General features: G+C 32.5%; 8 protein-coding genes and 1 long non-coding RNA gene across 18 annotated transcripts in view; 3 read left to right on the top strand and 6 right to left on the bottom strand.

Moving 5' to 3' along the window:
* Positions 1 to 3061: 3061 nt before the first annotated feature.
* LOC105330709 (toll-like receptor 4) lies at positions 3062 to 6311 on the bottom strand. The gene is made up of 2 exons (XM_020068287.3): positions 6238 to 6311; positions 3062 to 5551 (listed from the first exon to the last, which is right to left on the bottom strand). The coding sequence occupies exons 1-2, from the start codon at positions 6250 to 6252 to the stop codon at positions 3248 to 3250; spliced, it is 2319 nt and encodes a 772-aa protein (XP_019923846.3). The 5' UTR covers positions 6253 to 6311; the 3' UTR covers positions 3062 to 3247.
* A 23123-nt stretch (positions 6312 to 29434) lies between these two features.
* On the bottom strand, positions 29435 to 33376 carry LOC117684728 (uncharacterized). Its single transcript, XR_010707618.1, has 4 exons — positions 31802 to 33376; positions 31484 to 31558; positions 31097 to 31232; positions 29435 to 30978 (listed from the first exon to the last, which is right to left on the bottom strand). It is a non-coding gene; the product is annotated as an uncharacterized lncRNA (long non-coding RNA).
* Positions 33377 to 37794: 4418 nt separating this feature from the next.
* On the bottom strand, positions 37795 to 46388 carry LOC105330702 (toll-like receptor 4). Its single transcript, XM_011432572.4, has 2 exons — positions 46057 to 46388; positions 37795 to 41291 (listed from the first exon to the last, which is right to left on the bottom strand). Exons 1-2 carry the CDS (start codon positions 46060 to 46062, stop codon positions 38991 to 38993), a joined length of 2307 nt encoding a protein of 768 aa, XP_011430874.3. The 5' UTR covers positions 46063 to 46388; the 3' UTR covers positions 37795 to 38990.
* Positions 46389 to 52064: 5676 nt separating this feature from the next.
* On the bottom strand, positions 52065 to 65694 carry LOC117686975 (toll-like receptor 4). Of its 3 annotated transcripts, XM_066066013.1 has the most exons (3): positions 65593 to 65694; positions 57983 to 58147; positions 52065 to 54547 (listed from the first exon to the last, which is right to left on the bottom strand). In XM_066066013.1, the coding sequence occupies exon 3, from the start codon at positions 54543 to 54545 to the stop codon at positions 52236 to 52238; it is 2310 nt and encodes a 769-aa protein (XP_065922085.1). In that variant the 5' UTR covers positions 54546 to 54547; positions 57983 to 58147; positions 65593 to 65694; the 3' UTR covers positions 52065 to 52235. The 3 variants fall into 3 exon arrangements, with proteins under 3 accessions (XP_065922085.1, XP_065922059.1, XP_065922110.1); XM_066065987.1 differs by lacking the exon at positions 57983 to 58147; XM_066066038.1 differs by lacking the exons at positions 57983 to 58147; positions 65593 to 65694 and adding an exon at positions 56022 to 56495.
* Positions 65695 to 71047: 5353 nt separating this feature from the next.
* Positions 71048 to 78732, bottom strand: LOC105337731 (toll-like receptor 4). Of its 2 annotated transcripts, none has more exons than XM_066066529.1 (2): positions 78632 to 78732; positions 71048 to 75171 (listed from the first exon to the last, which is right to left on the bottom strand). In XM_066066529.1, exon 2 carries the CDS (start codon positions 75167 to 75169, stop codon positions 72902 to 72904), a length of 2268 nt encoding a protein of 755 aa, XP_065922601.1. In that variant the 5' UTR covers positions 75170 to 75171; positions 78632 to 78732; the 3' UTR covers positions 71048 to 72901. The 2 variants fall into 2 exon arrangements, with proteins under 2 accessions (XP_065922601.1, XP_011440901.3); XM_011442599.4 differs by lacking the exon at positions 78632 to 78732 and adding an exon at positions 78102 to 78261 and having other exon boundaries at positions 71049 to 75171.
* Positions 76537 to 90536, top strand: LOC105337737 (toll-like receptor 4). The gene is made up of 2 exons (XM_034462875.2): positions 76537 to 76595; positions 87179 to 90536. The coding sequence occupies exon 2, from the start codon at positions 87181 to 87183 to the stop codon at positions 89482 to 89484; it is 2304 nt and encodes a 767-aa protein (XP_034318766.2). The 5' UTR covers positions 76537 to 76595; positions 87179 to 87180; the 3' UTR covers positions 89485 to 90536.
* A 10993-nt stretch (positions 90537 to 101529) lies between these two features.
* On the bottom strand, positions 101530 to 121850 carry LOC136270011 (toll-like receptor 4). Of its 5 annotated transcripts, XM_066066311.1 has the most exons (4): positions 121543 to 121850; positions 114721 to 117644; positions 113581 to 113870; positions 106598 to 106737 (listed from the first exon to the last, which is right to left on the bottom strand). In XM_066066311.1, exon 2 carries the CDS (start codon positions 117639 to 117641, stop codon positions 115386 to 115388), a length of 2256 nt encoding a protein of 751 aa, XP_065922383.1. In that variant the 5' UTR covers positions 117642 to 117644; positions 121543 to 121850; the 3' UTR covers positions 106598 to 106737; positions 113581 to 113870; positions 114721 to 115385. The 5 variants fall into 5 exon arrangements, with proteins under 5 accessions (XP_065922279.1, XP_065922358.1, XP_065922326.1 ...); XM_066066254.1 differs by lacking the exon at positions 121543 to 121850 and having other exon boundaries at positions 101531 to 106737; positions 114721 to 115241; XM_066066207.1 differs by lacking the exons at positions 113581 to 113870; positions 121543 to 121850 and having other exon boundaries at positions 101530 to 106737; positions 114721 to 115242.
* On the top strand, positions 119693 to 124746 carry LOC136270069 (toll-like receptor 4). Its single transcript, XM_066066454.1, has 2 exons — positions 119693 to 119809; positions 122350 to 124746. Exon 2 carries the CDS (start codon positions 122355 to 122357, stop codon positions 124653 to 124655), a length of 2301 nt encoding a protein of 766 aa, XP_065922526.1. The 5' UTR covers positions 119693 to 119809; positions 122350 to 122354; the 3' UTR covers positions 124656 to 124746.
* An 8473-nt stretch (positions 124747 to 133219) lies between these two features.
* Positions 133220 to 139964, top strand: part of LOC136269935 (centrosomal protein of 152 kDa-like) — a 45510-nt gene continuing 38765 nt past the window's right edge. For 2 of the 3 annotated variants that reach the window (XM_066065860.1, XM_066065928.1), the window contains exons 1-6: positions 133449 to 133584; positions 135197 to 135374; positions 137220 to 137344; positions 138127 to 138338; positions 138719 to 139082; positions 139578 to 139945. In XM_066065860.1, the coding sequence (XP_065921932.1) occupies positions 135258 to 135374; positions 137220 to 137344; positions 138127 to 138338; positions 138719 to 139082; positions 139578 to 139945 (1186 nt within the window). In that variant the 5' untranslated portion in view covers positions 133449 to 133584; positions 135197 to 135257. Of the gene's footprint in view, positions 133287 to 133448; positions 133585 to 135196; positions 135375 to 137219; positions 137345 to 138126; positions 138339 to 138718; positions 139083 to 139577; positions 139946 to 139964 lie in introns of those variants that run through there. The other variant, XM_066065897.1, reaches the window with a different exon arrangement.

Below are 139964 nucleotides of genomic sequence, written 5' to 3'. Positions count from 1 at the left end.
TTCTTTTATATGGTTCGTATTGCAAACTGTAAATTGTAAAGTAAAAGTTCTTAGAATCCATATGGCGAATGAGTGGAAAAGTTCAATATCCGTTACATTTGCTCATCGAGTTTGCCCTGAATACTACTAATAATCATAAAAATAATAATGATAATAATAATAACACATAACAAAAGTTCACCAGATTGTATCTAAGTTATAGTAAAATATCTATACATGGTATTCAAATCCCGAATAAACAACTTGACATTGTGAGGATTTCAGATGTAGCTCAGTACAAAATATGGACATGTACGTGGGGATATCCACCACAGTTATCTCGATATCATGCACTGACTGACGTATGGGATTCCAGTACAATTAGCCCAACCATACTCATCAAGGTCCTAAACTATTATCTTTAACCTTTTTTTTTAAACAGGCATTGCTTTTTTCGATAAAAGTGGGATGGTTATGCCATGCAAGAAAAATAAACATTCACACATTTATGGTCTAGCAATTACTTTATTATATGTACGTCTGATGTGCGGAAATCTGATGCTTAACGCAGACTATTCAGTTCCAAATTGTGTTTATAATATTTTTTTGGTAAAAATATTAGGAAATATTAAACGATTGTATTTTTCAAATGTTTAATTCGGTTGCATATCCATTTTATAAAAATTTTATAAAAATTCAGCAAGATAGTTGATATTGAATCTAAAATAGTTTCCACTTGATTTGTCATTTGTTGCAAATTGTGACAAAAAATGACTTCCTTTATAGATAATTCTAGAACTATCTACTCGAACAGCCAAAATATAAAATGTTACAATTAAGTTTATGCCTGCAAAATTACACTCTTCCCACGTCTAAGCACTTTTAAAGCCGCACCGGAAATATTATAATTGCCCCTCCTCCCCCGCCAGGAAACATATATATCTCGATAATCAAAATGTTAGGACAGCTTCTGCTATTCAGAAAAACTTCATTTAATTGTTTAATTTGAAAAAAAAATATCGTGTTTTTTGAAAGCACCGATCGACATTTTACAAAACATCTTACATTGATTTGTGAGATAAAAATATGTTAATAAAATACACTTGTTCATAAGGCAAATATATTCTTACACTGATTTTGATATTTTTTAAAAAATGTTATATAACATAATATATTGTTATACTTCCATGTTAAATACTGAAATCTGATTGGTTTAGACGCAGTTCATAATCTGTTCTATTACCCTCAGCGTTAGCAACGCACTTAGCAACGGGTAACATTACGAATTGTTACATGCGCGAAAATCATGCGCGTACGGTTCGCCTTAGAATTCAAGTTATTCCTATCTAAAAGCAGTGATGTTTTCTTTAAAATTAAGACATACAGTATAACAAAATAAATAGTTCCTGTTTGGGAGGATAACAGTTGAAATTGAGACCCCTCGAAAACCATTGTCAACCTCCGCTTCGCGTCGGTTGACAATGGTTTTCTCGGGGTGTCAATTTCAACTGTTATCCTCCCAAACAGGCACTATTTATATAATATTACATGTTTTATCGGGCGACAATACCTTAATATTTGTCCCGCGGTGAAATAACACTCAAGGGCTTTCCTGTCACCGATGGGCAAATATTCTGGTATGTAGCCCTCGAAGTCGTGTAATATATGTATAATAATTATGTGTAAACGGTGTGACCGTTGGGCCGTTTATATGGTTTGAAACGCAGTCAGTAGGATCCGCCTGTCTACTAAAATCATAGGCCACAGTTATACTAAACGTCGCGTGCTCATTCTACATTATGACGTCATTTTTCAAACGTTATACGTAAAAGTTGCCTTCGGAAATAGTCGAAGAAAGGTACGTTATTCACAGAATTTCATATGCTAATAAATTTTCTGTTTATACTCTATTAAGTATCCACGGGATCGGTTGCTTGATGTCAATGTTTTTATTATCCATCTAATGATTTATATAATAAGAAATACGTAAACCTAGTCTCCTCTCCTGATTGATTAGTTTGCATAGTCAACTATTTTCATTTAAATTACTTTGTTTTAATACTGGCATGCGACTAGTTCTCGCCAAGTACCATTTCTCGCCAGTACATTGTGACGTCATTTTATCAACACATAAAATTATAGACGAAAAATGACGTCACAATGCACTGGCGAGAAATGGTACTCGGCGAGAACTGGTCGCACGCCAGTAGAGTAAATAGAAAATAAACATAGAAAAGCGACAACCATTTAATAAATGGGTTAACTTTGTCGAACAAAATGGCGCCCGATATGGCGACACCCATAAGCGTCGAGAAAATTGTTCAGCTCTTAATACACCTGTTTCAATATTCATTTTTTATTTTCATTATTTTTATTTTCTTTTTTATACGTGTAACCAGAAAGCCTCGCTTTCGCTGCGCTCGGTGTTACTTTATACACCAAAATTTGCTAAAAACTTAATCAAATTTAAACAAAAAGCAAGAAAGAAACTTTGTTAAACTCTGAAAAATCAAGGACGTATAAATTAAGAACATAGGAGGAAATGAACTTGATTTAATTTTTAAAACAAAGTGTTACTTATACGATTTAAGTTGTACAGAGGAAGTCGAGCTCTATAAACCTTCGTGTTGTTAACTATTAAAGTTAATTTAAAATGTTGCAGGTATTTGAAACAGGGCGTTACTATGTGATGAAAGTGAAAACCTAGTTATTGATAGAACAAAGGCTGAACATAAAACCTTTACAAAAATGTTGACCATCCATGCCTTGTTGTTAGTACACGTAAGGTTTTAGACGATATAGAGAAAACATTTGAATAATTAACACGACGCATTGTAAACCTTTCTCTGTAGCAGTATACTTAAGGCGAACAGGAAAAACAAATCGCAAGTAAAAAGACCATCTCCTCTGTTAATGCAGTGTAGATGTCACCACTTTTTTATTGTTTGGTAGACCCGCTGATAAAAAATATGGTACAAAAATAAAAAAAAAAATATACTGAAAAAAGCTTTGGTTGAATGAAAATAATCTTTAAATCAACCCAGAAAAACATTTCATTTATTAACAACAATAACATTTATTATTTAAGATATTCTCTATAAGTAGAAAAAAAGTTTGTATATCTTATTGCCCATTAAAACACATGTCGTTTATTGTAAAGTCATATTTGTTTGTTTTATTCCGGTTTTGGTGTAGATATAAGAAATGCAATGTTATTTCAGCATGGAAACTTTTCCTGAAGAGAAACAAGTTTGCAAACGTTCGCATTTCATGCAGATGTATTTGAAGATAAAGTTATGAAGTCGCATTCACGGCACTTCAATGTTGCAACAAGTTTTGAGTGGAAGGCTGAAACTTCGTCGTCGTCATCTCCGTTTTCTGGAAACTCTAGATATGACCTGCTTTCAGTAAGATCCATAAAAGAAAATGGAAGCTTCGCAATGGCCAGTTTTTCTAAAACAACTAAAATGAGAACATTTTCACCGTTTCGAGAATAAATTGCCTCCATACGTCCCATATTTAGCTCGAACATGCACCAATAGGAATCCAAGAAGTGTGACGTCATAATAGCCACAGTTCGTCTGCTGTTATGAATGGCGTTAGTGATGTTATCAGCAATACCTGTCCCAGGAATAAAGTCACGATGATGTATACAAAGATTCAGATTATGATTTCCTTCCAGCCGTTTCACGAGTTCGATCACAAAACGCCTATCATCGTCGGCATATGACACAAAGGCATCAAAATAATACGAACTGTTGCCTGTGTTGTCTGGTCTTTGAACATTATCTCGATATTTCTCCCTTGCTACGTAGTACATATACCTTAGTTTCCACCTATATCTATACAAAATGCGACCAAATGTTGTTGTCAAGGTTATAAATATCAATGACGTCATTATCACTATAGTAACCATGTAGGAGGCGCAATGTTTCTCCATAACTTGAACCAAATTGTCAATATCTGAAAAATTAGCTTTAAAAGAATCCCTAAAGGTACAGAGGTAATCATCAAATTGCATAAACTTCACATGTTTAGATTGAGCCATCCATCTTAAGAATTCCAATTCTTCACAAACACATGTAAACCTATTACCTGTTACATTCAGGTATATTTTTTTCTTTCGTGACAAAGAATCAATTGCATTCCGCGTTTCTTTATTCAAGAATGATAACTGATTATTGAAAAGGTTTAGTCGCTTAAGACGTTTCATGTTTCCCAGTGGTATAGAAAACTCACGTAGAGTGTTGTCACTTATGTCAATTGTTTCAAGTTGATTGAGATTACGGAAAATGGTTGGAGGCAGTCGAAAAATTCGGTTGCTTCTTAAGTTCAAAGTTGTCAAATTGACAAGATTTCGAAAAATGTTCCCATTGTTGTCATCTTCTAAAACTTTTCCTAAAACATTCTGGGATAAATCAAGGTAAGACAGATTTTTAAGGCCGTCAAAAAAATAATCAGAGATGAAATTGCAGAAATTGTTCGATAAATCCATATATCGGACAGTGTTTGCGCCCACAATTGGGCCATTTAACTTATAAATGATGCTGTTTTGAAAATACAGATGCGTCATTTTTGATGGACCTATTGATGTGAAGGCGAATTCCTCAAGAGTCATTTTATACATATTATCATGAAAATAAAAAACTTCTAAGTTAGGCGGAATGTATAGACGGAGAGTGGAAGAGACATTAGTTATTTTTGGCTTGTTTAAATCCGTAACAGCGTAGCGTAATCTGTCAGAACTAGTTATCTGTGATATATGTGAATCATTACACGCAGTTAAAAAATTCTTTAAGTTAATTTGGTGGAAATAGGATTGAAAACTAGCATTCAGACTGATTAAACTATGCAAACTCCCAAATTCTATAATATATAATCCAAAACTCAGAACATTATTAGCTATATTAAGGTGTTTCAGGGATTTTGGCAATATTGAGAAAACTCCAAATTCCAAGCTGTTTATACGGTTGGAAGCTAAGTTTAGCTGCTCCAGTTGAGTGGTTTTTAAATCCGCAATGTGGTATTTCCGAATAATAAAACTCACTCCATAAGTACACTGAATACCTTCTAAATTTAGAACACGAATTGACGTGGAATAACTTAGGTCATGTGAAATATTAACCAAAACTTCAAGAGTCAGTTCCTGATTATTAGAAGCGTCCAGATGAGTAAGATATCTTGAATCTAAAAAAGACCCTTTTTCAATGGAATGAAGTACATTAGCAGCAAGACTTAAATTTTGTAAGGCCTTGTAGTTTGATAACGATGTTTCTTTTAAGGTTCCTATAGCGTTCTTAGATATATCAAGGTAACGAATATCCCGCGGAAGATATGGTGGGAATTCCGAAATGTTGTTATGTTTGAGAATTATCCCGGTTACCTCATCATTGAATAATGGCGCAGATTGGAGATTCAGGTTTGAACAGTCTGCAAAGAGGATTCCAGAGTCTTCATGTTTATAACATGTGCAGTTGTGGTTTGATGAACACTTGAAGGTTTCTTTTTCTGTAAGCATTTGGAAAACCATTGGTAGCGTCCAAAGTACTAGATGTAGGAAAAACAACATTTTCTGAAAGTAAAAATAAAAAATAAATCTGGTCTTCAAATTTGACTTACACTTTTTCAGGCACGTACCATCGTATTTTGAATTCGGGGGGGGGGGGGGGGGGGAAATCCTTTTTTTTACCTAAATTTTAAACACACACACAAAAAGGAGGGATCAACCTCATGTTCATGATAATTTATTTTTTTGATATGTAATTTAAAAGAATTTTTTTAGCGAGAAAAAGTAAGACATCCTAAATGCTACGTGCTTGTTTTTTGAGTATCTTTTAAAACACCCGTTTTTTATTAAAAAGAGAGAATGGCATCATACAAAAGTAAACTGAGTATTTACTTTACACATGTAAACCAAACTGTATAGCTAAGTTACCTGTTGATGCATTTTCCTTACATGATAAAAGACCATTGTTTTCAATTTTGACGTAACTAGCCAACAAATCTTCAAAATAGAAAATTTTCTAAAGAATGACAGCTTTACGATTTAATCCATTAAAAAGTGATCGTAAATATATTATTCTGTATACCGTGTTTATTCAAATCAATTTTGACAATGTGAATTTTAAAATTGTGACGATATTTAATAAATGGCTGTTTTGAGTCGAAAAAGGGGGTTTGATTTTAAAAAGAAATCACTATTGATAATATTGTATTCAAATAAAAAAAAGAAAGAAAACTAGAAAACAGTCTTCCTACCACTGCAATTTCCATGGAAAATAATGGTTGTAGTCTTATACGCTGGCCTGCGTCTTCACTGCCACATAATAGTTCTAACCCTAATTGCTTTTTGTTGAAAAGCCGGTGATAGGAACAATAAATAGCTTTTTTAATTATACATATAAGAAGTTTCAAATAACTAATTTTACATTTTCTGTATTAGGGTAAATTTCTTAATTAAAGAAGGAAAGAACTGTTAATAATTAAACCGGACATTACCTGTGCTTGTACAATGTGCACTACTCCAATATCACCAAAGGGAAATGCTTCACAACTGTTACATATGCCAATTAAAATTGATTTGAAATATTTAAAATGGGTTAATTTGATTAAATTAATTTTATATTTAAATGATTTGTTACATCAAACATATGAAATTAATTTTAGCTTGACCGCCCATAATGAACACATAGACATCGCACGGCTTGAAATGACACATTTATTTAACAATTAACCTTTACAATATAATAAATAAGTAAGGAAAGTTTTTCATAAATTTCCCCCGAATACCATCCAAAGTAAATGAAACCAGATATAAAAAGCGCCGTGTAAATACTATTTAAGACAAATATATCAGTGTGAATGCTAAAGAAAATGTATTTATTTATTTATTTTTGGTTTGAACGCACGAAAGTATGCAAAAAAAAAAAAAAAATTATAGTGGCATGGTCAACATTTGAGTAACACATATTATTTGAAACATTTATAATATTAGGAATGCTTACAGGGGTATTTCGTATGTTTATACAAATTTGAATGTTAGTTCTCAAAGTACAAACAGGTTCAGAATTCTTTTATGTAAACGAGGCTCAAGCCATGTTTTGGTCTAAACTGGTCAATTGAGCTAGTAAAGGTAATACTCCAAGCAATTTTGGCAACTTGTTTGTCCATAAGGAACATAAATAAATAAGAACTATTTATGATATTAGTTAAATTTGGCCCCCATATTTCGCCATTTTTAAAAGTGTTTCAGGTACATTAATTTGTTGTTTTACTATAGAAGAGTTGACATAAAATATGTTCTTCACTTATTTGTTTGATTTATATGCACCCACTGGCAGTATATGAAATTAGAACTGAGAGTATTTTTATAATTCAGTCAAAATCAGTCAAAAATTGACATTTTTCTTATCTTTCTTTGAAAGGGAAATGTAAAGCGACTCTTTGAGCAAGAACGAATATTTGTCACTTAAAAGTACTGGGAAGATACATCTTTGGTGAAAATATTTTGTTTGTTCAAACAATCGCTCAATGTTTTCTATAAGAAAAACTGCTTGAAAACAATTAAGCCGTTTTATGCTTAATATGAGATTTTGTCGGGAAAAGGTAGACATTATGATGTCCTTTTTTATAATTGTCGGCTGTTGAAACAAAATGAAAATAATGGAAAAAAACTTCAAATGTATATTTGTACAAATAAAACAAAGAATGACAGTAGACTAACGACGTTCATTTAAGGACCATATGTAGTCCTTTGTTTTAAACCCCACATTCCATTCTCAATATGTAAACAAAAACATTATCTGAGCTTTTTAGAAAAAGTATTGTGAGCTCTGTTAATTGGTCAATATTTAGAATTTTCTTGACAACGTTTTTAGAACGGTAAAAGCCACTTCAAGGCCTAGGAACGGTAAGATTACCCTATCCAAAGTATGTTTACTTTTCAGAACGGTTAGATTACCCAATCACTTACCTGTTTACCTTTCAGAATGGTAAGTGCCACCTCAAGGCCTCTGACGTGGGCGCCACTGAGACGTCACACAAGGATATCCAGGAAGGCGGTGAGTCGGACCTGCAGCAGGCGACCGTTACCATTGGTCCAATCTCTGTCCGCATTGACGCCAGTCACTCCTCCTTCCAGCTCTATAGAAGCGGTAGGTTCTTTGCTTCTGTACACTGCACAGAGGGAAATATCTGCCCTCTTGTTATGTTTGCCCCTTTCCATCTCGAATAATGACCAGGCGAACTCTATGTCACGAATATTACTTAACACATCTGCATCTAGACGAAGTCAAGACGGGCAAAAACGTTTGCAAGTGTAGAGGGGTGTAAATGAGAGGCGGCGAAAATGACCCAGTATATTTAAGATTTAAAGTTCTTTTCATTTAAGTGGTGGGTAAGCGGTGTTTCTGCTAAAGAGGTGGTTAAAATTGTATTTCTGTTTTGATGTGGTTGATTGAATTCCTTTTCACCACCTGTTAGATACTTTTTTATGAAACAAGTGGTAGGTTTAAATATCAGTTTAAGAAGTTAATCGTTGAATCTCTGGTAAAAAACTGTTAGTTGAACTCCTTTTTATGACTTTAACGAATTTGAACGAATAGGAATTCATAGCTGTTAGTTTCTTGAATAAACTAGTTTTGTAATTTTAATTTTAAAATAGGTAATATTTTGCTCACTTTGCGCAAAAACAATCAAACCATGTTGATTGTTAAGTTAACTCGTATTTTCTTTATAAAAAGAGGATCCAAAATGAATGTCTTTCCTCTATAGCTCTTCTTTTAAAGAAGATCAAATTGGTCTCAAAATGACTACGACTATCGATCCCTCAAAACATTTTTTCTTTCTTCAACTGAGTAAGTCCAGGGGAAGGCCACATTCAGATGAGCAGGAACAAATATAACCAGTGTGGCATCGCCATCAACGCCTGCTACCCAGTGGGGTAAAGGCCAATCCAGTGGTATAAAGGCCATTCCAGTCATGCGTCGTTATTCGTTAATGTCGAAAAATCTCAATCTTAATGCTATCGAATACAGCTGACATTATTTGATTCCATTTAAGATTGTTTGTGTAAGAGAATAAATTTGTTTTCATTGTAAAGTTTGTCTAACGAATCCAGTGTTGTTATTCTCGACACACGGAAAAATGACGCGTTGTTTTGCGAACTTGTCGCTATGCAACGGATAGTTTTGAAAGTTTTCATTAGGGTTAAAGCGTCTGATGCAAGTTTTTATGTTTCGTTATAAGGAAAACCAAAGGGCACTCGTTTGTACTTCTTAATCATTAAGATTATTTGAAACAGTGCGACATTTAAGTCCGGACATGACAAGGTCCGGGCTTTTCGCTACCATTTCCGTTGGACATAGCTTACTTTTGTTTATATATCTTAGTGGGACATTTTACTTTGATCCTATCATGTCAGCATGAATGTACACATTGCTCTAGTTTTCTTATAATTGTCTCTCAAATATCAAAATCCCATGGGATTTTGGTGGGATTTTTCATCCCATCTCAAACCCCACCAAAATCCCATGGGAGAAAAAGTACTGTGGGATAAATCGTCCCATGTGGGAGAAAAAATCCCATAATTGTTAAAAGGTGGGATTAATTCTCCCATATAGGACAAAAAATCCCACAAAATAAAGAAAATGGGATATATCCCATGATTTTTCACATAGGATAAATGTTCCCATATATCACAGATATTTTTCTCATGATTTCTCATAATAAATTATTTTCTTTTGTTATTTCACCTTAATTTGCACATAACATTAAACTCTGTCTCATAGTAATTGATTGGATCAAGAACTGTACAAACATTTCATGTTTTCATCTGATATTAATCTTTTAAAGGCATGTGAGAATGTATTGTGTTGATTTTCCAAAATACTGTAGGTGCATGATTGCTATAAAATGCAGATTCTAATCCTCAATTAATAGTTATTATTTGGTTCTTCATTTTTAATCCATCTAATTAGACTTTCTTGTTATCTATCTCTTAAGAACTTATAATTTCATTACATATTATATAGCTCTTTCTTGTAATTACCATAGGCACTTCCCACCTAAAATCAGTGTATAAAAAATCCATCCCGAAAAGAGATGAATATTTGGCACAATGATGTATAGATGGTGAGCGTTTAACAGGTGCGGTTCTTTACCTCAGCAGATAAGAATGACCTTTGTTGCTGTGCAGTACTAATGCAACGCTTAAAAAATACCTTATGCAGATTGTAAGCAACCAAATGTTTACCCAATGATGACGTTTTTTTCATATCTAATGCTCATAAACTTCATGTAGTCATTTCTCAACTCTGATGATCAGACTAATGTTCCCAGTGATGTTCCTAGTTTCCATCTTGGAGTGTAATAATTATGTTGAATTACGAACCCGATTGTTAAATACCCCCCCCCCCCTTTAAAAGAATTCGGAATACTTAGACAATCTCATATCATGTTTCATGGAGTCAGGTGCACAGAACAAGAACCACATCACCACATCGTCAATAACGGCGATTGTCTACGCCGCATTGTTACCCATTGAACGGATTTTTTTTAAATAAAAGAGAGTAAAATATAACATTTGGGAAAAAAATGTTTTATATTGACTTCAAAATCATGCTAAAATAATAATAAGACCAGAAAAACTAGAAAAAAATTCTATGGTTTCTAGAGCTGCAAAAAGAGATTTGGGTGAACCATCAAGGGCTAGTGAAGTGTCATCTGCATATTGTGATATCTTATGTTCATTATCGTTAATAAATATACCTTTAATGTCTTCGTTTTGTTTAATCATTATTGCTAGGATTTCTGCACACATGATGAATAAATATGGAGCAACAGGGTCTCCTTGCCTACATCCCCTTTGTACAACAAACTGTTGTGATAAATGGCCGCACTGTAAAATAGCAGCATGGAAGTTTGTATTTAAAATCTTAATCCACTGAATAATATTCTCCCCGAAGCCAAAATATTTAAGGACTTGGTATATGAATGACCACGACATAGAATCAAACGCCTTTTCAAAATCTATAAGTACTAAAAGACCAGGTATGTTTTTGAACTCAGTATAAGATAAAAGGTCAAATATAAATCTAGTATTCTCTCCAATGTACCTTCCCTTGATAAATCCAGACTGTGTATCAGATATTAAATAATCCAAAACTTTCCTGATTCTGAAACTAACACATCCTGAAATAATCTTATACAAAACATTCAAAAGAGTGATTGGTCGCCAGTTTTTTAAAAACTGTCTAGCTTTATCACCTTTAGGCAAGCATGAAATAATTCCAAGCCTCTGTGAGATGGGGAGTTCTTTCCTCAGAAATATACAACAAAATTTTTAATATCTTTCCAAAAAAATTTAAAAAATTCAGCAGTGTACCCATCACTTCCAGGAGATTTGTTGTTCTTCATATGTTTTATGACATTCAATACCTCTTTTTCTAAGAAAGCCTCTTCTAAACCATTTGACAACTCCTTTTCTAACTTGGGTGAATTGTAATTAGAAATAATATTATCTAAATCAATCTTTACCAAATTTGTATCCACACTTGCATATAATTTTTCATAGTACTTCTTAACATCATAATCTAGTATTTCTCCTTGTTCATGCAGCGTTCCAATATCCTCAGCTTCAATTTTTTTTATTGTTTTATTTAAATAATTTCTAGATTCCAAATTGCAAAAATATTTTGAAGGTTTTTCGCCTTCCTCCAACCATTGGGCACGAGACCTAACCATATGCCCAAGTAACTTTTCCTTGCGTAGTTTTTCCAAAGCACTTTTTTTTCATCCAAAGTATTAATATCAACAGTAGAATTTGATTCAATATACTCTATCTCCTGAATAAGCTTTTCTTCAGTGTTGTTTCTGACCTTTTTTCTATATGTTGAATAAGAAATAGTTGCCCCCCTTATTTCCACCATTAACACCTCAAAGAAAAGACTTTCGTCAATACCACTTTTACATTGAAAATTACCACTCTCTATATTGTCTAGATATTGGCTACTGACTGACTGAATAATATCTTTTACTTTTACCACTTGTACCATAGCTTGGCGAGTTTTCTATTGTTAAAAGTGTGGGTTATTTGTGCATACCCCACACTTTTTTTAAACTCCGCCCACTATCTCGAGTAAAAACAACATCAACAAAGTTGTTTAGCGCGTCCATAATACTCCACAGTAAAAGCTTCCTCCAGATCAAAATTGCCAAAACTCAACACGGATAAATGACTCGACTAACTTAGTTCGTCGTATAAATCTCATTTTTAGCTCGAGACAAAACAATATCGGCAATGGCTTTGTCAGAAAGACTCTATTTTAATATTTCTCTCCATGTGTGCGGACAAGTAGAGAAACGTGTGTTAAATGAAATAGGAGTATCCTGTTTAAAGGTTTTATAGAAAGTCAGTCACGTGATAGGAAAGCGTTTGAATATAAAACTTGTTTTGTGGACAGAGTGAATAGCGGTAGCCAATCGAAATTGACATTAACCATTCACGGTTTCGCGACATGCATTTCTCAAATAATATTTTTTTTTTGGCTTAAATTGATTAATTTTGTTCAAAATATATATGTACAGGTTTTTTCAGCCACATTTAAAAAACATACATTGATACAGAGTATCAAATAAGATTTTAAAAAACTAATCACCTTCATCAATTTAAGTTTAATTTCAATTGTTTAAACAGAAGCATTGCACAATTTAGGGTTCGTACATATGAAATTGTGTTAATACGTTTAATTCTTTGAAGCAAATATCGATACTAAAAGTCGGAAAATGAATGAATATGAAATAAAAACAAAACAACAAGAAGTCGATCTATTCATTAGGGCTATGAATTTTAAAAAAAAAATGAAGAATAATTAATCTTTGTCGGGGATAGAAAGTCATTTGGGAAATTCACGAAGTACAATGTACATATATAAAGACCAACGCATTGGCACCGTATTGTTTAGAGGCAGGTGCACTCCCGATATTACTATGATAATAAGATATAATGAATAATTGTAAACTATGGTACAAGTAACTTACCCCATATAATATTGTTGATTATGTGCAGATACCCGATGGGCGTGGTCATAACGACACTCGGGAGCTACGCTCCCTCGTGTCATTATGACCACACCCATCGGGTATCTGCACATAACCAACAACATTATATGGGGTAACTACTACATATTCTTTGTCCGACAAAAGAGTATTATTAAACTTCCAAAGCCCACGTCCTTTGGTGAAAGGATTAAATTTTAACTCAAGCAAAACAATGGAGTGATCAGACCTGTAACCCGGTTTAATAGAGCAGTTTTCAACTAAATTTGACAAACTATTAGAAATAAGAAAAATATCAAGGCGGCCTTGTTTCAATGGATTTTTCTTGCGCCAAGTGTAGACTTTTTTATCTGGATTCAGAACTCTATAAAAATCGATAAGTTGCAAATCTTCCATAATTTCTAAAACTTTACTACGAGCCTTAGGGTTATTAACTCCTGTGTAATTAAAAGTGTCAAGAGAAGGATTTAGAGTTAAATTAAAATCACCACATAGTATAAAATAATCATTATCAAAATCTAGAAAAATATCCCTAATATTTTCATAAAAACTAGGGGTGTCCATATTAGGCCCATATATATTTATAAGTGTTACCTTGTTTTCTTCAATGATTAGATCCAATGCAAGTAAGTTACCATCTGTGTCTTTCCTTTCTCTGAGGACTTTGAATTCAAAGTTGTTATTAAAAAGTATACAAACACCTCTTGAATTTGACATGTATGAGTTAAAGAAACATTTATATCCCCACTGAGATTCAATGAATGGTTCATGCTCAGGTATAAAATGCGTATCTTGAAGACAAATTATCGAGTATTGTTTTTGTTTGTAGTAATTTATGACATCTTTACGTTTATTTAGAGTTGCAAGCCCCTGACAGTTCACCGTAGCTATTGTAATATTATCTGACTGTGGCATCGTGGAAAGTAATGAAATAAAAAACAGTGCAAAATAACATAATAGAGAATGACTTAGATTTCAGCAAGTAACCACTTATCAGCCCATTATTTGACAAAAACACACACACACATAGACATTCACACCACAAAGCACACCTATCGTTCATTTATTTGGTATGGCGATCCCGATCAATTAACTGTTCTCCCGCAATATCGGATTTAGAGTTATTTTAGCTTCAAGTCCACCGAATCCAGTAGTTCGAATTTGTGCCGAACTCCTTGGTGGTCCAGTGCAAACGTTTTCCCGTTGAAGTACCAGGCTCTGTCAATTCGCTGGTCGTCGTTTAATCGCCGAAGAAGTTGTGAATTTTGTTGAGTGATATGATCAAACATAATAAAGTTCTTCTTGATTAATATTCTTACCCCTCGGTGGTTCGTATTGTATATACATGTAATTATATCCCCGGATGTTTAAGACTTGTTACCTGTAATTAAATCCGCGATGTACGGTTCTAGGATAACACAAAAGTGAAATTTTTGTTTAAAATTCAATTTACTGGTTACAATATTATTTCCCTATAAATTAAATTATAAATGAATTAATCATTTTCCAAATGTTTCATTTTTTGAAATCTCTCTCTCTCTCTCTCTCTCTCTCTCTCTCTCTCTCTCTCTCTCTCTCTCTCATTATCTGCTTTAAAGTATACCAGGGACAAACGGTATCTAGACTACCTACATGTATAGTGCGGTCAATTTTTAATATAATGGAGAGCTATGTGTAAAAACATCCTGAAAATTTTACTGCGGTCGCATAAGTACTTTTCGAGATATTTGGGGAAAACACGATTTCACACCTTCAGAACGATTTTTAATCAAGCCGATTTGGCGCGGGATGAACTGTGGCGTCACGGGGTCAACTACTTTAATAATTATGAGAAACAAGAATATCGTATGATAACTGTTTGTTTTCTTGCGTTGCTTTTTCGATATCTGAACATTTTTTTTTTTAATTTCCTTATCAACACTGAATGACTAAATATACTGTTGTTTGAGTTTAAACCCATATTTTATCGAACAAAAATGCCGAATTCGGAAACTTGTTAACGTTTGCTTCATGAATTTAGTCAAATAATTGTCAGTGGCGTAGCGCCCTTTACGCAAAAACGCAAATGAATACACAAAATTTTGCAAAGCATAGGTCTTATGATTTGAGTTTCCTATTGTTTGCACGTAAAAAAATCGTATTGAGACTTCACTGAATTATAATCTGCATATTAAGTATTCAGTTCTCATCGTAAACCATGCAATTACTACGATTCCGGAAAATACCGTATTCCATACTTTACATTAAAATGAATTGGAAGTTCGTTAAACTTATTTTATGAACAACTTTTAACTCCTTTCAAGTTTAAATATTTATACTAAAATCTGAAAACACATCAAGTTTTGAGTGTTTGTCCGTAATTGTATTCTGTTAGTCTATACTTACATGTAATTTAAAGTCGGCGGTCGGGTGATTAAAATTTTGAGAAAGTCACAATACATTGTGATAAACTTGATCAAAAATTTGTCATTTAGGTAAGTATGTTACGGTTTGAATAATAAACCTGTTTCAAAACGCCTATTATCTTTAGTCATATGCAGTTGGTTTCCGCTGGGGTATCAGTGTTTCGTATATAATTACACATTCTTTTAAAATTCAACATTTCCCTTACACATGCAGTATGTAAAATTGTATCATTTTGAGACAATATCTCATCATCAAAAGCCTGTAAATCTAAAAGCTAAAACCTAAAATCCAAGAGCATCGGGGGTCTTGATATTTTAAAGAAAATATTCAAAGAGTACCAGGTAAATAATGTTTGTCTCGGAATTCAGCAACTTTTGTTCATATTTATTGGAATCATAATACTTAAAAAATTTCATATTTTTAAGGCTGTTTTGTCATTCAAATAACATAAAATCCAGGAGCTGGGGCCGCCTTGAGGCCCCCAGACCCCCTACCTTTTTTTGAATACAGTAAATTAAAAGGTAGCTACGCCACTGATTGTGACACATTTTGCATCACATGTGTATTCTATGTAGCAAATTGACAATCAATCAAGGCACTATTGTTATAAGAAACCTATTTTTTAAACATTTTTCGGATGTTTTTTCATGACATTAATAATGATATTGATAAAATTATATGTTTTGTAAAAGGTGACGTGGGGGTCTATTCCTCGTATGAGACATAAAATTCAGGCACGAAGCATCAGTCGGGGGGGGGGGGGGGGGGCTTGCATTTACCATGTTTACATATAAAAAATTTAATTATCATGGAGCCTCCCCCCCTCTCATTTTTGGGGGAGTATGTAAGTATTGATTAAGGAAATTAAGAGTGAAATTGAAGTAACAGATATATACCACGCCAGCTCCCGCCCTCCCCCACGGATAAAGATATAGAAGATTTTCAATGTCCCCTTTATTTTTTTTATTTTTTTTTGTTTGCTTGTCAAGATTTTTTGGATGAGTCTGAGATGTAATTTCAGGCAGGTAGCATCGTTTTTTAATTTGGGGGGGGGGGGGGGGGGTCAAAAACAATGCTACCTGCCCGAAATTACATCAATATTGCCCGATTATTCATTTTAATATTGATTTCGGACTTATAACAATCAAAATAGCATGCACATTTTAACAAACAATCGAGGGATTATTAACGGATCAAGGAGAAAGTCCAAGATGGCCGCATGATGAAGAGTGTCTCGTAACTTCTTTGAAAATACGATAATGGAATTTTATTTTACACTTATTTACATCCTTTGTCAAGATATGTTAAAGTTTCTTTCAGTTTTAATAATGATTCAGTGTCAGTATAACAATTAAATTAAGCTATTTGGAGTTAAATTGCTGACTATAGCGCTCGAAAGAAAGGTGTTCTTTATTGGACAAGAAATTAAGACCAGGGACGTAATTTCTTCCAAAATTATTACTTCATTATTACTTGATTGCATTTTTTAAACAAGGTTTAAATTGCTGAATTGTGAGTTTTGTCATTCTTTTAAAGATAAGTAACAATTAAGGCATATTTTGAACATTAGTTTCTTTTTGATAGTCTCATGCATGATTCTTTGACCACTGATTGACGGACTATACCCGTGTATTAGCTAATGAATGCTTATTTTACAAAGTCTAATTTGATTTCTGTTTTAGCTGTCAATAATCGAGTAGCTAATTATACACAAATCAATTTACTAGTCTAGAGGTGTGAAACCTCCTCTTTGTTCACCAGACTCGTGTACCATGTGTATACATACCCCAGACACACATGTTGTGATTACGTAATATTGGTTACGTAATGTAACGTAAATAAAAATATCCAGTTTTAAAATTTATAATTTATTAAAGTCCAAAATCACAATTAAAGAAACATCATTTTAAAAAGAAATCCAAAGTGAGAGTGTCAAATAATTATCAATCCCGCATGTCTCATCTTTGACAACTCCTCCCCTTTCTCTATAAAGGACCAATGAAATAACTCTAAGATGGAACCAAAATTTGGGGAACGCTCAAAGACATAAATTCTCAAAACAGGATACAGGAGGGAATTACTATAATAAATTCAAAGACACGCAAGTCTTAAGATCTGACCATCAATCAGATAAACGAAAATAAACAAATGGCAATAAACAGGGGATCACTGTGAGAAATGGATAAGGGAGAGGAGGGAGATGTCAACATGAGAGATCACAAACAGATGCGGCAATGTATTTCTAAAATGATCAAACAAATTAAATTTCAAACATAAAATACCACTCGGTCTACAAAAGGAAATTAATTCAATATGAATGAAATATATAAAAATGTTGTCTTTATCAATAAAATATACGTATGTATATAACATCCGCCCCGAAAAAAAAATTGACATTCAATTTTAGATATAAAAAAAAAATTGATAAAGACAATAAAATCATACTGCAAAAACATTAAAAAAATAAACATTACTCACCATATAAAAACACAAAACTCAAGTCATGCAAGTAAACATTAAACACAACTGAAAAGATAATGATCATGTCACCCGAAAATTATTTTTATCACTTTCACACTGTACATGATTTGCGCAGTACATGTACTCACACATTCTCCTTACACTGCAATGTCATGGTCATTATCCTAACTTTTAAACTTTTTTTTTTTTTTTCTTTACTTTTTTATTCTTTGCACACAAAAACTACTGAAAAGTTTAACAACTAAATTATATCAATCTTGTCTTGAAAATATTTCAGTCACCATAGAAATGCATAAAATATAACCCTGTCGGAATAACACATCCTTGGTTAGAAACAGCAATAACTATGTCAATTATTCAAGATATCTCAAATACTATAGAATTGCATAAATTATAACCCTGTCGGAATAACACATCCTTGGTTAGAGAGAGCAATATCTATGTAAACCACAACAAAAAGTTGCATATATTTTTATATGACATAAACAAAATGAACTCTCAATATATCTCGACTTGTATCATAATTGTTAAACCTTGTCGATGCATCCATCTAAGTTAACACAATACAGACAAGATACATTTCTATTCTAAACAATTCATTTACATTTCAAAAGTTGTACATGTAATCCTTTTGGAATAAAACATCCGTGATTACATTCAATGACAAAATTTGTAAACAGTTATCTTCATAAATTACTACAGGTCAAACATACTCTGCAGTAAAATGACACACAACTAAATATAGCACACTGTCAATAAATATATCAACAGAATGCATAAGAAAATTACAGATTAGGTGGCGGTCTTATTTCAATTGCGCGTCTGGCTTTGTTGTTAAGTGCAGACCACGGAACCCAAACTGCATTGTCTGCCGGTTCACCAACGATTTGAATTAAATAATTTGAATCGCGTTTTCCTAAAACACGTTTTATTTTATGATAACCGTCTGATTCACTCGAAATGGAAAAGTTTGGAAGTTCGTTTGGATTCACATGATCGTCGTCTCTAAATCTTATGGGTTTTCTTCTTGCTCTGTCTGACTTACGAACTTCAGTGGGCGATGGTTGATGTTGTTTTTCTGTTTGTGTTTCTATCGATTTATAGGTTTTTGGTTTGGCGCAATTTGAAACTGTGAAAAAATTGGTTGGTGTAGGTTCCCGTATAAACGCAGTTTTGAGTCTATCCCGGTGTACAGGGTTTAGGAGTTTGTTAGTCGCCGGGTCACGCAGTACCACCATGTGCGGACTTGACAATTGTTCAACAACATACGGACCACTGAATCGATTTTGTAGTTTTTGTCCTTCTCCTGATGTTTCGGTTTGTAGGTATACATAACTTCTTTCTTGGATATTAAGTTCTTTGGATGTTTTATTTGCCGATGTTACCATTTTTTTTTTGCTTTGTATTCCACATTTTCCTTTGCAATTTTTCTAATAACATTAAGTTTCTCTGTGTGTTCTTTCATGTAGGTTTGTATACCTTTGTTCATTGTTTCAAAATTTCTAATGGGATTTGTTAAGGGAAATTTTGGTCGCTGTCCATAAATGATTTCATAAGATGAAAATCCTGAACTGGAGTTCGCAGATGTGTTCATTGCAAACACCACAGCTGGCAGGAATTTATTCCAGGATTTTCTATCATTTGAAATATATGGTGTTAATTTTTCAGCTAATGTTGAATGCGTTCGTTCGCATGCCCCAAGACAATGATGAACAAAGCTTGGCGTAAACTCCTGAGTGACATGGAGAGTTTTACACAGTTCCCTGGTAATTTCTGCGATGAATTCACTGCCTTGGTCACTAATAAGTGTATTACACACACCAAAATATGTAAACAATTTAAACAGTGCATTAGATACCGTTAACGCATCTTTGTTTCTAATTGGTGTTGCAAACAAATACTTTGAAAACAAATCCACAGCTGTGAAAATGTATGAATCGCCATCCGATGTCGGGGGTAAGCGCCCATATAAATCAATCTCCCAGACTTCAAAGGGTTCTGATGGCATTCGAAATGCTGTTATGTTAGATTTTGTAGCATCTTGTGTCATTTTTCGTTTTTGACAAAAGTCGCATGATTTGACATATTCATACACAAGTGTGGCCAATTTTGGACAGTAGAAATGTTCTTTTATTTTGTCCAATGTGTCCTGAATTCCTCCGTGTCCGCCCATTGGAGAATCGTGGTATATCTCTAGGACTTTTAATACTAAATCATGGGGTAATACCATCTGGTATGGATTTAAAGTTTTTGATCTCTTAGATTTCACGATTTTTGAATGATACAGAATGCCGTCAAAGATTGCAAAGTCTGTATGTTTCAGTAGAATTTCACGGGCTGCTTTTTGAGATTGCGGTAGTTCACCATCTTTCAGATAAGAGATAAGCTGCATTAGGGTTGGATCATTTCTTTGTAATTGGATAATAAAATCCTCAGTCACACCAATTTCATTAATTATCTGCGGACGCGAGCGTGTTGATGTATCCAATTCTAATTCACCACGAACGGGCTGATCGGAACTGACCTCATGAGAAGTGTGCTCATCAGTTACATCAAGATGGTTGTGACCAGTACTGCTGCATTCCCCGCCGTCGGTCGCAATTAAATCATTATCGATATTAGGCGCTAAGTCCTTAATTTGTATAGACGTTTCACGCATGTGTGACTTAATAGGAAAATTTACACCTGCTGTTTTGGGATTATAACAGGGAATTTCTAAATTGTCCTCAGTGTCTGCATCATACACATTTTCAACATTTACAAAATTGCTACAAACAAGATCTTGGCTTAATAAAGACTTGAGGCACTGTCCGTTTGGTAAAGTAATTGACGTTTGTGGTTCCGATACATACGGGAAAAACGGGTCGTCCTCGTCCGGACTTGCTTCCATCACTGACGGAAAATTAGAATTTCTGGACAATGCATCAGGTACCACCATCTGGGCTGCGGGTTTGTACTCGATGGAAAAGTCATAACGTTGTAACAAAGCTAGCCACCGTTCATATATCGCACCGCGTAACTGCTTTTGAAACAAGGGTTTCAAAGCTTGGTGATCACATTCTACTATAAAGTGCTTCCCGCTTAAATATGTTGAACAATCAAGAATAGCGGTAACCATGCCTAAAAGTTCTAATTTTGTCGGTCCATATGAACTTTGCCATTTTGTTAGTCCTTTGGATCCAAATCGTACGACACGGGAAGTACCATCAGGATGTTTTTGGTATAACATGTAGCCTATTCCTTTGCTAGACGTATCTACTGCTAGTCTAAATTCCAAGTCAAAACGCGGAAAGGCCAGCACAGGACTTTGTAACAATAAACGTTTTAATTCCACAAACGCTGATTGTTGCTCATCAGTCCAATTATATTTTGTATTGGACTTAAGAAGTTTATTCAGCGGGTTAGCAACTGCAGAATAGTTTGGTATAAATTTCCGAAACCAGTTAAAAAGTCCAAGAGTACGTCGCAATTCATTAGTGTTCTTCGGTTCAGGTAACGTTTCAATAGCTTGTAATTTGTCGGATGGGGGACTAATTCCATGTTTGCATACAACATGACCAAGAAACTTACACGAAGATTGGGCGAATACGCACTTTTTAGGATTGATTTTAAGTCCGGCGTTTTTCAAACGTTGAAAAACTTCGTTGAGGTCTTTAATATGTTCTTCAAATGTTGATGAGGCAACAATTGCATCATCAATATAGCACAGTACAGATCGGAAAGTCATTCCACTGAAAACTTTATCCATCAACATTTGAAATGAATTCGGGCTCGTTTTCAGTCCCATCGGTAAGCGTTTGAATTTATAAGTTCCAAAACAGGTGTTAAATGCAGTATACTTTGTTGATTCCGGTGAAATACCCATTTGAAAGAATCCGGAACTAAGATCAATACTACTAATGTAGTTCGGTGTTTTCTCAGAAAAGGATTCTGTGAGTTCTTGTAAATTCGGTATATTGTACCGGAAATCCTGACTTTGCGAGTTTAGGTATCGAAAATCGCAGCAAAATCGGTATGATGTCATACTGTACTCTTTTGTAATAGATTCCGGTTTTTCGACAGGTTTATTTCGCTTTGAAATTAAAACAATGGGACTTGTAATCGGCAAATCTTCGTTTTCATTCACAGGTACGATTATGCCTTGACGTAATAATTCATCCAACTGGTGACGTAACACTTCCCGTTTTTCGGGTGGAAGTCTGTACGGCTTGTGATGTTTAGAGATCGCGTCTGGTTTGAGATGAATTGTGTGTTGAACAATATTCGTGACACCAATATCAGGATTTTCAGCGGTAACAAAACAGTTTTTGTTTGCCCAAAGTGTATTTTGCAACGTTATCTTCTCGTCAGCATGCAATTCAGCATTAACGGTAAAATTTGTCATAAATTTTTCTAAACTTTCAGATGACTCGCCACCAGTATTATTAACACATACATTTGCACACATGTTTAAGGCATCATTTTCAGACAGGTTGGAGATAACATGATCATTCAAAGGCTCAAAATAAGCAATAACATTGTTTCTACCTATATTTACATTCTTGTCAGAAACATTCAAAACTTTGACTGGCATAGTATGCCCTATATCTACTAAAGCAACTGACTTAGCTACCATCAAACCTCTATTCATCATAGCTTCACTGGGTAAACATACACCAGTTAAACCAATACTAACATGTCTTGGTATTTTTGCTTCGACAATCATGCTTGAATGCGGAGGTAATGTTACAAAATTTGCATTCCTTACCTTAATATGCGAGTAAGAATCCATATATACAGACATTGATTTAAAATCTAACACAATCCCTAATGACATTAAAAACTGAGTTCCAAGAATAATTGGATGAGATAATTCCTGAAGCACAAACACTGGAATCACTGAATTGGATTCCCTATCGGGTAACTGCATATGAATTCTGGTAGTACCTAAAATATTAACGTACTGGCCATTTGCTAATTTGACTTGAGGATTTTCAGAGGGTGAGAGAGCACTTTTTGATTTTGAGCCCAAACTTTGGTAAAATTTGGATGAAATGATATTGATTGTACTACCCGAATCCAAAAGTGCAGAAACTGAATTAGAACCAAAACGTACAGGTAAATACACAAGTTTTCCTTGCTGAGAAATGTCACACTTATCGGCACCATTTGACACGTCATTCTTGGAGCCCAAGACAGATGCCGCATTTATCCCGGGCGCTGTGCGTTTTTTGGTTCGGAATTACGGACTGTTTTCTTTGTAGCGAACAGACGACATTCCGCGGCGGTATGTCCGGTCTGGAAACAGATCTGGCACTTTGCTTGAGACTTTGGGGAACCGTGCCCGGTCCAATTACAGCTTCGTTTCAAGTGTCCTGCTCCCCCACACGCGTGGCAGGTAGGTAAATCCCGGTCACGTCCAGTCCGCGGTCTAGAAGTTGGTGCCTCTAGTTTTTCTAGACGATGACTGATGTCGCGCAACATGCTAAAGAGGTGTTGATTATGGCCCTGGTTGGTGTTCGACTCTGCTGGCTGTACGGCTGCGACCATTGGTGCTGTGGCGGAAAGGGATCTATATCCATAGGCCTCGCCTAACTTTGCTTGTTGCAAAGCATCCTTGAAAGATTTAACGGACGCTGTCCGTACGAAAAATGCCAACTGATCAGGTAGTTCGTTGACGAATTTTGTGATTAAATCTCTCTCGGGTTTTTGCAGGCGGGAACCCTTTTCCATTATCTTACTGTGAAAATCTTCCAAGGGTTGTGAAGATGCCAACCTCAGCGCTTCGAAAACTGCACTCTCTGCAACCATATCAGGGTCAAACATTCCCTGTTTTGCATACTGCTCTGTAAACGCATTTTTTAAGGTAAACCATGTGCGTTTTACAGGGATCTCTAACGAATTAAACCAAATCAATGCCGGTCCAGATAGATGGAGATGGAAAGCTGCAACACGTCTATCATCAGTTGTAAGATTTTGGTATATACAAAATGATTCGAATTCCATAAGAAAGTTTTTGCCATTTTCGGAACTAAATCCACTGAATTTTTTCAAAGATACTTTGTCCGAAATTGATGAAACATTGTTTCCTCGTGAATAATTTAGTGAACTTCGAGGATTGAAGACAGGAGTGTCATCTAGCCCTGCTTCCATATTGATAACAGTTGGAGGTGTACTAAAATCACTGTTTAGTCCTCGTACAGGCGTAAACATTGTTTTGTTTTTTTAACTCAATAAATTAACGCAAAAATAGTCCAAAAGAAGCACAATACGAATTTAGATTCTCCACCATGTTGTGATTACGTAATATTGGTTACGTAATGTAACGTAAATAAAAATATCCAGTTTTAAAATTTATAATTTATTAAAGTCCAAAATCACAATTAAAGAAACATCATTTTAAAAAGAAATCCAAAGTGAGAGTGTCAAATAATTATCAATCCCGCATGTCTCATCTTTGACAACTCCTCCCCTTTCTCTATAAAGGACCAATGAAATAACTCTAAGATGGAACCAAAATTTGGGGAACGCTCAAAGACATAAATTCTCAAAACAGGATACAGGAGGGAATTACTATAATAAATTCAAAGACACGCAAGTCTTAAGATCTGACCATCAATCAGATAAACGAAAATAAACAAATGGCAATAAACAGGGGATCACTGTGAGAAATGGATAAGGGAGAGGAGGGAGATGTCAACATGAGAGATCACAAACAGATGCGGCAATGTATTTCTAAAATGATCAAACAAATTAAATTTCAAACATAAAATACCACTCGGTCTACAAAAGGAAATTAATTCAATATGAATGAAATATATAAAAATGTTGTCTTTATCAATAAAATATACGTATGTATATAACACACACGTGTCTGGAGCAGTAGCTTCGTTAGTTTACCTGTGCCATCGTCTCAGGTCAATCGTGTGTGAAGGGAGATTATGTAATCAACAACTGAATAATGAACATCAATCTGTCCATGCAAGCATTTAAGATATCGTAATCATCGGTAAAAAAGCCGACGAGAATAGCCAAAATCCTTTAAAAAGAAACTTGATTGTAACAAAATAATTACGGATACGAATTTCTAAAGCTACAATACTTTAAATAACTAGATACGTCAAAACATCAGAGCTATATCAATTTTTTAAATTTTTGACTGCAAAATGGAATTTATTTTGTAATGCTTTTTAAGGTAATTACTTCCTGTTGATCTCATAACCTCTCTTCCGCATGTTGAATAAGCAAATTAATAAAATAATGTTAAATATGTCGCCTTAATTATAGTTATATTATGTAAGTACAACAAATAATTTTCTATAATATCAAACTGCTAGCATTCATGCCATAAATACTACATTTCATAGAGCTTTATTTGTGATGCTGAATAAGTAAATATATTATTCACCAATTCCTATATATTTGCTTTGTTTATCTGTGTACATTTAATATTTATGTCGTTATGCATGTACATGTATATCGAGAAGGTCATTGTGTACACAGCACACAAGTCAGTGTTTTTGTCTAGATTTTTGTTTTCTCTCAAGTTGTGATTAATTTTGCTCTCAATTATAAACTTGTATTAGTCATGAAGAAATTTTGGAGAAAAATCAGTGCCGCATGCGTGATTTGATCCCACGTTAGTACTATAGTCCTACTTACATCGCCCTCCGCGCAGCCACTGCGCCACTCGCGCTTTAATTGTACGAGCATTTTTTTTTTAAATATAAGGTAAGGCTATCTTTTTAAAAAGGAAAAAAACTGAAAATCAATAAAAGTAAAGCTAATTTTTTCTTCGGAATAATATATTCTTAAAAATATAGAGTATTTCACCCCTTGTTATGGTTCTTTATTCAAAATTTGAATAATTACTTTTTGATGTTTTATAGTACTACCAGGGACATTTATGTATATCACCGCCTGACATGGAATGCACCGATCCAGCTTTTTTTCCTTGGGGAGGTGGGGGGGGGGGGGGGGTTCGGAGTGACATTTTAGTTTGCCAGGAGGTCAGAGGCATATTTTCGATATTTTTTTATGTAAATTTAAATTTTCAAGGGGGTCCGTCCGGTCAATGATACGCGTTTTTGTCACTGCCGGTTTGATACTCAGCTTAGCATTATAGCTTTGAAATTCGTTATCATTTATATGTTCTAATTAGAAACCAATTATGTTTTTTTTATTATAGCCGAAGCACTTGTTCATTCTTGAAAATGATTCTCAAAATCATGCATGTATTGCATTTAACTTGGTTTTACACGAAATAATTTAATTGAATGATCAGCCCAAATTTGTGGCATCCCGTTTAATACATGTTAAGAAGCCCGATAATTAACAGTGTTTTAAAACTTACGCACATTTGTATTGATTGGCAAAATGTGAATATAATAATCTTCGTTTCGGGATGGCATTGTAACGGGCTTAGCAAAACCAGGGACGCTGGTGTCTCACTGGCAAGAAAACTACCAATTTACTTAAAATGATATATGTCGCATTGATCCACATAAATATCTTATGCCAAAAGCTATCTGATTAATTAATTCAAAAATTCATTAATATTGATAGTAACGAATAAAAGTTGGTTAATAATGTTTACATTCACGTAATAAAAACCGTGTTTGATTTCGTAGAGACGGAAGACCTTAATGATAAGTGTTCGGTAAAAATTTCTCGCTTCTGAACTTCCAGTAAAAAAAAAAATAAGAACGCAGAACCTTAAAAATGGATGAAAAACAAATCAAAATTAATATAAAGATTCACAATTCACTCCTTGTATGTGCCAAATTTCCATTTTATCATGCAACTTGATAAACTGGTTCACAGCCAGTTTCCAAAACTCGGAAGTGGAGTGAAGACAAACGAGGGGAATAATTTTGCTATCATGAGCAGTAAGTACATGTATGTTCTTAATTATTTTCTTCATCCAATTTTAGCCTACAGCGAGTTCACCTGTGTCACATGTTTCTGTTCAATCTGGTATCTGCTCGCACGTGTCTTACACGTGTATATCTCCATTCTTTGTAGAACAATAGGGTGCTAATTAATATACACAGACTGACACCTGTAGATACTGCCATGTGAATTGGTAGATGCTTTAGGACAATGGGATAGTAATTAGGTATACACAGAATGTGTCTCCTTGGTCAGTTGACTTATCTATGAGAAATTCATAATGAACACAACAAAGACTTTTAATGCTACATGTACACAGCTGGCACATGTAAAGCTTATTTGTAATTGACTTCAACACAATATTTAAAAGTTATTAAAATGATATTATAAATAAAATGAATGTGCAAGTAATAAAATGTTGAAAGAGTAGATTATCATATATAGTCAATGTAATACAAATCATTGCATTCACAAAACTATATATGCATTGATAAAGTTTAAATACAGTTTTGTAACTACACTTGTATTGTTTTCATTTTAAGGAAATATTTATAAGTAATATGAACAGATCCATATTTCAATTTTGTCATTAGTACAACTGGCAACATTTTAAAAAACATTATATAGTCTGGCATCATGTCTATCATAGACTGTGCACTGTTGCATTCTCTCATGGGGGGGGGGGGGGGGAGGGGAGGGTGGAGACTTTTTTCAGGACCCGTTTCTGTCGTTATAGTCAAATTATTTTACTACTCCTATTACAAAGTAAACTAATATGTCAACTTATATTCTTCCAAAAATATTATACATGTGTATAAAATTATCAATTATTAATGTCTTTATGCAAAGCATATTTTTACCAAAAATTATTAATTTGATGTAATATATATCATATACCATATGATGATTGTAAAAACTTGAATAACTTAATTGAATGAGCTGGTCATCTAAGATAGTCTTACCAATTTTTATATAAGTCCGTTGAATGATTTAAGTTATATGTAAGTAAGTAAATCATTTATTATTGTGACATGTGTATCTTTTACAACTGAGTAGTATACAATTACATAAATCAAACACCTGCCCATTGGACCTATGATAAGTCACTGTTAACACTAAGTTATGATTTTATGCATGGGCAAGAACTTAATTTGTCTTAATTAAAATGCAGAATGAATAAAATTTGCAGCTTGTCTTGGAAAATTACAAATGAGAGTTTGAATTTAGAAACTAGAGAAATTAGAGAGATTATTTGGAAAAATAACAATTTGATATAGTTTTTTCTGAGATTGTAATCTAAGTTCATTTTAGAAGAAATTGGAATGTGTCCTCTACATGTATTTTGTCTACAGAGTTTTCATGTGCACTCTGAGTCTAGACAAGTTCACCCTGAAATTGTGCAGTCTCTATTTTCAGGGGTAGTATTAGGACTATATACCCCACACCGAAACTGTGCCATTGTTGATCTAGCTAACAATATGTTTAGGAATGTTCATTGAGATGTTATTTTCTAGGCAAACATTTTCCTTTGATAGTTTGTATGTTCTTAATTTAGGAGTATTTAATGTGGAAATATCCATTTGCCATCTTAGTTCATGTTCTAACGGCTGTTTGCTAATAAAATGACTTAATATATACATGAAGTACATGGGGGCATATTTTCATAGGTTGCCAGCTAGTATATCTACATCATCTAGAATAGACATTGTGCTTTTATGAGTAGTCCTTGTCACACTACTACATGTACATTTTAATACGTGTATTGTCAAACAACAATTTATGTACATGATATACCATATGACTGCCAAGAAAGACAACAACTTCAGTAAATAATGAGTAACATAAATACAAGGCTTTTAGTTACTAAAACACCTTGTCAATGAATAGAAGAAGTCGATCAGAAATAATTAAGTACTACATATAGGTAACTGCAAGTTAAAAATCAGAATTAATCCTTTAAAACCTATGGCCAAAAACTTTCAGAGAGAGAGAGAGAGAAAGAGCTAGAACATACCCGGTATATATAATTATGTTCATAATTAACTTTGAAACAAACCAAAATCATTCATTAGGAGAGAGAGAGAGAGAGAGAGAGAGAGAGAGAGAGAGAGAGAGTTGAACATTAGGGTTCACTGGTTAAAAATACATGTACCCGGTACCTGGTATGTATTCAGAGCTTTATTTAAGCTCATTGAGCATTGTTGAGTAGAGTATTAGGAAAAATTTAATATGTAACATAACTATTGAATAAACATTTAAGTGTTTGTAGTATAACCTCACAATATCCATAAAAGTACCACTGAGACCAACATAATACAACTGCATGATAAATAAATGTTATTTAAGAAATTAATGGGTTCTAGCCTCTGATCCGCCATTCAGTAAATATTTTGAAACAATCTTGACTAATAACCCATACCAAAAAAAAAGCACTAAAAAGTTATACCTATGAGCCCTTAAAAAAGTTACAAAAAAGTCATAACTAAGTTAGCACAATTTGGAACCATCTGATCAATTATGGTTCCAAATTAGCATCAAAAAGTTATACCTATATTGTAACTTTTTGCTTAAGTACAAAAAAGTCATAACTAGAGTGTAACTATTGACAATTTATTTTTTTCATAAAAATTAATAGGTATAAAAAAGTTATCAAAAAGTTATAATAAAGTTATCATTTAGGTACAAAAAAGTTACAAATTAAAGTTACAGAAAAGTTATCATTTAGGTACAAAAAAGTTATACATATAGGTACAGAAAAGTTATCATTTAGGTACAGAAAAGTTATAGATGTAGGTACAGAAAAGTTATACATATAGTTACAGAAAAGTTATCATTTAGGTACAGAAAAGTTATACGTATAGTTACAGAAAAGTTATCATTTAGGTACAGAAAAGTTATAGATGTAGGTACAGAAAAGTTATCATTTAGGTACAGAAAAGTTATACATATAGGTACAGAAAAGTTATAGATGTAGGTACAGAAAAGTTATACATATAGGTACAGAAAAGTTATACATATAGTTACAGAAAAGTTACCATTTAGGTACAGAAAAGTTATACATATAGTTACAGAAAAGTTATAGATGTAGGTACAGAAAAGTTATACATAAAGTTACAGAAAAGTTATTGTTTAGGTACAGAAAAGTTATAGATGTAGGTACCAAAAAGTTATCATTTAGGTACAGAAAAGTTACACAGAAAAATTACAGATGTAGGCAAAAAATATCTATCTGTATCATAAATTTCAGATAAAAAAAAAAACCCAGGTACATGTACAGGTGTTATACTGATGAAAAAAAAAGTCCCTAATGTTGACATAAAGAACTTTTCATCAAATTGTTTTTGCTCTTGAATAGGAATTTAAAATCATATCTGTTCATGTGAGTAAATGAACACAAGTCAATGTTTTTGTTAATCAATATGTTTACTGAATTATATTTACATCTAATGAGTTTGCTTTCCTCCATTTCTAATGGAAACTTATAGTTAACACTTGTTTAACGATTGGTCGAAACCTACAATGACCTTAGAAAAATCACTGAAATAATCAGGATGATATCAGACTCACATTCCCATTGAAGACAATTTGGCTGTTTCTTTTAGCTAACGTACTGATGCACATTAAGAATAATATAGTTAATTTAACTTACTTGTTACAAACAATTTATTAATTTGTTAAAAGAAAGATGTAAATATAAACAATATAATGCTTTCTTTGATGATTCATGCAGGTAATGAAGGGAGCAATGATTGCAGAAAAAATTTACATAACTCGCTAATGTGGGTAATGTATTTTTTCTGCAATGTCGCTACATTCATATCTCGCATATGTCACCAAAGAAAGCATTTTTTTGTTTACAAAATTATCACAATTCATTACAGACCCTATAGGCAAGTTTTTGAAATAAAGCAATAATCTAAAATAAAAGCATTTGGGATTACATGTGTGTCTAATGTTCTTGCTAAATTTGAATAGAAAGTTTGAAAAACATTATTTTGTAAACCAAAATTTGACCAAAACCTTCATAAAGCATGTTTTAGGTTAAATTCCTAACATATACTAGCATGATTTTGTTCCAAACATACTAGATAAGTATGATTTTTAAAACAGTTCTGGTTCTAGATGATACCAATGACCTGCAGTAATTTATCAGCAAACAACTGGATCTGTTTCTTGAATCTGTTCCTAAAATGTATAAAAAAGAATGTTTCATTATGGCAATTTCTTACTACATGTACTTTCATTGTAACTGTTAAAATCCTTGACAACTACCTTATACTTAAAACATAATTATATAGCATACCCATGTTGAATATATATGTGACCAGCACCTGGCAGGTGAAAACTGGTTTCTGTTGACATGGCTGCATGTATTTCTATGGGAACGGTTGCTCTTGCATCTGATCTCTTTCATAGTATTATCCTCGTCCTCCATTAATCTAAAAGAAGGCAATAAAATTTAAAACATGACACTGTTTGCCAATTCTCAATATACGTAGCATAAATTATTATTAAATATCAGTAAAACTTTTCAATTCTCTGTTGACCTGCCCCCCCCCCCCTAAAAAGTCAACATTGATACAGCAGTTGCCATTATATTCTCAGATTTACAATAATTCATTTACTAAAAGATATACATAATATATGGTTAAAATCTGTATATCTTTACTCGATAAACACACACACTTACTTTTTTCATCTTGTATTTATGATGTATCTTCAATCTGGTGTACAGTCTGCTAGCTGGACTTGGTTGGGATTTTTTCTGCAATACAATGATACTATTTTTAAAAGAGTCGGCCATAACTTGATTATATAGAATGTACATCACTAGATATACATGGCTGCATAGACTTTGCTATAGATGATAAAATCATGCACTTCTTATTAAAATTCTAGAAATATTCCAAATGGAATTCATTTCTAAGTGCAAAGCAATTATATAGAAACTGAGATAAGCAAACACAAATGAATTATTTAAAATGACTTGTTTGTATATCAGACTTACCCTGAATGGAAATGGTCATCCACAACTAAAGCCATATCATCCAGGTCTTAAGCATGTCTATCTTTATGAAACCACTGCTTGCAGTTTCATTACTACATACAACACGCTGTGATTCTGCATATTTCTTGAAAAAATCACGAAAATCTTCACAACAACTCCTGTCTTCTTTGCCCATTTCAAAATTTGATGGCGGAATGGCAATTGTCCAATCAGAATTCACGAAAGTCAAAGTTTGAAATTTTGGCCAATCACGATACAGCCACGATTAATACCGGGATAAATCTTTAAATTTATTTTAGTTAAAAAACAATATTATTTACTTAATATTATCTAAAGAATTCTGCATTTAAATGAAACAAATTTTAGTAATACTTTCTTTCCTTACAACTTGTTAGTTTATTAACCGATCATAAAAACTGGGCATTTCCGGTCTCACGAGCCGCCATTTTGAATAATTTGAGGGAATTTTAAAAACTAAATGAATTTAAATACCAATGCATTTTTACAATTGATGAATGTGTAAAACCAAAAATTATAACATCTTTTTTAAATAAAACATGTTTCCCAAAGTTTAAAACACAATCCCTATAGCTATGTGCTGTTATAAATTACGATGAGAGATAGGCTAGTACTGGGAAAACATACAGATGGAAATAGCAGTACTGTTCTTTGTTAACAACATGTCTATTAATCAAATATGTGAATAAATATGGTGAACCCATCTCATAATAACAAACAATGCCACCACCCCTCCCCCACCCCCTTTTCTTCGCATGCATTCGATGTCGTGGGAAAATTCTGAATCAATTTCTAGAAATCTACTCTATTCCTTTATTCATGGGGTAGGCCATGAAAAGTTGGAAAAATTTTCAGTGATAATATAAAGTTGATGCTACCCCTTAGTATTCAACAGTGTTTAAACGAAATCGTAATATGTCTAATGATGTTCAACAGACAGATAACAAAATAATGCTTGCTGGAGCAAAATAAAAATGTCTGCTGGTCAAAACACACACATAAACTTTTTATCTTAAACAAACATCAGTGTCATCACAGCACGGACTAATCATGACCTCTTTAGACACCCTTTACTGTTAACCTGGGATGTGTGTGCGTTCAGGCGGAAAGTGATTTCCTGTTTCTGCCTTATAAAAACAATAAAATTTAGGACAGGTATTTGTGTTGCAATTGATGGACTGGATTCCCGTTATAATGGTTATGTCATTGTTTTCAAACAAATCTTAGTGATTTTACTACCCAGTGTGTGATTAACCTACATCTACCCCCCCCCCCCCCACTTATGGTGATTTTTATAAAAAAAAAAAAAGTTTTACGATATTTTATATTAGTTTTTAGATTTATTGTGATAAAAGTCTACTTTAGACTTGAACCTCTTGGATAAGATACACTTAAATTTTTAGTGTAAAAATGACAAAGTCCAAACACATTCACAAATTGACTAAGTTCAATGTAGGTACATTTTAGTTATACTGAAAAGTTTCTAAGTTCAATGTAGGTACATTTCAGTTATACTAAAAAGTTTATAAGTTCAATGTAGGTACATTTTAGTTATACTAAGAAATATCTAAGTTCCATGTAGGTACATTTTAGTTATACTAAGAAATATCTAAGTTCCATGTAGGTACATTTTAGTTATACTGAAAAGTTTCTAAGTTCAATGTAGGTACATTTTAGTTATACTGAAAAGTTTCTAAGTTCAATGTAGGTACATTTTAGTTATACTAAGAAATTTCTAAGTTCCATGTAGGTACATTTTAGTTATAGGGCAAAAAGTTTAAGTCCAATCTAGGTACAAAAAAGTTATAACTTTTATGTGCCTAAATCTTGGGTACATAAAAGTTACACTTTAGTTACAGAAAAGTTATGACTAAGTGTAACTTTTTTTTGTATGGGAAATGTCAAACATATACCGTAATAATGATTCCAATATAAGTCAGATGAGCAAATCTAATATTTTGAGGATGTATTAGCTATAATTTTTGAGAACCTTAAATTTATCACAATGATGGGACCCAGTTCATTTAACAGGCATGGGGCAATGACTTTTTTCATATAAAAGGAAAAGCATGGGACAAAAACTTCCTTAGTATTAATTACGTACCTGTGCGATGAACACTTTTTTAAAATAAGTTACAATTCCCAACTCAAGAGGAACAATTAATATCTTTAAACATATTTTATTTAAAAAAAAAAAATAATCTAGGAGGGAGTTACTCCCATTATTATTCAAAACTGTCTGACTTGCTCTCTTTAATTTACACTAAAATTCTATGAAAAGATGAAATTAGAAAGCTTATGCAATTCTGAGAAAAAATATGCATCATATTGCCAATTCCTTTGAGGTTTAAGAAAAATATAGCCATTTAAGTGAACCTACCATTTCCCCATTCCTCTATTTAACACAGATTCATGGGGCTCTCCTTTAGTAAAACATATTAACTTAATCTTTTAAACATCAATTGTTGTTCAACCTCCTTGAATAAGAAACCTTATTCAGTACTACATACATCTACATAATATTACCATGATAAAAGCATCAAATCACTTAGAAATACTCTTACATGTATTACACTCCCTGTATTTTGATTGTCAGAAAAAGCATGTATAGTTTGAAATATTTTACCTAATATTATGAAACTTGTTGCAATTTTCTTGGGTCATTTCTTACACATATTTGAAATAATCATCACTGATGCTAAGAAATTGCTCTTTTTTGGTAAATTGGATGATTTGTAGCATTTTTATTCACAACTAGACATGCCATCCTGCATGTGTTTTTTTTTTGTTTCCATGAAAATGGAAGTTAACAATCATATTTAGTGAATATCTTATCTATTCTGGTTTCTAGTCTCCTTTTGATAAACAGTAGGACCTGCAAGTATGATATACCTACCTTTAATTTAAATAAAATTAAAACACACCAGGGTTACGCTGGAGATGGATATATATATAAGAATTTCATGAAAAATGTTCAATTTTTACATGTATTTCTACATTTTTGACGCATATATATATATATACAATAAAAGGGTAAAAATATGTTGATTCTTGTTCGTTTCAATAGTAGTACCGTAATTATAGTAGCTAGATGTTATTTGAAGGTCAAGTGTACCTTTACATATCATACATGTATACATAATGAAAGAAGGGAGATGATTTTTTAACTAATGTAAAAACATCTTAAATATCACTTTTGCACAGGATACATACACTTGGGTTTTTAAGGTTGATACTATAATAACTACATTTGTTTACATGTAATTATATTTGTATTACATTTGAAAGAAACATATTCTTGAAAAAAAAAATGGGTTTATAATTTGTCAGGTTTCTTATTGGTATTTCATAAAACCAGAGAGCAACTTCACTGCAGATCTATAAATTTAATGATTAAATTGATAAAAACTGTTTTAAAAGTATTAATTTATTTTCATCTCAGTAATTAACTTAAGCCTATAAATTGTCATCAGAATAGGAAATTCCAACTTTCTGGGTAGGCCAAATTTTACTCAAATGGTGGCCATTCTACACATGTAACCGAAGAGGGAGTATTAATAAACTCTCCTTCTGTATGTATAAAAAAATAATTGTTTACATTGTACCTTTTGTAATCAAGTCTCCCAAAAGAAGTTTGGAGACATTGTTTTTGACAGCTAGCGGTTTCTTCTTTTTCTTCTTTCTTGCCTCTGAACTTGTCCATCACTTTTCTCAGAGATGGCTGCATGAACAGAGTTGTACACAACTCTAGATCTAGAATATGATAGGCCTGCATACCCTGTTTTAAAATTTAAATTTTTTGTTTTTAAATTGGGGTTGGGCAACCATAGTTTTGGGGGTCAAATAGGGGTGGGGTCTAACACTGAATCCGTAGGGGAAAATTATACACTATATTGTAAATGGTTATCACTTGAAAACCGTTAAAGATATTGACATGGATTTTTCAAATGCTAAATATATTGAGTGTTAATTATGGTCAATACATGGTACATTATAGATATGATCTCTGGGGACTATATATATTCCCCAACCCTGAGGTTTGGGAAATTACTTAATATTTAAAAAACCGTGACTCCTCACCCCTAAACCATATAAATTCTTGTTCCTTGTGCAATGGGGCATCATGTGGTATATAGGTTATGGCCATATGGGGGTGGTTCCGTCTACCCCTGAAACAGGCAGTGCCCTAATTTAAATATCTCATTAAATTCCTATGAGATCCCCAACCTCAAACTACTTATATTCTTGTTCTTTGTGTTAAGGGGCATCAAATGGTATGTAGGTTATGGGCCCTTGGGGTTGTCCTGGCCCCCATTGAACAGGAAGTGTCCAAATATCTCGAAAACGGTTGAGATCCCCACCCCTAAACCTAATAAATTCTTGTTCCTTGTGTCAAGGAGCATCAAATAGTATATAGGTCATGGGCCCCAAGGGTGGTCATGACCCCCCCCCCCTTTGAACAGGAAGTGCCTAAATATCTTGAAAACAGTTGAGATCCCCGCCCATAAATCATATATATTCTTGTTCCTTGGGTCATGCCGGTTCACCTGATGTACAGCATCAAATCAAAATTGAAAACAAAAATGAGTCTCCTTGCAGCAGTGAAAAGTAAGAGTTTATAGGTTTACATAAACAGAAATATTTTCATTAATATTCAATAGAATTGGTAATTTTTGGTATTTATTTTCTCAGAATTTGTTAAATCTTATTGTTATAAGCTCTATTAAGTCATTTCAAGAAGAATATGTTATTGATGGTACATATAATTTAGCATGTGTAATTCATTAGATGGATATAATGACATTATCTAATAATTTAATTCTGGTTGTAACGCGGCATTTGATTGGATAGAAAAATTAAGTTAAATTTGTATAACCTGGTTTGCACGTCACAAGACACGTCACAATGCACCAACGTACTAATTCACTTGACGTTACGTTTGAATTTTGAACAGATTTATATCATTTTTAAAAGTAAAACGGACTCAATTTGTACAGCAAATTCCAGAAAATTATATTATAAGGAATGAACTCAATATCTACCCAAGTTATACTCGTATAACCTGGGTTGGAGCAATTTACGCATTTTTATAATCCGCTTCGCGGATTATAAAGCGTAAATTGCCCCAACCCAGGTTATACGAGTATAACTTGGGTAGACATTGAGTTCATTTCTTAAATAAATTAATACATTGGTTGTTTGAATATTGGTTTTACTAGACTATATGATCAGACAATTGAATCATAAGTGTTTAGTTAACCCCAACATACAATCAATCAAGATGATATTTAGAGGACTTTTTATCCTCTGGGATAAAATATCCCAACATGGTCATTCATAGGATTTTAAATCCTATAAAAGCCTTTTATAGGATTAATTATCCTATCAACACCAAAGATGGGAGAAAAAATCCCATGGGAGTTTATATCCCACAAAGATTTTTTTCTCCCATGGGATTTTGGTGGGGTTTGAGATGGGATGAAAAATCCCACCAAAATCCCATGGGATTTTGATATTTGAGAGACAATTATAAGGAAACTAGAGCAATGTGTACATTCATGCTGACATGATAGGATCAAAGTAAAATGTCCCACCAAGATATATAAACAAAAGTAAGCTATGTCCAACGGAAATGGTAGCGAAAAGCCCGGACCTTGTCATGTCCGGACTTAAATGTCGCACTGTTTTGACCTATTGTTGAAATTGTTCAATTGCAGTGGATGGACACATGATATATCTCCTGCGTTAAGGTAAATTAAACCGAAAGCTGTATTCTTAAGAAATAGGTATCATTTTTGGATGTATATCGGGAATATATATACGAGTTGGTCATGTGATCAAATCCTGAAAAGACAGAAGAGCTTTATGAAAGCTGTACCAACCGGTATTTATGACGTAACAAAAAATAGTTCAACAATGTTGCATGTATTTGACTATCATGATAAATTAAAAAATAAATATGGCACTATTTTTGACATGGCAACATTTTTTATTATAATAAATTGGAGCAATAAAACAAGTTCACTTGTACAATTGAAAAAAAAAACAATTGAAGCTTGGCAGAATACTATGGAATCATCAATGATCGTGGCGGACCAATTTTCGTGGCTTTTGTTGATAACCCTTGCCCACGAATTTACATCACCACAGATGTATATAAAAGCATTTGTTTAATATTAATTAAATTTATCTCGAACTTTCGAACAACGAAATAACGTCCCCACAAAAAAAAATGTGTACCTAATATTGACCCCCTACGAATAATAAAAGATTCCAAAGTCGCAGAGCGGTAGGAAATTTGAAAACAAAGCAATTGAAAGTTGGGTTAGAGTCCTCTGGGGCATTTTCAGAGGAAATTCTATAGAGAATCAGAATAAATGATTTTACTCATTATTATGAGCGATTTTTTAGGATCTAGACCGTGAATAGACTTAATACGAGAGATCTATGAAAAAAGGTTTTGTGGCTCAGAGAAATTGAAAATAACCACATTTCAAAATTTAATATCTGATCCAAATAGAAAAACATCACGTCAAATTACAATGTACATCGTTTTATCAATCTTTTATATTTTGTATTGTATGTGAATATTTGTTTTCATCTAATTTGTTTATCTTCTTGCCTTTTGAAAATAATGGTTTGTTTTATTGTAAAGTCATACACGATACCGTTTTCTTGTTTTGGTGTTGATATGTAAAATACAACGTTAATTTTGTAACAAAAAAACCTTTTGCATACTTTTTGGATTAGCGTCAATACGATACGATACATTTTACGATTTACGCACGCATTGCACTTGCACTACTTTATTTACTATGCAATGGTAGTTTCATGTAAACTTTAATTATTCCATGATGATACTAAAAATGTTATTGTACTGCGTTTGTTTTGAGATTAGAACAGTTATACAATTACATGCATAATGATTTAAATCACTTTTTCTTTTTGCATGCGTAAAAGTATTAGTCAGAAATACAATTTGCTTACTAAAAGTAAAAGCCATTTATGCCTAGCTATTTCGAAAATCAACAAAACGGTTTAATATATCTTATTTATAATGATTATTGCATATATCTAAATGCTTTAAGTTGCATTACATTACATTAACAGAGCTGACCATTAATCAGTATTACATGCCAGTCATTTCCTTAAACCGAATACTTGTTTAATCTCATGCAGCTCCATTCGAAGATGAGGTCCTAAAGTCGCCTTCACGGGACTTTAACGTTGCAGCAAGTTTCAAGCGGAAAGCCGATTCTTCACTATCATCCCCGTTTTCTGGAAACTCTTGATAGGAATTGCTCTCAATGAGATTAATAAAAGAAAATGGAAGATTCGCAATTGCAAGTTTTTCTAAAACAACTAAAATTAGAATATTTTCACCGTTTCGAGAATAAATGGCCTCCATGCGTGCCATATTTAACTCGAACATGCACCAATAGGAATCCAAAAAGTGTGACGTCATAATAGACACAGTTCGTCTGCTGTTATGAATGGCATTAGTGATGTTATCAGCAATACCTGTTCCAGGAATAAAGTCACGATGGTGTATACACAGTTTCAGATTGTGGTCTTTTTCGAGCTGCTTCACGAGTTTAATCACAAAACGTCTGTCTTTCTCGGCATATGACACAAATGCATCAAAATGAAACGAGCTGTCAGTCGTCCCATCTGAATTTTCAACATTATTTCGATATTTCTCCCTTGCTACGTAGTACATATACCTAAGTTTCCATCTGTATCTATAAAGAATGCGACCAAAGGTTGTTGTCAAGGTGATAAATATCAATGATGTCATTATCACAATAGTAAATATGTATGAGGCACAATGTTTTTCCATAACTTGAACCAAATTGTCAATACCTGAAAAATTAGCTTTAAAAGAATTCCTAAAGGTACAAAGATAATCATCAAAGTGCATGAACTTCACATTTTTAGATTTAGCCATCCATTTTAAGAATTCCAATTGCTCACAAATACATGCTAATCTATTACCTGTTACATTCACGTGTAATATTTTCTTTCGTGACAAGGAATCGATTGCATTTCGTGTTTTTTCATCCAAGAATAATAACTGATTATTTGAGAGGTCAAGTCGCTTAAGGCGTTGCATGTTTCCTATTGGTACAGAAAACTCACCTAAAGAGTTATCACTTATAACAAGAGTTTCAAGTTGATTGAGATTACGAAAAATGGCTGGAGGCAGTCGAAAAATTCGGTTGCTTCTTAAGTTCAAAGTTGTCAAATTGACAAGATTTCGAAAAGTGTTCCCACTGTTGTCATCTTCTAAAACTTTTCCTAAAACGTTCTGGGATAAATCAAGGTAAGACAGATTTTTAAGGTCGTCAAAAAAATAATCAGAGATGAAATTGCAGAAATTGTTCGATAAATCCATATATCGGACACTGTTTGCGCCCGAAATTGGACCATTTAACTGATAAATGATGTTGTTTTGAAAATACAGATGCGTAATCTTTGGTGGGCCTTTTGATGAAAAGGCGAATTCCTCAAGAGTCATTTTATACATGTTATCGTGAAAGTAAAAGATTTCCAAGCTAGGTGGAATGTATAGACGGACAGTAGACGAAACAAGACTTATTTTTGTTTTGTTTGAATCTGTAACAATTGAATGTGAACTCCCATAATTACCTATTTGTCGTGTACGTGAATCATTACATACATTGAAAAAGTCCTTGTATTTAAGTTGGTGGAATTTGGATTGAAAACTAACATTCATAGTGATCAAGCTATGCAAACTTCCAAATTCTAAAATATAAAATCCAAAACTCAGAACATTGTTAGCTAAGTTAAGATGTTTTAGGGATTTTGGTAATGTTGATAAAACTCCTAATTCCAAGCTGTTTATACGGTTGGAAGCTAAGTTAAGCTGCTCCAGTTGAGTGGTCTTTAAATCCGAAATGTGGTATTTCCAAATTATGAAACTCACACCATATGTGCATTGAACACTTTCCAAATTTAGAACACGAATTGACGTGGAATAACTAATGTCATGTGAAATATTAACCAATACTTCAAGAGTCAGTTCCTGATTATTAGAAACATCCAGATGGGTAAGATATCTTGAATTTAAAAAGGATCCTAGTTCGATGGACTTTAGTCTATTGGCGGAGAGACTGATATTGTGTATGGCCTTGTAGTTTGATAACGACGTTTCTTTTATAGTTTCTATAGCGTTCCTTGATATATCAAGGTACCGAATATTCTGCGGAAGAGAAACCGGAAATTCTGAAATGTTGTTATGTGTGAGAATTATCCCGGTTACCTCATCATTGAATAATGGCGCAGATTGAAGTTTCAGGTTTGAACAGTCTGCAAAGAGGATTCCAGAATCTTCACGTTTATAGCAGGTGCAGTTGTGGTTTGATGAACACTTGAAGGTTTCTTTTTCTGTAAGCATTAGAACCACCATCGGTAGTACCCAAAGTACTGGATGTAGGAGATACAACATTTGCTAAAAGTAAAAAAAAATACATCTGGTAATAGAATATGACATACACTCTCTAGGCATGTATTATAGGTTCTGAAAGTGAGGGGGTGGGGCAGATTCGTCTAAAATTCTCCGACAAAAAAAACTATAACCGAACAAAAAAAAAAAAAAAAAAAAAAAAAAAAAAAAAACCAACCAAAACAAATCAGGAATAAAGAAAAAAAATGCAATATATGAAAATCCTTATCTGCGAAGGGGCGGCTACTGTAATTTCGATTTTGGTGTTTATTTAGTGTTTTTCTCTTTAAATTTGTATCTACTCCTAAAAGGCGGTGGGGGATCAACCTCATTGTAATTTAGTTTGTAAGCCCCTACTGGTTTCACCAAGTGGACTTAGATTTCCTCTGCGTTCATCAGTCTATCTTTATGTCTGTCCGTGTGTCTGTCCCACTTCAATTTTCCACACTTTCTTCTTTATGCATTTGAAGAATAACATGACATTTACTGAATAGCTTCAAAATGTCAATCATCAGATCATGTTTATACTATTGTAGCATCTGGTCTACATGATTTCGATCAAGTTTTTTTTTTTACATTCCAATTATTTTAAAGATCACGTTGATTATCAGAGTCAGTGATTGAGCGAGGCTAGTATATGGTCAGTAATAATATCTAGCATTACTTGTTTCATCACTTATATTATTTTTTACAAACAGATAAGTTCTGTAAAATAGTGAAAAGTGTTGTTGTTGTACATTTTATCGGCAGTTTTTTTTGCATTATTACAATCGGGCTCGTTATTGGGTTTGGGCTGTTAAATATTAGAAAAGAAGTTTAACGAAGCCGGGTCTAATATGTTCTCCCCTGGATTTTTGAATGACATTTTTTACATGGATTTCTACTGATAAAATTATTATTTTAGGATAATAAAAAGACATTTGTTAATTTTTAACATAGGACCTTACGGGATTTTGTTTGAAATAAATGTATCAATCTTTCACTTATTAAAGGTATTGCTAAAAGGCATCAAATGGTCAAATGAAAAAAACCCTTTTTACCTCCTGGTTTGTTTCAGGGGTCTTATCAAAGATGTTTTTTGTATGCCCAATTTCCCAGCTTTTTCAGATAATGGCATTTTTTTTATTTGACAAAGGCGGAAATGGTGATCTTCATAGTATTATTAAAACATTTAGACATATCTAAGTAATAAATGGATATATAACATCACATATTAGGGGTCGTTAATATAAATACATGGTTACTGTCTTGAAATATATGAATTAAGATATTTTAAGGCTGCTTTAGAAAACGTGACAGAGAACTAGGCTTGCTGAACCCTCTTCACGTATTCGACCTTAACCCAAATATATCTTATACCTCGAGACATTTATGTTAACTCCACAATATAATATCAATATTAAGCATCAAACGAGTTTCAACAAATTTCGCTGAATATCTGCAGGTGAAAATATCACGCCATGGCGTCAACCAAGTAAAAGTAAAAAGATGACGTCACAATACAAATGAAACGTTGCGCAAAAGCCTGCGTACTCGATCTGTACTCGGCCTCGTTAAATATTTCATTTGATTTGGGATACACAAGACGGAAGTAAAGAAATTGTGCATAACAATACATTTTTTTCACAAATCTCTACCAGCGAATACGTAATGGCAAAGGTGTCATATCTCAAATTGATCATTTATCTAAACTTGGTACGGTTTCTTCCTTTTCTTGCGATCATGACAATTATCACACTGCATGTTCAACCGTTAGGCAGGGTGTGCTTACTCATACATATGACACCTGATCGCATTTCTAATATTTAGACGTCAATGTTAACACAGGATGAATCTGTTCCATAAAGTAAACTGAAATGTAGCTAAAACGTAACTGAAAAGTGACTGAATGACATACATGTGCCATTCAGTCACCTTTTCAAACCATTCAGTTATCATTCAGTTGACTAAATGGCAGCGTTTCATTCTCTGGTATGCTTTGCTTTATAAATATACATTTCCTCACTTGAGATGGGGGATATTTAATATCCAAGGGCACAAATTTTCATATGTCGTCTTTTGTTCCATGCCCCCTCTCTTTTTCTCCCATTATTATTAGCATGTTTTGAAATCATAACATATTTGGTTAAATTAAAAACGTATTTTTCAAATAACAATTACCACTAAAAGTTTATTCTTATGGTTACGATAGCAAAATTATCAACATATCAAATTTTCCCGTCTTAAATACCAGTACTTCGTTATTCTTATGGTTACTTATTTTTTGTTCATGCGATTCGTTGTCTTTTTTAATATAAATCGTATATATATTATATTATATTAAAAAAAAATACATGCATATTATATATGTTTGTCATAAAACAAATTTGCGTAATTCATATTCACATACCAAAGAAGATATGTAAAGATAAATTTGAATACCCCCAAAAAATATTTAAAAAAACGTGAGAAAAGATCTAGTTTGTTAAACTTTCACAATAACTTTGTAGACCCTACATTAAGTCTGAAACCCTATCTTAATGTCAATGTAATTCACAAAAACCTATAATAAGAATTAAAATTGAGAATGGGGTGATTTAAAAATGGCGACGAGGCCAGATTTACATAATTGACGTAACTGATATCAAACCCTGCAGATATTTGTTATTGCCGGATTTAGCACACATGCGGCATTGTTATTTCAGAACTACAAGTGATAATGTCGTCTAAACTACTACACATTATTTTTCTAATGCATATAATCTAAATGGGGTTGAATATTATTAGATTAAAGGTCTCTTTTTAAATAACTTAATGGCTAAATACATAATAATTCTGGTCACAAACGATATAAACATCATTACTATGTAAATTGTTTTCTCCCATCAATGTTGAAGAGGAGAAAACTTTCCAAAAATGTTCATTTTTTTAGACATCAATATAGAAATAGACAGGGGAGGATGAGGAGGAGCCCTTGTCTTAGATCAGCATAGCACAAAAATCAATTGTAACGATCAATCTCATTGATTATTTATTGTTTTCTTGCTATAAATGTAACATTCTAACGGACGACGCATTGCACACGGCGACAGACAGAGGACAGGGGCAAAATGTTACTTAATTAGGTATAATTTACATTTCCTGTGTCTTTTTCTGAGATAAAACTACAAATTGATTTTGTAATTTATAGCCCAATATATTTCATTGACGATTATTCTAAAGTTGTAGAGTACAATTGCTGAATATTTTTGTGAATATAATTAATAAGGAATCATTCGTTGAATATAATGAGTTAATCCTACACGGTCGGGCGGGATCAAATCGATCATAAAGTTTACGGACTTTGGTGGATTTGATCACGCCCGACTGTATTTACTTAAAAATGGCTCTTTATTCCTGAAGAATAATTCTCCAAAAAATCGATTTACAAATTTTATTTGAAGGCGTTTCTTCCCTTCATTTTGCTTCCCAATAATTCTTAATCTTAGTTGAATCGTTTCTGTTACTCAATAATTTGAATGCTTATTAAATATTGCATAATGGGGTATTCACTTCCTGTTTTAGACGGCCAATCAGATAGACAATCATCCTGTAGTTTGCTTTACTTCATATATGTATTTCTATATTTGAGATCGAGATATTTGTTATCCAAGGTAACAAAATTTCGGCATTTTCAATCAGAGGAGTAACCGTTAGAAAACATGGATTACTTATGCAGTATTCTCAGAGTCATAAAAAATTTTGCTTAATTCATATTCACATACCAAAGAAGATATGTAAAGATGAATTTGAATACCCCTCAAAACTAGTTTTAAAAAAACGTAAGAAAAGATCTAGTTTGTTAAACTTTCACATTAACTTTGTAGACCCCATCGTAAGTCTTTTGACCCTATCTTAAGGTCAATGCAATTCACAAAAATCTAAAGTGAGAATTAAAATTGAGAATGGGGTGATTTAAAAATGGCAGAGAGGCCAGATTTACATAATTGACGTAACTGATATCGTAAACTCGCAGGTAATTGTCATTGCCGGATTTAGCACACATGCGGCATTGTTATTTCAGAACTACAAATGATAATGTCATCTAAACTACTACACATTATTAATATGTTATTAGATTTAACGTAAATTTTAAAATAGTTTTAATGGCTCAATACAAAATACTTTTGGCAACAGACAATATAAACATCATTACTATGTGAATTGTTTTTCTCCCATCAATGTTGAAGAGGAGAAAACTTTCCAAAAATGCTTATTTTTATAGACATCAATATAGAAATAGACGGGAGAGGATGAGGAGGAGCTCTTGTCTTAGATCAGCATAGCACAAAAATCAATTGTAACGATCAATCTCATTGATTAGTTATTGTTTTCTTGCTATATATGTAACATTTTTAACGGACGACGCATTGCACACGGCGACGGACAGAGGCAAAATGTTACTTATCTAGGTATCATTTACATTTCCTGAGTCTTTTTCTGAGATAATACTACAAAATAATTTTGTAGTGTATAGTCCAATACATTTCATTGACGATTATTTTAAAATTTAAGCGTACAATTGCTGAATATTTTTGTGAATATAATTAATAAGGAATCATTCGTTGAATATAATGAGGTAATCCGATACAGTCGAGCGTGATCAAATCGATCATATGGTTTACGAACTTTGGTGGATTTGATCACGCCCGACGTTTTTTAATCTTCTTATATACGAAACAAAATTGTCTTAATTCCTTATGAATAATTATCCAAAAATCGAATTACAAATCAATACGAAGTCGTTTCTTACCTTCATTTTGCTTCCCAATAACTCTTAATCCTATTTTTGACGTTCTTGTTACTTCATCATTTGAATGCTTTTAAAATATTGCCTAATGGTTATTCACTTCCTGTTGTAGACGGCCAATCAGATAGAAAAGACAAATAGAGAAAGACATCTTTATAAAAATGATTTCTGAATGCAGAGTAATTTAGTTTGTCACTTTAAAATCAATTTCGAAGTGTAGCCTATTTAGTGCATTTACTTCTAAAGTACATAATACCACGGGCATATATCAATGCATGGTTAGTCAAACATTTCTTCACTATAGAACACTCCTTATTGAGCAATTTCTCGTAAAATAATCCTTTAAATATTGATTTATCGTTATATTCTTCTGTGTTCCGTACAAACTTAATGTTGACAAAATGCCCTTGAGTGTAGTAGCTTTCAACATATATATTCCTCGACAGTAAAACAAAAAATGCGTTTAGAGTAGGAAAAGGGGCTGGCTTTCAAAAATTAAACATTTATTCCAATGTGGTATTCGAAACAAAATCTGGGACAATGAAATCATCTTATAGCTACTTGCTAATCGCGTAGGAACAGCTGTTTTCATAAATGTTGAGAGATTTTGGTCAAATGGGCACTCACTTCTTCACTAGCTTGTTTTAATTTCGACCTCGATTTTTTGGGCGGAAAACATTTTATTATAAATTAAATGTTCCTTATCAAACTTTTTATTTTCAAAATCAGAATAAAAATTTTCTGTATCAGTGTAGACTATTCAATTATAGACAGAAATAAGTTCAGATATTTGACCGGTTATTTACTCGAGTTTGTTCTGAGTGCATTACTCCGGTGTCATCAAAGAAAAATGTTTCAAATTTAAAGAGTAATGAAAATGAATAATGTTCAAGAAAAGTGTCGGCGACATCAAATGGATTTTATATTTCAGTTGATTGGATGTATTCAAGCATATAAAAAAAATTTCAGAATGACTCCGCATAACGAATAGGAGATTAAGATAGTATTCGCCATCTCCATATTGTGACGTACTAAATATTGAAATAAACAATAAAAGCAAATGTAATTGTATAAAAGGTCTCTATCCAAAAAGTCTCACCGAATAGCCTGGTGCAATGGTTTTGTTAAATCACTTTGAATCTGAAAATCATGAATTCGAATCCGGGTAGCAATTTTAAAACCTTTCACCTTTCAAAAAAAATTTAAAAGTTATATTTTTGTTACATATTGTAAGATTTGAAAACTCTAAACCGTTGAATGTATTTCATATATAATGATCTTTGATCCACATTAATATCAATAGGTGCCCCATACAACATTTTTGTTACATATTGTAAGATTTGAAAACTCTAAACCGTTGAATGTATTTCATATATAATGATCTTTGATCCACGTTAATATCAATAGGTGCCCCATACAAGATTTTTGTTACATATTGTAAGATTTGAAAACTCTAAACCGTTGAATGTATTTCATATATAGTGATCTTTGATCCACGTTAATATTGATAGGTGCCCCATACAACCTTAAAGAGCTTAGTGGTCAACAGATCAACCACCAGGCCACGACCAACAATCCCTCTTAACACAGCTAAACACGCACCCAGGGGGATTCATTCTTTACACGTGCTGCGCGGAAGACCTATTTCACTTCCATTAGACTAGCATAAAAATGAATAAATGGTTTTTTGAGATCTCGGCCGGACAAGTACATAATCATTAATCAAAAAATTCTCTGAAAATAATATTTCAGACACATATGTCAATGTAAGTGCTGTGGAAATTAAATTTGATTTTCCTTACAATTGCAAAACTTAAAACATTTGAAAAATAGTCCCAGTGACATGGTCAGGATTCGAGCTACACAGTTTTGTCTCAGCAAATTGTAATGATAAGAATGTTTTGTTGAATTATTGTACATTTTATACAATATTCAGGTGAAAATTTTTAAGAAATAATGCAAAGCGCAGAATTTTTTATGTAATCGAAGCTCATACTTTGTTATTATTGATATCGGTCAAATATACTGTCCTGTCTGGTATATTTAAGATATTATAAAAAATGTTTTTATTTTATTTCCTGTTCATTATAAACGTAAATAAATGGTTTATAATGTGTATCAAATTCAAATTTGTTTTAAACCATATACTTCATCAATGTGTAAATATAAACATAATACATGTATGAGCTTTGTTTTAGAAAATGTGAGCTCTGCTGTTCAATGAACAGGTAGAGTTTTTGATGACATAAAATACCATTATAAACCATTGTAATAATATAGCATGAAAAGAAAATATATATTCTAAATCAAATTGTTGCTATGTCCTTTAAAGTGCGTTTAGTTGCAGGTAAAACTGGACTACACGCTACAACGAGAACTTGTTATATAAAAAAAAAGATAAACAAAAATATACATCTAAGTACATCCGATGGTTTAATCAATGTGTCACGTATGCTCTTATGTTGATCAATATTTGTTTAATAACTATTTTCTTTGACTTCGATGTTAAATTGATCCATGAAATTAAAAGTTCGTCAAAGTGCAAATTCTAATACCAGATCGCACTTGATAAGGTCACTGTCGACATAATTACATATCATCGAAATTCATGTCCACTTCATCCAAGGAAATTGCTGCCCTACACATAACAATGAAGACACAGTGCTACAAGAAAAGGGTAAATGAAATGCAGACAATACAACGGGAAGTTTGCAAGCAGGAAATACCTTATCTGATTGGATTTTCCGTTGAAGGTATAGAAATTGGGAAACAGAATCAACAAATTATTAAACATATATCTAATGAATTTCTCTTTTCACTACATTATATTTTTACCAACTTTTAGAAAGTGATATAACCTTAACACAAAATGAGTTTGTCGAAGTTATTTTAACTGGATATATTCACCCGATATCGGGATTTGAGGAAAACTCTTAGCCCGATCATAAAGCTTACCAAAAAGGAGATTGTCGATCATTTTATTGTTTTTTATGCTATTAGATATTGCACTTCAGGTAATTTACTAGATCTCCTCATCAACATAATCTTTAGAAATTAGTACAAAACAAATATTGAGGATACCTTTAAAACATAAAAACAGGTTGAGTTTACCTTAATGCCATTCAAACTGTCAAATACTGGTCCTACAAGGTTAACTGAAGTTGTTGTGTTCAAATTAAGGCGCTAAAGTAAAATACCCATAATACAATTTAACCTCCAATTAATTTTCAATAAACTTTATTTTGTTATTTACATTTCCTAATAGTACAATTAATAATGTTACATTTCACGGTTTGCATCTGGAAAAGGTTTTCTCCATTTTAAGATATTGACAACTAAATTCTGTTAAATGTCATCGTTCAAAAATATTTTTTGGAAATTAAACCAAACCCAACAAAACTCAGATAAACGAATTCGCTTAGTTATCGACGTTAACAAGTTCATTCCTTTATAACAAGTTATGAAAAGGAAATAGAGAAAAAAAATGAATCTAAACATTTGTTTGACATTTTCCCGAGTTATTTCTCCTCTTTTGCAATTTGGTAACGAAATGTCGGCTCAAAAACAACATGGCACTTAGCTGGAGAAAATAATAAAAACAAATAATGGGAACGCACATTACTTTTTAGAAATATGATATATGTTGGATTAAATGAGCATAAAAAAGAAAAAAAAATAATCAAGATAAACAAAAATTATATAGAGTTAAATCATCATTGTTCGTTGGGGAGGGGGGTGTTCGTTGCTTCGTGAGTAACCCTTGCCCACAAATTTTCATCCTTATGAATAATACAAGCATTGGCTTAAAATGTATCAAAATTATCCCGAATTTTTTACCAACGATATTATATCCCCATGAACAAGGAAACATTTGGCAGTAGACGAACATTGACCCCTTCAAGTAAGAATGATTCCTCAGTATATATTTTTTACAAGTAAGGAAGTAGAGAATGCTATTTAAGATCAATTCTATGTAATAATCAATGATTTATAAAAGGGACTGGCCACGCATAGTCACCAATTTTCCTTATATTTCATACATGGACACACCTAGGTGCAAAACGCAAAAACCACTAAAAGTTGGTTGCTGGGGATAACCGTTGCAATGGTAATCGAGGCTAAAAATGGGAAAAAAGCAAAACTTACCTACTTTGAAGCCATATTAGAAGGTTTTGCCCACTAATGTAAACTATCAAATACATAAAATAACCTTTGTCCTATTTTCAATTATTTTATTATATAAGAAAATTGATGGAGAAACCAACACTTTTAAAATGTTACCATGGAAACCGTTACAAATTTTTGAAATCAGTTTTCTGCGGTTTTTTAATAAGTCCAAATGGGAAACTGTTAAATTTTTACATCCATATCAATGTGCATGCAATATATATTTTATCATGAAAATTGACATCCGTTGCTATGGCAACAAGACCAAAAATTAAGAAAAACTGAGATATTATTTTGATATGCTTTCATTCCTGATTTTAGAATTTATTTGCAATTGTTATAGTTGGAACTTGTAAAAATGTATCTAAATTTTCATTATACATCATAAAAACCTTTGTTATGCAACAGAGAGGTGTTGTTGCTATGGAAAATTAAATTGCGTAAAAAATCACACAAAAATTCTGACTTTTTGAAAAGTCCATAGCAACGGCAGTTATTATTGGAAATTTTCAGATTTTGTTCAAGTATCGTTTAAGTATAGGATATACTTTTTTTTTTCTTACCATTTGATTTTAAATATGTATTCATTATAAATGAATAATATCGATTAAAAGATGCCTTAAAATATTATAATTTTCCTTATTTTTAAGCTTGTTACCATAGCAACGGTTCTCAATTTTCATATTTAAATTTTTAATTGCACAATCATAATAGTGTTTACCAAAAGACTTTCTGTTTAGTAACCATGGAAACGCTCTAAAAATATGCGTTTCTCCATGAATTTTTCTCTTTCTTTTGAAAAATGACAACCATTTTTAATAATATATTTTACCCTGGAAACCCCAAGGTCTGCACATTACTCACAATATGTTCTCAAATAAGCATTAAAATGCCATTTTTACATCTTTGCCCTCGGTTACCTTGGCAACGGGACCACATAGCAACAAACAAATGGTGTTAGGCTTTTTTACTCACCGAAGTCTATCAAAGTGTCAAGTATAAAGAAAATCCGTGACTATGCGTGGCCACCAAATTTTGGTTCTTACATAGAATTTATCTGATAGTAAAAGATGTAAAAAGAAGAATACTGCATTATAACGTTATCTTATTTCAGAATATCAAATTCAACAACCATGGTCCCCAAATATACCTTCTAGATTAAAAGTTAGAACACTAAGTAAGACGATGTTTCAAATTGTCAGTACACTCACTTTTAATTGTTATTTCTTATGAAAAAAGGAATAGAAATTTTATTACGAAACAAAGGACACAAGAAAGCGTTTCTTTAACTCATTACCAGATTTAAGTGACAATTAAAATACTAAAATATACTGTTTCTAGTATATTTGCGTTTTTGTCAATTTTGACGTCTTTATAATTTGATAATGGGGTAATAGTTGTGCAAAGTAGTTCACATTAAATGCATCGATAAAAGAAACAAAATAAGTTGGTATTTAAGAAAGTAAAAAGAGTTCAGGCTAGCCAATATATACTTTAGAGCAATCAATTACATTGTATCTCATTATTGAAGTTGTATTTGGAATAAACATTTTCTATGCACATTTACTATTCTAAGAATAGAAATATGTGTCCTATTTTTGTATGTCCTATTTTTATACTCATGAATAATTTGTATCGGAACAAAAATAATTATCACCTGACATTGCTTTAAAAATTATAGTCAAATTAGTTTTAATTGATGGTTTGATAATATCACTTAGTAATACTGTCTGGTTGTTTTAAAATTCCCTGAAATTATAAATAGAAAAAAATATGAAAAAACTCTCTCTTAAACCAAACAATATCAAACCAAAATATATCTAACAAAATAACATCAAAGCACGTACATAACAATGTTTTATTTTTTAAACACCTGATCTAAACTTGATAGTGGCGTAATCTCCATGAACATCGGCCATTTTGAGAACTGCCTTACATGTATCACTCGCTTCTCTATACACACTGCGCTAGATATATCATTGTACATGTACGTTAAGAGGCCCTTATCTTACTCGTTATTCTATTGGAGTTGAATTCAGAGATAGCATTCTAATATCACTCTCACGAGATTTCAACGTTGCTCCAAGTTTCGAGCGAAAAGCTGCAACCTCATCATTGTCCTCGTTATCTGGAAACTCCAAATACGATCTGTTTTCGATAAGGTCCATAAAAGAAAACGGAAGCTTTGCAATTGCCAGTTTTTCTAAGACCACTAAAAATAGAACATTTTCACCATCTCTAGAATATACTGCTTCCATTCGCGCCATGTTTAATTCAAACATGCACCAATAGGAATTCAAGAAGTGTGACGTCATAATAGTCACCGTTCGTCTGCTGTAATGAATTGCGTTAGTGATGTTATCAGCAATACCCGTTCCAGGAATAAAATCACGATGGTGTATACACAGTTTTAGATTATGATCTTTTTCAAGTTGCTGTACGAGTTTGATCACAAAATGTCTGTCTTTATCTGCATATGACACAAAAGCATCGAAATAAAAAGAACTGTCATCTGTGCCTTCTGGCCTCTTAACATTATCTCGGTATTTTTCTCTTGCTACGTAATACATATACCGAAGTTTCCACCGGTATCTATAAAGAATGCGTCCGAGAGTAGTTGTCAGGACGACTATAATTAATGACGTCATAATCACGATCGTTAAAATGTATGACGCACATTGCTTCTCCATGAGTTGGAGTATCGTGTCAACATCTGTAAAATTAACCCTTGACGAATTTATGTATGTACAAAAATACTCGTCAAAATGCATAAATTTGACATTCTCAGATTGACGCATCCATTTTAAAAACTTAAGTTGTTCACAGTTACACAAAAGTCTGTTCCGTCTCATGTTAACGTTTATTTTCTTCTTCGTTGATAGAGAATCAATTGTGTTTCGCGTTTTTTCATCCAGGAACTGTATTTGATTGTTGGAAAGGTCCAGGTGATTAAGTTGTTTCATATTTTCAAGGGGTAAAGTAAATTCGCTTAGAGAGTTGTAACTAAGGTTTAGTATTTCTAACTGATTGAGATTCCGAAAAATGGCGGGTGGAAGTCTTACTATTCGATTCCGTGTTAAGTTTAGGGTTCTCAATTTGAACAGATTTCGAAAAATTATCCCTTTGGCGTCGTTTTCAAGAACTTCTCCTATGGCATTCTGGGATAAATCAAGGTATGTTGCATTATGGATTCCATCAAAGAAACGGTCAGAGATAAAATTGCAGAAATTATTGGACAAATCAATGTATTTGACACTGTCTAATCCTAAAATAGGGCCATTCAGCTCATAGATGATGTTGTTTTGCAAGTATAAATGAGTCACAGATGAAGGACCCACTGTTTTAAATGTAAAATCTTGGAGAGTCAGTTTGTACAGATTATCATGGAAGTACAGAACTTCTAACTTAGGCGGAAGGTATATGCTGACGTTTTTACGTCGGGCTAATGATAATTGGTTCCATTGCTGTACCCCCATACCTCTAAGATGGTCAGGTGACCTGTCAGAGTTGCATATTTGTCGATGACGTGTATCGTTGCACCTGACGAAGAAATGCTTGACTTGTAGTTGATGAAAATAGGACTGAAAACTAACATTAAAAATAACAATGTTCTCCAAGCTTCCAAATTCAGCAAGATAAAATCCAAAACTCAGAACGTTGTTGGCTATGTTAAGGTTTTTTAATGACTTTGGCAATGCTGATAGAACCCCGAGTTCCAAACTGTTGATACGGTTGGACGCTAGATTTAGTTCCTCTAATTGAGTGTTCTTCAAATCTGCGATGTGGTATTTCCGAATGATGAAACTCACTCCGTACGTGCACTGTAGACTTTCCAAGTTTAGAACACGGATAGACGTGGAATATCTAAGATCACGTGATATGTTGGCCAATACTTCTAAAGTGAGTTCCTGGTTCATTGATACATCTAGATGAACCAAACTTTTAGAGTTAACGAACGAATCCAATTCAATTGACTGCAGAGAATTGGCAGATACACTGAGATTACTTAAATGTGTATAGTTAACAATTGACTTTTGATCAATTCTGTCAATCAAATTATCTGATAAATCTAGATATATGATATTCTTAGGAAGAAGAGTCGGGAACTTTGAAATCTCGTTGTGTGCGAGAATGATTCCGGTGACGTCATCACTGAATAATGGCGCTTCAGTCAAATCCCGGTGGGCACAATTGGCAAATAGAAATCCAGACTGGTTATAACAGTTACAGTTTGGGTTTGATGAACAGGTAAACGAATCTACTCCCCCAGAAACTGTGAACACAATTTGAAAAATCCAAACGATGCGTTGACGCAAATCCATCATAACTGCAATTAAATAAGATCAGTGTTTATAAAAGAACTTTTAAAAATATAGTATACATATTTATTGCTCCCGATTACTTCTGTGTATGTTAATTAAAAACAATTTCAAAATCCATTCAATATGCGTGTATGAAGATGATATTCTGTTTTCTTCCTTTGTGTGATAATTGTAGTTCTTTCGAACAGCACGAACATCAAAATATAACTGTTTGGAAAAAAATTGTCAAATTGCTGGTTATTGTTAATTTTAAATCATTCTAAAAATATAAATATATTGAATATAAGTAAGTAATTCATTTATTCGTAGCGACAAGTGTTTACATTTTCAAGTGTAATATCAACAGCAATTAAACATAGATTTAACGCCTGGTCCGTCGATTGGACCTATGTGCCACTTTAAACACATTATAAATGAAAAGAAAGAAAATTACACAGCGTGATGAGGTTAACAAAGATAGGATTGAAAATATACATAAGTATAGAGATTCCGTTAGAACCCCAGGGTTTGCACCCATTGTTTTGATTTAATAGTTTATATAATACCGTTATGTTCATTTTCTGAACAATAAAAATTGTCTACGTGTAAAAGAATAAATTATAAGTATAAATATATATTATAATTTGAAACTTATACCATTGGATTGATATATGTGTAGTGTTATGTACAACAAATATGTACATACAATATACGCCGATGACTATTTATGTTACCACTCTTTTCATAAACCTGAGCCATATGGAAAGGGTTTGATAAAAGAACCTAGAACTCCTAAAATCATTAAGTACTTGCTGTAAATATATTTGTACTCTCATGTAAGTCGGTAAAACGTCCCCCTAAAATTTATATTAAGTAACTTCTGTTATAATGTATATATTTAGCTGAGGATAAATTTAGAAGTAAAAATCGCATTTTAGTATTAAAGAGACAGTATGGCGCATCTTGTCAAAAAATGACTTGAAAATATTTTCCGATCGGGTTCGGTATTTTTGTACTATTCATGAATGTATAAACTTTCAGAAAATTAAAAAGTTCTCCACGAAATAAATCTAATTATTTCATTAAAATTAATAATTACGTATCACCTATCACATATTTACATCGCAACGTGTTACGGGGTTTAGCTTTCTATACTATTACGCATGCGTATTTACTGTAAACAAAACTCATGCAGGGCTCGCAAAGATTCTCTTGGACATGTTTGTTGATTAAAATATGTCTTTTCTACTTCTCCCAGGTAATGACTGTTCAGAGTTTTTAAAATAATCACAGTTATTATTTTGTAAGCATCTATTTTTCGTGTTTATCATAGAAGTTGCTACAGCCTAAATTCATTTTTGTAAATGAAGCCCCTTGAGGGGTTAATAGACATATTTATGTCTGTTCATTTTAAAATAAATCGAAATTGGTAAACCATTTATAAATTATCGATTAAGTGAGGATGTGTTCCGTTTAGAAATTCCCTTTAACCTCGCATACCATGATGACCGTAGTCGGACGAGGATCTTGTAGTTTTCAGCACCTGTCAATCAAAGTCCACGTGGTACATATATACGATATAAGATTATTCCGATTTGCATACTTTTCAAACAAAATGACATGTAGGACTTCATATTTATTGCTGTTCTATCTTTTGACAACATTTTGGCCAGTTTTGGACAGAAACAACCCAGTTCCAGAAATGTTTACAATCTTATCGTTAAATGTACGAGATGGATGCACATACCCCTTTAACGAATTACTAAAAATGTAATTATGAAGAACTTGTAGCTAAATTTATCAATAACTAACGTCATTGTTGTGGAACTCTTTAGGGTTAGAGAAACTTAGCTAATTAAATTACAGAAAACAAACATTGACGTCAACGTGTGATAGCATTCTGAAAAGTGGCTAGCAAATTTTTCGGGGTATAGTAAAAAAGGCTCAACAATGTAAACATAGAACAAAAAAAAACACCCAACAAACCCAAACAAACAAACAAACAAAAACCGAAACAACAAAGCCCCCGCCCCCAGAAAAAACCCACCAACCCCCGCCCCCACCCCCCCCCCCCCAAAAAAAACCCCCACCAGCCCCCCCCCCCCCCCGCCAAACCCCCCCCCCCCCAAAAAAAAAAAACAAAAAACGCCGCCCCTTCCAATTAACAACAACCTATTATAACTTTTGAACTTCATATTGTTTAAACGAAAGAAATCGTAATTGGTAAAATATAAAAAAAGAAATGAGTAAGAAGATAAAAAATTTGTATTAATCATAGATCATAACAAACGTGATAATAATAATAAATAATGATATTTATATCAATAAATAGAATACATAACAGAAATATTAATTAAAAGAACGGGTGCACAGGTATGCTGAGGTATAGTTTGTAAGATGATATTATGCAACACATGTATTAAAACGTAGGTATTATAATCTTTTTGTTGACTTAGGATGGAGTTGAACTGCTCGAAAATTGAGCAGTTAGTTTTATAGCACGGAAATTGTCTATCAAAAAATACGTAAAATTTAATCAGAAAAAAACATAGGACATATTTTAACAGTAGTAATAACAAAGAAGTGACAATATCTTAATTGGGTAAAAAATGTGACATCAGTTTATTGATTGAATTACTTTAACATGTTACGAACATTTTTACTCCGCTTTTAGCACTATATTTGTTGTTATTAAATTACTATTTTATTTAAATATTTGATTTAGTCTTCATCAAATACGTCATTATTGTATAATGTAAGGTGAATAAAAACACATTCTTCGCTCAAGTTTTATCTCCCAAACTTGACCACACTTGTTGAATCATGAGGTAAACACTTTCGAGTCTGAAACATTCCTGTGTTTCTAAATCCCAAATACCCCCTTGGGTTTTCCTGAGTCCCCCCGCATTTTCCTATCAAACCCTCATTTAAAATCCCTTTGTTTCAGTGTGACCAAATACTTATTTAACTTGTAAATCAGATTCTTTGTCTTGAAGTGTTATAAATAATCTCACGAATATTCAACAATAAATACATACATATGAAATATAACTTTGTATCCAAGTTTGAAGCCTTTATTGATCTCAGAACCACGATTTGAACATATTTAGATGAACATTGTATACAAGTGTTTGCATCTTTTTTTTTAAATTCAAATTATGATATATATCATTAAAGAGCACGTTTATATGAATTTAAAAAGTATTCACTTGTTTGAAAAAAAAGATGATATTTAATATGAATAAGGGAAAAATAAAATAAAACAATATTTTCAAATTCGTATTAAACAGTTTTTGATCTCAAAAGTTGCGCTTTATCTGAAACTCAAGTGAGCTCCAAAATATTAAAAGATTAAAATTTAAAGAAACAAAGACTGTAAAGTATTGCATACTTAAGTAAGTCAAATCTTTTTTTTAGTTCATTCTTATAGAATCTTGTAAAGTATCATATAAATTACTTACCCGTGTCTGGTTCCAAAGAATTTCTTTATTTGTATACAGGTACATGTATATCCCTACTACAAACATTCTTTAAAACCCATGAGTTGAAATTTTTTTTCCGGATATTGCAAAATCGTAATGACGGTTCTACTTCCTTGTTAAGGTCAATATATATAGGTCACTCTGCTACAACAAGAAGATAAAGAACGAAATCTCGCCAAGTCTTTATTTCTCGGTATCTGGTCAGAGAGAGAGAGAGAGAGAGAGAGAGAGAGAGAGAGAGAGAGAGAGAGAGAGAGAGAGAGAGAATGTAATAAAAATTCGAAAAAAAATTTTGGTAGGTGTATTTTTTAAGTATACAAAAAACATTGAGAGAGAGAGAGAGAGAGAGAGAGAGAGAGAGAGAGAGAGAGAGAGAGAGAGAGAGGATTGTATTAATATGAAATACCATATAACACAATCAATCATATTCTTATTTATCTATAGATAAGATGCGAACATAAAACACCGCAATGGGGTCCGACCCTCTCATCGTTTTGCTGCCCATTTAAAACAAAGGGTTGGCAAATAAATCTTTGATATCAGAGGACCTTAAAAGAAGATTTATTTTCAAGTTTACCTTTGGACCATTATATTTCAGGTAACCTGTTTTGACGCTGTCATGACCATCTTAAGACGATACTGATCTACTTTATCTCTCTTTTTTTGGGAAGGGGGGGGGGGGGGTTGTGGGGTATTGCGAAGGTCTAATTTACTAGGAATGTTCTATACATATAATGTTCTATTCTATGTTTTTTTGTTTTTTTACTCTCGACTTATTCACTTGTTTGCAAAAATGTTCAAAATTTTTTACCAAGACAGTTTTTACCTCTATATTTCGATTTAAAAACTCATGAAATTTAAGTATGAAAATTATTCTAAGATTGTGTTTGGTGTTTAAGAAAAAATCCTGTTGCTATTTTATCAGATATAATCTAAATGTAGAATTAAAGAAGCCGAATGAGAATGGAATTAATGAAGAAGGTTCCAATAACTACATCACCAATTATCATGTACACGCATCAATTATTTATCTTTTAAAAAAATAAATGCATATGTTTAGACACTGACAAGATCAAAACGCTTATGCCACCATTAACATTTATATTATATGACTGTTTACTAATCAGATTTAAAAAGGTTTGATGCTTAACAAATTGCACATCAGATTAACCTAAAAAAATGATTTTTTTTTTATCATAGACTATCAAAGCGTAGAAAACAATTCAAATATTTTAGCTTTAAAATTTTAACTTTTTCCTTTATTTTTATTTAGAGGTCTTCTTATTAAGGAGATTATTAAAGTCTAAGAATGGCCACGACCATTCAGCCGTCTTAAAAATTCCTTGTTATCCCGTCCTCTCCTTTACACCCGACGAAACATTTGTTTATATTTACCTGAGGTATTTACCTGGGACATGCCCTACTTTTAAAGATAACACTTGTAGGTCAGTGCTGACTATTATTGGGTAGGTATTTAAACCTCTAAGTACCTGTCCGAAGAATAAATGGTCACTTTTTCCATGCTTTACGTTCGTTGGTTACGGCACATTGATTCTATTTAGTCAGTCATAATCCAACAGAATTATGTCATGTTGACACATCTGTCTATTTTTATTTGGCTGTTTGAAAATTAAAAAAGGGCTCTATTTTTCTTACTGGTTTAACCTAGTTAAAGAATTACACAAAATGGAACCCATTATTTATAAAAAGGAGGACTGTCATTTACTCCACGTACATTTGTCCACGTTAATTTTGTGAACGGCTTCTGTCGATCACAGCTAGCTGATAAGATAAGTGACAAAAACCCCATTTCTTTCAAAAATATAGTCAACAGAATTAAAAACTGATTTTTACGAATCAATTTTTTCTCTATAGTGTTATATAGTGAAAACAATTAATGGTGTGATACCTTAAATCCTCGCACAATCACACATATTAACCATTGCGACAACTGTATGGACCATTTTATAGTTCACGCACAAAAAATGACGATTCTTTAATAATTCCAATAAATCTGCACTTTAATTTTCCATATTGAGACACCCCTCTCCCTGCATTATTGTCTACAGAAAAACATTTCTTCTTTTTGTGTAAAAATGGCTACAACAAGCTCACCTATCTTTTTAATAAGAAAGCTTGTTCTGAAAAAAATATGAATCACCACATTATAACAATAAATATTACATCATGCGCAGATTTAGAGGGAGTGGGAGGGGGGGGGGGTAGAGGTAGGGATCCTGAAAATTCAAATTTATGAATTTCTGTAAGTAAATTTACATCAAAAAGGCCTCGAAATCCCTCTTGCAAACATTATTGTACCTCCCCCCCCCCCCCCCCCCCGCCTTAAAAATGATTTCTTGATCCGTGCATGGTCAGTACAGAAAACTTCTCATATAATTGCAAGGCAGAAACTATAAGAAACTATTTTTAAAAATGTCTTTTGAACAGAACTACTTTGTTACTCGCTTCACTTTACACACCATATTGACATTCGGATCTCTCTGGTTTTGTTTATTTCCGAAAAATTAAGATATTATCATTGTATTTTTTTTGTTGGGGGGGGGGGGTAGGATTTTATTTAATGTTTTGTATCTGTAGTTTGATACATTGACAACGCACAAATTCAAACATTAATACATATGTTTACATTTAAAATATATTTACAAAAAGATTATAGTTACCTATCTTCCAATGTTTATGTTGTCAATAGGCCATATATGTCCCTAATGTAGCTATGAAGTGTATACCATTAAATATACAGTGTGGTTTAATTTTTTTCAATACATTTATCATTTGTTTTTGTCAGCATCCAAATATACGATTTGATTAAACTATATGCCCTAGTTGTAAATTATACTCGGCTCAAAGTTACATGTATTATTTGATCATCGTAAGGAATAGAAGAGAAATACTGATTAAGTGGGTGTAAATAGAATTCCTTGTTTGAAATCAATATGCTTGCGCTTCTCGATGTTCCTGTGACTAAGTCAAACTACGGAATAAATTTCAATCTTAATTACTCTTGAATTAACCCAGTGTTTAAGAAGTGTACTCATTTCAGTCACCAACCACAAACGGTTAGCACCACATTGGGAGGGGGGTCTTCATTGATATGTACATATTACGCTCCAGTCAACTATATTCATGAATATAATCCCCATCTACGCATTCTCTTTAGGTACAATATTTGTAATTGTAACGCATATTGCATCATATGTATACATTTCAATGCAAGAGTGGGCACTTGTTCATCGGAGGTTGAAATCTTCCTGTGTCTACACTTATATAAAGTAGTGTGTCCTTGACAAGGAATCCTACGAAAGCCGAGAAGGATCATTCGAGATTCGAGATTCGAAATACGAGATTCGAAATACGAGATTCGGGATTCGAAATTCGAGATTCAATATCTAAATTAACCAATCAAATCATGGATCTTAAACCTGTATCCTAGCAACATCAAACTGTTCCAAATAAAGATCATTCGTACATGCTCTTTCCTACAAATAAATGTCTTAATAGCTCTTATATAGTGGTTATAAAATGGTTAAATTAACATTGATGAATTAACCCCACACAGTATAAACCATTAAATTAGAAATAACACTGTTGGCTTTGCGAATCTAAGTGGTTTTGTTTGCCCTGTATGTATTTCCCCCCGAACAATTTTAACCCGAAGTGTATTCGCCCCATCTGTGTAAAAATCGGCCTGCGAAGAAAGATCTGTTTAATCTAAATGTTTTAGCTATGAAACGAAACTCAATGAAATAATCGACATGTCAAAATATAGGTTATGATAAAGTTTTAAACCATAGAAGATATTATGATTTACAACCTCAAAGACAAAAATCCAGATAAGAATAGTGTATTGTAGGGTATGGCAATGCCATTGTCGATATGAGAGAGAGAGAGAGAGAGAGAGAGAGAGAGAGAGAGAGAGAGAGAGAGACCTATCACCTAGCATTTCCTTTTCCGTGAGGGGGTTTGGGGTATTTGTGATGTCTTACATTAGCTAGCGAAAATGATAAAAAAAAACATGAAATTTTCTTTAAATTGTGTGCGGATGTTGTACGCCAATAATCTGTTTTCAGTATATACATTTCAAGAGGGGGGGGGGGGGGGGCTATATAGTCCTAATTAATTTGTCAGTTATTCTGTCCCCACTTTGTTTTCTCTTCGTTTTCCAGGGTTTTTTTTTATTTGGCTCGGCAAATTAATAAAAAACTTTCTGTGTAGCTCCATAACGATGCACTGTAGATAAATTATGAGTAGTTTTACTTTTGATAAACAGGTACATATCCGTACTTGATTTTTAATTTGACTCTTATAATCGGATTTAATATTCCAATAATTATAGGGTAGGAAAGAGTAGACGGGACTTTTTTGCGCATATCCTACTGTACCATTTATTCAACACAGGTATTAGCACTCATCGAGTTCGACTTGCTTTCCTTTTCTTTCATCCACTGGATTTAAAGCTATTAATTTTTGAAAATATTTTGAATTTATGGCATGATTATATATAAATTAGAGCTGCGCTGGTGCATATATTTACCCAAATGGACCAAAATATAACCAAATGAATCTAAAAATTTTGACAAAATTAGTTTTAAACGTACGACTCTTTTTCAATTCTAATCGGGTATGTCCTTTAGAAAAATCTTGAACCACACAGATTTTAGCAAATAAAACGGCAATTGTTTCATTTTTTAAGGGGAGGGAGGTGGTGCCGGTAAAGGACATATATTGCTTGTGGCAGTTGTGCTATACTCTCATTTGTTATAATAGGTAATACTACATATTGATATAAAATGAAAGTTTCCAATTACACTGTACATAGCTTCTATCACGCATTTTGACCCGTGCGATAGTTTAAAACTATTTTCAAAGCATTTAATGTAATTCAACCGATCATTTTTGAAATTTAATTTTCTGGATCCCCGCCTGATACGTCCGCCTTCTTGTATATTAGAATTACATGTACGTTGACCATATGTACACATTAACTTAATCGGCTATGTTATGGGACGATAACATTTTTTATCAATGTTTTTGCAGGATATGTAACAAATAACAGCCTATTTGTGGGTTTTTGCACAGATTATTTGAGATAATTTGCCGCCATCTTTTATGCATTCCACACACCAGTCACAGTTTCTTTATTTGGTGTTCTGTGTGTATGGCGACAAATTGGTAAATTTGCACCACTCACCCCTTGTAGCTTCATCCTGATTACATTTTATCTGGCTAAGTGTAATGTAGTAGTATATTAAATACACACATCTTTGTTTGCAGTGCTTATTTACATCTTTAGAGATTTATTTTCAAAAAAAGTAAACATTTGTATGACTTATATGTAATTATTGTCAATTTTGGTGCGGTGGGGGTAGGGGGTAGGAAACTGCAGAGAAACTTAACTTGGCTGTGAAACATATGCTTTTATTCTTTCTTGTTGATATATCAATGAATGAATTATAACAAAATATATGTACAACAATTAATTTTGAAATATTCATGCACAATCAAATAAAAGGTTTTACTGTTCTCTGCACAAGAAATCGGCAATGTGAACAAATTGGCACCCTATCATCCCTACTTTTAATTGTAGAGAGTAGGTATCCTTCTATATTGAAAACAATTCCAAAAGTAAGACTCATTATATAAATAGTGCCTGTTTGGGAGGGTAACAGTTGAAATTGACACCCCGAGAAAACCATTGTCAACCGACGCAAGCGGAGGTTGACAATGGTTTTCGAGGGGTGTCAATTTCAACTGTTATCCTCCCAAACAGGCACTATTTATTTTGTTATACTGAATGTCTTTTTTAAAATTTTTAAGAAAATTTTACTGCTTTTATATAGGAATAACGTGAATTCTACAGCGAACCGTACGCGCATAATTTTCGCGCATGTAACATTTTTTAATGTTACCCGTTGCCAAGTGCGTTGCTAACGCTGAGGGTAATAGTAAATATTATTAACTGCGTCTTAACCAATCAGATTTCAGTATTTAACATGAAAGTATAACAAAATAAGTTGTTTACTGAGGAAAAGGAAAAAAATTGTATTCATTAATAATTCCGTATGATGTGATAATATCTCAATGATTTGTTTATAATCATAGTACTAGTGTATCACTGTATGCATACATAAAAACGATAAGTAATGCTTATATCTATTAGTGAAACAGGACAGATTATTTATATTTAGATTATTTAGATATATGTACTAATCTTCATGCGGGGATCTAGAAAGGAGGGGGTCAGGGGATCTGGACCCCCTCCTCGGGAAAATTGGAGCTTATTAAATTTACATAGTAAAATTTTTTAAAATTGGCCTAGGATCCCCTACAGAAAACATTAGCTACGCTTATGAAGTTCTCTACCATAACCGCATTTTTACACAAAGGGGGTGAATAAACCCGGGTGTTAAACTATTACTGGTGGTGAAATTCCTTAGGGTTCAAACGCATCAGGTGGAAATGCACCAGGGCAAACAAAATCACTTAGATCCGCGAAGCACACCGCATTATTACTAGTCTACTTAGATATTCTGTGTAAAAGTAAATACAAATAATTATTTAGTTAGGTAGGGAGAAGTGAACATAGCATTTATATGTATATAAGAGCATGTACGTATGATTTTTATTTAGAACAGTTTGATGTCGCTAGGATACATATTTTCAGATCCTTGATTTGATTGGTTAATTTAGATATTGAATCTCGAATTTCGAATCTGGAATCTCGTATTTCGAATCTCGTATTTCGAATCTCGAATATCGAATGATCCTTCTCGGCTTTCGTAGAATCCAGATAACTTAATGAGACCGTACAATTTAAAGGAGAGGAAAGCGGGATTGAAATTTAAAGGAGAAGGGGATGGACCCAGTGCTTAATTAAGAGGACTGAATGGCCGTGGTCATTTTTGGGTTATATTTATCTCCTTGAAAGAAGAGCTCTGTTAAAAGTTAGTTTTCTTTACACAATGAAGTTTAATTTCCAGGACTTAAATTATATCCAAATTTAAGTTACCTCTAATGGCTAATTATTTGAACATCCAATTTATTTCTTTTCTTTTCGAGGTTGTTGGTTAAGGGTTATGGGTGTAATGAAATTGGATATTATTGACATAAAAAAAACCCAAAACAAAGGACAATGTATAAAATAAAATTACAGAAAAATCATGTAAAAAAAAAAAATGTATGTTAAAACTGGTACTATGCAACTAGAAAAAAATGGTATGCAACCAGAAAAACAACTGGTATGAAACTTGAAAATAAATGGTGTGTGACTAGAAAATAACTGGAATACAACTTGAAAATAACTGGTATGCAACTAGAAAACAACTGGTATGCAACTAGAAAATAACTGGTATGCGACTAGAGAAAACATGTTAAACATTAATGGTTTCAAGAAATTGATTTGATAAATGCAACATCACTGCGCTATATACCCACCAAAAATGCCTTACCATTTATTTCATAAGGCATTTTTTTTCAAAGCAGATCGTAATATTTATTATTTAAGCAAACAGCCTGAAGGAAACTGTTTTAAATCTATTGAGAAACATTATAACGCTATCCTATTCACTTACTTGATGCGTTGTTCAACACTTAAAATGATCAACTTCCTTTCCTTTAATAGACGGCCTTACAGACTGACATAAGAACAGACAAGTGAAAACACAACACACGTGACCCCCCCCCCCCCCCCCTCTCCTCTTGACAAAACAATTCACAGGCACTTGTGTCTGCACACAATAAATATGTCACACGACCGCTGTTGACTCTTCTGTCTATCACACGAGTTAAAGTCGGGAGTGTATCTAAATACAGGCATAGAATGGACGTGTACTTGGATTTATTATGCCGATTGATGAATATATACAGTGGGTTTTTTTAATCGAGTCGGAATTAATAAATCAGTAGGGAGTTTGGGACTTCCTTGTTTCTTAATTATTTTTCACTACCTGGGCTCTTGGGCCTCGTGGCCTTTATTTAGCTTATCATTGACACTTATTATAGTGTACATATGGCTACATAAAGTTCCCCTCAGTTAGTTTAAATTTATCCTCATTATACATTAAAAACGTAAAAGCATATTTTCTATAAAACATGCTTCTTCATGTGTCGCCGTGTGTTTGTATTCAGCGGACGTGTATTTAAATTTATTACGCTTAATGCTCATTCATAAATGTGCAGTGGTTGATTATTTTAAAAACTAATTTGGAATTCATAAATCATGAGAGAGGTTTGGTTTTTTTTATCCACGTTGGAAGTAATAAGAATTGGGAAGTAATAAAGCTTTAAGAAGTCTGAGAATCCTTGTTTTAGAAACTGCGTTTAAACAAATATTATACAGTTGTTGACTGGGGTCGAGGGCAACAGTTGATCCGAAGGCCTTGGGCAACAGTTTGCGAGCCGGTCCGACAGATCAACTGTTGCCCGAGAAACAGTAAACAACTGTTTTGTTATACCCCTTCTAATCAATAAGACGTTTTTGCGGAATGTGACGTCACCGGTCAACAGTCTTTTTTAACAGTCGATTTTAACAGTTCCAATCTAACAGTTCCAGTCCAACAGTCAAAATGCCGGACTTTTTTTTTCGGATAGAGTTATATAGTAACTGTTTTACGGGGGTATACCAATGGTCAATGTTTGTTTTACTTTTTGATACATGATATATTTATCATACAACGTTTTCATAACGTTCTGGTCTCACTTTATATGAAGAAAAATTAAAAACTTTTGTTTTCTATATTACATGCAATCACGCTACCTTTTCCTTGTGAATTAAGTCGTTGTGAATTTTGCTTTTGTCAAATAAAATCATTCAATTTAATCTAGTTATAGTTCTGGTAGTACCTTAATGTAGTTAAGTTTCAGCCATCTGTTGTCCAAAATAGTCATGTTGTATATTTTATTTGACAAAATAAATTATATAAGTAAGGATGCTATATAATTTTTTAAAACACAACATGACTAATTGCACTGCTTTTATCAAATTTAATCATTGAATATATTCATATTAACGTAGCCCATGCAACCCCCATCCCCTCTCTCGGGGCCGACGGCTGATGCTAATCAAGCTAATATGTTAGTTTTTAGCTAGATTCGTGGTATATTTCGCTAAATAACAAACTTCAAATACTAAAAAATCAAATATACATCAGAAATTCAGTTAAGGGTAGCAAATCAATGTTGTGTTCTTTGGCAATTTGCTGAAAGGGGTTTAATGCGGTAAACCCTCAGATATTTGAATAAAAGCGGCATATCACAACTATTATATTTTTCCTTATGGAAATGTTGAAAGAATATGCTTTTAAAAATGCATTTTACTTATCTAGTGGTTAATTTCGTGGAACGATGCATATGATCATTGTTCTATTTATCATAATGCTCGATCCAGAATTCTCCGCTACTATATCATAAAGTCCACCACTATATCATATTACTCCATTACTGTAGTTTAAAGCCATTTCTTTGTGATGTGGAGCTTTGTGATATATTTAGTCTAAATAGATCCTCGAGATCTTTGTTCCAACATGCCAACACCTGGCGGGGTCCCTAGCCAAGGTGTTACTCTGAAAAGTCTCCTCCTCTACATGGGGAGTAGCCCGTTTCCCAGTCTGTATAAAAAGAGTAGACAGAAAGACAACTTCTAGATAGTGACTCTTTTATTTAGATATATAGATTTAATATGAAATTTTAATGATACATATTAATATTAATTACAATGAAATTTAGCAACATTAATATTCATTACAAAAATCTCTGAAAGTAAAATATTAGTTGAACCCTCTGTATGTACACTGTAATAACTTTACTTTTGAGAATGATTTATAATTTATCTTGCCTGTATAAAAAGAGGAGACAGAAAGATAGCTTCCAGATGACTACTGGCGAGCTGTGTTTCCCGCACCCCTATTTTTTACGCACGGACACTGTGCAACAACATTCTCCTCCTAATAAGTAAATGCGATCAAGTGCATACTAATGATCTGACGCACCGTGGTCAGTAGTAGCGTTTTATTTAGATTTCTGACCCGGCGTCGCCAGGCTCATCGCTGGACTTAATAGCACATTTCTCCATGAACATAAATAAACATACGCAATCTATATAACGCATGTACTTTAACCAATTTGTTTAGAATTTCTGTTATGATAAATTTATTTGTATAGACTATTTAGTTCAAGAATAAAAAAAATATCTGCACTAGAAAAGAAAACAATATCATTGTAATGCATGAATCAATTCAAACTATGATAATTTTTCTAGCTTGATAGGGATTTCGTTGTTATCCCTTTCAATTTCAAATTGTGTGAACATCTGTGTCTATGAAATATGTCGATATCCTGCTAGATACATTAGTAGGATTTAAAGGGATGGAACCTTTGAACTAACTTTAATGTAAGTGCATGTTTTAACAATTGTTGACCTTTTCTGGTCAATTCCAAGTCCCTAGAGCACACCCCACCCACCCCAACCCCACCTCACAAAACAAATAATAAACAAACAATCCAATCCAACCCAACCCTCAGCCCCCCCCCCCCAACACCACCCCCAAAGCAAGGAAACCATCGAACATATCTCACAAAATAGAAAAAATACACAGTAGAGGGACAGGACAAATCATTCATACAGTCATTTTGCTATTGAGTAATAAGTATTTCATTTCATTATTTTCTTTTTTTATATTTCTCAAACTACGCAAGGGATCATTGCGATTCTCGGACATTCATAGAGATCATTAACTTTAACTCTACCCTACTCCCCATCTGCGCATGCAGCTAGATAATCACAACAAATTGTACATACTGTCACTTTGCAAAAGGTGATAACTAATAGCGAGCGCAGCGAGGCGGCGCGAAGCGCCGCTCGCGTAGCGAGCTCCATAGACAACGTGTACGAACGGAGGAAATTCGAGTTGAAATCTGCACATTGTTCAAAGAAAATTTTATGAGGCCACGTGAAAACGTTCTACTATCCCAGTGATCCTTTGCGGTGCATAGCAACTTGGCGGAACAGGAAGCGTTTCTAAGGAAAATTCTTACCTGTAAATCGCATACATCATTTTCATTTAACAATAAAAAATCCTTTTAAAAACATTTAAAGTAAACAACACTACGTAAAAACTGTACCTATGACGTCATTTCCTTCCCCGAATTTGTCCGACAATTTACGAAAACTGTCGAGCGCAAAAAGTTAAGTATGACGTCACAGTGATCTCGTGTCTTATATATTCCCGCGATACATTTAGAGGTGGATCAAGCATCTGTACTGAATGTAACGTGTAGGAAGTACACAGTAGAGAGTCACCGTTAATACTGATACTGCGCTCACTATTAACGGGGACTCTTTGGCTGATTAGTTTTGTTTTGATGATTTTTTTTTGCTCAGTAAGTACACATGCAAGTTCCATGCTAAATTTATTGTCACATTGATCCAATCATTGTATACGTTAGGTAGGTGACAAAAAATTATTAAAAAAGAAAAGTCTAATCATTATTAGATCTACGTGTAGCCACGTCATTTTGTAATGAATAAATAAAAGAAAAAAAATTAAACTGTTAAAATATCTACATGTATTTGTTATAGTTGCATATGTGGTCAAACCTTTCAATAATATTGGATATCACACACTAAAAAAAGGGGGAGGGTACATGTCTACAACGCTTATATAGCGTACAAAAATTAAAAAGATTAAAAACAAAATTGATGTCACGGAGGAAAATTAAAACACCGGTAACAACAAGGAACAAAATGAGAAATAACACAGACACACAATTTATTGATTTTAATGATCATTATTAAAAGGTAAAGAAGATATAAAAAATAAAAAAAAACGGCTTTGTGTTTATCAAAATATTCTAATAAGTCTGTTTAACATTTTATCAATGCTCAGTGGTAGTTTTTTTGTTTAAATGTATAAACCTAGGAAGGGACCATTGGAATAAAAGTTTGATATCTTCCGGTTCCTTAAGCTTGCGGTGGAAAAAGTTTTCGAGACAAAGCCAAAGTTTTTTGGTTTGGTTAAGTCCACGGGTTGCATTTAACAATGATGACAGATCTTTGTGTGACTCCTTCTGCGCTCGCCCCAACGGTCACACCGTAAAACATATTAACTGAACGTTACTTGAGTCTTAATGGAAAGATGATGTCAAACCTGATATCATGCGGTTGTTTTTTTCTTCAAATCTTTCAGTTTACCATTAACATTTCACTGCATGCATGGATATGATAACATAAATGGATGATTAGTTGTACTCTATGTTTCATAACTCATGATTTCATCATATGTTAATTATTAGTTGGAATGACGATCAAAAGGAAGCGATCGCATTCATATCTAATCATTTTATAAATAATTTTAAGTTATAAAACGTAACATAAGACTCATGTAAGAAGTGCAAATAATGTTATTGAGGCGGCGCGCATGAAAACACAACAAGAGCAGCGACAATTTTTAAAATGTATGCACCTTCAGCTGGCGAAGAGCTATTGAAGTGAATTTCATTGATTAAACACGAAACGAAAGTTGTAATCTGAACCGACTGAAATGGAAAGGAAGAAAAATGCACGCGATGGATTAAACTATTATTCAGTGTTCAGCAAGATGAACTTGGTATAATTTGAGTTGAATCAGTGAAATTTACAGCTGGGCAGAAGCATGATCCTAGGAGATGCGATCGCTGATATGTTGACAAAAAATTAAAGCATGCATGTATGTGCCAATTCCGCAAATGTCGTGGTAACTTGATACCCATTGCGGTAGTTAAATGGGATATCACCTGCTTGGAATACACCAAATGAAAGGACTGTACAACGCAGTATTCTTTTGAACGTGTGTTAAAATTAAAACTAATTTTTAATTTTGAACAGATGTCTAACCGTGATTGTGTATACAGTTATATTCACTATTACAACAATTCCTGGAACAGCCAGCCTTGTCCTAAATGTTAATCATTGCCTTAAGAAGACAAAATAGTGAGAAGACAATGAATTCTCTATTTCGTAAATTTATTAATGTGTTTAGTTTATATTTTTAGTTGACTGTGTTTATTTTAGAAGTTTCTGACCAAAATGCCTTCTGTTTAATCAGAACAGTAGAACAAAGTAGATTCGGCTAAAATTTAATCAATACAGGTTCAAGAAATGTTTAAACCAATTAAAAGCGCTTATATAACGTCAAACTAACAGATATTAAATGATTTACAAATAAATTGAAAAGATTATTATTCGACAGGATCTTATTTCTAGAAACATCCACATCCATAACTATATGATTTTCAACGGTTGATAAATTATGATGTAGAAGAAACTGAAATCGAGTAAAAAGTGTTTCATTTTAGGCGTTGAAAATGACTGAAGTAAACATAAATATGCATTGATAAGTACAGTATATACTGTATGAACAAGAATTTTAGCTGTGCGAATGTCAATATATAACATGAATTATTGTCAACAAATACCAAAAGAAGGTAGGCCAATTTTATTAAGTAAATGATTTATAGAATTGATTGCATGCATATGTTGGAAAGGGGGGGGGGGCATATTTCTTCTAAAAATTAAAAAAAAAAATTATTTGTTTGAAGGGGGTTTTAATTTCTCATATCTCTTTTCCATATTTCTCAAATCTTTCAATATGAAAAAAAAAACAATTATTAAACCTACGATTTTACTTAAAATAATCTATCTTCATATTTGCAGTAGAAAAGTACATTGTTAAGCAACTGAAATGTCAACAAATTGAATACCTGATTTTCCATAAACTTGTAGAAGTACTTTTTTTTTGGTCTTTTAACTGATATTCATTAAAGAAAAATCCATATATTTTAGCAATAAAATAAAATTTAAATATTTAACTTTATCTCTTTACAGGGCTCTTGTTTTTTTTGCCTAAAAATGGCCATGACCTTCGTGTCCTTTTAACAACAAATATATGGCTGGACTTTGATGTGAATCAGTGACCCCTGCTACCTTTGTCAGAAGCTGTATCATTGACCTACCCAGAGCAACATCCACGGTATATAAAGCAAATAGAACTATGATACATATCATTATATATACCAAAAAAGATAATAAGATAATAAATGACAAACAAATTACACCGTTTCTCTATATATGCCTATTTAACATAAAAAAAATTAATTATTTTACTTGTGGTTTTTGTGTTGAAAGTACTTCATTTTTTCACGACGAGATTTTTCATAATTTTGATGCAAGCGTTTCTGCGAGTTTTGTCTGAAATGCAACTGTAATATAGCATTCCACCCCTGGATACTCTAAATACGAGTAACTACCGACAAGGTCCATCACCTGTAGAGATAGCGGCTTCATCGTTCCTTTCTCTCAAGCAACCAAAGTAAAACATTCTGTCCGCTCCGTGAATAAATCGCTTCCATTTGCGCCATATTTAGTTCAAATATAAACCAATGAGACTGCAAAAAATATGACGTCCTGAAACAGTCAGTTTGCTGCTGTAGTGAATTGCATTAGTGATGTTGTCAACTATGACTGTTCCAGTGATCAAATCACGGTGATGAATGCATATAACCGCAAGTTATATTCGTCCTCGAGATATTTTACAAGGTTAAAGACGAAAAGAAGTTCCTCATCTGCAAACGCAATAATGACATCGAAGCAATTAGTTATCACAAATGTTATAAACACAGACACAGTTTAGGTAAACATATCTTTGGGGGAAAAATCAGACATGACATGGCTGAAGAAAATAGTTAGAATTAGGTAAGATTTAATCCACAATGAATGTTTCCGTCCTTTAATCTGTTTATTTAAACTTTATATATTAATAAATTGTAATTTCAAATATATCATACGACATCAAACAGAATATTCACGAGAAAGGATGTTGGCAACTTTGAACGACAACTTTCAGCTTGTCAATCTGATCCTGCTGCCAGCGTCTCTCCCAGTTTGGATCGAAACGCTGCGATTTCAATCCCGCTTTCCTCTCCTGGATACTCCAAATACGAATTACTATCGACAAGGTCCATCAACTGAAGTGGTAAATGTTTCATTGTTCCTTTCTCTAAAGCGACCAAGAACAAAACATTCTGTCCGCTCCGTGCATAAATCGCTTCCATTCTCGCCATGTTTAGTTCGAACATACACCAATGAGACTGCAAAAAATGTGACGTCATGAAACAGACTGTGTGTCTGCTGCAGTGAATCGCGTTGGTAATATTGTCAGCTATTCCTGTTCCAGGGATAAAATCTCTGTGATGAATACATAAGCGCAAGTTGCATTTCTCCTCGAGATATTTTACAAGTTTGAAGACGAACAGTCGTTCCTCCTCAGCATACGAAATAAAGGCATCGAAGCGAAAAGAACTCCGATCTTTCTCCTCGCATGAATGAGTTTCGCTCTTATATTTTTCTTTGGCAACATAGTACATGTATCGTAGTTTCCATCGGTACCTATAGAGTATGCGACTCACTGTGGTTGTCATGGTAACAATGATTAATGTCGTCATCAGTACTATTATCAGTGTGTATGACGAACATTTTCTCTCCAATACCTGAACGATCTGTCCAATTTCATTAAATGACGCTGCCGAGGCATTTTCAAATAGGCAGGTGTAGTTGTTTATACCTACAAAATATATACTTTTGGAATCACGCAGCCACTTGAGAAAATCAAGAGTTCCGCAAATGCATTTCAAATTGTTACCCAGTAGGTATACTTTAATGTTACGTGTGGCTATAGCATCAAGAGATGCCCTCACGTTCTTACTCAACTGCGTCAATTGGTTGTGGGATAAATCTAGCTGTGATAAGTGTTTCATGTGGTTGATTTTTACATTGAAATCACTAAGTGAATTAAAACTCAGATTCAATCGTGAAATCTTAGAGTTGTGCTGAAACACATGCCCTGGAAGATGGGCGATTCTGTTCAACGATAGATCTAGGTCTGTAAGTCGCCTTTGGGATTGAAAAAAATCACCATTTTCATCACTTTCAAACATTTGTGACAATGCATTGTTGGAGAGATTTAAGATCTCCAATCCAACGAAAGGAATAAAGAAAGACTTAGCAATAAATTTGCAGAAATTGCCTGAAAAATCGATGTAACGAACGCGCTTTAAACCTGTTATAGGGCCAATCACTTCGTATATGATGTTTCGTTGTAAATATATATGAGTTAATGAGTTGTTTAATCCCATGGGAAACTCTGGAAGCGACATTTTGTATAAGTTGTCATGATAATATAGCTTTTGTAAATTTCTAGGAAGGTAAAAAGAATAATTTGCAGATGATTTCGAAAAACCTTCAAGACTAATGGTACTGCTTTTAGAAGCAGGATTGCTTTCGTACATATATTTGTTGTTATTCATACAATTACAGGTTGCAACTTTAGTATCGTTGCAGTTTTCAAAGAAATCTCCATTCATACCGACTTGATGAAAAGACTCCTGAAAACTAACGTTCAGAATTTCTAAGTTTGGGAGGACAGAGAACTCGAAAATAAACATACCAAAGCCTAACTTATTATCTGCAATGTTAAGAATACGAAGTGATTTGGGCAGCACATTCAAAAACCCCGTTTCAAGGCTGTATAATCTATTTGAAGCTATATTAAGCTCAGTAAGTTGTGTATGTCTCAGGAAACCCACGTGGTATACTCGCATAAGTTGACTCACTCCGTACGTGCACTGGAGTTTCTCGAAATTTAGAGTTCGGATTTTTGAAGACTGCAAGTCATGGGTGACATTGTACATGGCCTCAATCGTTAGTATTCTATTGAATGAAATGTCTAAATTCCTCAGGTGTGAATTCCATGCAAAAGTTCCAATTGAAACTTCTCTAAGCGTGTTTCGAGAGAGCGAGATATTTTGAAGCATTTTGTATCTGGAAAATGAACCATTGTCCAACAAAACAAGCTTATTGTTAGACATGTCCAAAAACAAGAGGTTTTTGGGGAGGGATTGTGGTACGTTTGAAAACTTATTTTTGGCAAAATTGATACCAACGACGTCATCTGGAAAATATGGGGCTGTTTCTAAATTTAGATCGGAACAGTCCGCAAACAGTTTCCGTTCGAGTTTATGGCATCTGCATTGGGTGATGGATGAACAGTTCTTTCCACTTCCTGTCTTAATGATCAAGACAAAGACTATCACGGTCAAGTACCATTCAATAGCCAACATATCTGAAAATGATACATGTAGAAATCAACTACAAAATAGCGATCAAACTACAAGGCAAATTATTTGTGATTCATAAGTATTTATATTTTAACATACTTATTATTTGTCTAGAGATTGTTAAAAAAATCCTTAAAAAAGATCTTTTAAAAACAAAACTTTCGGATGAACAATATTTAAAAATCAAAGAATTTAAGGCACAGATTCCCGGGTTCAATTGATGCATATTAAAAAAAAATCTATGATTCGGCATTATAACAGATAAAATAGACACATTGAGTCGTAAGTAATGGATTAACTGAGTTTACGAGCGAATAAATACATATTTATGTTGATATCGTAAATACCGTAAATCGTCGGAAGGTCAGATATTTAAAACCAAAACTAAAATTACCATGCTCTTAAAACATTCGAATTACAGAATGACAAAGACTATTAGAGTAAAATATTGTATTCCGCTGCTATGTACTTTTACATTGAAATTTCAAGGTATTTAGAAATTTACAAAGAACAAGATAGTCATGTGTTGTTTAAATACATAGTTAACTAATACTGAACATTGACATACTATACATTCTACGTTCTTTTTAAGTTTAATCTGCAATTTTGAGCGAAGGACGATTCCAAATTGTGTTCGACCAACATCCGGTCAACGGTGTAAAAAAAGTATTTATAGCCATTCTATTGCTTTAGCTATTAGCCCGGCTAAAATAACATTTATATTTATCGTTCTTAGTTAAATGATATCGATTTTTAGAAACAGAGCAATGTTCAGTTAACAAATCTAGACTAAAATATTTGATAACATTTACATTAAGTTAAATAAAATTATACTTGTTTTTGACAGTGTAAACAATTATCGTCTCATTATAGCCGTACACCGGTTGTCCTGTTTTATTGGTAATGCGCGAGGGGTGGGTTATGTAATTGGATACACAAAGCTCGATAACCAGGATAAATGTGACTGGCTTTGAATTTTAAAATTCTTTTAAAACATTAAATGACCTGTTTCATAACCCGTGCTTCACTATAAAAGGCTACAAAATTATTACAAACGTTAAAAGGTTTATTTACTATTGTGTGAACAGATTTGTTACTATCTAATGCAAATGTATTTATAATATTAATTCGAGGACGAATTAACATTTTGCCGGGGGGTATATGGTACAACAGATTTATTACTATCTAATTCATATGTATTTATTCGTTTTTGAATTTTCTATTTTCGTTTTGTGTAGTATATTGTTAAATATTATTCATCTAAACTTTTATTGCGCGCGTATGGTTCTTTAACTTCATTGGTTGATATAATTATCCAATAAATTTGATTCTCTATTAGTATAAGTAACCGTTCAAACTAAGTCAAATTGGGCAGTGTTTCATTTTCAACGACTTCGGACAATCCAGTGTATATCAGCTGCATCTTGTGGTATGTTAATATTATATTTAGTTATATATATCTTTACTACCATGATAGTGATTAGGGCATATTATTTTAATTGCAAGCTTAATACTTTATCGTATTTTTGCAGTTGATCTTGCCATTGTAATTTCTGAAACTTGTTTGTAAGTTCAAATATTAAATTGTTACAAAACATGTTTTACCATATATAGTAACGGTTGTTTTTTATCAACGAAATATCGAAACTAAAACATATTGAATGTAAAATTGTATTTTGTCTAATGTGTTTTTCTTCGTTTATAGGTCAATGCTTTAAAACGTTAATAAATCTGTTGAACAAAACGGCTGTCTTTTGGAATTTCTTATTGCTCGGTTACACAATAAGACGTAAACAATATCGAAAGTAGTTTACAATCATCTAATATAAGCTTATAATAAAACGTTATTGAGAATTACGATCTTGATTATTTCGAATTTATTTATTGCCTTGTTATAAGGTGAAGATAAATGGACAAAACATCAAGTCGGTTTAACTTTGGATCAATAATTTAAACCGTTTAAAGATCAAAAATTAAGACGAACTGTTAAAGTGTTTCCTTGGTTATTGCAAACAATGGCGTATAGTCCAAGTGTTTCATTTGTTTTTAATTTTAAAAACTAGTTCTCTTCAGACAAAAATTAAGTTTTTATCTATCTATAAAAATGTATTTTTAGTATGTTAAATAACTACGCTTAGAATATCAACATTAAGAAATATAATTCAGTCACAATGTGAATGAATTTGATTGAGAATATATCGTGTCATTTTATCTGACTTTAATGGAATATATAATTTAGTTGATTGTTAACTTTCTGGGGCCGTTTTATATTAATGCAGTTTAAATGTTTAACAAGATCACTCTCCGTAACTTGGTATTTAAGGATTTATCTTAGAATATGTTTTAAGTGTATGTAGGACATCAGATGTCACTCGAAAGCAAATTACAAAATTAGGAAAATGGGCATTTTTTTTGGTGTCTTATCTATTATCAATGAAACGGTACTATTCATTAAAGGTATAAAAAATGATCGGTTAATTATACAAAGGGCGCATTTCAAAGCTCGATATTGACATTTTCATTCATGATCATAAACGAGTATCATTTTCAACATTTGCAAAAGCTCAATATTTACATTTTTAAAGTAGTATATCTAAACATGTAACGTCATAAACGAACAATAACGATCATTACCGCCCATCTATCTGTTGATAAAAAAGTTGAAAGCAAATTCTTTATCTAAAAAGATCAAACGAATCCTTTCAAGTCATGCTTTGATTGTATTAGGTTTAATTTATGTTAAGAGAGATACGAAAATAATCACTCTTGAAATGCAAATATGAAAGAAAAATACACGACAGTTTGAATTTTCATTACCAGTTATCGCGTTATGAAGTCAGTTGCCTTAAATAATGTCAAACTTATTTCATGACAAACATATACTGTCTCCCTACATCGTTTGAATGTTAAAAGTATTAAGAAACTAGTAGCATACCTTTTTCGGTTTTTATGTGTTTCCTCTTTTACATATGTTCGACTCGTACTTTATTTACAATCAATATTAATTCAACACCCACCGTTTTAACAAGAAGAACTTCCGGGTTATCTTTAAGATTTTTTTTCAAGTGGACGAATCCTAAGTTTGTTATTGACTACTTGTATGATTCACACACACTTTCTTAATGTAACTCATTGTTTATTTTGAAAGCTATATTTGTTTTGTAAAATTGTCACTTTGTAAATTTTAAATCAACTCGGTGAGTGTTAATGCCACATCTAAAATATATTGTCAGAAATCATTAAGTTGGTCTCTACTTGTGCCAAACACTGTGCATAGAAGTTCTTTTAATTTACATTGAACTGCATTGAATAAAATGTCCACACATTTAAAAGTCAGACAAACATAAAAGAAAATCCCATTGACGTATCCTAAACCATCTGGTAAAACGTACCTAAAATATTTCCGTTGTGAAAGTTATAATGTTTACGAATTATAAAGCTTTCTAATCACTGGTAGATGCTTACCTTCAAAATACCAAATGTTTTAAACAAGCATGTATGAACAGATTTGTACCTTTCAGTTTAGCGCATAAACATTATTAAGCTTCCCTGATCTAACTTTCTTTTAATATGTTGGGTATTTTGTATTTATAAGATTCTGAGAAAATAAAGAAGGATTTATATTCATTCTTTTATTCACAGCGCTCAAAAAAGAAAATAAACCTTCTTTGTTCGCTATACCCTATCCCAATTTTCCAAAGTTTTTGTTCTCTTGGTCCGTATGAAAGCCTTTTTTGGGTTTCATATTACTGCTCAGATTACCTTTTTTATGGACGCATCAACATTATGCATTCAACAGCCTACTTTCTCAAACACTTCCCGGTTGGCATGTCTTTAATTCAATCTTCCAGTGGGTCGCATACTGACTGACGTTTTTTTATACTAATTATTAAACCATAATTAATCACATAATTGTCCACAGACCTTTCCTTTTTTTCCCGATTACGACAAAAAACACACGGTGGGTGTAACCGGTCGGCAGAGGATGCTCACTCCTCCTAGGCATCTGAACCTGCCTCTATCTATTTGGAAGTCAATGTTGCTCTCCTTTAAATTTATATTTCGTTTTATGGGTTTTTGAGATGGTTGACGGTTTCTTATTGTCATTTGTTTCATTCATAAAAAAAAGTGTTTCCCAAGTATGACACATATCGGATTACCATTCTCAATTATATAAGTTTGATACGTTTATTTATTATGTGAGTTAATATTAACTTTAATCTCTTTGTGAATGAAGTATTTAATTCGTCTGTCATCTAATTTTCTTCCAACATGTTGTTTAGATAACCTATTATCTGTTGTCAAACTTTTTCCATCTCTCTCTCTCTCTCTCTCTCTCTCTCTCTCTCTCTCTCTCTCTCAAGATGTAGTAAATAATTACAGTGCCTTTTGATGCTAGAACCTTAATGGCATTTACTTGATGAAACAATGTCACATGTATTAACAAACAAAATGCTCTGCAGGGTTCGTTGATTTATTCAATGATTAAATACTCATGAAGAAAAAAAATGGTCCTAATAATAAATATCAGCAATACTTAAACTTGGCAATAATCCGTGTATAAATTATTAAATCGATTTACAATATATTCATATAATTACTTAATAAATTAATTGGAGATTTAAATCAATAAAATCTAAATAATCATAGAAACACAAATACCCATTTGTGAAATAAAAACCCACAGCCGGTGATCAGAATGAATGTCAATAAATGATGTAAGTAACCTATAGATGATAACCTATATCACTAAATTACTTTTATATTCTGTATAACAGATATAAATAATTTAACCATAACAATAAATAAAACTATTACTTGTTACTTATAACTTACACATATGAAATGTGTACACATCTATCAATGAAAATACTTACAAAAATATGGACACTCGCTGCGGTGAACACTATACCAAAAATGGCGCAATATAAAATAACTGGTTTGACCAGATGTAATTTCTGGGTAAATATGTAATGCTATTATTTAAATCACGTGTTCGGAAAACTCCTTATATTTTTAGATATCGGTACTCAATAATCAAAGAGAGATAACTGTTTTGGGAAAACAATAAAAATGAAGTGGAAGTAATTACTATTTTAGGCTTTGACAATATATATATATATATATATATATATATATATATATATATATATATATATATATATGAAAATATGACCCCTTTTACAACCCCCTCTTGTTACAATATATGACTTCCTCGTCATTCACGTGAAAAAAAGAACAATTTTAATTAATATATAGCAAAAGTTTATAAACATTAATCAGATATCACACTATTTCATAGAATATCAATGAGAAAAATGATTTCGCGTAGCACATACTAGTATATTAAATAAATCAATACTAATCAATTATCACATATAGATATCATATATATCATGACACACATCGTTTTTTTAAACAGGTTACCATGTAACCAATTCCATGAATATGGACGTATCAGCATTATGCATTCATGTGCCTACTTTTTTTTCAAACACTACCCGGTTTGCGGGCATTGAATTCATTAAAGGTGTTTTCTACACACACATATCAAAATGAAATTTTTTAACGTTAACATACTTCAGGGATACAGTTATCCAATCATCTGCCATGAATATCCTTATAAGCTGTCCGGATTGTAGGTAAAACGAACCGGTTGATTGAAAATGTAGTGTTATATGTCATTAACATTTTCTTTTTTTAGAACATTTTCAGCATCTCTCTCTCTCTCTCTCTCTCTCTCTCTCTCTCTCTCTCTCTAATCTTAATATCTGTACTATAACTGTGCATTCACACACCATAGAAAGCAAATATTTTTTTTAGATAGACCAATGTTGAAATATACATGTATTAATCATTCCAAAAATATATATTTGATTTTTTTTTAACTCAGAAATTGATAAGTCCCCAGAGTGTTTGGGCATTGAGACTAAGGAAAGATAACTCTTACCTGAGTGACTATTATACTAAATAAAAATTGTGTTTATTTTTACGATTGCTCACTACACTTGAAATACTTTCTCAAATCAGCAGAAAATTACTTGATTATGATAGATATCATAATAGATAAGAAGTATTTAAGTCTAATAAGCAAATAAATGTGCAATTTTTGATGAAAAATTACATTTTCAAAAAACGTATGAGTTAACATGATCAAAAGCTCCAGGCGGATTCGAACTAATGATATGCGGTTCAGAAGCCCAGTACTTTATCAACTGAGCTACAACGATAAGCAACATAATTGAACAATAGAAACAGTTTAACAAAACATTTAAATCGCCATCTTGTGACGTAGTGTCTTAAAAAGTATAAGTATAGGTGAACTGAGGTACCTTGATTATTATCATTCAATTTTTTGTCATATTTTATTACAATACATTTTCCTATTTTTTAGAAGATTTGTCAACAGAGTAAGAATATTTGAAAATTATACGTTATGAGAAAAACTAAAACAATTGCAATAAAAGTGTTTTAATTAGTTATAAAGTGTTATATTTTTTATATGTCTGAAGGAATTTTCCATCATTTCACAAACAATTCCCTTTTAATGTGTTGATAGTTAACGTTTTAAAAAATATTTTACAACACGAAAAAAGCATTTAAAAATCTTTAAACACATCTATAGTATCAATATCATCATTTTAATATTTCACAGGTTTTGTGGTTTTCTATTGAAAATTTATATAAATTATGGGTGTATAGAGCCACCTTAATATTTTTAATTTTTTAGGATCAATTTATTAGTTGTAGAATAAAATGTAAATATAAACAATAAAATGATTTCTTTAATGATTCGTTTATGTTATGAAGGTTAAGATCATTGTAAAAAAAAAATTACATAACAGGCTTACACGGGTTATGTATTTTTTCCGCAATGTATCTATACCTTCATTTCCCGTATGAAACCCCAGAGAAAGCATTTTATTGAATAAATAGATACAACGTTTACTTCAATTTGTAAATAGCATATATTCAAAAATATTGCCGATATTTCATGTGATACTCTATGCATACTAACTTTGAATTAATAACTTTATTGTTTACTTGTCTTTGGAAGACACGCACTATAATCATACTATGTTAAACTTTTAAGATGACATGTAGTGATAAAAAAGTGTTCAAAATCAAAAAGTCCAAATAAAAAATACAAAACAGGAGTAGAGCAAACACGGACCTCTACACAAATTAGAGGTAGGATCAGGTGATGCTGGAGGAGACAGGATACAACGAATGAGAACTCGGACATGAGAATGGTCAGGTTGTAAAAGAAATGTTCGGGGTGCATAGTTATAAAATAGAGCACAGAAAAAATGCCCTTGTATTATATCAAAATTAAAATAGAAATAGAACAGTGTAAATGTTTTGTTATAATCGCTCACAATGAAATACGAACACCGACATTTTTGTTTTCATTTAAGGAAAAATTGCTTAACCTTGGTATACCAAAAAAATATATATATGCAGTTATGTAACACTTCCATACAGTGATGTACTTTCTCTAAATGTGTAAACTAAATGTTACTGCATTAGTTATAGAGCAACCTAATTACTGCTTCTTTCTTAGCTATTGAGTATGGGTTTTAAACATGCATTTTATGGTCATCATTGTTCAACTAAAATATCTAATGTTTATTTAATGTTATTTCATCCACACACAGAGCACGGGGGTAACCTGTTATTAAGTTTTTCCACTAAAATGCACAAAGTTAATACAGCCTTCTCGGGTACATAGATTGAATTGCAAAATTTTATTTAAAAAATGTCAGGATCATGTTCACTTCCTTTTACGAGTCAAGGTTGATTTTGATACATTACTCAACGGTAGAAGAACATAGTACACGGCTTGGATTTACTTGGACAGAATAGTAGTCTGCTACACTTAAGTACATGTAGGTATGCATTTCTCTTTGTTTTTCTCCCACTATCTTGTTCTCTCTACTACCTTTACTGTTGCAAATTTTTAATTGTATCGTCAATGGTTGAAGTCCATCCATAAGACAAGACCATTCACTAGCACTAATGCAGTATTAAATACATATCATTTTGGTTAACGAATCACTTTTTAAAATAGTTTTTGAAAAATATATATTTCATTTTATAGACTTTTTACCCAACACAGAGAGAAATAGACAGAGTGGCACAAAAAATGCATGACTTGTCCATCCATTTTGCAAGACAGTTTACTGTGCTTATTATGAAGCTTTATTGTTATTGGTCCGCGATGTACTTATTTTTTTGTGTCAATTTCTTTGATCACCTATCAACATACTCCTCTAAGCAAACATAGAAATAGAGAGAAGGGCAGGCAAAAAATAAAGAACCATGATTTGACCAAAGCTTGTTAAAACAATATTATGTCATTATAATTGTTTAATCATTGATTGAAGTATATCCATTAAAGGAATAAAAATCATATTAATACTAATCAAAAATGTTTTATGTCGCGTTTTTATTTAATATGATAAATTGATGTGAAGTTTTACTAATAGTATTAAATGTTTTATGTAGTACGTTTGTGATAAAAAAAATTTTTAATATTAGGGGTCAGATTTCTGGCCACTAATGCAACACTACATCATAAGAGGATGTTCTATTTTTAGTGGTTGCTACACAGGGTTGGCAGGGAAATACCAGTGCTGGGAATTACCGGTGGTAAATACCGGTATTTTCACGTCCTGGTAAATACTACTGATTTTCACTAAACTGGGAAAACAAATTTATAATCTTTATTTCTTTAATTTGCTCAATGTAAAATGTATGTTTAGGATATAAGATATTAACAATATGCATCAAAACACAATTTAACATACGTTGGCATTTCACTGTCAATTCATGAATTTTAAATTCACCTGATCACCTATTCCCTAAAATTTCTATAGCTACTAGACTACAAAATGTAGACTAGCTTTTAAACCCAAGTTTAGTCTTTTATAGATTTATAATTCAAAGCACAAAATAAACTGTTATAATAACTGTAGATGTTACTAGTAACAATTAAAAATTCACACATGTTGTTTTAATAATTGACTCTTTACAGTTTTGTGCCTCTGTTTGGGGGAGATATATACTATGATTTGGCTAATTAGGTTCTCAAGTGTGTTGCATAATGAGGTAGCGACACAAGTCACACTTCATTTTTCATAATTTTCTTTGTCCATTTTCACATTCATCAAATAACCAGAAAGTGGAACTTTTGATATCATGTTTATGATAACTGATCATTTGACTGACTTAAAACAAATAACAATGATGTATGAATGAACCATGTTTGGAATATTCATAGGAAGATAACCAATGTGTTACTGGCCAGTCAAAACTTGTTAATATCAAAGACAATAATAAAATTTCATGGCTGACAAGGTGTACTATTGCGTACATCCCTACAGATATGATTTTGATTAAGACTAAGTATGAAGTACTATAATATGAAGCTATACTTTATTTCCCAATATTTCCAGTGAAATACCAGTAAATCCCGGGAATTACCAGTATTTCCCACCGTCCTGGGAAAAATGAGTATTTCTCGATTTTTTGCCAACCCTGTTACTACATGGAATTAAAAAAATCTTTAACGAAACAGTTACGAGTTATAATAAGCATTTGGTGGATAACATGTATTTCATAATACCCCTCAGTCTACTTATTTTTTTTTGTTAAAAGTATCTGAAAGGAGTTCATATAGATAACTCAATCGGTTTCAACTTTGGTTTTCTGTTTTTTATAAACATAAGGTTTCATTTAAAAAAATACATACTTTCATCTGGAAAAAAATAATTCAAATCTGTGTTGTCAGTAATAAATTGAAAATTAATATTATTATTCCATAACAAAATAATCTGTCATGGTCTGGATTTGTATGATGTTTTACTTGTGTTGTTAAAGAAAACATGATGCATGTTTATATTCATAAAAAGAAATATTGTATTGTCAGATATTATTAAGCATAACAATCTTAATACATCAAGTAAGACCCTTGCTACCTTGAACTGCATAGTTCAGATATATCCGGTCGAAAGCACGTCGTCGGGGTAGTTTAGTTGGGTATTTAAATGAACAGAGACAGAAACAGAAAATTCACTTCCTTTTTAAAGTCACGCTTAAGTTTGAAATTAACGTATTGTGGCAATGAAACATTATGTGGACATTTTTTAAATTTGTAATATAAGGTGTTTTACACTAGATTTTATGTGAGAAACTCTGTTTTTCTAACTTTTTTTTTGGGGGGGGGGGGGTTAGATTGGAAACAAAAACTAATGTACATCAATATAATTCAGTCAAGCTCTTTCAGACAGAACTACTGACATTTGCCATTTATGAAAATTGAAAAACTAAAAAACTTAAATACCATATAAGATCAAAAAAGTATCAATGAATTTAATCTTTCTTACTATTCTATTAAAAAAACTAAAAGAAAAAAATGGTTTCATGAATTGAACCATCATATGGACGAATTTAATTTTTGTCTTCTACTGTCAATATTACATATTCAATAATGGCCTAGTGGTTGCAAGGAGGTCTACTACGGGTTTAGAAAAAAATGTTCGTATTAAGATATTTTAATTTAATGTTGAAATTTAATACATGTTATACTTATATCAAAATAAACTGGCCAAAGCATGCATGTACTGAGTTTTTATATCATTTTGAATTGATGAATCACTTCATCTATTTAACTCCCCCTTTTTTGCACCAGCATGTTCTATATATAGAGCAAGCACGTGTACACAATTTGTTTGTTTTTCTTTGCCTTAAAATACCGCCGATTTTATTGGATTTTTTCATTTTTTTTATTCCTTATTAAGGATGACGTTTACTCAGAATGAAAAAAAAATCCACTGATGATAATGAAAAACCATCTACTGTGTGTTATAGACCTTTGCTTGTATTGTTATTTTTCACTTTCAGAAAAGTAGGTCAATGACCTACTTTTTGAGTTAATGGTCATTGGATATTTATTGAAAATTCAAGAAAAATCCCATAAAATTTTACACTACGATTGAGATTTTCTTAATTATAAAACTATTACAATTAATTAAACACTTAAAAAATAATATACAGTTTATAAATGGTAGTGGCACTTAATAAGTACACAACATTAAGATTTCAGCATCAATTTTTAAAAATAATTCAGTCCGAATTTCCTCTATCAGTTTTCAAATCCATACCCATTTTTGATTCAATTTTACAAAAAATTGAATGATGATAATACAAAAACATTTATGGTATTGAACTACTTATATTGACCTTATTCTGTTGGCATAATATTTATATGAGGTCAATGATCAAAATTTTGAGATATGGTGTCTTTTATCGTTTTTAAGCATTTTTCAACATTTTTATTGTTCGTGCCATAAGATTTTTTTAATGAATAAGTGAGGTAAAACCAACAGAAATTATGCAAAATTACATACACTTGAATATAAAATCCTAACTTTTAATATTTAACTACTGCCAAAAAACTTTTAGGAAGAAACAAAATCTGCAAAATTTAGTCCGAATTTCCTCTGTTTGGCTAAAAGTCAATTTTTCTTTGAGCCTAATTTCATAATTATGTAAAACTATTGAATGTTTTGTCAATAATAATTCATTTCATAAATACTTTTTATGTTTAGAACATATTTTACTCATTACATTGAACTTTATAACAATCGGAATTTGACAACTCAAACCCTGAGTAAATAACACCCTTAAACAATACTTTTTGTGTGTGCCTTTTGAGATAAAACATTTCATCAATTTTATCACTAAGGTTTTTTTCATTAACTTACTTGAGAGACGGAATAATAAAATGTGATGTATTAAATATAGCACATTGAAAAGAGAGAAAACACAGTAAAAATTATAAACAAGAGAAACAAAGAAAAAAAAAAGAAAAAAAAAAAGAAATATATATACATATATAAGATAGCATGGCATGCATGCATGATCCATTGATGTTCTTATGAATAGAGGAGAATAGAAACAAAATTATCAGAAAAATATGTAAAAAGTTTGTTCTTTTTTTACTTTCAGTAATGATGCCTGTATTTCAACAAGCCGTTCTAGGAATTTTTGAAATTGTTTTCATCAATTTCGTCGGAGCAGTAAGGTTCAGTTGTTCATCCAACCCAAAATGCACCTGCTATAAAGAGGCTGGACTTCTCTTTGCGGATTGTGAAAACTTGGACATAATTAGAGTCCCATCATTTAACGCTGATGTAGGTGCCATCAATCTTGCAAACAACAGGATTACTAAATTCCCGGCAAACCTTCCAAGGAACATTGTTTATCTCGATATCTCTGAGAACAGCCTTGAATACATTGGAAAAACGGATTTAGCGAACTACTCAAAATTACGAAATTTAACCGTATCCAAAAACTCTCTTCATTCGATTGAATCAGGTTCTTTTGCGAATTCAAGTAGTCTAGTTAATCTTAATCTATCAAAGAATGAAGAGCTAACAATAAAGGTTCTTGGTAATGTGTCTTATGACTTTAGATCCTCCTCCTCTCTCCGCATTCTAAATTTAGAAAAACTGCAGTGTACATATGGTGTAAATTTCATCATTCGGAAATTTGATATAGCAGGTCTTAGGACAACTCAGTTGGAGGTTTTAAATTTAGCTTCAAACAGAATTAATAGTTTGGAATTTGGAGTTCTATCAATATTACCAAAATCACTTAAATACCTTAATCTATCAAACAATGTTCTGAGTTTCGGATTGTATTTAGCAGAGTTTGGAAGCTTACATAGTATTCGTAGTGTTGATGCAAGTTTTCAACAATATTTCCACCAAATAAAACTTAAAGATTTTTTTATTGATTGCAATGATACACGTAGGAGTCCGACATGTAAATCTAATAAATTAAACGAGTATAGTGAGGAATTAAATATAATTAAACGAAATTATTATTCATCAGCACCAAATATTACCATATACCTTCCGCCTAAGTTAAAAGTGTTATATTTTCACGACAACTTGTATAAAATGACAATCCAAGACTTCACCTTTAAAACAGTTAGTCCAACAAGGTTGACCCATTTGTATTTACAGAATAGCATCATTTATGAATTAAATGGTCCTATATTGGGTATAAACAGTGTCAAGTACCTTGATTTGTCTAACAATTTCTGCAGATATATATCTAACCATTTCTTTGACGGGATTCAAAACGTCTCTTACCTTGATCTTTCAAAGAATGCTCTAGGAGAAGTTCTGGGCAGTGACCATCACGGTCAAATATTTCGGAACTTGGCCAATTTGACAGTCTTAAAATTAGCTAGGAACAGAATAACTCAACTTCCGTCCGCCATCTTCCGTAACCTTTATAAACTAGAAATACTTAATCTCAGCTACAACTCCCTCAGTGAATTTTCAGCTTCTCTGGAAAATATGAAACGTCTGAAGTTGTTGGACCTCTCCAATAACCAATTATCGTCTTTAAATGCTAAAACGCGAAACACAATCGACTATCTTTCCAAAACTCAAAAACTGTTCGTTAACTTAGGACATAATAAATGGATGTGTAATTGTGAGAATTTGGAATTCCTGCAATGGATGCAGTTCTCCAAAAATGTGGTATTTTTTGATTTGGATAATTTTATTTGTACATATGAGAAAACTCGGTTTAGGTTTTCGGATATTGATAAATTGCTGCAAGACTTGGAAAAGCAATGCAGTTCATACATTATCACTATAGTAATAATGACGTCACTTATAATTGTCTTCATAACGACCACTTTCTGGCGCATTTTGTACAGATACAGGTGGAAACTTCGGTATATGTATTACGTAGCAAGAGAAAAATACCGAGATAATGTTCAAAGACCAGACAACACAGGAAACAGTGCATATTATTTTGATGCCTTTGTGTCATATGCCGACAAAGATAGGCGTTTTGTGATCGAACTCGTGAAGCGACTGGAAACAGACCACAATTTGAAACTTTGTATACACCATCGTGACTTTATTCCTGGAACAGGTGTTGCTGATAATATCACTAACGCCATTCATAACAGCAGAAGAACTGTGGCAATTATGACGTCACACTTCTTGGAATCCTATTGGTGTATGTTTGAACTGAATATGGCGCGAATGGAAGAAATATACTCGAGAAACGGCGAAAATGTTTCATTTTTAGTGGTGTTAGAAAAATTAGCTATAGCGAAAATCCCATTTTCTTTCATGGATCTGATTGAGAACCGATCCTACCTAGAATATCCTGAAAATGAAGATAATGATGAAGTTTCAGCTTTTCGCTCGAAACTCGCAGGAACATTGAGGATGCGTGAATCCGACTTCAGAACATCATCTTCCATTACAACTCAGCTTGAATAAAAATATTGTTTAGAACTTATTTAAAATTTTTTAAATCACAACTTAAAGCAATATGACTTTTTTAAAATTTTATTTTGCTGTAGAAACCTGTATGATTAGTCTGCATGTATCTTCAACTTTTATGATAAATACGATTTGAAGAAATCATTTCTCATGATGAATTTACAGTTCTTGTAAAAGACGATTATAATTCAATTTTGCTAACAATTAAGGCTTCTTTACTGCATATCTCACAAAAAATATAGCTAACAGAAATTAGCATATTGCTTTCATGTGTTTGGGTCTATATTTATCCCTCATTAATCTAATTTGTACAACCATCTAAATTTTTTTGCTTCCGAGCATAAGAAATTGTTCTATGTAAGTGTTTGATTACAGTAAGAAATTTGTGGGCTAATGATATTATGAAAATACTTTTTAACATCTCAACTATAATCAATAACAAAACAAATATGAATAAAAAACATCCTCAAATTAACATATTCGTGTGTTTAGTCTTACCGTAATTTAACATGTTATTTTTTATAAAAACTCGTTGATAAGTTATTTTCCAGTGTTTTTCCAGTTAAGGGAAAATCAATTGCGTTGTTGCGCAAAAATATTACCAAATCATGTTTTGTATAATATTGTAATATGCTTTTTTTAATCTTTACTTATTAATCAGATTTACTGCTATTTCATATTTTACAATATATCTCTGACATATTGAATTTGTACAATGTGATCATTTTTTATTTTTTTTGGTGGCTATATAAGTAGAGTGATCAAGTGTTCATAATGTTGTAGGCAACTGTATAACATGAACAAATGTCTTGCATGTGATATGTGATATTGACAAGGGACAAATAAGTGTTACATTTTATACTGCCAAAATGCATTGTTATTTGTAATGCAATATGTCGTGTAATTAATTAATATTTAATCATAGATAACCGCTATTATCATTTACCGATTTTAATTATCGACTGCCCAGTTTCATTTGATATATAAGAATTTGTGTTTATATTATGTTATTCAGTTTGTTGAAATATAGCTGAGGTTTAAACACATTTTTATTTATAATTAACATTAGGTTTTATTCATTAAATCAAGTGTTCAATTCTATTCTTAAATTTATTTTTGTAATTCGAAAATCATTTTTTGAAGCTTACCTAAGCTGAAAACTCAAGTGAGCTATTCTGATCGCATATTGTCCGTCATCCGTCTGTCCGTCTGTAAATTTTTTCACATTTTGAACTTCTTCTCTAAAACTGCTTGGCCAATTTAAACCAAATTTGGCACAGAACACCCTTATGGTAAGGCAAATATAAATTGCAGAAATGAAAGACTGATTTCTATTCAAAGCGGAGAAAACCTGAAAACTGTAGAAAAAGGGAGTGCATTTTTAAAAATCGTTATCTAAAGAACGACTGAGTCAAATTCAACGCAATTTAAAATAAATAACCCTTATGGAAAGGAAAAAATAAATTGCAAAAATTAAGGACCAATCTTTTTTCCGAATTTGAGTTATTATGATAAAAATAATTGGAAGGGGTGGGCTTTGATCAGTTTATAACTTCGGGTTCGGTATTCCATATCTCAAAAACCTCTTTGAAGCGGCTATTTTGAAAGTATGAGAAATGGGTCAATCTGACAAAGATGAATTTGGTTGTTGTGAAACAGTTTGCATGCGAAAGGAATATTTGAAACATGCAAGATACATTGATGCCGATTTTGTGAAGTTAATTAAGATCAAATATTCCAATGGGTTGACATTTTCACCTTTGGTGGTGGTTTTATCTTGTTTTGATTTTCGTTTCGTTTTCATGAATTGCGGTTTGTAACTATTGTTTGTATTTTGTAATTTTTATGCACCAATCAAATATAGACATCAGTAAACAAGAGAGCTGACTGTTACTTGCAGAAAATAAGATACATTAACAGGTACGGTACTTTAACAACTAAAATACAAATTCTAATGATAATACGGCATGATCTTTGGGTAATAGTTGATTTCTGCAAAGTGTTTTAGGCTAGATGTCAGTATTTCTATAGTATATTAAGTCTTGCTCACCTGAGGTGAAATATACAGAAAAATATCTTTAAAAATATTCTTCTCAAAAATCAATTGGCCAAAAAATCTGTAACTTGTGTAGAAGCATCCTCAAGTATTCTAGATGCAAGCTTGTCCAAACGGGGGTACGGTGGGGCCCCAATGGGGGGTCAACTTTTTAGATACAAATGTATAGAGAAAAATCAATTAAAATGTTCTTCTCAAAAACCAGTTAGGCAGAAAAGCTGTATCTTGTGTGGAAGCATCTTCAGGTAGTGTAGATTCAATTTTTTTTCAAATCATGATTCCCGGGGGGAAGGTGGGGCCACAATAGGGGGTCGAAATTTTTACATAGGAATACATATAGAAAAATCTTACGATCCAATTCATAAAGGTATCAAAGTAATGTAATTTTTTATTTTAAGCCTCAATCAGCAAAAGTTATTGTCTGGTGAAAGTAAAACATATATATAGGGAATTGGCTATAGTTATTATTACGAATTCGTTATACGTTATACAGATATAACGTTATACGTATATAACGAATTACTGATATAACGAAGTGATTCTATTGGTCCCTAGGACTTCGCTTTAACCGAGTTTTACTATGTTCATTTTTTTTATTAAAACAATTAATAGATTGTATTTCTATCTTACCTTCACGATCTACCTTTTTCTAGGTTGACACATTACTGACACGACCCCTGCTACCACAAATTACGGTCAACATTGTCTAATTAATTAAACAATCTTAGATAAAGTTATATATTACAGCAACACTAAAAAGGAACTCACTTGGTAATTGTGTGTGGCAGTTGATGATGTGGCATGTAGAATGTCCATACAATTATAACCCTTACATATAGTTTTAATAATAGAATGGAATTTTACGCGAAATTTGCATGAATTGTGTCTATACTTACGATAAAGTTTAGCATATTCTTTACAGCTTTTGAAGAGGAAACACGCAGAAAAGACGGTTCATTATTACACACATATATATATATATATATATATATATATATATATATATATATATATATATATATATATATATATATATATATATATATATATATATATATATATATATATATATATCTTTAATGTTTAATAAAAAAACATAATTTCAAGAGAAAAAAATAATTGTAATTTCCGGATAATACCGGTATATACATTATGTAAAACCTAGAAACTTTCTCAAAATTCTTCAAAGCAGTTTACGAGCACTGACTGACTGACAGATTGAGCAACATGCAAGATTGTTCATATACTACTGTATTAAGCCAATTAAATGTATATTTATTTAATAAACTAAGATACAGATAATGTAACCAAATCTTTTGATAAAAAACCAAACAAACATAAAATGACTTAAAGTCATATTGGAATTAACTTAGGATGTAATCAACATTTCATGTTCTTATCTTTTATTTTCTATGTTTTTACCCTTAAAGTTATTTCATTGTCGTTTCAAATGCATCAAAGAACATAAAAACAACAAACAGAATAATCATCACCATGGCTGCCACTTCATATTTTATTATCATACAAAACGAGTTACCTCGCCTTAAACATTACGTTCATAAATACCTATACCTATGAAGATATTTTTGTCGGGTGTTCCCTGAAAAAAAATTGTATCCACCGTGGTCATTATTTTGTATTTTGCGCTGGTGTAGGTATATTGACCACACCGAGTGATCATAATTTTGCAAGCAACTTCTTTTATGTAGCATGAACACATTCAATACATGTGATATGTGATATTGATCACTGACAAAAAAAAGTTTTTATAAGTCAGGATGTATTTATATGTGAAGTACACTATAGCAATGTAATTACAGGTAATTTGTTTTTACTCACCTATTACAACTATTCTCACTTTTTTTTTTATTCCGGACATTGTCTACATTAACTTAATTTCGTAAATTGGCATTTACAACTTTAAATGTTTTTTTACATTGTTGAGACGTAATTGAGGTTTCAAACTGATACATCCATAATAGATATTTTGATTTATTAATTCGTGTCCATTTCGTTTCTCTAATTAAATATTTTAATCGTAAATTCATGTCCTTTTATAATTTCAATGCATTTTTTAAAATTTATATTTGAAGTACAACATATCATGTTATCAATTAATTTTTAATCATAGATAACCACAATTATCATTTATTTAATGTATTTTTATCATCGGCTACCCAAAGTCCTTGTTATGAATGAGAATTTGTGTTTCTGTTGTGTTATTCACTCACTTTGATGAATTGTAATTAAAGTTTAAACACTCTTTAATTTGAAATAAATAATTTGATATATTAAAGAACTGTACAAATCGATTTTCAAATTTAGCCTTTCATTCAAAAATCATATTGTTTTTTGTAAACTCATCACATGATGTATCCATTCCAGAATTAAATTTCTTCTCCTTAAAATTAGCTTTTAAGACCTATTTATCATTACAAGGGGAAAATATGAGTAAAAAGAGACTTCAGCAGTGCAATTAATTTCTAAGTAAGCCCATTTCAAAGTCAACATTAATATTTTTAACTTCTTGTCCATTATATCCGAGTTAGATATATGTTCTAATTTTTTTTTTTTTTTTTAAAAACGTCATGTATTATTTTTCACTGCGACTGAACCAAATAACTGTTTTCTTTTAATTCTTAAGAAAACTTCCCTTTGAAACTCAAGAGCATTGATTTTTTTCAGTACAGTAACACTTTTGTTTCTAATGTAGTTTCAAATCAACTTATTTGTTAATGTTTATGAGTAATTATACAATTTAGATTTTAGAAAATAAAATATTCAAAAACATTGTAACATCACTCGAGAAAACAAATGAAACAAACTAAACAAAAGATTTTTTAAAAAGAAAATTCCCGTAAAGATAGCGTTGTTGGAAGTATCTATATGACACCCTCTTTTAAGAGACTGTACATTTTGAGTACGGATGGCTTTGAGCAGCTTGATATTTTCATTCAATTTTTTGTGCAAAGCTATTCAGTATTGAGCTTTTATTTAAGGGATGAATTCAATATGTATTTGTTTTATACGATGCAAAATGGTTTGGGACAGTTTACACTTTATAAACCGCGAAGCGGTTTATAAAAAAGTGTAAACAGTTTCAAACCATTTTATATCGTATAAAACTAATAAATATTGAATCATTGCTTATAATTTAATTTTTTTACTCTTCATTGTAGATAAAAACGGTTATTTGACCTTTAAAATGACGTTCAATAGTACAAAATTCAAACCTAACATCAGGCGTATTGATACGTTTTTGACGTAAGACTTACTATGACGTAGGCAACATTCCTTATACGATATAAAATAATTTTTTAGCCAATCAGAAAGCGCGTTACAACCAGAAATAAATTATCTAAAAATAGCATTCAAATGTAGATTAAAAAAAATATTACTTATGTATTAAATGAATCGATTGACAGAAAATTAAATCGTTCAACTAAACAATTGATGCATTGTGTTATCTTTCTTACCTTAACGGTTGTTCTATGTTGACACATAAATGACAGGGTTCATATCACCAAAACGGACACTCGACACAATTTATTAATCCAAAAGTGATATTTTACAACAAAAAGAAAAAGTCATTAACTTGGTAATAGTGTTTGGCAGTTAATGATGAATCAAGTTCTTCACGAATCTCTCGCTGAAAATGTTAATACGTCTAAAAATAGTAACTTTAACCTATTTATTTCACCAGTATTTTGTTTACTAATAATTTTGCTGTTTTGCTATTAATAGAAACACTGAAAACTTTCCATGTAAACATTATAATCCAGATAATAAATAGCACGATAAGAATCAAATACACAAATAATTTAATGAACAGGCATATGTCCAGATAAAATAATCACATTAAAACTTTGTGTAAAAATATGTACAGTTATATCTATACATTGTCATTTAATTTCATTTAACCATTGTAAGTTCAAAAAGGCCAAATTTCCAAAAAAGGGTTCAGAATTTCCTGGTTATTTGCGCATCTTCAAATTATGTCATCATAATTATATTTAGGAATTTGAGAGATGTGCTACAAATAGAGCAATTTTTTTAAACTTTAATCAATATTTTTAATATTTCAAGTTCAAAAGGTCAAACATTCCAGAAATATCTCTGGACTGGAATTTTTTCGAAAGTATGCTCATTGATTTACAATGAAGTTCTTTAAGCCTACACAGTTACTTGAAACTCTTTTGAGTGGTTTAATAAGAGTTGTGCTAACAAGCATGGTTTTGAATAAAATAAACAAAAGTTTCAGTTGAAAAAATAAAAATATGATGGAATTTGAATGTCCATACAATGAGCACCCTTCCACTTGGTGTCAAGAAACCTACAACATTTTCTTTCAGTAAAAGAATATAATTTTCAGCTCAAAGAAACAAAATCTATAAACCATTTGATGCCTGAATCTTTACCATTAAATGAGTTACATAAGACTGATCGTTTGATTACAAAAAAAATCAAAAAATAATAGAATAAAAATTTAAGGGCGATATGCACTAATCGTGTCCTTATTTCCTATAAGTTGAACAATATTCTTTTCAGTGGTTTAAGAGGAAACAGACAGATACACGGTTCATAAATTAACTGACCTGAATTCTTAGTTCAACATTACCTTATTTCCAAGAGAAATATAAAATTGTAATTTTCGAGTAATATGCACCACTAAACAATATGTAGAAATCTACGAAGTTTACCAAAATTCTTTACAGCGATTAAAGAGGAATGATTGACGAAGGAATGGGGCAAAGGGCAATACTGTGTATACTTTTAAGGCAATTTAATGTTTATATATTTCATAAACAAAGATATGGATGGAGCAGCAGGAAATATTAATGATACTATTAAGGCAATTAAATGGCAGGCATAAAATGGTTGAAAGTAATAGTTGCAATTGATTGAAGATTAAATCAACATTACATGTTACTATCACTTACTCTGCATGTGTTCATCAAATATATCACAAAACATCAAACATAATAATCATGAAAAAGGAAGTTGAAATCTTTGAACAACAACTTTCAGCTTGTCAATCTGATCCTGAAGCCAGCGTCTCTCCCAGTTTGGATCGAAACGCTGCGATTTCAATCCCGCTTTCCTCTCCTGGATACTCCAAATACGAATTACTATCGACAAGGTCCATCAACTGAAGTGGTAAATGTTTCATTGTTCCTTTCTCTAAAGCAACCAAAAATAAAACATTCTGTCCGTTCCGTGAATAAATCGCTTCCATTCGCGCCATATTTAGTTCGAACATACACCAATGAGATTGCAGAAAATGTGACGTCATGAAACAGACAGTGTGTCTGCTGCAGTGAATCGCGTTGGTGATGTTGTCAGCTATGCCCGTTCCAGGGATAAAATCTCTATGATGAATGCATAATCGCAAGTTACATTCCTCCTCGAGATATTTTACAAGGTTGAAGACGAACAGTCGTTCCTCGTCTGCATACGAAATAAAGGCATCGAAGCGAAAAGAACTCCGATCTTTCTCCTCGCATGAATGATTTTCGCTCTTATATTTTTCTTTGGCAACATAGTACATATATCGTAGTTTCCATCGGTACCTATAGAGTATTCGGCTCATTGTGGTTGTCATGAAAACAATGATTAATGTCGTCATCAGAACTATTATCAGCGTGTAGGATGAACATTTTTTCTCCAAAATCTGAACGATCTGTCCAATTTTATTAAATGAAGCTGCCGTTTCATTTCCAAGCGAGCAGGTATAATTATTTACACCAACAAACTCAATATATTTAGAATCACGAATCCACCTAAGAAAGTCAAGATTTTCGCAAGAGCATTTCAAGTTGTTTCCAACCAGATTAACTTGAATTGTACGTGTTGCGACGGTATCTAATGAGGACCGTGTATCTGGACCTAACTCTGACAGTTGGTTGTAGGACATATCTAGCCTGGTTAAGTTTCTCATATGATCAATCTTTACAACAAAGTCGCTTAGTGCATTGTAGCTCAAATTCAAATGTGACATATTACAGTTGTGCTGGAACACTAGTTTTGGTAGATGGGCGATTCTGTTAAATGAAAGATCTAGATTTGACAGCCTTTTTTGATACATGAACAACTCACCATTTTTATCGTTTTCGAATACCTGTGCCAAGGCATTGTTGGATGCATTTAAGAACTCAAGACTGATGAAAGGTTTGAAAAATGATTTGGCAATAAACTTGCAAAAACTTGCTGAAAAATCAATGTACTGAACGTGTTCAATACCACTGACTGGACCAATAGCTTCATAGAAAATGTTTCGCGATACAAATAAATGAGTTAGCTTATTGTGATGTCCGAAGGGTAGGAACGGAACGGACATTTTGTTTAAATTGTCGTGATAATATAGTTTTTGTAAATTCCTCGGGATATAAATTGTAAAGTTTGCCTTTTTTAAATTATCATCTGGATCTACAGGAAAAGAGATGGGAGTAGAAAGGTTGTCATATTTTTTCCAACTGTTGCTGTATTTGCTAAGACCTTCACAATTACAAGTCGAAATTCTAGAATCATTACATTGTTCAAAAAAATCTCTGTTCGTACCAACCTGGTGAAAAGAATTTTGAAAGCTAACGTTCAAAATTTGTACGTTTGAAAGGGACGCAAATTCCATGATGTAAAATCCGAAACTCAAAACGTTGTCCGCAATATTAAGAACGCGTAGAGATCTGGGCAACAGGTTTAGAACACCTAGTTCGAAACTGCTTATTCGATTCGAAGCTATATTTAGTTCTAGAAGTCCCGTATGCTGTAAAGAGGCCACGTGATACAGTCGCATTATTTGGCTGACTCCATATGTACATTGCAATTTCTCAAAATTTAGAGTCTGTATTTCTGAAGACTTCAAATCATGTGATACGTTGAACATAACCTCGATCGTTAAAATTCTGTTGAACGAAATGTCTAAATTCCTCAGATGTATATTCGATTCAAAAGTCCCAATTAAAATTTCTTGGAGCTTGTTTTCCGAAAGGGAAATATTTTGAAGTAGTTTGTATCTAGCAATCGAACCATTGTCCAACGAAACTAGATTATTATTCGAAATGTCTAAGTATAAAAGATTTTTTGGAAGCGATTGTGGTATTTTTGAAAATTTATTATTCGCTAAATTGATACCAATAACGTTTTCTTGAAAATATGGAGCTGTATTCAAAGATAGATCAGAACAATCCGCAAACAGTTTTCTTCCGACGTCATAACATTTGCAGTGAGTGTTAGTTGAACACTTGGATCCGCTCCCCAAATTCATAATTAAGACAACCATGAACAGGATGAGTATCCACTTTAGAGCAAACATATCTGAAATAAAATGTTATTATTTATTACATTACGCTACCATATTAAACATTTTTTGCACATTTGTGAGGAAGATATACAATTTTTTCATTAGAATCTTAAAGTTGTAGTTTCTCTGAATAATTCACATAATAAATTGTTATTTTTTTTTTATATGTAAAATGTAAACCATAATTTATTTGCAAGTACTTTTTTCAGATTCCACCGATGGTGAAGTAATTAACGGCGACTTATTTTTGCACTCAATAAGTTTTATTTTTACTATTACACCCATATGCTGTGTATCGTTGCACCTGACAAAAAATACCTAACTAAATATTAGTGCTTTTTATCTGCTTGAATAGGACTGGTAGGAATTGAGTTTTGTTTAAGATTAGCATTGCACCAGATATTAATTGTAATGATGAATGTTATTGTTTTCTTGCTATGCATTCAACATTTTCAATAACGATGCATTGCACACGGCGACAATAAACAAGATAAGCTTAATAATGTTACTTTATGAGATAATAAGATCCCCCGAAAAGAGAATAACAACTCTTACAAAAAGGCGTGTCTTACCTTTTTTTTTCTTTCCGATGATTCTAAATTCTAGTTTTGATGGTCCAACATGTAATAGTCGAGTTTTTCACTGCTTTTAACGTATTGCTAAATGGAATTTCCACTCCCTGTTTCCGTTTAGGCAGCCAATCAGGTAGAAAAGAAATACAAAATAGGCATCTTCAATAATGACATCGTTTTTTCATAATGGAGAAGTTTTCAAAAACTAATCCCTTGACAAGAATAAGAAATGGGTCTTAGAGTCAAAAAAGGGAGTGGCTTTCAAAAATGAAACACTCACAATACAAACAATACAATACAGACAATAGAATATTAAGGTTTTTGTCTTTTGGGGTGGGGGGGGGGGGTACGTCTTTACCGCCAAATGATAATTGAGGCAACAATTGCTTTGTGCTAAATGCCAATGATAGGCACTACCCAAAAAGATTTTTAAACTAAGTAAATGATTTATGTACCGTGGTAAACTATTCAATTTTAGACGGAAATAACTTTGGAAAATTAAACTGGATTTTACCTGTGCTTTTAAGATGTGTTTTCCTCTGATATCCATTGAGGGAAATGTTTCTTACTTTGATAGTAATCAAAATATGATTTATTCAAGACAAATGTTTACAACATCAAATTTATTTTGTGTTTTAATGGGTGGCTACATCAAGCGTTTGAAATTATTTTAGAATGGCTTCACACAATAAACAGGTAATAATCATCGGTACACAAGCACTCAGATAAAGCACTTCATTCTTGATGCTTCCTTTATCGATTCATTTGCAAGTAGATTACGCATAACATTAAAGATGATAATTTTTTGGGAGGAAATAGCTACCAAAAAAAGCAATTATCATAAAGCAATATCTTATGCAAAAATTGTAGAAAATATTTCAAAATTCTTCTTATTTCAAAAAGCAGGAATTTGTGCAAACCAATTATAGTTTTAATGTGATAGTCACGCTCTACTTTACACATGCTTTCGTTTAGCGATTTGTAATATTAAGATTTATTCGATGAGTTATTGTTTATGTTTATACAGATGAATGTTAGTTTTCGAGATGTACTGTAAGCAAGCTGCAAAGCTCAGATTTCATTATTTTTATAAGCTTAACGAGGGTCATGTCATGTTTTTGTTAACATTTATCAGAGAAGCTGACATTAAATATGTTACGAGACTTTTTTTTAATTTTCTATTCATTTTGAGCAAAAATAAAGTGTTTCTAAAATTTGTTAAATACAAAGTTTTTAACCTTGTATTTCATTATGAATATGTACAATAAATATATCTTGGGTTTAATTTGAAAAAGAAGTGTTAATTTCGATGCTCAAATAACATTCAGGTTTTTTGAGGATTTGAAATACCCTTATAAAGCATTGTAAACAAAGAGCATGGTACAATAAAATATTTTCAAATAAGTTCTGACGATGTCCTTTGCAATCAGCTGCAGTTAAATCTGGACTATAAAGCACAGCAAAGGCTTTTTTAATTGAAAGAGATTAGCATAAATCTACAAGTAAATACTTTTAATTTAAAAATTCGTGACGTTTTTGTGTAATGTGGTTTCATTAATAGGGCATGGTCAGAATTTTGGTAAAAAATTATTTTCCTCTTTGTTTTATTTACAATATTTTTGTAAGGCATTTTGTATTGAAGACAAACAATGTTTGAATGCCAGTCATCGAATTGAAAGCGAGATAGAAAACTCAAAACTCTTTGTCACGTAAACAAAGCTTACGTCACGTTGTTGATGAAACTTAAATGTTGAAGTAAAAATTCTACTTTATTCAAAAACGAATTAGAAGAGGAGAAATCAGCTTGAAAACAACGTTTACGAGTACTAGTATATTGATCCAATGTAACCAAAAACACGGCACGAGGTATGTTTACATGACAAAGAATGGTGAGCTCAATATCTTGTTTATAACTCTAACACTGACACTTAAATTGTAATTGATTTCTAATGATCAATCACAATTTAAGTACCCGTAAACGTTGTTTTCAAGCTGATTTGCCCTCTTCTAATTCGTTTTTGAATAAAGTAGAATTTTTAAACATTGTAAACAATAAAAATTGAAAAATAAGATTAGACGAAAATTTAAATTGATGTTCGTTGTTTTTGATGTTTAGTTGATCCTTGAAATTAAATGTTCATTGAAGTGTAATTTTGATAACATATTGTATTGACAGGATCACTGTCCACAGATATTATTGTCATTTTCACATAATCCAAGAATTGAAGCCTCTGAATAATGTTGAAATCAAAGTGTATGGTGATACAATGTACAAACAAGACAAGCAGATGAAAATCACACATTGCAACAGGAAGTTCACCAAAAGGAAATTCCATATTGTAAAATTTGTAAGCATTGGTATGCAACGAATATTAATGTAACTACAAAATCAGATTGAAACATGTTGATTTGACAAGAATGCGATTTACACTGTCAAACACTGAACCTACAATACTAATTAGATTTGTTGGGTGATAAAGATGCTAAAGTAGGATACGTAATGATGATTCAATATTCAACTAGTTTTCTTTTTGATAGTGATATTAAACTTCTTGAAGATTTCATCATTTGTATTTTTTTTTTTTTTTTGGAAAAAGTTTTGACCCCTTTCAGTCATTGAAAACCTTAAATTGTGAAATGCCATCGTTTGATTATCTTTTTTTAAAAGTAGAAAATGAACATGAACGTTTTTTAATAGAAAATAATTAAAAAATATATTATAACGAACCTGAAGTGTAAAGAAACAGTTTTTAAATACGTTTCCGTGTCATTTTTCTGCTCTCTCAGTTTTATAAAGAAACCTGTTGTCCAAAACAACATGTCACATACTCAGAAAAAAATGCGAATATACAATACCTGTATACATATAATATATGCCGGATTTATGTGTATAAAAATAAATTACCTTAAAAACCTTCAGAAATGTTAATTTTTTATACAGGAAACTAAGAGATTACTATCTTACAATAAAGATGTAAAACGCTGTAAGAAAAGGGACCCTTATTTCAAATTGTCAAATTCAGAACTGTTAAATATCTAAGAAATAAAATAGTTAGAGAGTTAAGAAAATGCTGTTTGTGTAAGATTTAGACAAAGAGAACATTGTAAGAAAACGTAATATTATTTCAGGGTGTCAAATTAAACAGCCTTATTCTCCAGTCCTGCCAGATCTAAGGCTGGGTCAGTGACTAAGGAATTGCTCTATATTGTCAGTAGACTAACTATTCATTTCTAATCATTTTAAAGATTACGATATATTCTTCTGAACAATGAATACAAATTATAAGACAAAACAAAGAAAACAGGAAACCTTATGTTCAACTCATTTACAAATTATTATGAAAATTAAGACCAATAAAATATGTATTGATTCTTTCTGTTATTTTCCTTTTTGTTTATTCATACTCCAATAAAACGTAGTTATAGTTTAATGATGTGGTCATACAAATAAAAAGGAAACGAAAAATGCATCGATAAACGAACGAAATATCTTAATAAATGAAGAACATAAAAAAAGCAATCATGCTAGGCAATATATATTTTAGAGCTTTTATTTATCTCATTTTTCAAGATTTATCTCACCGACAGTTTAATAAGTAATCCTTAAATTTCTTATTTTTTTCCCTACGCACAACTGTATACCCATCCTTCATTGTTCAATAATCCAGCATGTTAAGCTTATCAAATATGCATTTTTTAGTCTTATTGTAACATAATTTATCAAGTTTTTGTGTAAACTTATTGATATCTTTTTTCCCAGTGGGTTGGTTTTTTTTTTAATTTTATGAGGATCAAGTGTTATAGCACAAAAATATTACTAAATGTTTTCTATCAAATTGTAATATGTTTCTTTTTCTTTTTCACTATTAATCACAATTGCTGCCATTTCATATTCTATATCATACAAAACGAGTTACCTCGCCTTAAACATTACGTTCATAGATATCTATACCTATTGGGATATTTTTGTCGGGTGACTAAAATATCAGCACTATGTATGTTCCATGAAAAGAATTGTATCCAACGTGGTCATTATTTTATATTTTGCGAAAGTGTAGATATAGTGTTGACCACAGCGAGTGTTCATAGTTTTGCAAGCAACTTGTTTTATTTAGCATGTACAAATGTGAAAGATGCAATATATGATATTGACAAGGGACAAAGGAAAGTGTAACTTTTATACGGCAGGATGTATTTATATTTGTAGTACACCATATCAATATACTTTCCTGTTACGACTATTTTCACTTTTATATGTCAAGATGTATTTATATTTGTAGTACACCATATCAATGTAATTAATATGTATTTACTTTCTTGTTACGAATATGCTCACTTTTTCTTTCCGGGCATTGTCTACATTTACTTAATTTTGTAAATTAGTGTTTATATCTTTATAATTAGTTTTACATTGCTGAATAGTAACTGATTTAACAAAACTGATAAATTTATATAAGATATCAATTTTGATTTATTAACAAGCATGTCTTTCAAAAAAATAAACACAAGTTTAAGATGAAAAAAAAAATAATGAAATTTGAATGTCCATACAATGAGAACCCTTACACTTGGTGTCAAGAAACCTACAACGTTTTCTTTAAATAAATGAACATAATTTCCAGCTCAAAGAAACAAAATCCTATTAGCAATTTGATGCCTGAATTTTTACCTTAAATGACTAACATAAGACTGATCGTTTGATTATAAAAAATTGAAACATAAAATGAAATTTTAAGCGCAATATGCACTAATCGCGTCCTTATTTCCTACAAAGTTGTATACTATTCTTTGCATTGGTTTAAGAGGAAACAGACAGAAACACGGTTCATATAATAAATGACCTGAATTCTTAGTTCAACATGACCTTATTTCCAAGAGAAATATGAAATTGTAATTTTCGAGTAATATGCACCACTAAACATTATGTAGAAACTACGAAGTTTATCTAAATTCTTAAGAACGATTAAAGAGGAATGACTGACGAAGGGATAAAGAACGGATAACACTCTTTATACTTTTAAGGCAATTGAATGGAGCTTGTCAGTTTGATCCTGCTGCCAGCGTCTCTCCCAGTTTGGTTCGAAACGCAGCGATTTCAATCCCGCTTTCCTCTCCTGGATACTCCAAATACGAATTACTATCGACAAGATCCATCAACTGAAGAGGTAAATTTTTCATTGTTCCTTTTTCTAAAGCAACCAAAAATAAAACATTTTGTCCGTTCCGTGAATAAATCGCTTCCATTCGTGCCATATTTAGTTCAAACATACACCAATGAGATTGCAGAAAATGTGACGTCATGAAACAGACAGTGTGTCTGCTGCAGTGAATCGCGTTGGTGATGTTGTCAGCTATGCCTGTTCCAGGGATAAAATCTCTGTGATGAATGCATAATCGCAAGTTACATTCCTCCTCGAGATATTTTACAAGGTTAAAGACGAACAGTCGTTCCTCGTCAGCATACGAAATAAAGGCATCGAAGCGAAAAGAACTCCGATCTCTGCCCTCGCATAAATGACTTTCGCTTTTATACTTTTCCTTGGCAACATAGTACATATATCGTAGTTTCCATCGGTACCTATAGAGTATGCGACTTACAGTGGTTGTCATGGAAACAATGATTAATGTCGTCATCAGAACTATTATGATTGTGTATGACGAACATTTTTTCTCCAAAATCTGAACGATCTGCCCAATTTCATTAAATGAGGTTGCCGTTTCATTTCCAAACGAGCAGGTATAATCATTTACACTAACAAAATCAATATGTTTAGAATCACGAATCCACTTAAGAAAGTCTAAATTTTCGCAAGAGCATTTCATGTTGTTTCCAACCAGATTTACTTGAATAGTACGTGTTGCGAAGGTATTTAATGAGGACCGTATCTCTGGACCTAACTCTGACAGTTGGTTGTAGGACAGATCTAGCCTGGTTAAGTTTCTCATATGATCAATCTTTACAACAAAGTCACTGAGTGCATTGTAGCTCAAATTCAAATGTGACATATTACAGTTGTGCTGGAACACTAGTTTTGGAAGATGGGCGATTCTGTTAAATGAAAGATCTAGGTTTGACAGCCTTTTTTGATACATGAACAATTCCCCATTTTTATCGTTTTCGAATACCTGTGCCAAGGCATTGTTGGATGCATTTAAGAACTCCAGACTTGTGAAAGGATTAAGGAATGATTTGGCAATTGACTTGCAAAAATTTTCTGAAAAATCAATGTATCTAACGTGTTCCATCCCAGTGAGTGGGCCAATAACTTCGTAGAAAATGTTTCGCGAAACAAATAAATGAGTTAACTTGTTATTTAGTCCGACTGGCAAGAACGGAATAAACATTTTGTTTAAATTGTCGTGATAATAGAGTCTGCGTAAATTCTTCGGGAGGTAAACTGTAAAGTTTGCCTTTTTAGAATAATTATCCAAATTTTCAGGAAAAGAGATGGGAGTAGCAAGGTTGTCATATTTTTTCCAACTGTTGCTGTTTTTGCGAAGACCTTCACATTTACAAGTTAAAATTCTAGAATCATTACAATGTTCAAAAAAATCTCCGTTCGTACCAACCTGGTGAAAAGAATTTTGAAAGCTAACGTTCAAAATTTGTACGTTTGAAAGGGACGCAAATTCCATGATGTAAAATCCGAAACTCAAAACGTTGTCCGCAATATTAAGAACGCGTAGAGACTTAGGGAGCAAGTTTAGAACACCTAGTTCGAAACTGTTTATTCGATTTGAAGCTAAATTTAGTTCTAGAAGTCCCGTATGCTGTAAAGAGGCCACATGATACATTCGCATTATTTGGCTGACTCCATATGTACAATGCAATTTCTCAAAATTTAGAGTCTGTATTTCGGAAGACTTCAAATCATGTGATACGTTGAACATAACCTCAATTGTCAAAATTCTGTTGAACGAAATGTCTAAATTCCTTAGATGTATATTTGATGCAAAAGTCCCAATGGAAACTTCTTGGAGCTTGTTTTCCGAAAGGGAAAGATTTTGAAGTAGTCTGTATCTAGCAATCGAACCATTGTCCAACGAAACTAAATTATTATTCGAAATGTCTAAGTATAAAAGATTTTTTGGAAGCGCTTGTGGTATTTTTGAGAACTTATTCTTTGCTAAATTGATACCAATGACGTTATCTTGAAAATGTGGCGCTGTATTTAAGTTTAGATCAGAACAATCCGCAAACAATTTTTTTCCGACGTCATAACATCTGCAGCGAGTGATAGTTGAACACTTGGATCCGCTTCCTGACTTCATAGTTAAAGAATAAATGAACAAAATGGGTATCCATTCTATGGCCATCATATCTGGAAAAGAAAACATTTATTTTAGTGATCGTTGCATTCAAACATTGTTTTTATTGATAGGGTTAAAAGTATGTACTGTTCTTAAGGAAGTTGGGTTTAAAAAAAAAAGATGAATGTATCTTATTTTGTTTTACATATGATTTGTTAAGGTATTATCTTTATACCGTGTATTTCTAGTTAAGAAGATTAAAATGGCCATTATCAGCTAGCCCTTTAACACTTTCTCTCCATCAGCTTTTTTTTGTAATCTATTACTCAATCTCCCCTTTTTTGTATCACTCCGTATGATGTCTACATATAGAATAATAATTTTGTTTTCTTCAAAATATCATATGCGCATTGGTCGTCAATAATAATAATAGTAATAATAATCAACGTCTTAAGGATCTGTTATTAAACGTCGATTTATATTTTTGTTGTACGAAAGTCATTTTCGTTCTTTTAAATAAGTATTCTCGACCCAGACAAGGTACTTTTTTAATAGGTAAAATTTCATTCAAAAAAACTACAGTATTAGGCATTCGCTGCATAAACGTGAGGAAGATATAAAAAAAAATAAAAATTCATGAGACACTTAAAAGTGTAGCATCTGAATTATACATGCAATGAATTGTTAGCAATTCAAAAAAAAAAAAATTTTTATTCGCGACGACTTTATTTCATATTTTAGCGAAGTTAAATAAATTCAGGACGACTTATTTTTGCAATCAGATCTTTTTCCTTTTTCTTAATATTATTTCACCTATATTCACATAAGGACAGGTTTAAGGTGAGGAATATTCGCGATGACGATGCTCTCGCAAATATAGTGAAAATTTTGTCTTATGCGGATAATATGTTTGTTGAGAACATAGTGTTTAACAGTTTGTTTGGTAATGAGTGATTAATGAAGAATATATATTTAAACTTTTTTGTATCAATTACATCTCTTAGTTGATCATTTTATTTATGAAAGTTAAACAGATCTATATAAGAATGAACTCCAAAATGTGCAATTATGTACACAAGTCCTGAGTTATAACACATGAAGTATTTTTTTTCTAATCATTTATTTGATTTGAGAGGCTCCTCAGAGATTAAGTGTTGATAATGATCGTACATTAATTTCATTTTATGATCTAGGACACTTGATTGATTAGCTTAAAACATGTACATCTTATAAAGAATGATTTAATTTAATTACAAATAACTGCAGAACTGTACCTGTAACTTAATGATAGTAAGAACATAGCTACAAGTTCGGCATATTGCATAACATCCACTAGCTATACACAACATGTGTTTATTTCAGTCCTATCTCGTAATCCCATGTAGTAAAACAATCTTTATGTATTTTTCAACTGGATTTATCTTCTTCATTTCCTTATAAAAACCCCACAAAACTATGTAAGAATTTTAAAATAAAACATAGAATACCAACACGCAGATAGGTTAAAGCAAATGAGTATAATGATTGCGGGATTTATAGTCCTTTGAAAAATGTTTCTTTTAAATGAAAGCAATGCTGTATATTTTTAACAAGTTCACGTGTTCACTTAACAATCTTTGTTCGTCGGAATCGATTCGCTTACTAAGGTAATTGCACCGTAGTATTACGTGAAAGTTTAAGTTATAAATAGATCATTTTTTACTTTAACAAAAAAAAAAATAATAAGAAGTGTGACTTTACTCCTCAGAGGTTCTTTAGTATGATTGATATAATAATTCAAGTAGTTTTATCGGTAGTTAGTCAGTTGTTAGTAACAGGAACTGTCGTATTATTCCCGCCAACAAAGGCTACCCAGTCTATACAAGTATAAACAATGTTTAGACACAGTATTTCATAAAAATAGTCAACTGCTACCTAGTTTATATAGGTATAAATTAGTAGCCATTAACTTCAGTTCCCTACAATTAAATGTTATGTTAGATAGTAAAAACAGTCATTCCTTCTTGAAGTTTACAATGCATAAAATTTTACAAAATTCAAATATAACGTTTACCGCACCGGTTTGTAACATAAGCCCTATTGTGACATATCTAATATTTTTCAGCCACTCAAATAGCGCATTAAAACAAGAATTAAGTTCTTAACGTATACATTACCAAAAACCCAGACCTTTGTTAATTGACTCTATTTACACATACTATTCTGGAGTTCTTCTTCGTGCACATTACAATTATTTCGGAACCATCTTTGTAGAAATGAATCATTAAGCACGGGATATGCTCAATATGATATTATCAAGTACGCAATTCCGTATTTAGATAGTGTAAAGTACATACTGAAAACGAAACTAGTAACTTTAACCTTTGATAATATTTTTGATTGAAGTTTGAATGTTTGTGTTGGTTAGTGTTTAAACGAATTTACAAATCACGATAAACAAAAAAATATTTGCGTTTTTTTTTCTGCAATTTTAGAAAAATGTTTAAGTGCTGACTTTTTACATTATGCTGTATGCTCGGAACTAACTCAATTTATTTTTTATTAGTTTTTGCTTTCAAACATTATGTCTGATAAAAGCGTAAAAATTATATGCTTAACTGAAGTAAAACTCAATTTTCACACTGCAGCAAAATAAATTTTAATATTTTTTTAAATATTCGTTTGATTACAATGCAAATGTTCTATGGGGGGGGGGACATTCTATTGATTTTTATTTCAATGTGCGTTTTATAACGCTAGGATACGCGTGGCTTTATAAGTGCTTTCTAACAGGGAGGATGGTTATTCACAGGGTTAATCCATACACTTACTTAATTACGGCATTATACTTAGGCCGTTTAAGTACATCTTCTTAGTATCAAAATGTATCAAGGTAGGAAGTGATTTTTATGAAAGCGGAAACTGTTTTGAATTTACATGTCCTTTTCTTTAAAAGTCTCGTCATATCTTTTTAGAATGTATGTTAAAATGCGCTAAAAAATCTTTTAGCTTATATGTTTATTTAATAAATATGAAATTAAATAAAAAGTTTGAAAAATACAATCTTTTCACATTTAATATTGTTTTCCATCAACACAAAATTAACGAGAAAAATGTGTTCATGTTGTGAATTTCATGTCTTGCTGAATGTTCCGTAACAACTGAATATGTCTTATTATTTACCTAATACAAAACATTTTCATTGTACAAAAGAAACGAATTATATGCAAAGGACATATTAGTTTTCAAATGATTTGTGTATCTCTACATCGGTGTCGTTATTAAGCTATGGACCGTATTGGAGGATTATAGTCAATCATTATACATTTTGACCATTATTCTTGATTTTTTAGTCATGGGTATGCTTTAACAAACATTATTTTGCAAATCGATTCTTAAAAAGCCTCATCAATTACAGTTTTCCTATTAAATATGATAATTTCAAGCACTAAACCATATACCATGATTTGTCCAAGCCAATCATTGTGTTATATATATGGTTGTTAAGTAATTTGTATTTTGAAGATGTTTGCTATAATTAAAGAATTGCAGTTTTGCTTTGAACTACATTTGCTTTAATCAAACAGAAAAATACCCCCTTCTTGTAAGGAACAACGTTTTAATAAAAAAAAATTTAAAGCAGCTAACCATGTAGATATCTTATGACCGTACTGCACAAGTCCTCTTGGTCAAAATCACAACAGTTTGTTTACTAGTTGACCTTTCACCTTACAGTTTTGTGTCTTCTTTTATGATAATTGGGCATTTGTTTTCCTGTTTATATATGGAATAATCAAGAAGGAGTAAATTTCTTTATAACGCGGACACTTAAATACCTGTGCTTATATTATAGTATTATCGTAGAACGTACCTAATTACGTTAATAAACAAATTCGTGATTATAATTTTCTTTTCATAAGATATAAGTATAACAAAAAAAATTACAAACTGTTATTAATTTTTTAAAGAAACATTTACATCATAAATGATTTAATGAATTTAACGGTAATTGGCTGATTCGTATGGCGATATATGTAAACACAATTCGGGAAGTTATAATTTCTTTACAAGTTATAGCTTTCCAAAAAGCTTTCCTGACTAAACAAATTTATTCAATGGAAGCAAAAAGCATGCGTGACTAAACAAATGTAATCAATGGAAGTATGCCTGTTTCATTTAGGGTATCTGATAAGAATCGAATTTTAATTTTTCGCTGCTGATCATAAATTCTAGTGCATGAACATGTATGTCACTTAAAATTAAATTATTTCATTAAATGTTCAATCATAAAAATTAGGAAAGGATATTCAAGCACGTATTGTTTTCGAAAGAGTGTGGGGGCAGCTTCATCCAAAACATCTTGACAAGCAATTAATAAAAGGGCAAATTCTCAAAATCATGAAAAAAAAATTCTACTTAAAACTTTAATTCAATTAGATTCCTTAATTCAGTTTCATTTATTACATGCTCCGACAAAAGTGGAGGAGGGCAAATTCATGATATATCCATTAATCATATATGTATATATTACATGCTCTGACAAAGTTGAGGGGGGTAAATCCATGATATTTCTATTTATTATATATCTTAAGTTAAGAAAAGAGCATGCTGCAAAAAAATGGGGGAAGCAGCCACCACTCCCCACCCCTGTCGGTACGTGCTTGCGATGTGTACACAAGGTGTGCTGGAGTATTCTTCTGTGATCCCAATTTGGTCTAGGCCACTAATCGGTGCGCATAAACTGTGAATGAGACATTTTGGCGCGAAGTCCTGCTTTACCATTCACGCAACGGCTGAGATCTCGATCCGATGGTTTGAATAAACTCATCCATTGGCATTGATCCATGGAGATGGGGTCAAATGAAATTTTTGACATATATTTTGTAGCAACTACATTTACTATACTTTGGATCAAATTTATCGAATTTACACACACACTTGACTAGCAATTGATTCATGTAGTGTTGAGGTACATTTAGTAAGACACGTGAGTTTTGTGCTCCTTTCAAGATGAATGAAATCGCCCAATTGATCGAAAATCGGGTAACATCCCACACCGGCGATTTAATTCCTACAGTGAACATTCAAGCTTTATGAATATATATTTGTTTTAATTCTAACTGATGATTCTTTGGTAATGAGGACAACCCAACACCAATTATTACTTACGCTGTACCGTCATAAACAATATGTAACAGTGAACATTCAAGCTATATGAATATATATTTGTTTTAATTCTAACTGATGATTCTTTGGTAATGAGGACAACCCAACACCAATTATTACTTACGCTGTACCGTTATAAACAATATGTAACAAATTGTTACGATGTCACCCCGCCTTTTTTTCACCGTTCAAAAAAAGCTAATCTATTTTTAAATCAGGATTACATACGTGCATGGTGAACAGCCGTTTTACTTGAAAACTCTTCTTCACTGATGTTATTACATCCCATATAACATGCTTATCAATGGTGAATGTAAATGCAATTGTGAATAAAAATGCTGACACATTAAACATGCATCGGTCAATCTTTTTTGTAAAAAATCTTGATATTGCTTGCTCCCATTGTCTGCGCTGTTTCGGACGTCAGGCAAATAATAATTTTAAAAAAACATTGCATTTATTGATAGGTTGTATTTATTGTTAATCAATAAATTAACACGCATACATAGTAAGCCTAGATTTCTTAAATTGATCTGTCCAGTGCATTGTCGAGCATGGATATACGTTTGTGGTCGGACAACGAAGGAATTATATGAATTGTGAAAAGTACACAAATACAACGCCACATTCTTATCTATAATTTTGTCTATTTTTATATATGTGTCGAATCGTTCGTTGGCTGTATTCTTCAGTTCTTAAACGACTGAAGTCTTTAAATGAATCAATAAATATTATTTGTGTAGTAATTTATCGCTGTATAAGTCATAAAAACACCATAAAAATACGAACCTGCTCATAAAAAACACCATAAAAATACGAACCTGCTCAAAAATTTGTAATTTAAATTCTAAGGATTAGATTTTTATTAAAATGATGTATGAGTAACATACATGTAAATTTCCTCCAACCTTTACGCACAAGTACTTTTATGATTTTTCTGTTAATAACATAGACCGATCCTTTCATTTTGGAGTTCCGAATAACAAAAAAAAAAAAACCCGGACTGAAAGAGAAGTGAGCGGTGAACGTTTTAATACAAATTGAGTGCACGGTGAGCGCTTTGTGAACGGTGAACGCGAACGGAGCGGAGTGGAGAACGCAAGTGAACGCACTTTGAACGCACGGTGAGCGCACTGTGGGCGCACGATGATCGCACGACAAAATGGGAAAATAGAACGTTTCAGGGACTGTATTACACAGTTAAACATGAATTTGTTAATCATTTGTTAATCAAGTATCAATTATAAAGAAATCATTTGTATGTCTGCTAGTGATCAAACATCTGTTTTAATGTCAAGCTTTTTCTGATCGAGTTGGTAGGCCATACCGAACAATCATTACACACTTATTATTTGTACAGCATTTTATCAAGGCCTGTGTTTGATCTGTTTTTTATGTTAAATCCTTTCATGATTTTATTATTTCAAGTCTTTAAGGCATTGTATACATCGTTCAATTGTTATTTAAACCAAAAACTATAATACATCATCAAAACACAATACACTTAATAATTAGACTTAATAAAAATTACTAATGTATTCAACACGTGCTTTAGAAATGAAACACGGGACTTTTTGTTTTTAACTTCCTTGAGTACTTAATTGTTCTTTATTTTGACAAAACGTCAGTTTTTGTGTTACCACTCTTGTATTTTTCAAAAAATCGTTTCAATAAAAACTGCTATTTTTTTAAAAAGAAATGACAATAAGGAACTCCCAAGTGGCCACTTATTGCACAAAAAATACCAAACAAATTGACACTTTCCTTACCGTTTGGTCCTTCAATATTCAAATTTTGAGTTCTTGTTTTGAGTTCCTGCTTTGGTTATTTGCTCGGCCAATTGATCAACACTGAGGAGGTCTTGTTTTGAGTTTCTGCTATGGTTATTTGCTCGGCCAATTGATCAACACTGAGGAGGTCTTGTTTTGAGTTCCTGCTATGGTTATTTGCTCGGCCAATTGATCAACACTGAGGAGGTTTTTGTGGAATAGACGCAAATCTCTCTCGTATGTTAAATGGTTTTAATTTCCCACAAACGTTTCAAGTCTTTAGCTCCCTCCTTGAGTTGAAGAACATTGCGTTGAGTATTTATATATACTATTAATACTTCCGGAATTTTTACATGTGATAGCAACCTATCAAGCACATGAAGGATTGAGAAAGATTCATTTCATTTTCGAGACAGGAAAAATGAACTTAATTGATGTACTTCATCTCTGCGATATTTATTGCATATTTATTTAACTTGTCTGCTTTATTTACCATCCTTCTTAGCTAACAATCAATCTACATGTTGCTGGGGTGATTTGTTTTCGTGGGCATTTGTAAACATAAAGTTTACGCTTGATTGAATCAATTTTCAGTACTTTCATGTTTATTTAAGTAAAAAACAATACTAGAGATGAAAACCATTTTAATTGTAGATTAAGTATAAGTTTTTCTTTTTAAGGAAATCATACATTTTGAAAATGGCAACGAGTATCTGGCCATCTAAATAGACTAGACCATCCAAATTCAATTGACATCATCTAGAATAATAGAATGATTATTTAATTGTCAATGCTTTACTTCCGCTTACATTTTTTCATTCCTTTGAATATTTATACATGTAATTACCGCTCAATTTTCAATCGATTTTCCTGCCGTTGCTATTAGATTTAAACAACTGTGTATATAGATTCAAACAAGCAACTCAATTCAGTTTACACAAGTCTTGTTATAAATATATACGCATTTTTGTCAGTATTAGATAATTTGATTATAGTTCACCCATATTTTTTAGGCTGTGATTCAAGACTACCGATATTGTTTTTTATTCCCATTGTATTGCTAAACTTAATGAGTTACATTTTTTCTGTCAAAATATTCCATTTCTTTTTTATTAAATTCTGATCTATATAAATATTTACCCATTGTTCCCTGCATCAAAACAGTTCTCACCATAACGTAATCAGCGACCTGTTGACTTTTAGCGTGGTTAATGTTTGTTAAACAATTTCCGGTGGAGCATGCACTTGTCTCGTGTCGGACTTTCCAGGTTAATAGGATGTTTGAAAATTTATCAATAACGATGATTTTATTGAAATAGTATTCCCATTGTATGTACTCCGTCATAGAATAATTGTTTTCTAAAAAAAAATGAGAATGGCAATTGGTACAGTGTACCGTAATCACAATCGACGAGGTCTAGTATATTTCAGAAGAATTGATCATTTTGCAACAATAGACGATGGAGATCTACTACTAAAATTAATTTGCAACAATGTCCTCCAAACCGGATGTGCCTAATCCGTCAAACTTTTTCAGAACCAACCTCCGCCGGAATAGACAAGTTTTACCGTATTATCTTTTCACTAACAACTCTCAGAGTAACTAGATATAGTTATCTATTTTATGGTTACATATTACATACTCGACACCGCTTCATCCTGGTTTTGGCATATATATATATATATATATATATATATATATATATATATATATATATATATATATATATATATATATATAATGCGCCATCAATTTTACAGAAAAAAAATTCTAGAAGTGAAGTGGAAGATGAGGTCCTAAAGTATCATTCACGGGACTTCAACGTTGCGACGAGTTTCGAGCGGAAAGCTGATTCTTCATCATCATCCCTGTTTTCTGGAAATTCTATGTACGACCTGCTTTCAATAAGATCAATAAAATAAAATGGAAGATTCGCCATAGCCAGTTTTTCTAAAGCAACTAGAATTAGAACATTTTCGCCATTTCGTGAATAAATGGCCTCCATGCGTGCCATATTTAGCTCAAACATGCACCAATAGGAATCCAAGAAGTGTGACGTCATGATAGCCACAGTTCGTCTGCTGTTGTGAATGGCGTTAGTGATGTTATCAGCAATACCTGTCCCAGGAATAAAGTCACGATTGTGTATACAGAGTTTCAGATTATGATTATCCTCCATCCGCTTCACGAGTTCAATTACAAAACGTCCGTCTTTCTCGGCATATGACACAAAGGCATCAAAATGAAACGAACTGTCAGTCATGCCATCGACATTTTCAACATTATCTCGATATTTCTCTCTTGCTACGTAGTACATATACCTTAGTTTCCACCGGTATCTATAAAGAATGCGACCAAAGGTTGTTGTCAAGGTGATAAATATCAATGACGTCATTATCACTATAGTAACTATGTATGAGGCGCAATGTTTCTCCATAACTTGAAGCAAGTTGTCAATATCTGAAAAATTAGCTTTAAAAGAATTTCTAAAGGTACAAAGATAATCATCAAGGTTCAAGAACTTCACATTTTTAGATTTAGCCATCCATCTTAAGAATTCCAATTGCTCGCAAATACATGTTAACCTATTACCTGTAATATTAACGAGTATTTTTTTGTTCCGTGACAAGGAATCGATTGCATTTTGTGTTTTTTCATCCAAGAACAATAACTGGTTATTTGAGAGGTCAAGTCGCTTAAGACGTTTCACGTTTCCCAGAGGCACAGAAAACTCGCTCAGAGAGTTATCACTGATGTCAATAGTTTCAAGTTCATTGAGATTACGAAAGATGGCTGGAGGCAGTCGAACAATTCGATTGCTTCTTAAGTTCAAAGTTGTCAAATTGACAAGATTTCGAAATATGTTCCCATTGTAGTCATCTTCTAAAACTTTTCCTAAAGCATTTTTGGATAGATCAAGGTAAGACACATTGTTCATACCGTCAAAGAATTGGTCAGAGATAAAATTGCAGAAATTGTTTGATAAATCTATATATCGGACACTGTTTGCTCCCAAAATTGGGCCATTTAATCCATAGATAATGTTGTTTTGAAAATACAGATGAGTAATCTTCGGTGGGCCTAATGATGTAAAGGAAAATTTTTCAAGAGTCATTTTATACATGTTATCGTGAAAATAAAAGACTTCCAAATTAGGCGGAAGATAAAGACTGAGAGTAGACGAGACTTGACTATTTCCCGTAGTCTTTGAGTCTTTGACCGGGTAGTTTGATCTCACAGAAGTCTGCTGCGTACGTGAATCATTGCACACATTTAACAAATCACTATATTTAAGTTGGTGAAAATAAGATTGAAAACTAATATTCAGACTTATCATGCTATGCAAACTACCAAATTCTGCAATATAAAACCCATAACTCAGTACATTGTTAGCTAAATTAAGATGTTTTAAGGATTTCGGCAATGTTGATAAAACTCCGAATTCCAAGCTGTTTATACGGTTGGATGCTAAATTAAGCTGCTCAAGTTGAGTGCTTTTTAAATCCGAAACGTGGTATTTCCAAATTATGAAACTCACTCCATATGTGCACTGAACATTTTCCAAATTCAAAACACGAATTGACGTGGACAAACTTAGGTCATGCGATATGTTAACCAATACTTCAAGGGTCAATTCTTGATTATTAGAAACATCCAGATGGGTAAGACTTTTTGAATTTAAAAAGAAACCTAGTTCGATGGACTTTAGTCCATTGGCGGAGAGACTGATATTGTGTATGGCCTTGTAGTTTGATAACGACGTTTCTTTTATAGTTTCTATAACGTTCCTTGATATATCAAGGTAACGAATATTCCGAGGAAGAGAAAGCGGGAATTCTGAAATGTTGTTACGTGTGAGAATAATTCCGGTAACCTCATCGTTGAATAATGGCGCAGATTGTAGATTCAGGTTTGAACAGTCTGCAAAGAGAATTCCAGAGTCTTCACGTTTATAGCAAGTGCAGTTGTGGTTTGATGAACACTTGAAGGTTTCTTTTTCTGTAAGCATTAGGGCAACCATTGGTAGTGTCCAAAGCACTGGATGTAGAAGAAACACCATTTTCTGAAAGTAAAAAGAAAAAAAAAACCTCTGGTATTTAAAGGTCACACTTTTTTAAAAATCGAAAAATGACTATTAAGGCGTGTAGTATTATTTGTGTGCAATTTATAAATTAATATGCATCTGTTATTTTATTGTAGGTATTTCATTTTTAAATAAATTTTCTTAAGGGAGTCAAATTTATTTTCAAATACGTAAAACATTTATTTAAAACGCTATACATTATTAGACATTTGCTGCATAATTTTGAAAAAGAAATGTACTCCAAACGCCAGTTGTCACGCCAAAGTCCGTTTGTCTGAGCCAAAATCTCATGATATGCTGCCAATACCGACTCCAAAATCCACTGCTAACTTAATAAGATCATTTGGCAGGGTACTAATAGGTTAAATCACGAGTTTTAATTGTGACGTCACAAACGTTTAACGCTGATAAATACAACGTCACAAGCGAAAATCAAAGATCACGCTTGTGGCTGTTACTGTGGCTCTTCCATTAATTGGAACTTACCCATAGGATAATACAGTAATTTTGAGGTATAATTCGCATTTGCGTACAAGACAAGAAGGTAAAAAAAAGTAAATATAAGCATTAAATCCTTATTTTTTGAAAGATATAGTCTCATAACTGCAACGGTGTGTTAGTTTTACGTTTAAACGAAATTACAAATAATGGTAACAGAAAGATATGGAGATTTTACTGCAATGTTGGAATATATTTATCTACTAATTTTTTGCATAATGGGGTTTGCATTTTTACAAACTAACTCATCTTATACTGATTCTAAATTTTGAACTATATCCTTAAAAACTGCATCTTTATGAAAAAATATATAGTTAAATAAACAAATATAACTTTTTTTCACACACATTGCAGTAAAAGAAATTTAGATATATTTTTACATGTATATCGGTTTGAAAACATTGCAAATAAAAACCGCTTTATGAATCCGGACTATTTCAATACACGTTTCAGATCGCTAAGGTCCATGTGGTTTTTACGGTGTTCGGCATGGAAAGGATGTTATTTTACATGGTTAATCCATAAGCTTACTAAATTTCATAATTCTACTTTGGGGGTTGAAGTACATCTTTGAAGGAAGTAATTTAATTTTTGTCACAATTTGCAACGTATTGAAAATCGAGCGGAAACTATTTTAGATTCAATATAATTACAATTATCTCATCCTTTAAATTTTCAGAATGCATGATTGTGCTCTTAAAGTTGTTGATTCATATTTAAAAAATGAATATTAAACATAATAAAATGTCTGAAAAATACCATCGTTAAACATTTCTTAATATTTTTTCTCACCCCCCCCCCCACCCCAAATAAAAATTATATTGAACAAAATTCAAAACGTAAGAATTTACGTTAAGCAATATACATTTCTGTATATAAGACTTACATCTAATTAATTCAATCTGCAGTTTAGAATAGGCTATTACATGTATTAACTTAACAGAAAACCGGAAAAATGGTACCGATGACTCCTAAAATGCCCGAGAGTTTTATATCAACTAGAAATCATGCATGGACATTAGTTGTTTTTTAGTTCCATATGAAATGGAAAAAAGGAAAAAAAACCTTTAGGTATAACCATAAACTTGTTTGTCACTTTGGAATCGGTTTTATTTGTTGTAGGGAGGGGGGGGGTGTTCTTCGATAGCCAATATTTTCCTGGTTCTTGGGGGCCTATCTTGTTGGTTGCAAATTCTTGTTGAATTTAAAAATATTAAATAAAAACGTGTGTATACGGGCAAAATAAGCCACATAAGCCATGCTCTTTGGTTCCCCACAAACAATGTTATTCCACAATACTTCTCCATTATAAGTTCAATAAGCTTACTATATCAGTTTGTTATACCTTCACTAATACTATTAACTCCCTAAAGTGATATATACTGAAGAGAGGCTATAGATAAAAAAAAAAGATACGACTACAGTGAGAACCAGCAATATCAAAATGATTGAATCTTTTTCAACGATTAGGTGAATCACCCATTTATTTAAAAAAGTGTCTTCCTTTAGAATACTAGTTCCTGGACAAAGTCACCTATAATCACGATTTCTACTTAACTGTGAGATTTTTCCCCGTTACAATTACAGCAAAGTTTAGCTGTAGAGGAAGAGACAGTTGGAACCCAGTGCTACAGTAAATCAATTTTGTAAGTACGCAAACAGTGTTATTTGACAATTTTGGTCAAAGAATCTTTATATGGCGCGATGTCAAAAGAATTTAAATAAAGAAGGAATAGCTGTTAAAAATAACGTGCTTGCAAATTCTAATTGACAGAATATAAATTTGCATTTGATAGTTTTACAATTTCATTGTATTTAATTCTTGATTGTTTCTTTATCTTTGAAATGTCAAAGGCTTTTCAGGATATTTAGCAAGCGTGGTAAAATGGCTAAGATGACGTGTTATGAATAGAAATAAAATATTCTTTATTAATAATACCAATAAAGCCATTTAGAAAACTAAACATAAGAATATGCTTAAAGTTTTTCTTTTGCTTGGTATTTCTACTGACACGTAAATTGATTAAATGATCATGACGACAGGATGGGAGAAAAGGATAAAAAAGTGTCCAAAAGACAGTAAAACTAATATAGACACGTTTCCAAGACTAATATGTCGAACACGTGTATGACACAGTTGAATAGGAATTTGTAAATTGTTTTTTTAATTAGGAAATGGAAATCATTTGTACATTTAATACTAGTAAAATCTCTTGTTTTTTTATGTCAGACTCTTTTATATAAGAACTAGACTTTGAACCGTGCGTGCACGGGTTGACATTGCATATGATATCGGACATTTACGAAATAGATACATCGACACACCGTATTGTTGACATTTACATAACCAATATTTAAGCCTATAATAATGCTATTAATTTCACTACACTCTGCTTAGTTAGAATAATCTAACTGTGTCTCTGGACAGGCCATCGCAACAGTAAAAATGTCTCCCAAATACCCGTAATTTAGCAAAAAATTGCAGAATCGCTCCGAAACGATTTTGGAGAAAATTAATGAAGCTGCATTGAAAATAACAGTTAAATTATTTATAACAAACCATTTTGAGACTTTAAATATCTTTCCTTTAAAAAATTTGATTCATTTTTATGAAGAATTCAACACTTTTTCATCAACTTTTTACTTGCTTCGAATTTACACACCATATTGAACTCTCGGGATTTTTCATATTAAATGCACACTGAGTTTGAGTTATATCCCGTATTTCCAAATTTGCAATGAAAATTTACACTTATTTGTATTATCATTTCTAAGTTTATCCATGCAAATGTCATATTGTGGAAACATAAACCAAAGAGCCTCTCGTGATTTAGCGTGAATGTAATTGCTCATGCGCAAGATTGTAATATCCAAAAAATCCAGGTGATTTCCGAATTTTTTAAAGGAATTTTCGTTGATTATTAATAAGCAAAGCTTAATTGAGAAAAAATAAAAGAATTGGTAATCTTCAGGTACCAATGATGTTTAAAATGTATAAAACAAAAGACAGTACTCTTCCGATTTCTCGGTATTAAAGCCCAAAAATTCGAGTCTATTATTTTAATATGGTAGTATAGATTAGTAGGCCGCTACAAATTTAAACACTACATCATAAATCAACACACAAAAGACTTAGACTTCTGTTAAACAAAACTTGATGTGCTTTAGAAATGATTTTAATATTTTTTTTCTCTTCCTTCGTTACTTTATTGTTCTTTATTTTGACAAATCACCAGTATTTCCTTCACCACACATGTATTTTTCAAGAAGATCATGTCAATAGACACCTGGTGTTTTTTATAAAGATATGAGAAGAAGGAACTGTCAAGTGGCCACTTATTGCACCAAAAATATAAAAAAAAATCGACAAATATCATACCTCTCTGTCCTCCAATATTCAGCGTTTTGAATTTCTGTTCCGAGTTCCTGCTGTGATCGATTGCTCGACCACTTGATCAACGGTGCGAAGATTTCTGGGAGGGAAGTAAATCTCTTTCAAATGTTACAAAGTTTTATTCCCATAAAAACTTCAAGTCCTTAGCCTCCTACTCGAGATTAGGAAGATTGCGTTGAATGTAAACTCATATTTAATTTATCTTTTAACACTTCCGGACATTTTACATGTGATAGCGCCTAATCAGGCTCATGAAGTTTTTTTTTAGAAAATTCTATTTGATTTATCGTGACATGACATGACATGTACTTCATCATGATATCTAATACTAAATATTTATTCAATTTGTCCACCTTTCTAATATCCTTCCTAGCCAACAAAATATCTACATATTAATTACCGGTAATTATCTGTTGCATATACTTTGTCAATGACTACGTGAGTAAACCACTCACTCTGTTTTGTCAAAATCAATCAACTATTACACTTTAATTTGTAGAGTGCGATCTTAGAGTGACTTGTTTTCTGAGAGTCTATAAAGTGTAGTGTATATAAATCAAATTTCAGTACATTTTTTTGTATACTTTAAAAATAAAAACAATACGAGAAATTAAAAAATCTGTAGATTGCTTATTTCTCCATATCTATATATACTTTTCATCTTAAGGTGATAAGACATTCTAAAAATAGCTACCCTCGTAATTGACCATCCAAGTTTAATTGACATGCTTTAAAATAATGTAATGTTCAAATAAATAGTCTGTGTTTTAATTTAGTTAGTTTTACTTACAGTGACGATGACTCAATTTGTCCGGCGTATTCTCCAGATGTTGCCTCTCTTTGCCTTTCTGTTTGAGGAGGTATACCCATTAGTGTGTTCATCTAACCGAAACTGTACCTGTTATTACGATTCCGAAATTCTATTTGCAAACTGTTCAAATCTGCATTTGCAACAGGCACCAGTTTTCAACGACGACGTCTTCGGAATCATTCTCGCCAACAACAGGATCAAAAAGTTTCCGACCCAACTTCCACAAAACACCATTCATCTCGACCTTTCAAATAATTCATTGAGAAACATTGAACAAGCGATATCGGCAAACTTAAAAAACTTACGTAATTTAAGCCTCTCGCGCAATTTTCTCCAGTCAATTGAATTAGGTTCGTTTGTTTACTCTAGAAGTCTGGTTCATCTAGATATATCTCACAATCAGGAACTGACTCTTGAAGTATTGGTCAACATATCACGTGATCTTCGATATTCCACGTCAATCCGTGTTTTGAACTTCGAAAGTCTACAGTGTACTTACGGAGTAAGTTTTATTATTCGGAAATACCATATTGCAGATTTAAAAAGCACTCAACTGGAAAAACTGAACTTAGCTTCCAACCGTATAAATAGTTTGGAGCTCGGAGTTTTATCGACATTACCAAAATCAATTAAACACCTTAATTTGGCAAATAATGATCTGAGTTTTGGATATTATCTCGCAGAATTTGGAAATCTACAAAACATAGTCAGTTTGAATATAAGTTTTCAGTCTTCTTTTCACCAAATATGGACAGAGAATTTTTTAATTAGGTGCAATGATACAAGGAGCAGATCTGTTTGTAGATCTGAGAGATCAACTGATCAGGATGACGGTCAAAAACAAATAAAATGGAACAACTTCTCTTTAAAGCGGCGAATGAACATCAGTATATATTTACCACCGAGAATAGAAAAACTTTATCTGCACGACAACTTGTATAAGATGACTCTTCAAGATTATTCGTTTACTTCGCTTGGACCACCATCTTTGACACATGTGTATTTACAAAATAATATTATCTACCAATTGAATGGCCCCATCACAGGTCTGACCAGCATCTATTATATGGACATGTCAAACAATTTCTGTGGCTTTATTTCTAGTTGTTTCTTTGACGACTTTAAAAACATGTCGTATCTCGATCTATCCCAAAATGCATTAGGAGAAGTTCTGGAAAATGATGTTGATGGTCAAGTTTTCAAAAACCTTCTAAAGTTGTCAACCTTAAACTTAGCAAAAAACCGAATTGTTCGACTTCCGACGGCCATCTTCCGCAATCTCAATCAACTGGAGATATTGAACCTCAGCTACAACTCCCTCAGTAACTTTTCTGTACCACTAGGAAAAATGAAACGGCTTAAGCGACTTGACCTCTCAAATAATCAGTTGACGTTCTTGGATGAACAAACACGAACCGCAATCGATTCTCTGTCCCGAAAGAAAACAGTACAAATCAATATGGAAGGAAATAGATTAATGTGTGATTGTGAACGATTTGAGTTCCTAAAGTGGATGAGCCAATCAAAAAACATAAAGTTTACACATTTTGATGATTACTCCTGTGATTATATCAACTCTAGATTCAATTTCTCGAACATTGACCATTTACTTCAAGTCATGGAGAAGCAATGTGCTTCATACATAATCACTATAGTGACAATGACGTCATCAATTATTATTGTTCTGACAATCACATTAAGTCGCATTGTGCATAGATACAGATGGAAACTCAGATACATGTATTACATAGCGAGGGAAAAATACCGAGGTAATGTAAAGAAGCCAAGCGGCACGAATGGCGGTTCTTTTCATTTTGATGCATTTGTTTCCTACTCCGAGAGCGACAATCAGTTTACATTTGATCTTGTAAAGCGGCTGGAAGAAGATCATAATCTGAAACTGTGTATACACAATCGTGACTTTATTCCTGGGACAGGTATTGCTGATAACATCACTAACGCCATTCATAATAGCAGACGAACTGTGGCTATTATGACGTCAGACTTCTTGCTTTCCTATTGGTGCATGTTTGAGCTAAACATGGCACGCATGGAGGCCATTTATTCACGAAACGGCGAAAATGTTCTCATTCTTCTAATTTTAGAAAAAGCTGCTGTAACAAAACTTCCACTTTCTATAATGGATTTTATTGAAAGCAGGACGTACCTAGAATACCCAGAGAACGCGGGGGATGGTGAACTGTTTGCTTTTCGGTCGAAACTTTCTGCAACATTGAAGTCCCATGAATGCGATTTCAATACCATATCTTCCAATGCAGCTGTATAAAATTTAAAAAAAAAACCAAATATTGTCTGAAAGTTGCAAATGCTTTCTTTTTAAAATATTGTTGCTCATACTATGGTAAAGTTTTTAAGTATGGAGTTTTAATGTCATAAAGGTTGTGTTTATTTGTTTAATTTCTATCTTATATTTCTACTGAGCTGATAACATTTCAATAAAGCAAAAATGCTCGTGATAATTGAGTTTAATTTTTGTTGCATTCCATTTGTACGTAAATCAATTAATGTCCTGATTCCTTACACTCAAACGACCATAGGTAATTTATTCAAAGGGTGTATATACATATAGATGTTGACATTAATGTATGCAATCAAAATATCTTCCTTGAAAAAAAAATCTTCTGTTTTCTACAATAAAAACATATCATTTATGAAGCAATTTATATTTATAAATCTTTTGGGGGGTGTGTGGGTGTCATGTCTACCTCTACCTAAAGAGAGCCTTTAACTCGGGCTTACGTTTAGATGCCTGTATGACAGGCCAAACAAATTAAATAGAAACCAATGGAATTTGGTTTATGGGAAAAGTATGAATAAATAAAATACACGTAACACGTGTTACGATAAAAACTTAGATTAAGACATTGCAAGTCAGTCTGTCTATAAGTGTTTTAATGGTTGCATTCAATAAAAAAAATTAAATGGTTATATTCCAATGTACTTGAGTAGTAAAAAAATGTACGTGTACTTTTATTTCAATTTTGCCCTAATATGATGGAAACCATAACTTGAAACAAACTTTAAGTAATTGCGTTTAAAATGACTGTTTAATATGACAAAATCTGTCATCTCTTAAAGAAGCATATCAGGTGAATAATATTTATACGTTTAACATATAACAGTTTGCTATAATCTGTGATTACCAGTAAATGATGTATAGAAAAGTGTTTCGCAGGCACAGGATGTTCATCTGTGTAATATTAGACCTAGGTCTGGTATAACATTTCAATTTAATTTCAATTTGATAAGCATTTTTAAATGCGCATGTTGAACAAAGAGATCTGCTGTAATATATATAAATACTTGCTGATATAGACGTGTAGTGTTAGAGTACGAATTGATAATGGTAAGTTGATTTTGATAATTTATAAATTTATAATTAAATTTTCTTATCCGTTTATTAGACTCGATATCATGTCTTACTTTTGAATGAAGATTTTTTTAGTCATAACTATACTCAATGAATTGTTAAATAAAACAAATCTATAAGGGTTTATTTTTGAAAATGTTATTTATTAATCTGACACCTCCTTTCTAGCCTATTTTTCTTTATGTATTATTGAAACACAAATATTTATGCCACATTCACGTGTGGGTTATTGTTTGTGTATTCAGGAAATGCAAACACATTGGAGCTCATTAAAAAACAATACATATAAACCATACACAACACGTACCTTTAATTAGAAATAATTATGCAAATTCTACTTATTGTTTACATTCATGTATATCGTGTTAAATATTTATAAAAAAAAAAACCCAAACAAAATAAAAATAAATAAATAAATAAATAAATAAATAAATAAATAGATAAAAAGAACAGTTTTTAATTAAACACCACGGGCGCTGCAAATATACCTAATGTAGGACAAAACGAATATACCCCAAAATTCCAACAAGCGAAAACCATTTTTTTATGGAAATAAAACTAAAGTAACATTAACCTGAAGTGCATTTTAATATTAACTGCAGATGACTGTAGCTCTAATTCTTGAGATTTTTGTGATGGGCGTACGGGCTGAAACAAACAACGGAAGTTGTAAAGAAATGCTGCAAGGCTATCTGACAGGACAACTGTCGTCTGCTCTAGGAACATACATAATAGAGGCTTTGAAGTGGGAATTCAAAAGTCTCACCGACCAAATTGAAAATTCAGTGAAAGCAATTAAAGAAAGATCAGAAGTAGACACACAAAAGATACGAGGCAATATATATTAATTAATTAAGTTTGAAAAAAAAACTTTTATTATGAAAATATTTTAGTTTTACGTGTACGTTTTGCTCCTTACTTTATTGACCATTTCAAGAAACCAAAAACAGTAGCGTTGTTTACACAAGGTGGGGAAAGAAGACATGTCCTTCAAATGCCGAGTTAATTCTCTCAGGTAAATTTATTTCTGAACCAAACTATATCTGGCACGTACAAAAATCGTTTTATAACTTCGTTACAATTCAGTCTAGACATTATGTGCCTTTGAAAAAAACAACAAAATAAAACAAAACAAACATTTCACTTTCTTATTAAATAAAATTATGTTAAGTATCACGTAACATTAAAACAATACCGATCAGACCCAATCTTACACCAGAGTAAACCCCAACTAAACCCTCAGTTTACTCTTGGGGCTAACTTGGGGTTTACTCTGGGTTTGCATTTTGAAAATGGTGGGTCTCTCTGTGTCCACTCTGGGTTTACTTTGGGTTTACTCGGAGTAAACCCAGGGTTTAGCTGGGTTTTACTTTTTGTTAGGTTGGGTCTGATCGGCACTGTAGAATATGTAACACGAACGTTAAAGGGGCATGGTCACGATTTGGGTCAAATTTTATTTTTGTTTTTATTATTAACAATGCTTTGGAAATGCATTCCTAATAATCAAATGAAATTTGGGTGCCAGTCGATGAGTTTTAAGCAAAATACAGTGCTCGCAATTCTTCGTCATGTAAACAAGGCTTGTGTCCTGTTTTTGTTTTCATAGGTTCAATATACCGGTAAAATTCTTTTTCAAGCTGATTTGAATATTTTATTATTCATATTAAGCATAAATAAACAGTTCCTAACGATTAACACATTCACTGGTGGTCTAAAACGGGAATTTTCACTTCAACTTTCAAAATGTAAACAAAAGCTTTGTTTACATAGCAAATAATTGTAAGCTCTGTAGCTCGCTTATAACTCAACAAATGACACTCAAATTTTGGTTGCCTACTGAAGCATCGTAAACATTAAAATCGGAAAAACATTTTTTGACCAAATTCGTGATCATGACTTTGTAGCCAGAAAAACGTGTTACAAAGGATGGAAGTTGGAGTATCATGGCTATCTAATGGCAGGATATTATAAGCACCTAGCCAGTATAACGTATAATTGTATTGACGAGCATCCAGACACCTTACATGGAGGACATGCTGACAAAGATGGTAGACTTCTATATCACGTAGAAGCTCGATGTGGTTCCTTAAAGTGTCCACCTTATGTCGCGGGGAGAGAACTTGTTTGTGCCATTTGTTCTAAAGAATAAATATCATTAGTAGAACATTTTATTTTATCATACTTTCATGTTAAATACTGATTGGTTTAGACGCAGTTGATAATCCGATCTATTACCCTCCGCATTAGCAACACACTTAGCAACGGGTAACACAACGAATTGTTACATGCTCGTGAATTATGCGCGTACGGTTCGCCGTAGAATTCACGTCATTTCTATTTAAAAGAAGTAAAGAATTCTCTACAATTAAGACATTCAGTATGATAAAATAAATGGTGCCTGTTTTGGAGGATAACAGTTGAAATTGACACCCATCGAAAACCATTGTCAACCTCCGCTTCGCGTCGGTTGACAATAGTTTCCTTGGGGTGTCAATTTCAACTGTTTCTCTCCCAAACAGGCACTATTTATATAGTGTTTTTTCCTCATTGTACATGTTTAACGGTAATTTTAATATTTGTTTCGCAGTCCTACATGTAATTAAATAAATAAACAATGCTGACAACTTCATTGTTAAATAACTATAAATAGTTTATGCTACTATTTTAATAATGATCATATGCAACGGTATATAACTCCGTTTTGCTAGTAAATAGGCGAGGAATAAAATATAGGGAGTCGGGACATTTCAATCACGTGACTCGTGATGATCACCTTACAGTCATTATAGAACGTAAATCTACAGGCAATAAACATTGTGGAAGATGAGATGTCACAATTGGTATATAATCTATGAATATGTTAATAAGAATCTCCATTTTGATTTGTGTCCCTCAACAAACAAAGTTTTCAGTTTTTAGTAGGTCGACATATTCTGATCTGTAGAAATTCATAATTAACAGTTCAAAGGTTAGGGAAATTTTAAGTTGTTTTGTTTTTTTTTAATTTTAGATAGGTAGATGCACAAAATTATAAGTTGTTAATATAATCATGTATATATTCTTTTAATTGTTTTGTTAATGAAATAAATACCATAAAAAAATGTTTTCTTTTATAAGTGTTTCAAAACAGAAATTGTCGCAAAAAATCGTTTTGTTTAGTACTTTTTATATACATGTATACAGATCGTTTTTATACAAAAACTAAAGAAAGTCTATTTCATGTTATAAAGTTTTGGAGATTATATGGTGAACAAACAGTAGTGTTGAATATATTTTTTTTTCTTCGGTTGACCTGAAAATTATTGTTATCTCCCCAATGGTTTGACAAATATACCGTATTATACAAAATATATACAGATCAGTAGACACAAGCCGATATCTAAAGAGTTAAATCAATTTTCAATGACAAGGGTGTTTGTGTTCGATTTACATATATAACTATCCTGTCCTAAAAGGACGGAATCAAATAGTTATTTTTTTAAAATATAATTAGAGCTACAGAATACTACAACAAAGTGAGGAAATGAAAGTTTAAACAGCGGGTTTTTGTTTTTTGTTTGTTTTGTTTTGTTTTGTTTTGTTTTGTTTTTTGGTGCTATTGCACTTTAAATATAGAAGCACTTGTTTTGAGTAATTTTCGAATATTTTTTAACATTATGACATATTTATTAGTCCATTGTAAATACCTATACTTGATGACTGTGTAGAATATGTTTAATTTACGTTCATTAGGATTTTACTGGGTTCTAAAAAATAGTAACACGTGTTCTTGGAATAGATAACAAAGTACAAATTGTGGGCTTTTCATATGAATATTGAAACCATGTCACAGGTGATGATTGCCTGATTAGCTGCAATAATGTGAGTCTCGTTCAACCAGACGACCAGTAAATCTCCGACGATCTGAGCGAGACTGCAACAATGAAAACCTTTCCGTAATGGTGCAAGTGCGGAAGTGCGTGATTTATTCCCATATCAGGCACGTAGCATCGTTTTTGAAAGTAGGGGGGGGGGGGGGCAGACTCATCCAAAATCTTGACAAGCAAAAAAGCAAAAAAAAAAAAAAAAAAAAGGGAAATTTAAAATTTCCCAAAATCTTCAAAATCCTAATCCGGGGGAGGGGGGGGGGGGGGGCTGGCTGGTGTAGTATATATCTTCAATTTCATATTAATTTTTTATATACTCCCAAAAAAGTGGGGGGGGGGGGGCAACTCCATGATATTTCAATTTTTTATATGTAAATTTAAAAAAAATTGTTGCTGCGAGAAAAAAGTGCCCCCCCCCCCTGGCCCCTTCTGATGCTACGTGCCTCCATATAACGTATATAACATAAATCAAGTATTTACTTTCGTATATAGGTGTATAATTTAATTCTGGTTGTAACGCGGCATTTGATTGGATAGAAAAATTAAGTTAAATTTGTATAACCTGGTTTGCACGTCACAAGACACGTCACAATGCACTAACGTCAAAAACGTACTAATCCGCTTGACGTAACGTTTGAATTTTGAACAGATTAATATCATTTTTAAAAGTAAACGGACTCAATTTGTACAGCAAATTACAGAAAATTAAATTATAAGGAATGAACTCAATATCTACCCAAGTTATACTCGTATAACCTGGGTTGGAGCATTTTACGCTTTTTTATAATCCGCTTCGCGGATTATAAAGCGTAAATTGCCCCAACCCAGGTTATACTCGTATAACTTGGGTAGACATTGAGTTCATTTCTTAATTATGTTAGCAGCACAAGTTAAATTTGTCTGACATATTCACAGACCTTGATCGGTTTAATTCAATTTAAAACTAAATGGCACAGGAATTTTCCAAACCTTTTATTTAATGATGTCTTAGTAACAGAACGAGGTAAGACCACATATTTACACTGATATTCACGTAATCAAGCCCGTCTAAACTCAATCCCATAAAAAAACGCCAAAATTATTAAATGTCTAAGCTGCTTAAAAAGACGACTGTACGGTTATTTTGTTCACCGTAAATTTAAAAAAAAGTTAACTAAAGAAAGCCTAACCTAAACACCTTTCAGACCGATAAATTATTATTATCATTAGATAAAAACAATGCACCATGACAGAGATCCTATAGAATTGTAGCCCTCCCCAAAACAAACAAGAAGTCAATATGCCTTAACCCTTTAAGTAAGTAAGTAAATAATTTATTATAGTGACATGTGTTATTACAAATTACAAAATGTTATACAAAATAGATAATGAAACACCCGGCCCATTGGGCCTACATGTCACTGCAAGTACAATTATAACATATATACACATATTACGCATTGAGTTTTTTTTATACAATAATGATTGTCTGTAAAGGCAAGATTCATTTGACAGTAGAAAAATAATACTGTAACAGTAAAGATTTGACATTACTAGTGTTGGATTATATCCTACATAATTACCAGTTTTCGAGACAAAGCTTACGTTTTTAGGTTGGGGCAAGTCTATGGGTTGCATTTAACAATGATAAGAGTGTTGTAGAACTTTCCTTCTGCGCTCGCCCCAACGTTCACACCGTAAAATACTTAAACTTTGACAGAATTCAACGATGAAAAACTGCTCTTGATGATATCATATGATGATGCCCTCATGCATTCATGAATATTAAATTTTAATACATCCCTGAACAAGATATAATTAGTCTGGAAGTAAATTGCTCATGCTGTAAAAAACTCAGTGATTATCCATCACAAAATGCAATTTGTCATCTTCCATAAGTAAACGACTTACGTTTAATATATAATGTAAGACATGTACAACTGTGGCGTCGGTATTTAAGCAAACTGAAAGTTGGGCCGGGAGTGGGGGTGGGGGGGGGGGGGGGGGCAAGACTTACCAAAATCTTGACAATCCAAAAAAAAAAGGGGGGGGGTCTTTGGTTATGAATAAGTTTGAAGAAAAGTGGGAGGAGCCTGTGGTTCATGAATTTGTTCAGAATTTTTAAAAAAAATTGCATTTTTCATAATAGCGAGCGCAGCGAGGCGGCGCGAAGCGCCGCTCGCGTAGCGAGCTCCATAGACAACGTGTACGAACGGAGGAAATTCGAGTTGAAATCTGCACATTGTTCAAAGAAAATTTTATGAGGCCACGTGAAAACGTTCTACTATCCCAGTGATCCTTTGCGGTGCATAGCAACATGGTGGAACAGAAAGTGTTTCTACGGAAAATTCTTACCTCTACATCGCATACATCATTTTCATTTAACAATAAAAAAAATCCTTCTAAAAACATTACAGTAAACAACACATAAGCTTACGTAAAAAAAACTGAACTTTTGCTGACATATGACGTCATTTCCTTTTTTACGAAAACTGTCGAGCGCAAAAGAATGTTAACTATGACGTCACAAAGATCTCGCGTTTTAATTTCCCGCGATATATTTAGAGGTGGATCAAGCATATGTACTGGATCATGTAGGAAGTACTCAGTATCAGTGTTAACGGTGACTCTTTGGCTGATTAGTTTTGTTTTGATGGTTTTTTTTTTTGCTTAGTAAATACACATGCAAGTTCCATGCTAAATCTATTGTCATATTGATCCAATCATATATACATACGTTAGGTAGGTGACAAAAAATTATTAAGAAAGAAAACTCTAATCATTATTAGATCTACGTGCAGCCACGTCATTTTGTAATGAATAGATAAATGAAAAGAATTAAACTGTTAAAATATCTACCGGTACATGTATTTGTTATATAGTTGCATATATGTGGTCAAATAATATTGGATATCACACACTAAGAAAGGGGTGAGGGCACATGTCTACAACGCTTATATAGCGTACAAAAATTAAAAAGATTTAAAACAAAATTAATGCCACTGAGGAAAATAATTAAAACACGGGTTACAACAAGGAACAAAATGAGAAATAACAGACAAAATTTATTTTTACTGATTTTAATGATCATTATTAAAAGGTAAAGAAAAGATAAAACAAAATTGTATCTACATTAAAAAAAACCGGCGTTGTGTTTATCAAAATATTTTAATACAATGTAAGTCTGTTTAACATTTTATTAATGCTCAGTGGTAGTTTGTTTAAGTGTATAAGACTAGGAAGGGGGTCATTGGAATAAAAGTTTGATAATTTCGGGTTCCTTGCGGTGGTAAAAGTTTTCGAGACAAAGCCAAAGTTTTTTGGTTAGGGCAAGTCCACTGGTTGCATTTAACAATGATGACAGATGTGTGGTTCCTTCTGCGCTCGCCCCAACGGTCACACCGTAAAACATATTATTTATTGGTATTTTCTGATTTGCTTTTTGTTGTTTTTTTTCGGCTTGAATTTTGTACATGAACTGTTAGGCATCATCAGTTTAATTACTTTCGCTGTGTTTTAATCCCTCACCCTCTCTGTTTCATTTATTCCGTGTTCGGGGGGGGGGGGGGGGTCAGTAGGAAGAACGGTAACTCTTACATCCTAGAACGTACGAGTTAAGCCACTTCCTGTTTAAAGCCTTGTGGGATATGTTGTCAAATGGCGCTTTCTTCGAAGGAAAACAGTAAGTGAGAAAACAATTTGATGAAATGATTACTTATATCTATACTGAAGCAATGAACAACAATTGTATGCAATGGACTGATCAAAATTGAGTGCTCTTTCGAATCTATGGCGGGGAAAATTCAGATTGAATGGTTTATAACGTTTCAGCCGCGAGTCAAAAAAACATGTTGGCACACGCCGAAATTCTCCGACTTTAGCTGGGATTTAAAACCCTTCACGTTGAAGCACGACTTGTTGTTGTTGGTGTGAAATCGAATATTATTCTTTTGTTTTTGTTAAAAAGTGCTCTGGACACGGTAAGAATTTCGACCCCCCATTGATCACCATCAGGAAATGCAAATTCATGCTAACATGGATACCGATTTGGGAGGTTGGGAAAAGGAGGGGGGGGGGGGGGGGTAGTAAGGAGTGTTGTTGCTATACGATGTTTACAAGTCATAAAACGAATTATTTAAGATAGCTTTAGTTTGATGATGCTGATATTGTTATTACATCGTTGTCGTAGAACAATCAAGAACAAGAGTTGAAAACTTTTTGTCAAATTGTGATTTAATCTATTGACAAGGCAGAGATGTAGATCTGGATTTTTGAATGGCCGATACTCACAGGCGCTCGTTTCACACAGGAAGTCTATAAACTATACTCAATAACTGTTATTGTGTATAGTTAATAGACCTCCTGTATGAAGCAAGCGCTTGTGGAGAAAAGTTCTGCATTCCCGATTTTGTATTCTTGTGTTTCGATACAAAACAGCGGGATTGAGAAATTAAGTACTCGCGCAAAATAATGATAAACTTTTATCTCTCTCCCATCCTTGTTTTTTTTTTCATTTGGTAAATTGTTCTGTCATACTATAGACACCCAAATTGCATCCCCAACTCAACATTAAAATGCAAATGCCAAAGGTTCACATGATTGTAGAAGGTGCAAAAAAACGTTAGGGGGGGATTGAAAGATTGTCATTAAATCAATAAATAAAATGTTGGAGCAAAATACATCATGATATATATCCTGCAATCTTATACATAAACCTAAATTCTAAAGAATTAACTAGGGGGGTCAGGTTTATTTCTATGATATTTCAAACTCCAGTGGGGGTTCGGACACACACCTTCTCTAGATCCAGATGTTAGATGTGTCATGAAAATGGGGTAGGTCTTGATGGTCCTCATTTCTTTGACATTTATTGAATATTTACAAAAGATGGAGAGGTTTTCATTTATTCATTTATTTCATCAATAAATTCTAAAATACCAGCCAATATATTTATTCATTGTCATTCAACAAAATGAGTTCAACTATGTCGGCGTGGACTGTCTCTTCTCTCTAAATCTCAGCAGCAAAATCAGTTTCTGGGGAGTTGGGCAATGTATGAGGGGCAATGTATGAGGGGCAATGTATGAGGATCCTTTATGTTTTGTCTGGTTTCTCAAACTAGTTGTAGAATCCCAAGCCTTTAATGCCGAAAAAGCTGGAAAATTTCTGACTTTATCGATCCAAGGTTTTTCAAAATCGGTTATGGGGTGATTTTTTAACGATTCTTTGAAAAATGTTGGTTTTCAATGAAATATATTAAATTAAATAGTGAAAAGAAAATATTTTTACATACTTTAAGCACCCGTTAATTCCTTATTTTAGTTAGTACTTAATTCTACGATTCAACCATTTTGCATCAAAGTCGAGAATATATATTGTGAATGTCAAATTACTATAAAAGTTTTATTTAGTTTACATCTGTCCCAAAAATGAAATTGAGATTCTAAAATCCACAAGATGAGCTCCTTATGATTTTACAAGAATATTAATTCCTTGCGTTTTATTAGGAATCTATGGTATATCATGTATATGCAAAGTTGATGCTTCAGTAATAACTTATTTTTTAAATGAACATATTAATTTCTCTTGTAGTATGATGCCAGACATGTAAATAATGAAACCCAAGGTCATCATTGAGAGGTCAAGGTGAAAGATGACAGACAGGAGTGCACTCAACCCTGGCCTGAGCATGATGAACTTTGATGGCCTTGACCTGCAAAATCAACAGGAAAAGGAACTTCAAAGAGAAAGCGAACAGCAGCAAAACGAGGTATGGCGTGGTAACCATGGTAACTGGACTCAGTTATGGGATTATTTACCTCGTAGAAATATAATATTATTTTACTGCAAAGCGATATTTTGTCAGATCATAGATCTGACATGTGACTTCTTATTCATGCATGGATATGATTGTGTTAATTTAAAAGAAATTTGATCATACATAGGCAATATTGGTACATAGTAATGATGATATGCGGATCTTATGTGGCAAAGTTGCCTCTTTATCACTGACTAAATGATACATCCTTTCCTTATAGATTGTACAAGTTAATGATCTTCATTTGTCTGAGTTATTCTTGAAAACTTTTTTTTTGGGGTGGGGGGTCAAAAAGTTTCTTTTTTTATATCTTTACCCGGTAATTACCATGACAACAAGATGCTCATTAGTTTGTCCTGGGCTTGGCATCAGCTCAACACCTCTGGATGACTTTATTGGGAGATTGAAAATAATGCTCTAAGCAGAGAAAATTGCAATCTGTGTAAAGCTTAATGAATTCTGCTTTGATCCATCTCTTTGGAAAGACACAAGGAGAGTTAAACCGTCTCTGATTGACATTTTATTCCTAATGGTGTTTGATGAATTATTTTGTTTTCTTGTTCCCCCAGAGGGTTCGCTAGCTATTTTAATGAAGAAACTTTCCCTATCTGGGTCATTAGGAGTTAGGCGTTTGAAAGTTTTAGTTTAATAATATGCTTAATATGTAGGATGTTGCAGCCAAGAATGAAGTGATAGACGGATATCAATAATTTATTGTGATTTTCTGTGTGAAATGTGGATAAAATGATCGAACTTCATTGAATTGATTTGAATTTTTTTTTTTCAAGGAGCTGTGTTTTATAAGTGATTTTAAAAACAAAAATGTAGACGTATGATTGGGAAATCACAGTGGTTGAGACTGAGAGTGACAGGGTTCTTTGTTTTCATTGGATATGTATAATAAAATACTTGAAAGGAAGTAAAATAGCATTTAGATGTAGAAGTTTGGTATATAAGGGAATTTATTTTAATATTCAGAGTTATTCTGTTTTCCTTGAGAACAGACTAAAAACAAAAACATTGGAAGTGAAAAGGGTGATGCTATTCTACATGTAGCTTATAATCAAGCATTTGATTTACTTCCAACATTTTCAAGTGAGGAAAAAGCAAATAAAAATAAGGCCTAAGTGGGATTTATGATCAAAAATGGATGCTCAGAGAGTTCATCTTGGAACAGGGCCAGGGAATTTCTATCTGAATCCATTCCTTCTGAGTTCTCTATTGAATGACCTTGATAAAAGGTCAGATCACTGCCCTTGTCAAGGTTACCTGGGGGTCAAAGTTCACCCCGCTATTTTTGATGATATTGGAGATCTGTATGCTCTTTTGACACAGGTAGGGTTTACCTATTAAGTACAAAAGTAATCAAGGTTTACTATCACGGGAGGTAGGAAATGATACCGTGTATCCCATTTTTTTTTACATGTTACAAAATTTGCAAAAATGGGGAAAATATGTAGCATTTTTAATTTGCGCCAGTCATTTTTTGCGATTTAAAAAGTTTCTTATAGAAAATAATACAGAATATAATTTCTGCATATTCAATAATTTGCGATTTAAAACACATCATGAAAAAAGCAAAGATTAGATTATCGTAAAAATTACTGGATGTACGGTATTTAACAGCTACTAAAGACAACTATTCACAAATTGCTTATAGACAATTTTATTAGATTTTGAATATGATATGATATTTTTCCTGCTCTAATTATTTGTCTCAAATTGAGCAAATATTTTTAAGTTTAAAAATTTTCTCCTTTGTGTCGTATGATGCACATTTCCTATTATTTTTGACAGCTGAAGGCACTGTTAAAGGACGCATTTGATGATCTTATAGACGAGGATGATGAGTTTTCTGTCACATCGGATGAGGGCGGAGATTCACGAAATCACAGCCTCCATTTCAGATCCAAAGAAGAAACGTAAGATCATACTTAGATTTAGGTTTTTTCTCTCTCTCATACTCTGCATGAACATTATTAATTTTTAACAGTGATTTAGAAAAAAAAGTATAATTCATTATGCTTTAATTTACACAATGTTTACTTTAAGAAAAGAGATTATAAGGGGGAAAAAGTTTTGTAATTACACACCTATTTGATTAAATTTGATAGGTTGACTTAAATTTACATATATATATTGAAGGCATTTAAATTGATTCAGAACAAGAATTCATAGATTGCTGAATAGCTGTTGGACTTTTAAGAGGCAATGAAAGAATATTTTCATATTTTGTAAAGCAATCATGTAAATTTTTTAATAACCAAGAGAATAATTTCATGTATAGGAGGAAAATAATTTATGCAGATTGTGTATGAACTATAAAACTTGTGCCTGTAGAGTGATGATCATGATATTAAATGAAATATTTTTATACAGTGAAATTCACCTGTACACACTTTTATGACCTCAGAGCTAAGGTAGTGGACCAAACAATTCCATGCACCGTAGATTGCCTTTGACCTATATCTTTTTTTTAAATTGCAGAAAGATGATAGTACAAAATACTATAAAACCATGTTGTTGATCTTTAAATGTTGGTGACTGCACATGAAATACAATGTTACGCTGCAAGTAGATAAAAAATGTGTTTGACCGATAATTTTTTAGTGACTGCATAGACAAAACAATGTTATACTGCGATTGAAATAACAAGGATTGTTTTTGACCTAATTTTTTTGACCTATTTTTTTTTGTGCCACAGAGAGACAATTGTAGAAGAAGATGAGCAGCCCTCGGGTTTGTTGTTTGGGAGGGAGGGCTGGAACAGACGGACCTTTCCCCTCCCCACCTCCACCCCCCTCGGGGGACTCCCGACCATCGCTCAGAGCCCCTATGGCTCGATGTCCTCACTGAGACAATCTCAGGACAGTCTCAGGGCATCTCAGGAGCAGCTCAGGGCATCTCAGGAAGGAAGTAAGTGTTGTTGAGTTTATGAGATTTTATTTATTCAAAATTGTTCCTTATGCCCCTCTTTCTCTTGTTCTCACTAATAGTCTCTCCTAAAAGGCTTTCTTTGATAATTCAAATTTCAATCATAGTGAAGTTTAATTTGGCATATCAGAAATGGATTTAGATAAGGATATGTCATGAATAAACAAAGATATCTGTATTTATTCATTATGAGCCTGTAGTAAGTAACATTTCAATTTGTAGTTACATATTTGACCTTACTAAATGGTTTCATCTTTCAATATGAATACAGAAGCTTTACCGCACACCATTTAATCACAATTCAGGATGATTATAATGTATGTCTTTATTTTGTTAATAAAAAAAATTTACTTTTATTTTAGTTTTAAGAAGATCCCACGAGGGTTTGCTTGAGAGCGATGGTTACCATAGCAACAGTGAACAAAGCAGCACCAAATCAGCCAATCACCATCACCGACACAACAGGCATCACTTCCACCAAGTACATGACTGGACCGGACAAGACGTGTTTTCACATCCGGGTCAGCCCAACGTTTTCACCCCCGCCCACGAGGAGAACAGGTACGTTCCGCACCACGGGTCTTCGGAGGAACACCATCACGGATACCGGGAAATTCCGGAGCGACAGTCTGGAGACGGTGGAGTGGATGACCAATCGGAAGTTCCAGGACACATTCCTGGTCACTACCACTATCAACATCTCTATCACTACGCTGCTTATTACAGGTTCGTATTTTATACACACCTTCAACAATGGGTCATGGCTAAATGAGTAGGCCAACTGACCCTCGTTTATTTTCTTGAATCAAACAGTTCACCACAAATAAATTTTTAAAAAATATAAATCGATAATTGACAAATGGCTGAGAAAAAAGTTAAACATTAAATTCATGTGATAGTTACCATATTTTGAGATGGAATTTTATTTCTTAATGTCGGTGTTACCCAGCATTACTAAATACAAAGCATATACACCTAAACTACAACAATATGTTTTTGCAAGAGGGTAATCTAAATCCTCGCATGGGAAAAGTTTACTTTTTATATTCAGAATATGTATACATGTCTGTAGATGAACGTGTAATTGTAATAAACTTGTATGTTTGAAATATGCCTTGAAACACAAAAATAGTTTGATGCAGACACAAAGTTGTATTTGATGCGTATTATCATTTCACTCGTTATTGTTAAAAAGATATATTTATATGTTTTTATTTTCAGAGATAGACATGATGAGGATGAACACCCAAGGACAGACAACCCCTACATGATGTATTCAGACACACCACATTCTCAAGGATACCAGCACACTTTACAGTCAGACCAAGGCTATGTTACCAATGCTACCTCAGTCTCACATGGGCATCCTGCCCATGCCACCCCAATCTCAAGGGGGCATCCTGTTCACTCTTCTCAAGAAGGGGCTGTTCATGATAATGCTCCGGAACGGGACTACAGGGGAGATTATCAGGTCGCCTACAAACGCAGGGAAGACCATGAGGAGAGTGAGAGTGAGGAAGAAGTTCCGGAGGTCAAGGAAAAACGACAGAAACTCGAGGAAGGACAGGACAGCTCTGGTGCTGCACCAGGTATGCAATCAGTCATGTT

The sequence above is a fragment of the Magallana gigas genome, chromosome 1, assembly GCF_963853765.1.
Source record: "Magallana gigas chromosome 1, xbMagGiga1.1, whole genome shotgun sequence".
Lineage (NCBI taxonomy): Eukaryota > Metazoa > Mollusca > Bivalvia > Ostreida > Ostreidae > Magallana > Magallana gigas.
Note: the sequence above shows the minus strand (reverse complement) of the source record. Positions and strands in the feature narration are given on the sequence as shown.

Coding starts and splice junctions, on each gene's coding strand:
- LOC136270011 (XM_066066207.1), bottom strand. CDS start 114,925: ATGACGGAGTACATACAATGGGAATACTATTTCAATAAAATCATCGTT. Junction 106,738..114,720: donor TTTGATGCAGGGAACAATGG/GTAAATATTTAT, acceptor TTTCTTTTCCAG/ATATGATGGCCATAGAATGG.
- LOC117686975 (XM_066066013.1), bottom strand. CDS start 54,545: ATGATGGATTTGCGTCAACGCATCGTTTGGATTTTTCAAATTGTGTTC.
- LOC136270069 (XM_066066454.1), top strand. CDS start 122,355: ATGACTCAATTTGTCCGGCGTATTCTCCAGATGTTGCCTCTCTTTGCC.
- LOC105337737 (XM_034462875.2), top strand. CDS start 87,181: ATGATGCCTGTATTTCAACAAGCCGTTCTAGGAATTTTTGAAATTGTT.
- LOC105337731 (XM_066066529.1), bottom strand. CDS start 75,169: ATGTTGGCTATTGAATGGTACTTGACCGTGATAGTCTTTGTCTTGATC.